Raw genomic sequence first — 144179 nt, 5'->3', positions numbered from 1 at the left:
GTTTGAGCTATCGTTACGACAGTGTTGTAGTACTCGAGTCTGGTCTCGAGACCATCGTTGTATCGGTGTTGGATACATTTTTACTCGGTCTTGACGGTGATGACTCATCATTTCTCCCTGAGTCCAGCAGAGTAAAAAAACTCATAATTATCAGCTTCCATTCAGTCAGCGCATCAAATCGATTCGCCAGGCCAACTATATACACTCCTTTCTTGAACCATTAATATCATATCGCCTATTGAAACCTGGTATTCATACTTTACTCATAACATTACTGTCTCTTTACTTTCATAAAAAAATATCCTCAAACTTTGTCCAAATTTCCTTGACTCGCTGGTAGGGGAGAGTGGGGGAAATGATATCTATTATATACATGTTTACGCATTGGCAAACCAATTAGACCTTCACTGTGTGACAGGCCCGTGATGGTGAAATGACAACAACCCTAATGCCACTCATGTAGGAGAGTGCACTTTTTTGTAAAACACAAAGGGCCCTATGGTGTAGAGGAGGCTATACACAGGTATATGCCCTATACCACAGAAGGTTGGTGGCACCGTCATTGTGGAGAACGGGCTCGTGGTAATGACTGGAGTGGAGTCAGTGGAATGGTATCAAATACCACAAACATATGGTTTCCAGGTGTTTGCTGCAGTTCTATTTGCTCCATTCCGGCCATTCTCCCCTCCGCAGCCTCCGCTGCCCTATACCCACTTTACCCACTTTCAGTGGGCACTGCCTATACTCAGTTCTTAATCCCTACTGTTGCGTATCAAAGTAGTGTATAGTAGTGTACAATAGAGAAATCATGCAAAAAGTAGCCTACACAATCGCAAAGCACGTGAAATATATTCACATGAGCAGCACACATAGCCTAGTTTCAGCAGAATTTCATCTGCAGGCAGCAAGAGTGCGCAGCTCTCAACTGGTTGTTGCATGGAGCAGCTCACTGAAGAATCATCGGTACATCGGTAGCCGGTAGGTAGGAAATATGTTTCAACTTATTATATCTATCAGTAAATGCTAACTAAGGCAACAATGGGTAGGCAACAATGGGTATGCAAACCAGGTATTGAAAAAGTTTGGTCCATAGTCTTGGTTAGTTGGATATTTGGGATGTGCAATTCAGTCATCATGCACTGTTTGCATGAACATTTCTTAAGGCTTTCCCAAAAAACCTTCCCAATTAAATGTTGCCTGCAGTGTAGGCCTACAGAATGATATAATGCTGTTTTGTATCAAAGGGTAGGGCATTTCATTTGCTCAATTGAATTAAAGGGTAACTAACACCCTCCAAAAATACATTTATTTTTATTTTTCCAAGACCTCAAATGGTCTGCTGATGTGGTTTAAGCATTGTTGTGGACTTAAAATAGAAAAATGTGATGTTCTACTTCTAAAAAAGTGTGAAAATCATAGTGAAAATCTGATAAAACTATAGGAAAACATAGGATATATCACACAGGGCACCTTTCCTTCACACAGGACCCACTTCTCCAGGCACCACTACACCACTGCATAGAACTGATGGAAAGACAGCAGTCCATTCACTCGGACATAATAAGCCAGTAGGCCCCAATCATAAGAATACAAAAACATAACCATCAGGCTAAGCATTTCCTAATCGAAATGTACAACTATTACTTCCCATTGCAAAAAAACATTTAATGTTTAGCACACAAAGTAACCGTTGATCTAAAGTTTAAATGCAACAAAGTTATTTTCAAAGCGATGGCTAACAGCGAGCTGCAATAAAAAACACAGTTCCCCTCATCAGATGATGATCAAAGTTATTCTTGAAAAGGGACAAGCTAACAAATTAGCAACAACAACCTCTTCGATAAATCCTTCTGCAGCCGCTGCAAACTAGCCTACAACAAAAGCTAGCTAGAACATGGGAAAACTACTACTCGCTATTGCACAGTGACCTGTTGGCCTTTGAGAAGGCAAAGGTTTACATACATTTTTGTAAAAACGGTCCCGCCCATTACAAGTCATTGTGATTGGTTGATTCCGCTGTCACTCCAGAATTTTGTCCTAATACAGTTGAATGGCAGATGCCTTCTATCAAGCTTCTGATGGCCTAGCCAATGGCTGACTTAGCTATCTAGATTTATCTCCCCAAAGACCACAACAAAAAAAAATCATCCAGATTTTTTCACTTCAGTGTTAACCCTTCCCTTTCTAACAAAATTAAAGAGATTAAATCAGAGCATCATTGAAAATAATAATATAATTAATAATAATTGTATAAATCCTTAGCCTTTCTCTTAAAGCATAGAAGGCCCTCGTTGTTCCCCACTGTGTTTGGGTTAGTAAAGCATTGTAGAGTGGCTCTATTTGCCCCCAGCATGCATTTTTACACCATTCAGAATGTCTAAATAATCCATATGTTCTTCTGAAATATGAACACAGAAACACAGGACATTTTCAAATCTTATCATGCTGACGATTTGACAAAATTATGATCGTGGTCTTGAATTAGACTTGCATTTTTCTGGTCTCGGTCTTTACTCGGTCTCGGACCTCTCGTCCCCCTCCCGGTCTCGGTCTTGTCTCACACCTTCTCGTCCCCCTCCCCCCTACAGTCTTGATCTTGACTCGGACTCATTTCGCTCCTGTCTTGGTCATGAATCGGTCTCGCTTTAGGTGGTCTCGAACACAACACTGCATTATGATAACATCCCACAAACATTCAAAGAATGCTTTTGATCACCAAATCTTTTATTCAAAGTTGTTCGAAGTAGTAATATCTCCACGTTGAGGGAACATTGTTAGAACCATCATGTTATAATGTCACACTATAACTTCATGAGAAGTTGTTGTTATGCTCTTTTTGAATGACATATCCGTCCTTAGCAGAACATTCCTGTAATGTTTCCTCAGAAACATTTCTGTTAGTTCCACATGATGTTGTGGCAGTATGTTCTAAGAACATTACTGGAACATTGTGTTGTTACATTCCCTGACAACCTAATGAGAACCTTAATGGGATGTTCTTTGGTAGTTTTTACAGGTATCGTAAGAAGCATTTTAGTGAATGTAAGGTGAACATTCCAAGGATATTCCTATTACAACAAACAAGAAAGGTTCCTGCGAGACTCTTATGAAGTTATTCTGTAAGGTTATGACATACTTCAACGATAATGGAAGTAGTTTTGAAAACATTGCTGCAGTGTTCTGCTAATGCTGATGTGCAATGTAACATTATTACACGAAGTTGCCAAACTTTGAAACAAATGTCATTTCCATATTTTTACATCACTATTTTCTATTCGGTTTTTGTCCAAACATAGCTATAGCTTTTTTAAAGGATCGTAATCATGTAGAGTTGAACCTATGACCTGTCATATTCAAGCCCTGTGGGTTATTTAGTCTGCTGCGCCACCAGGTTCCTAATGTTTCTAGTGGATTTCCCTTTGTCTTGAAATCCTTAAATTATGATCCAAACTATGGCTTGATGTCTTCGTACATATTCACATCAATGTGCACATCACCACAATCTGCCAGACAATAATTTAACATGATTTCTGAAATTAAGTTTGTAGAGAAAATGAAAGTCAAAACATCCCAACTTTACAGTATATAAAGAAGATTGGTAGATTAAGAAATAATAGAGTATACTTACTTATTTTTCTAGATTAAGACAAAGACCACAACCTGGAAGTCAGATTAAAGGTATAAACACCATTATATTTGTGTTAGCCTCATTCAAGTGGCGCAGTGGATTAATTCCAGGACTAACACGCCAAACCTCGATCCCCGCTTGTGACAATCAACAAAATACAGTAGAACTGTTGGTACAATAAATGTCTAATAAGTTGTAACGTGATTCCAAATAATTGCCATATGTGTTGTTGTACAACTAATTTCTTCAACATTAAGATAACATGAACACATGAAAGAAACCTCAATGGACTGTTCAAAGCTTAATTTTATAATTCTGGGAACATATACAGTGAATTATTGTTCTTGTGAATGTTTTTTGCACCCTAAAAGAAACATTGTATAATCAATTGCACAACTGGACAGTTTTGTGTTTTGGGAACACATATTTTGGGATGTGCTTACAATGTTCTCACCAGACTTCCCACAACCTAATGAAACATTCTGGAACCTTTTGAAGAACAGACTGTGTTCTGGGAACATTCTTGCAAAGTCAACCGAATGTTTTATACAAACATTGAATAATCATCAGCACAACTGGACAGTTTTTGTGTCACGAAAACCTTTGACACAACCTAACGAATGTTCGGGGAACTTTCACACAACCCAATTTGGGTTTGCTGGGAGGCTTCCTACTGACTGTATTGAATGAGCACCATACATTGCAGTATATGATTTATGTCCCATAGCTCTTATGTCTGTGGTTTGGAATGCACTGGTCTTGATGGAAATAAAGTGCTGTGTATGTTTTATCAAGACATGTAATCCCAAAGATGAATGGCTCTATTATATTTACTCTCAAAGTTAGTGATCCACACCCAGAGCCTGTGGGGTACAGAGGGAGATGTTACATGTGTCACTGAAGACCATGCTGACCGCCCATGGTAATAGCATGATTGAAGATCATGGACCACATCTTCAACTGCATGATGCAAAACTCCCATTAGAATTGAATGGTGAGGAAATGGAATACCCGAGGTTCGTGTAGTCATAGCTCGTCCATGAAACCATGCCAACCTGCCGGAATGTTGATTCACTTAAAAGCTTTTAGATCATGTCATGCATATGGAAACATAGACACGGCAAGACAGAGCTGTAAGAGACTTCTACCAAATCACATTGTTGTGGTGCATAGCTTTACTGTACATTGTGCATTCGATTTCATTCCTAGCTTCAAATTGTATCAGGAATCAAGGTAAGACCCAGATGCAAAGTGTTGAAGTAACACCGTTTATTGTAGCAACAGGGGCAGGCAAAGACAGGTCAAGGCAGGCAGGGTTCAGTAATCCAGAGGTGGAGCAAAGGTATAGGACGGGTCAGACAGAGGGTCAGACAAAGAGGTCAGGTGGGTGGGTACAGGGTCAGAACAGGCAAAGGTCAAAACCGGGAGGACTAGCAAAGAGAGGCTGGGAAACGATAGGCGCTGACAGGAAAACCGCTGGTAAGCTTGAACGAACAAGACGAACTGGCAACAAACAGACAGAGAACACAGGTATAAATACACTGGGGATAATTGGGAAGATGGGGGACACCTAGAGGGGGGTGGAGACAAGCACAAAGACAGGTGAAACAAATCAGGGCGTGACAGATTGTCTAAAAAGTTTTCAAACATTCTTCTGGATTTGCTTGGACCATCTTTATCCCATATTCCACATACTGTATATCCATGCAGCATGAGCTACTCGAATGAGCACAATCTTTTCCATTGGGATGGTGGGCAATTTGTGTTCTTCAGCAAATCAACCCCTCCAATAGCTGGAGGTTTAATTCCCCTGTAGCAAGACACTAAATTAACAACCCGGCAGCAGCAATTTGATATTGAAGTGTAGAGCCTGTCATCGGTCACAAAGGCATCAGGACATCTGTGTGTGTGTTTGCTTGCTCACGTTCTTGTGTGTAAATGGTTGATGGGCTTGGTGGGCCCTGCTGTGGTGGTTCTCTGTGTTGATTGCTTTACATCCAAGTGTGTTTTCTCAAGTGTATTTAGTGTCCAGGGCTTGTCTGGCAGCAGGAGCAGAAATCTGTCAGTTTCATGTGCTCACCGAGCAGCAACATTATGTTTGACTTCACCTGGTCATCTGCCCCTTGGTATTCTCCTTCTTGTGCTCTAATTTACTTTCTTCTGAAAGGCATTCATGTAATTATATTATTCAAATGAAGACTACCACAGAATGCATAAATATGATCAAACATGGCACAAACTCATGTAAGAGAGTACTGTTTCTACACGTAGGCTAGTTTTCAGGTGAAATCATTTCCCACAAATCCTCCAAAAGGCCTGTTTCAATTCAAATCCTATTCTACGGTGCCAGCCTAAGTAGCCCCTGGCTACAATGCAAATGTTTTATTAACTTCTGAAAAGTTATATATATATATATATATATATATATATTTTCCTTTTATTACTTTCCCCTAACCCTACCACCCCTCCCCTAATCTAATAAAATTGTATCGGTCACATACACATTTAGCAGATGTTATTGCAGGTGTAGAAAAATGCTTGTGTTCCTAGCTCCAACAGTTCAGTAATATCTAACAATTCACAACAATAGACACAAATCTAAAAGTAACAAAATGGAATTAATATATAATATATAAATATTAGGACGAGCAATATCGGAGTGGCATTGACTAAAATATATTAGAATAGAATACTGTATATAATGTACATATGAAGTGAGTAAAGCAGTATGTAAACATTATTAAAGTGACTAGTGTTCCATTTTTAAAGTGACCAGTGATTCCATATCTATGTATATAGGGCAGTACCCTCTAAGGTGCGGGGTTGAGTAGCTGGCTAGTGATGGCTATTTAACAGTCTGTTGGCCTTAAGATAAAAGCTGTTTTTCAGTCTCTAGGTTCCCAGCTTTGATGCACCTGTACTGACCTCGCCTTCTGGATGATAGCGGGGTGAACAGGCCATGGCTCGGTTGGTTGATGTTCTTGATGATCTTTTTGGCCTTCCTGTGAAATCGGGGGCTGTAGGTGTCCTGGAGGGCAGGCAGTGTGCCCCTGGTGATGTGTTGGGCAGACCGCACAACCCTCTGGAGAGCCCTGTGGTTGTTGGCGGTGCAGTTGCCATGCCAGGCAGTGATACAGCCCAACAGGGTGCTCTCAATTATGCGTCTGTAAAAGTTTGTGAGGGTCTTAGGAGCCAAGCCGAATTTATTCGGACTCCTGAAATTGAAGAGGCGCTGTTGCACCTTCTTCACCAACCTGTCTGTGTGGGTGGACCATTTCAGATTGTCAGTGATGTGTATGCCAGAGGAACTTGAAGCTTTTGACCTTCTCCACTGCGGTCCCGTCGATGTGGATAGGGGTGTGCTCCCTTTGCTGTTTCTTGAAGTCCACGATCAGCTCCTTCATTTTGTTTGACGTTGAGGGAGAGGTTATTTTCCTGGCACCTCTGAAGGCTGTCTCGTCATTGTTAGTAATCAGGCCTACTACTGTTGTGTCATCTGCAAACTTGATGATTGAGTTGGAGGCGTGCATGACCACGCAATAATGGGTGAACAGGGAGTATATGAGGGGCTGAGCACACACCCTTGTGGGGCCCTTGTGTTGAGGATCACGAAGTAGAGGTGTTGATTTCCACCTTCACCACCTGGGGGCGGCCCGTCAGGAAGTCCAGGATCCAGTTGCACAGGGTGGGGTTCAGACCCAGGGCACCGAGCTCAATGATGAGCTTAGAGGGTACTACTGTATGGTGTTGAAGGCTGAGCTGTAGTCAATGAACAGCATTCTTACATAGCTATTCCTCTTGTCCAGATGGGATAGGGCAGTGTGCAGTGCGATTGCATTGTCTGTGGATCTATTGGGGTGGTATGCAAATTGAAGTGGTTCTAAGGTGTCAGGTAAGGTAAAGGTGATATGATCCTTAACAAGCCTCTCAAAGCACTTCATGATGACAGAAGTGAGTGCTACAGGGTGATAGTCCTTTAGTTCAGTTACTTTTGTTTTCTTGGGTACAGGCACAATGGTGGACATCTTGAAGCAAGTGGGGACAGCAGATAGGGATAGGGAGAGATTGAATATGTCCGTAAACACTGCGCATGCTCTGAGGATGCGGCTAGGGATGCCATCTGGGCCAGCAGCCTTGCGAGGGTTAACATGCTTAAATTCTTCATCAGCCACGGAAAATGAGAGCCCGCAGTCCTTGGGAGCACACCACCTCGGTGGCACTGTGTTATCCTCAAAGTGGGCGAAGAAGGTGTTTAGTTTGTCTGAGAGAAAGACGTTGGTGTCGCGACGTGCCTGGTTTTCCCTTTGTAATCCGTTGAATTGAGACTCCACTTTTTCTCTGTACTGACGTTATGCCTGTTTGATTGCCTTATGGAGGGAATAACTACACTGTCTGTATTTTAGCATATTACCAGTCACCTTGCCATGGTTACATGCGGTGGTTCGTGCTTTCAGTTTTGCGCGAAAGCTGCCATCTATCCACGGTTTCTGGTTTGGGTAGGTTTTAATAGTCACAGTGGGATCAACATCCCCTGTACACTTGCTGATGAACACAGTCACCTTGTCCATGTATACGTCAATGTTATTCTCACAGGCTACCCGGAACATATCCCAGTCCGAGTGATCAAAACAGCATGGATTCCGATTGGTGAGCCCAGCGTTGAATAGACCTTGCACGGGTACTTCCTCTTTGAGTTTCCGCCTATAGGAAGGGAGGAGCAAAAGGGAGTCAAGATCTGATTTACCAAAGGGAGAGCGGGGGGAGGGCCTTGAATGCATCCCGGAAGGGGGAGTAACAGTGGTTGAGAGTTTTAATTGGAGTAAACTAATGGACAACAACACTTAGGCCTCTACTTCCAGCTTATACATACTATATACATTTTATGGACACTGTATATTTTACAATAGTTATCTTTTGTTTGTTTTTAGTCCCATCCTTCAGATACCCTCAACCCTTCCCATCTATCTCTGAAGACCATCCAGTTTTGAGTTCTAATGATGGAATATTTGGTTATAACTTTGACCCGTAACACTTCTATTTCATATGTTTGTTTCATCAATGAAATAGGATACTGGAAAACTATATTAATGGATTGGTTCACCACATTGCTATCACTCAAATAGCCCAAATACCTTTAGGCTTTGTATTGCATTCCATGTGTATGGTGCCCATTTTAGGACAGCCAAGCTCACTGTTTTGCAACTCACTGTTATGTAGCCTATGCATTTTACTATGATGCAATTAGCTCATTACTTGATTGCATATTCTATAGAGCACATACTGAGTCTGTAGCTGAATTATATGGATGAATTCACACCCATTGCTTATAAAAAAAAACAACTTTGGATCATTTTAATTGCAATAGTTCAATCAATCAACTCATAGGAATTGAGTGACTCCCTAGTTGATTGTGTTGAAAACAATGCATACTTGACTTTGTAACATTAGCTTGGTTTCTTACTCCAAATACTTCATTCTTCTTTGTAGTGCATTTGTATATTAGTGTGTACTTTGTATTGCTCATGTCAAGGATACACATTTAGTCCGTGTTGCTTTTAGAATTGCTCCACAGCCCATGATATTGAATGAATTCTAAGTCAATATGTTAGAGGCCCAGTTTAATAAAGTAGCAGGTCATGACTCCAAGGCTTTACCTCTACATTGGCTATCCACAAGCCATGGCCTTGACTTTGATTTATAATCACTGACCTCTCCCAGGGTGCACAGTAGAACATTTGCTAATTCTACAATGTCATTTGTCCATGTACACACAGAGACATCGGTTAATACGTGTTGCCTTATTATTGTCCTTCTTCCCCCTCGGTAGTAGTGAGGCTGACACACATACTTGTTTTCCCCTGAGGTTTGTTGTACCGGTAGTAAATTATTGGGATGCATAGTGCAGACGTGCATCTTTCATGTGCTGTACATCACAATTCTTACAAATAAAATTGTCAGAGACTCTTGTCACGCAAGTCATAGACTGTTTTCTCTGCTACCGCACGGCAAACGGTCCCGGAGAGCCAAGTCTAGGACCAAAAGGGCTCCTTAACTGCTTCTACCCCCAAGCCATAAGACTGCTGAACAATTAATCAAATGGCCACTGGACTATTACATTGACCCCCCACCCCCTCCATTTGTTTTGTACACTGCTGCTACTCGCTGTTTATTATCGATGCATAGTCACTTCACCCCTACCTACATGTACAAATTACCTTAACTAACCTGTACACTGCACACTGACTCGGTACCGATACCGCCTGTATATAGCCCTGTTATTGTTATGTTATTGTGTTACTTATAAATTAAATTATTTAGCATTTTTTACTTTAGTTTATTTGGTAAATATTTTCTTAAATCTTCTTAAACCGCACTGTTGTTTAAGGGCATGTAAGTAAGCATTTCACGGTAAGGTCTTCTATTCCGCACATTTGATGAATAAAGTTTGATTTGATTTGAAACCAGCGGACCCGCAGGCTACAGCTAATTTGTCACAAATCACCACATCAGAATTTGCGAAGAAAGATCATACTGTATATGGTGTTACTGTCAATAAGTAATTAGCACATATTTCAAGATCATATAACCTGCAGTAAAATAACCTAATATGACCCGATCCAACGTTAGAGATGCATATTAGGTCTAAAATCTATCAAGTCAAGATCCATGCTCTGGGTCCATTTTTGTGAAAGCATTTTGACAAAGTAGACAACTGCTGGGCATTGCAGCGAGGCAACAATATTGTCAAAAATACTATTTTGGCATCAATATCCCCCTTTTTACCCAATAGAGTCACCCTAAAACCTTTAAAGTGGTATTTGATTCAAAGTTCACAGACATTTGAAACTGATCTGAAGGCATCCTGACCTTTTTTAGATGGTTTGACTTCCTCTATTTCAGATAAAACTCCCTTAAGGCTTGGTATTTGAGATTCATAGAGGATATTGCTGCCTGTAACCATGCCAAATATTGTGATGATTCTCAGATGTTGGTATATGTGAAAGGAACCATTTGTGTTAAAAGTGAGACCTGAATAGTGTGTCTCAAGCTGTTTACATTTCACAGTTTGTGTGATGCAATCACAATACTACGGTAGTGTATTTGTTGTCTGAAGGTAACAAGTGATGTTGAAAATCCCTCCTGTAATTTGGACGCTGTGTGGCACACAATATCAAGTTAACACTGTGCCAGGTTTCAGTAGAATCAAGTGTTTACAACTGTATATGATTCACGTTATTTTCAGAAGGGAATATAAGACCAAAACAATTCTAAAATCCTATAAACACATGTTTTATATACCTCGGTTCAAGAGAATAACAGGTGCAAAGTTTGCACTAGAGAAATGCAGGGAATCAGCCCCTACGGCTCTTAACATTTAATTAGAGCCTCTCAATAATAAAGCCACGCTCATGAATAATCCATTGCTCTTCCCGTCTCATCTGCTATAGAATAAGATAGCACGCACTGCCATCAGGGAGAGCATCAGTTATGTTTCTTATATTTTGTAGGCGATGCATATCACCCTCTGCTATCCACCCTCTAATACAATCTGTCTGTTTGTAATGGATTAGTTTCCCTACAGAAGTCTCAAGAGACCAATACGTTAGCATACAGCTTCTTGTCACTACAAATCAGGAGGACAGGTTGGAACTTGTGCACTCAAGTGGATTCTGCATGGCCTTTTTTTTTTATCATCTCAAATTTCTTCAGATTTTTTCCCCCCTGTCCCTGATAAAGAATCCAAAAGTTGAGGGGCCTACATGCCACATTTGAGAGCTTTCATCAGATAGTCCTGTACTTATTCTGACCCCATCACACCATGTGTGTAATGGAGTGACTGTTGCCCGCTCTTTTTAACCCATGTCTCATCTCAATACTCCGCTAATATTTTGTGATGTCTATTTTTTTTCCAATTTGGTATCCACTGAAGTTTTTAATCTTACCAAATGATTTGTCTTTGAAATGCTGAATCTGTCTCTGAGAGTGGTTATTATTATATCTCATAGACCGCTGCATTACCTGAGTCCATTGCGTGTGTTGTCTTGAATAATTTGGCATTGACGACTGCTGCTGAACATACATGTTAAATGATACTGAGTCATATGCGATAAGAATAAGTTAAAAGATGTGTGTTGCTATGGTAGTGGTAGAAATAACTCCGGTGGTAAACGCCTCAAAATAAATATATTATAGAAAGTTAAGTTGAACTGACGTAGGTGGATTGAACAGGTTCTGGCTTGTTCTCTGATGATTCATTAAGATAATCATGATGAGGACCATGGGGTAGCAGAGGTTCTAGACCTTGACTATACTCAATGTAGCTACTATGAAAACAACCCAGGCTGAACGCTTAACAGATCATATATATTTTCATGGTTTAATGTCTGCCACTCTAAAGTAAAGAGATAGACAAGTCACATGCAAGCTGAACTGGGTCACGTTTATAGTGTTCCCATATAAAAAAAGTACTTCATCACGATTTATGCTTTGGTACATGTTTTAAATAGTACCTTCATATCTATTTGCAAACAACACTCCTGCCTTCAGAGCCAATCTGTAAACTTAGTTTGTGTAACGGAGCGAGATGGTGCGCCAGTAAATGTAGAGATCAATAACTGCACACCCGTCACATATTCTAAAGATGGACATTTACCCTGCATATGATTAGTAGCTTTAGTATATATATATATATATATATATATATATATATAAAATACTATAAACTGCCATATGAAAACAACATTTGACCATGAAAGAGATTTGCTTCTCTCATGTACCTTTGAATAAAGAATGGCAGAGTACATTTCTGTTTCCTCTCCAGGGATCCCAGCGTTAATTATTCAGTGAATACATAACTATGGACACCTATTTCTTCCGCTCACTGAGTGTGTGTGCAATGGCGTACCGACACCCCGCAAGCCCCAGAAGGTGGGGGGCCCATGTCTGACATCGATGTTTATTTATAAATCATTTTGACAGTAACAATCGAAAAGTCATTCATAAACCTTTTATGTTTCCATATTTACTAGGAAGCTAAGTATTTGTTTGTTGCGCTTCAAGAATGAGACTGATAAAAGTGCCTCAGGCCTTGGAAAATAAATAATTTAACTGATATTGGTAAACAAATGTTGTGTTCAAGGCTACGACGACGCCACTCGCCAGTGCAATGAGTGGAACTTACTCAGGTGTTCAAAAAAGCATATCAGACCGAGAGCCTAACGCTTCTTAAGTAGTTCTTTGTGAGTTTTAGTTTAGAGTGTGTTCGTAAATTCACACTGGGGGGCCAGAGTGCGCTCTGGCCAATCTTAAATTCAGAGCATTGTCAGATTGTCTGTTTGTAAATTCAGAGCTTTTCACTCTTGGAGCGTTCAGAGAGCACACTAGACACTCTGTCTGAGGAGTAGAGTTGATCCGAGTGTTCTGACCTCACAAGGCAGTCAAGCACCCATACTAGGTGGCCAAAGTAGGCTAGCTTGCTAGCTACTTTCAGACACAAATGAGAGAACACCTTACTCTAACCATTTTACTAGCCCTAGCAGAGCTGGTTAGGCTGTTTTCATGTTATTTAGAGTGCTTGTGACTAATTGTGCTGATGACAACAATTTAATTCCGTTTTTTTGCAGACGTTTACTGACACCGGTCATATTCAACAGGTGATGCTCGTTAGTAAATTAATCAGTTATTCTGCGCATTGGCACAATCAGACGAGAGTGCTCTGAAATCGGAGTAGATAGCCTGACTGAATTTTCGAACACACCCTTAAACAATTTCTCCGCAGAAGCGACAGTTACAGGGATGGTTCAAAACTGCTTGATTGCCATAGCAACATCAGGGAAACTGGGTAGAAGGAAGTGGTGCTCCAAATACTAATTCTCCTTAATTGCTGGCCTCAACACTTTACGGAAGGAGATTAACTGTATAGGAAGCTATGGGACAGACCGTCTGGATACTGAACAGTCAATAAATTAGCAGATGCAAACAGATTATCATCTTTAGCCGACAACAGCTCTTGAGGGCTCAAACAAAAAAAGCTGTTTGAGGTTTTGTTCATAATGGTGAATCTGCATTTGAGTTGTGTGATTGCAATATCAACAGTGCCTTGTCTCTGGTAAATCTTGGCATACTTCATTCAAGATTAAGTTCAAATGATGTGCAGCGCAATGAACATACAGTGCACAATGTCTCAGGAAAGACTGTCTGGGTTGTCAATACTCAGTATAGAAAACAGTCGGGCCTGCAACCTGGACCTACAGGCCGCGGTGGAAACATTTGCACACTAAAATGCAAGGCAACGCAGTCAAATAATGTAGCTACTACAGGCCCCTACATAGAATAAAGAGAGATTGATATTAATAGACTGGTTTTACACACAACAACTTTCTATTTGAGCTGGGAGAGAGTGCGAGGACTGCTCATGTCATGCAGGTTCAGGTAGGCTAAACAGGACAGTTGTGTGTGTGTGTGTGTGTGTGTGTGTGTGTGTGTGTGTGTGTGTGTGTGTGTGTGTGTGTGTGTGTATTTACAGTGCATTCGGAAAGTATTCAGACCCATTCCCTTTTTCCACATTTTGTCACGTTACAGCCTTATTCTATAATTCATAAAATAGTTTTTTCATGTTTTTTTCCTCACAATACCCCAAAATGATAAAGCAAAAACAGATTTCTGGAAATATATTTTATTTAAATCCCTGAAATTTCACATTTACATAACTATTCATACCCTTTACTCAGTACCGTGTTGAAGTACCTTGGGCAGCGATTACACACCTGTAGTTAGGGAGTTTCTCCCATTCTTCTCTGCAGATCCTCTCAAGCTCTGTCAGGTTGGATGGGGAGCGTGGCAGAGAGTCACGTCTGGAGGAAATCTGGCACCATGGAGCAAATTATAGAGCGATCCTTGATGAAAACCTTCTCTAGAGTGCTCAGGACCTCAGACTGGGGCGAAGGTTCCCCTTCCAACAGGACAACAAACCTAAGCACACAGCCAAGACAACGCTGGAGTGGCTTCGGGACAAGTCTCTGAATGTCCTTGAGTGGCCCAGCCAGAGCCTGGATTTGAACCTGATTGAACATCTCTGGAGAGACCTTAAAATAGCTGTACAGCAACGCTCCCCATCCAACCTGACAGAGCTTTTACAATCTGCAATACTTGAATTTACAACTTTAATTTCTGAACAAGTAATTACTGCGACACCATATATAGCTTTGTGAAAAGTTAGGCTTAACATGAGAAAATTGTGACCAAACTGGCCTACCATTAAACATTTATCCATTAGCTAAAGTGAAGCTACAGGCTGCATGCCACATGCCCTGGCACCACAGAAAGCCTTTCATCGATTCAATACGCAGCTGCATAGACATGGACATTTCAGCACCATGGACAGCGATCGGTAGTCTATATTTTGGGAGTGGCTGGCAGATGTATTAGATTTTATTGTGGGGGTCCAGAGAAACTGCGTTATGCCAGTGTGTGTGTGTGTGTGTGTGTGTGTGTGTGTGTGTGTGTGTGTGTGTGTGTGTGTGTGTGTGTGTGTGTGTGTGTGTGTGTGTGTATAAGATAAGTGCAATGGAGTTGCCAATATTTTGTAAATATTGTGTAAACTGTACCATATGGCAACTCTATGTGCGAGTCACAGTACAGCGGGTGCGTTTGTTTCTCTGGAACAAGAGGGTACTTGAATGAAGCATATTGAGGGTTTTCGTGGCACCCTGTTGTATACGAGTAAGTAATATATGACAATTGAGCAGCTAATGACAATTACAGTGTAGCTTGTGGTTTTAAGATCCCAGCTCTTCAAGGAAATAGACACATCATATTAGATTACATGCTGTGTTTTGGCCTATGAGCATGGTCTCTTGTGTTATTTTAAGAATATAGAGGCTTCCTGTACAAACTCCCCGGCACTCAGAATGATTAGCTATTGCATAACCTGTAGTCATGCCAAAGGGTTAAAGCCCAGTTTTAATCTAGTTCATGCATTAATGGGTTTCAGTAGATTTCTTGGGCTGCAATCCAGGAGGACAATTTAAGAGAATTATTGGAGGCACGTTGACTTGTCAACGTAACCATTCCTTCCCCTGAAAGCCTGAAGTAACATGTTATTAAGAGGAGAGGTGTACCAGAGCCTCCACTGACAGCAGAGATAGTTGGATGTCTGGAATAAATAGGATAGAATGTGGATTATGCATTTGTTTACAGTTTTTTTTTTCTGCCACACTTTTTTCTTTCTTGTTTTGAAGATATTTTGGTCCTTTTTTATCTCACTGTCTTTGTCAACATTTTTTTTATTTATTGCGCTTTCATTAAGGCTCTGGCTGTGTGTGTGGGTTTCCGCACAGTGTCAGTTTGTGTTAATGATAGAGACAACATGCTCTACAGCGTAATCAATGATGCATCCTCCAAACCTAGGAGGATTCAGATCATTTCCCAGTTGTCTCCGTTGTTTATTGATCAGTCTCAAATCGCGGCTCAGCTTGACATCCATTACAGTTAATTAGTGATCACAAAGTGTTGTGCTATGACATTGGCATGTTATGATGATGTCATGAAGTCTAAAAATGGCAAGGGGTTCTACATAGTCTTGTATTCAAACTTTTTGCACATTGAGCAGTCTGTACTTTGTAACTAAACAGCTAGTGATGGGACATACTTTCTACGCGAGACGTTTATGGAGACGAGCAACGCTGCAGCAACCTCATTGGGACATGATGATTCACTGCCCGTTATCATGTCAGGGTTCCTCTGTTCATCTTCATGCTTTGAATACCATGCATTTTACATGTGCATGATAGGCTTTTATGGAACATCATATTTCTCTTTATTAACCAAATCACACTTCCTTAAACCATATGTGAATGCTAAAACGATTTTGGCTCACACCATTCAGTACAGCTCTCAAAAGACAGTATGTTTTATTGTCTGAATGTCTGTGTTGTGGACCAAAGTATGATGCCTTAAATGGGGAATTATAATGTAGATAATAGAGGCTATAGTGGGAGTTGCCCATAATAGATGTTTCCAGATGATCGTTATCTCCCACACACTGCAGTGTTTGCTTACTGTATGCTTTTAAACATACACTGGAACACATCTCGGGTGTCTTTAAACATTGAAGCCTTTGAAGTCACTGTGGAGGATGACTTTGATGACTTAGTTCCCCTCGCAATGCACTTTCATGGAGACTGCAGTAAACTGTCATTGCAGGGCAAAATGATCCAAACTGAAAGTGTCACAAAGTGCAGCTCGTGAGTTCAGTTAGGAAATGGATGCCATGAACTTCTCCTAAATAAGGGGGCTGTTTAGCAGAAGGGCTACTTTAAAAAACATGAGTCTTCCTTTTGGGGAACTGGACAAAGTCTGGTAGAGTCTTCCGTAATGTAACTTGCAATCTTTTAGTCAGCCTCCCACCCCCATCCCACCAACCTCTCCGTCCTCTTTGATACAGTGTCCCTGGATGGATGAGGGCTGTGGAGGAAGTCAGACCAAGTGAGGGATTTGACATAGAACCCAGATTCCATCTCTCAGGAGAAGTTATATTGGCAGGCCCACACCACCCACAGCATCCATGTTAACTTGAAGCTATACAGTATTATGATTGGATAGGGACTGATACCATAAAATAACATGTGTCCATGTAATTATTAAGCCATGAGGGATCATAGAAATATTTAAATTATTCTGATCATTCTGTAATACTGTTGTTAGTCTCCCTGCATTTTTATGTTCTTTTTTTCATGCTATGATGTCTAAGAAGTAAATGACTGATATGTGGAAATTGTTTTAACAGCATGATGAAATTTACAGCATGTAAGTTACACTAATTTATATACACTGTATCAGGTTTCAGGTAAGACCCAGATGCAGACAGTGTTGAAGTAACAAGAGTTTATTACTAGAACAGGGGGAAGGCAAAACGACAGGTCAAGGGCAGGCAGAGGTCAGTAATCCAGATAGAGTACAAAAGGTCCAGAATGGCAGGCAGTCTCAGGGTCAGAGCAGGCAGGGGTCAATAATCCAGTGTGGTGTGGCATGGTACAGAATGGCAGGCAGGCTCAGGGTCAGGGCAGGGAGAATGGTCAATACCAGGAAAAACTAGAAAACAGGAACTAGAACAGACAGGCGCAAGGGGAAAAACGCTGGTAGGTTTCCCGAAACAAAACGTATCGGCAACAGACAAACAGAGAACACAGGTATAAATACACTGGGGAGGGGTGGGGTGTGGAGATAAGCACAAAGATAGGGGAAACAGATCATGGTGTGACACACTGAGTCATAGCAGAAATGCCTTTGAAACATTCAAGAAGGAAGTAGGGCATGGATCCATCCATGTTTGACAGCACAACACTGCGTTTGCCCTCTTACAGAAACCTAACAAAACATCCCATTTACAGGACGATTAGCCACAATCTATATTCTTCCTACTTCATTCTGTACTTCATTCTGTTCCCTAACTGCATTAACTGTAATTATCCGTCCTAAGAAAACACATTATAACGTCAAACAAACATTGAATTCATTATCAAGTTATGAATATTACAAGGACGATGCTCCAAATCCATTACGGACCACTTTAGTGTGGGCTAAGAGGCAAGCTAATTAATAAATTAATGAAACATTCAAAGTTTCTCACTATTAATGTAAAGGCTAATGTGTTTGTGTTAAGGGCTTGCTGTTCTGTCCAAGCTTTTTAGTAAAATAGCAGTGGGTATTGCAATTCAAACAATCCTGTGTGGCTGTGGTTCACTTTAATTGGGATTGATGCAATGCCAAACCAAGGGGGACATTACAGATACACCAGTAAACCAGATATGACAAGATTTACTGATGGGCAGTCTTGCATTTCCTCAAAATATTCCTTTGTCCACAGATGATCAGTCAATGGGTATTTGACACAAACAGAAAGCATTTTGAGAAAATATGACATTAGTCATGTTGTTAGCGTTCCCATTGACATTGGCTGAAGGTTTTTGTATGTTCACATTCTGTATCATAGTTTTCATTGTTATGGAGAGTTTTTTTAAGTACACTATATGCTTCCATATATTTTAGTAGTACACCAAATTTCATATACATTTTATTCAGGATTTTTTTTTCCAGGGACCTGAGCATTCATCAGATTCATCATGATGTAGTAGCCTGAACTCCCGACATTTGTTACCAAATCAAATGTTAAGGTCCATAACAGTAGTCAGTAAACCAGCTTAACTCTTCTCTTGACTGCTGTTTAACATAATCATCAGTGGCGAAAGTACATAGTATATTTTCATAATAGTCTCTTGCTTGAGAAATACCCGAGGCACCCTCTAATCTCCAAGCAGCACGTGGTTCAAAGTAGGGATTTAATGCTTTCAGGTCGAAATTAAACGAACTCTGCCAAGGGTTCCAACCAGGAATCAAAGACCCACAAAATACTGTATGTGTCCCCTTGTATGTTTTCAGTTTCCATTCTGTTTCATATCAAGTCGTCTGATGTGTTGTCCATCCCAGCAACAGTCAGGGGAAGAAGTGGGAGGTCGGAGTTCTTCCCCTCTGTGGCAAGGCCAATCGGTATCTCCTCTGTTCATACCTGTAATATTCTGATAGGAATTAAATATCTCTGAACGTTTATCAGTCAACTTCAAACACACCATCTGTTCTTAGTTTTAGAAAGGGACTCCTACTAGCGTACTTGACTGATTCAGTGCACACTTATAAGGTTTGTTGTGTAACCCCTGTTGCTATGGTTGCTCCTGTGTAAAGCCTCTTGTGCCATGTGTGTTTATGTTTGCTCCCTGGTCACATCCGGTGAGGTTTCATGTTAGTGGCCACGGTGTGTGGAGGCACTTGAACATATCTGAATCCGACCAAGATTGTATTCAGCATGACCATAGCCAGAAGTCGATGAGCAACCACAGGTCCATATTCAATCCATTTTACTTGCAGCAGCTATGACTCAGATGACATTGGCAATAAAGTACATTGCCGTGGTTCTGAGTGAAGGCCTTGTCAGGAAATAGAGGAGCTGTCAAAAAAGCACTGTGTTCTTATTTCTTTTTGTGTGTGTTTTCAGGCACCCAGCTGCGTTACCTAGGAGATGAAAAGGGGTGAAAGTAGGCAAAAGACATTAGAAACCGGAATAACCAAGTGAATGTTTGCAAAGGCAAACAAATAAAGAACACTCGCACTTGACTTTTCTTACTAGCACTGACTTGGCTGATAGCTACCTATTGAGGGACAATGTGCTTACTATGACTGTGATTTGCGGTTGTCTCTTATCTTCCTGAGATGAATGGATGAAGAGCATCTGCTAAATGACCTAAATGTAAATGTAAAATGTACTCTTTCTGAGTTAAATGGTCTGTATGCATATCAGATCATAAAACATACACTGCACAGAGATGCTTGTTGTCTTGTAAGTCAGTGAAACAGAGCCTTGAATATATGCTTCTCATTCTGTAACCCGAGGTAAATGTTAATCAGACAAAGCTCATCATGGTCATACATTAAAATGAAATGACAAAATGTGTTTTTCCGCATAAAATTATCATTCTTAATATCTTCATATTCACAGACCCACTCACCCTGCTGACCCTCAGAAAAGAGTAGGAATGCCCTCTGAATTTTAAAGCACCAATAGTAAGATCTTGTTGTGAGAAGGTCAAAAGGCTTCTATTTTCATTTACCAGTGGAGTGAGTCCGTAACTGATGCATATTGGCCAGCAAGTCATGATTGACAAACTAACTTGAAAATAGTTGGTTCTAAATCACTAGTGCTATCAAATGTATTTGATGTCATTCATGGACCAAAACTAACTTTGGCTTGTTTTGCCAACCTATTAAGTATTTATCAAGTTCTATTATTCATTTTGAATTGAATGTGTCATCTGTGTGATAAAACTTGCATGACGTATTTATTGATTCAACAGTATACAGAAAACAACCTTTGAAGTAAATAAGCCATTTTTAATGCACATACGTTTTTAGGATGCATGTCATTTTGAGTGGGCTGCATTGATATGCCATCTTCTTTGTGTAACTATCTCAATATTTTCAGCTGGACTGCTCCAGGAGCTGTGGTTAAGTTGTTTCTATAGAGAAATCCTATGTTGAGCTGCGGTGATGACAACTATTTTTTGCAAAAGTGACCTCGAAGAAAATGAGTGTATGGTGATGAGGAAAGGGATAGAAACTGGGTTTTTAAGATCTATTCTCTTGCTGAACGGCAAATAAAAGATGCCCAACGAAAATTCTGTGCAGGAGCCAGCAGCAAATTTCAATTACTAATAATGTAAATTCACTGCCTAATTGGCAGCACACCATCTGTTTCTAAGAAAATAATGAGTTTGATTTTTTGCCATTCAGAGAAAAATATTATCTACTTATTTTTGACAGTGCAAGCTCATTTTTCATTTGCTAGCTTTTAAGATCTGTCTTAAGCACTCTCTAAGGGATCCCTATACAGAGGATCCAGAGTTTCCAGCTTTGAGAGTTTTCAAAAGAGTGGGAAAAAGTTTATATAGGAAAAAAACAGACAAGACTCTCCAAACCGGTGACAGACAGTGATTCATTTCCCATCTGGTCATTCGGATCGCATACTCTTCATTGGGGTTCTGTTATGTCCTCATCCTCCACTTCTTAATGGCTGGCTGCACAGTTTGATTGTATGCAGATGAGGGGACCTGATGAAGATATTACGTGTGCACAGTCATAGCTGCAGGGTTTCAGCTCTGCCACTTGAGTCCCACTTATTAATGATCTGTGGGAGATTAATACTTACCTATCTATGCACTGAGCAATACTGAGCTTAATAGACTGCCTTTCTCTCGGAGGTAAAGTAATCGATGCAGGGAAGGAACGCAGGAACTGGTGGTTAGACTAAAATCTATGTTGAGTGTCAGGGATGTTATCAGCGTTTTTTAAACGTTTTGAGTTTTTGGATAACCATTAGCAATGTAATTTGTTTTTGTTCGTTATTGAGGTTACATCTGTAGATATGTAGCTTCTAATTAGGTTCCTTTTTTTGCACCTAATTAGCAGACTTTACACAATGTCAAGGAAGGCACTTGAACAATGCCTACTAGGTACTCTCCGGGGCTAAATAAAAATATGAATACCTCAAGTAACCCACTGAGCAAAACAATAAGTAAGAGATACCAAGTACACAGCCTGCTCATTGCACTACTGATTTGATTGAAAAAGTGCAGTTGAAATTTAGGCTGACTTTTAAAAAAAGACATGCCAAAACGTACTAAGACCTACAGTTTTGTTTTTAACTTACATGGTAACTCTAAATATTAAGGTGTACATTATGAAGAGTTTCTAAAATAAATGTTTTAAAGTGTTACCAAAAGTGAAAGACCGACATTACAGGGTGATCGAAAGAAGTACATGATGTCACTTAAATGGAAACTTCAAAATGTTCTACTTCATAGTCATCATCCCCAGCACCCTCCCCCCCAACATCAACATATGTGGAAATGGTTTGTTTCTATGTTTTGTAGTCAAAATAATAGAGGGAGATAAGGGTTTCCAATGACATCATCGGTGTGCATCGTGTGATTTTGACCAATTGTGAGTAGGCATTAACTACCAATTGGTTGATGATTGGATTCATTGGAAACACTCATCTTTCTCTATCTTTTGTACTACAAAACATAGAAACACACAATTTTTCACATATGGTGATGTTGGGGTGGTGCTGGAGATGATGAATATGAAGTAGAACATTTTTGTGATGTCAACAGGAAGACTAGAGACAAACAACCACCGGCAACAAACGGACTACTGTGGTTCCTACAGAGAACTTCTTAATTTGCATATTAATGAATGCTTATGTTTTATTGTGTGGTAACACTATTTGAACTGTCTTTGAAATGGATAGTTCCGGGTGCTTTGTACCTCTGCCATTTGGCTGTTAATCATAGAGAATGACTTTGCGGTGACCAGAGTGACAGAAAAATAATGAAAAACACTCTCTCTCCAATGCAGAACTTCCCATTAATTCATTTGAACATGTCTCTCCCTCTGCTCCTTTGGAGTGTCACAGCTGATGGCAGCTGTGGAACACTACGTGGGTGCAACGCTCGTTAACTGGGAGGAATAAAATCCATTCACAGTTGAAAATATCCAATACAATTTACACAGAAGTAAAACTAGGACAGGCATATATTCTCCCTCTGCGCTTCTATTGTCAAAGGAACCATTGTAACAATATTGGAGTGTTGAATCAGACAAAATGTATTTAAGTGTGTGAGAATTGAGTTTCAGATTTATCACTGCTAAAAATAAATCCCAGTTTGTGAAGTCTCACATTTAGATAACTTTAGATTTCAATTTTAAATTGTGCATTTAGATTTCTAGTCACCCAACAAAGCTGATCAACTGTCCAGTCTGCAGCCTCAGTGCCTTCTCCTGTTGCTCAATGTATTCAGGAATGACTGCGGTTTGCCATTGACCTCAATGAAATATTCAATGAAAGGCCACACACATTCAGCCATCCCTCTTTATTGAGGAGTACAGACACGTCTGGCTCTACTTTTGGACGGTAACCATCGAACACGTTCATCTCCCGCTGACAGTGCTAAAGTCACACTCTGTCCGACTCTGAACTCTTCCAAGCTGCACACAGACAGACCTGAATCACATGAATGGTCTCATTCACACATTCTGTCTCAGAAACATTAGAGAAAGGACTGAGATTTGCTCTGTCCCTGTACAGTGATATGTGTCTGGCTAGTGAGGTCATATTGCAGTGGTGTGTCTGCTGTCCAGGATCCAGTATCCAAGCTTGTGCCACTATGAGCAAAGCATCTGTAACCTACACTTAATGCCTTTCCATTATGAAAGAACACAAACACTGCAGTGTGTATGGTCTTACAGTTCATTTAGATGCTAAAGCCCTCTGTTATGCAGCTTTCTCAAAGTGCATATATTAGCCATTGATATGTAACAATTGTACTAATGCACTTACCAATTACAGTAGCAGCCCTGAAGAAAACACAGCCAACGTGTTATGTTATAGGAGCAGTATCACAGGTATACAAGGATCAATACATACTTTGCATATGTCTTGTTTCAACCTGATTCAGTCTGCAGAACTCACAGCACTGCTTGGGTACTTGGAGATGTGATCTGAAAATGAAACCCTTGAGTCTGCAGAATAGTGATGTACTGCACTGGCTCGATACGATTCAATTAAATGCATAACAACAAACGCAAGTATTTTTTGTTTATATTTCTTACAATTAATTTTGATGTGATGTCAAAACAATGAAGAATCCCTGTAAGTAGCCTAGTTCAGTTCCCTATGTCTGGGACGGAAACAGAGATCTGTGTCATCTTTGCTCAAGCACCTGGTAGGCTTTTCAGTCGACTGCCTCCATACGCTGTATTTTTCACACATGAGAGCCGCGGGCCTGAGACAGGACAGGAGCTGCTCTCAGCGGGATTGGCTCCATGCTGCCTCCTCTGTCTCTGGGGCTCCACCATGCACATATGTGAGGGCTAATCCATTCAGAGCACTGGAAACTTCTGCCTCACATACTGTACCACACACAGCCAAGAAGCATGTGTTTTCAAATCATCATACAACTGTCAGTAAAAGGCAAAGAATAGGTTGTTGTGTGTGTGAAATAATGCCTGTGTGTAGCTGGTGTAGAGGAGTCAGGCGCAGGACAGCAGATATGAGTAATAAACGTATTTACTCAAGTAGTCACAAAATTCAACACAATAAATTAGAGCCCACAATAACGAACCGTATTACAAAACAAACAATCACTCACAAACAAACATGGGGGAACAGAGGGTTAAATAATGAACAAGTAATTGGGGGATTGAAACCAGGTGTGTGACAAAGACAAAACAAAATGGAAAAATGAAAGTGGATCGGCGATGGCTAGAAGGTCGGTGACATCGACCGCCGAATGCCGCCAGAACAAGGAGAGGGACCGACTTCGGCAGTAATCGTGACAGTACCCCCCCCTCCTTGATGTGCGGCTCCAGCAGTGCGCCAACACCAACCTCGGGGATGACCTGGGGGACGAGGCGCAGGGCGATCCGGATGGAGATGGTGGAACTCCCGCAGCAACGAAGGGTCCAAGACATCCTCTTCTGGCACCCAGCATCACCGTACCCCTCCCACTCCACGAGGTACCGAAGGCCCCTCGCCCGACACCTCGAGTCCAGGATGGCTCGAACAGCATACGCTGGGGCCCACTCGATGTCCAGAGGGGGCGGAGGAACCTCCTGCACCTCAGACTCCTGGAGTGAACCAGCCACCACCGGCCTGAGGAGAGACACATGGAATGAGGGATTAATACGGTAATCTGGGGGAAGCTGTGACCTGTAGCATACCTCGTTCAGTCTCCTCTGGACTTTGAATGGCCCCACAAAACGTGGGCCCAGCTTTCGGCAGGGCAGGCATAGGGGCAGATTTCGTGTCGAGAGCCAGACCCGGTTCCCCGGTGCAAACACAGGGTCCTCACTGTGGTGGCGGTCAGCGCTTGCCTTCTGCCGCCTAAAGGCCCGTTGCAGGTGCACATGGTCGGCATCCCAGGTCAACTCCGAGTGCTTCAACCACCACAGGAGCCTCGATCTGGCTCTGATGTCAAGGTGCCAGGACCGGCTGACACCCCAGTACGCATTGGAAGGGGGAGAGGTTAGTAGATGAGTGGCGGAGTGAGTTTTGGGCCATCTCTGCCCAGGGGATGAACGCCACCCACTCCCCCGGCCAGTCCTGGAAATATGACCGCAGAAACCTACCCACATCCTGGTTTACTTTCTCCACCTGCCGGTTACTCTCGGGGTGAAAACCTGAGGTGAGGCTGACCTAGACCCCCAGACGTTCCATGAATGCCCTCCAGACCCTGGACGTGAACTGGGGACCCCGATCAGAGATCCGTAGTGCCGGAAGACGTGAGTGAACAGGGCCCCGCAGTCTGTAGGGTTGTAGGGAGACCGGGCAAAGGGAGAAGATGGCAGGACTTAGAAAACCGATCCACAACCAGGATCGTGGTGTTGCCCTGTGAGGGAGGAAGATCGGTCAGGAAGTCCACCGACAGGTGCGACCACAGCCGTTGTGGAACGGGTAGGGGTTGTAACTTCCCTCTGGGCAGGTGCCTGGGAGCCTTGCACTGGGCGCACACCGAGCAGGATGAAACATAAACCCTCACGTCCTTGGCCAAGGTCGACCAGTAGTACTTCCCACTAAGGCAACGCACCGTCTGACCGATGCCAGGATGACCAGAGGAGGGTGACGTGTGGGCCCAATAGATCAAACGGTTGCGGACAGCAGACGGAATGTACAGACACACTGCTGGACACTGGGGGGAAGTGGGCTCTGTGCGTAACTCCTGCTCGATGTCCACGTCCAGCTCTCACACCACTGGTGCCACCAGGCAAGAGGCCGGAAGTGTGGGAGTGTGATCCATGGACCGCTCCTCTGTGTCATACATCCGGGTTCTGGGAACCTGGTCTGTAGGACAGAGTGAAAACAAAACGGGTAAAGAACATGGCCCACCTTTTTATTTTCAAAGAACATGGCCCACCTTGCCTGGCGAGGTTTCAGTCTCCTCGCCGTCCGGATGTACTCCAGATTGCGGTGGTCAGTCCAGACGAGGAAAGGGTGTTTAGCCCTCTCAAGCCAATGTCTCCACGCCTTCAGAGCCTTGACAACAGCCAACAGCTCCCGGTTCACCACATCATAGTTTCGCTCCGCCGGACTGAGCATCTTCGAAAAGAAAGCACAGGGGCAGAGCTTTGGTGGGGTGCCCGAGCGTTGAGAGAGCACGGCTCCTATCCCAGCCTCGGACGCGTCCACCTCCAATATGAACGCCAAAGAGGGATCTGGATGAGCCAGCACGGGAGGTGAGGTAAACAGAGCCTTCAGGTGACCAAAAGCCCTATCTGCCTCAGCAGACCACTGCAGTCACACCGGTCCCCCCTTCTGCAGTGAGGTAATGGGAGCTGCTACCTGACCAAAGCCCCGGATAAACCTCCGGTAGTAGTTGGCAAACTCTAGAAACCGCTGCACTTCCTTTACCGTGGTGGGAGTCGGCCAATTACGCACGGCTGAAATGCGGTCACTCTCCGTCTCCACCCCTGAAGTGGAAATGTGGTACCCTAGGAGGGAGACGGACTGTTGGAAGAACAGATATTTCTCAGCCTTGACGTACAGATTATGCTCCAATAGTCGACCAAGCACCCTGCGCACCAGGGACACATGCTCCGCGACTGTAGTGGAGTATATCAGAATGTCGTCGCTATACACCACTACACCCTGCCCATGCAGGTCCCAGAAAATCTTGTCAGCAAAGTCCTGGAAGACTGATGGAGCATTCATCAACCCGTACGGCATGACGAGGTACTCATAGTGCCCTGAGGTGGTACTAAATGCCGTCTTTCACTCGTCCCCCTCCCGGATACACACCAGGTTGTAAGCGCTCCTGAGATCCAGTTTTGTGAAGAAGCGCGCCACGTGCATTGACTCGATTGCACTGGCAATGAGAGGCAGTGGGTAGCTGTACCTCACAGTGATCTGATTGATACCCCGATAGTCAATACATGGACGCAGACCTCCACCCTTCTTCTTCAGAAAAATGAAACTCGAGGAGGCAGGTGAAATGGAGGTCCGAATGTATCCCTGCCCCAGGGATTCGGAGACATATGTTTCCATAGCCACCGTCTCCTCCTGTGACAGGGGATACATGTGACTCCTGGGAAGTGCTGCGTCTACCAGGAGATTTATCGTACAATCCCCCCATCGACGGGATGGTAATTGACTTCTTACAGAAGGCGAGAGCCAAATCGGCATATTCTGAGGGGATGCGCATGGTGGAGACCTGGTCTGGACTTTCCACCGTAGTTGCACCGATGGAAACCCCTACACACCTCCCTGAGCACTTTCATGACCCCCCCTTGAGAGCCCTCTGTTGCCACGAAATAGTGTGGTCATGACAGGCCAACCAGGGTAGGCCCAGCACCATGGGAAACGCAGGAGAATCAATAAGGAAGCGACTGATTCTCTCCTTGTGACCCTCCTGCGTAACCATGTCTAGTGGAGCGGTGGCCTCCCTAATCAGCCCTGACCCTAATGGTCGACTATCTAGGGCATGCACAGGGAAGGGCAGATCCACAGGCACAAGGGGATCCCTAAACTATGGGCAAATGAATGATCAATAAAATTCCCCGCTGCGCCTGAATCTACAAGCGCCTTATGCTGGGAATGCGGGGAAAACGCAGGAAATTTTACCTGATGGGTAAGGTGTTCCGCTAGCGGAACCCCACGACAACATTCTGCTGAAAAGGCAGCGTGCGAAATTCAAAAATATTTTTTAGAAATATGTAACTTTCACACATTAACAAGTCCAATACAGCAAATGAAACATCTTGTTGATCTACTAATGGTGTCCGATTTCAAAAATGATTTACAGCGAAAACACAACATATGATTATGTTAGCTCATAGCCAAGTCAAAAAAGCACACAGCCATTTTTCCAGCCAAAGATAGCAGTCACAAAAAGCAGAAATATAGATCAAATTAATCACGAACCTTTGATGATCTTCATCAGATGACACTCATAGGACATCATGTTACACAATACATGTATGTTTTGTTCGATAATGTGCATATTTATATCCATAAATCTCAGTTTACATTGGCGCGTTACGTGCAGTAATGTTTTCATTCCAAAACATCCAATGATTTTCCCAGAAATACTCATAATAAACATTGATAAAAGATGCAAGTGTTATTCACAGAATTAAAGATAGACTTATCCTCTATGTTACCGCTGTGTCAGATTTTTTAAAAACTTTATGGAAAAAGCATAATCTGAGAACGGTGCTCAGTACCCAATTCAGCCAAAGAAATAGCCGCCATTTTAGCGTCAACATTAGTTAGAAAAAACACTATAAATATTCACTTACCTTTGATGATATTCATCAGAAGGCACTCCCAGGAATCCCAGTTCGACAATAAATGACTGATTTGTTCCATAAAGTTCTATAAAGCCCATCATTTAGCCACTTGTTGTTAGCGTGTTCAGCCCAGTAATCCATCTTCATGAAAAGCGAGCACTTCCTCCAGACAAAAACTCAAAAAGTTATGTTACAGGTCGTAGAAACAAGTCAAATGATGGATGGAAGCAATCTTTAGGATGTTTTTATTAATTAATCATCAATAAGGTTCCAACCGGAGAATTTCATTGTCTGAAGAAAAGCATTGGAACGAGAGAGTATGCTCTCGTGACCGCGCGTCATGAGACCGAGGCTCTCTGCCAGACCACTCACTAAAAGAGGTCTCATGAGCCCCTCCTTTATAGTGTAATCCTAAAACTAGGATCTAAAGATGGTGACATCTAGTGGAAGCCCTAGGAAGTGCAAGCACATCCATAACTATCAGGAATTTGAATAGGCACTGTTTTGAAAATCAATTTCTCACTTCCTGTTTGGTTTTCTTCTCAGGTTTTTGTCTGCCATATGAGTTCTGTTATACTCACAGACATCATTCAAACAGTTTTAGAAACTCCAAAGTGTTTTCTATCCAATACTAATAATAATATGCATATATTAGCATCTGGGACAGAGTAGGAGGCAGTTTACTCTGGGCACATTTTCATCCAATATACTCAATACTGCACCCCAGTCCCAAATACGTTTTAATAAACACATACAGTGAGGGAAAAAAGAATTTGATCCCCTGCTGATTTTGTACGATTGCCCACTGACCAAGAAATTATCAGTCTATAATTTTAATGGTAGGTTTATTTGAACAGTGAGAGACAGAATGACAACAAAAAATCTAGAAAAACGCATGTCAAAAATGTTATAAATTGATTTGCATTTTAATGAGGAAAATAAGTATTTGACCTCCTCTTTGTGTTAGGTTGGTCAGGGCGTGAGTTGGGGTGGGTAGTCTATGTTCTTTTTTCTATGTTGTTATATTTCTATGTGTTTGGCCTAGTATGGTTCTCAATCAGAGGCAGGTGTCGTTCGTTTTCTCTGATTGAGAATCATACTTAAGTAGCCTGTTTTCCCCATTTTGGTTGTGGGTGTTTAATTTCTGTTTAGTGTCTGTTCACCTGGCAGAACTGTTTTGTTTTCTCTTCGTTATTATTTTGTGTAGTGTTCAGTTTTTCAATTAAAATATGACAAACACTTACCACGCTGCATATTGGTCCGATCCTTCTTACTCTTCCTCAGACTGGCAACCAGGGTCCAGAAGTCCAAAGCGAAATCCTGAGCGCTCCTCGTCCCCTGCCTCAGGCGGAACAGACTTTCACCCGCTGCTCAACCCTCAGGCGGGTGAACTCTGCGTAATGGTCCTACGCTGCGTCTCCTTCACTCCATACTACGTTGGCTCACTCCAGTGCTTTGCCTGAGAGGCAGGAGACGAGGGCGGACACGCTCTCACGCCCCAAAGGAGCCGGGTGGACGGTCACCAGGTAGAGTTCCAGCTGGAGTAGGAACCCTTGGCATCCGGCAGCCGTCCCATCATACTCCCTCTGGTGCACGAGCCGAATCCCGCTGGGATCGGGTGAAGGAGGGGTGGATAGTGGGGCCTGTAGTGGGGCTGGTGGACGCGCTGGAAGACCTCCTCCTCTCTCCCAACGATCCATCGTCTGTAGCACGTGATCCATGGCGGTGCCCAGATGTTGCAATATGGTCGCGTGCTGCTGGACCTGCTCTTCTACCGCCACAGGGAGGGTGTCTGCTCCTGCTGACTCCATTCGGTGGTGAGTGATTCTGTAATAATGTCTGTGTGTAGCTGTTGTAGAGGAGTTAGGCGCAGGACAGCAGATATGAGTAATAAATGTATTTTACTCAAGTAGTCACAAAATACAACACAATAAATTAGAAAAGTGCATCGGCGATGGCTAGAAGGCCGGTGACGTCGACCGCCGAACGCCGCCTGAACAAGGAGAGGGACCAACTTCGGCGGAAGTCGTGACAGTGTGTGCGTGTGTGTGTGCATGCACATTGTGTGTGCGTGTGTGTACTGGACAGGGGCCAAGCTCTCTCTATGTTTCTCTTTCTAAACTCAGCAAAAAAAGAAACGTCCCTTTTTCTGGACCCTGTCTTTCAAAGATATTTTGTAAAAATCCAAGTAACTTCACAGATCTTCATTGTAAAGGGTTTTAACACTGTTTCCCATGCTTGTTCTATGAACCATAAACAATTAATGAACATGCACCTGTGGAACGGTCGCTAAGACACAGCTTACAGACGGTAGGCAATTAAGGTCACAGTTATGAAAACTTAGGACACTAAAGAGGCCTTTCTATTGACTCTGAAAAACACCAAAAGAAAGATGCCCAGGGTCCCTGCTCATCTGCATGAACTTGTCTTAGGCATACTGCAAGGAGGCATGAGGACTGCAGATGCGGCAAGGGCAATAAATTGCAATGTCCATACTGTGAGACGCCTAAGACATCGCTACAGGGAGACAGGACGGACAGCTGATCGTCCTCACAGTGGCAGACCACATGTAACAACACCTGCACAGGATCGGTACATCCGAACATCACACCTGTGACATAGGTACAGGATGGCAACAACAACTGCCCGAGTTACACCAGGAACGCACAATCACTCCATCAGTGCTCAGACTGTCCGCAATTGGCTGAGAGAGGCTAGACTGAGGGCTTGTAGGTCTGTTGTATGGCAGATCCTTACCAGACATCACCGGCAACAACATTGCCTATGGGCAAAAACCCACTGTCGCTGGACCAGACAGGACTGGCAAAAAGTGCTCTTCACTGACGAGTCGCAGTTTTGTCTCACCAGGGGTTATGGTCGGATTCACATTTATCATCGAAGGAATGAGCGTTACACCGAGGCCTGTACTCTGGAGCGGGATCGATTTGGAGGTGGAGGGTCCGTCATTTTCTGGGGCGGTGTGTCACAACATTATCGGACTGAGCTTGTTGTCATTGCAGGCAATCTCAACGCTGTCCGTTACAGGGAAGACATCCTCCTCCCTCATGCGGTACCCTTCCTGCAGGCTCATCCTGACATGACCCTCCAGCATGACAATGCCACCAGCCATACTGCTCGTTCTGTGCGTGATTTCCTTCAAGGCAGGAATGTCAGTGTTCTGCCATGGTCAGCGAAGAGCCCGGATCTCAATCCCATTGAACACGTCTGAGATCTATTGGACCCCTCCAGAAATGTCCGGGAACTTGCAGGTGTCTTGCTGGAAGAGTGGGGTAACATCTCACAGCAAGAACTGGCAAATCTGGTGCAGTCCATGAGGAGGAGATGCACTGCAGTACTTAATGCAGCTGGTGGCCACACCAGATACTGACTGTTGCTTTTGATTTTGACCCCCCTTTGTTCAGGTACACATTATTCCATTTCTGGTGGAACATTATTTCACATGTCTGTGGAACTTGTTCAGTTAATGTTTCAGTTATTGAATCTTGTTATGTTCATACAAATATATACACATGTTAAGTTTGCTGAAAATTAACACAGTTGACAGTGAGAGGACGTTTCTTTTTTTGCTTATTTTATAGCAGAGCACCCTATTGTAAAGCAGTCAGGAAAAGACTCTCTTAAAGGTGCAGACCCTATATACTGTTGCCTTGTAAGCAGCTTTGTGCTTTTACTTCAGCATTCAAGTATTCATCATTCAGAATGGTAGATTTAGTCTCTCAGGAAAATTGGCATTTGCCACAGGCCATGAAATGCACAAAGCCAGCTGTGGAGAATGAGAGAGACTGCAACAAAGAGTGAGAGGGTATTTGAAAGACACATTAAAGTGACGTTTCACAATAGCTGCAGACAATGACTTACAAGGAGCAGGCAAGAAATGGTGAGGATTATCATCGATGGGAGATGCGTTGTGTCAGCTGTTTGGACTCCTGATCCCCCAATCCAACCTCCTTACTAGAACGTGGGCTGGGTTGTAACATGGCAGCTGTAGATGTGTTAAAATATAGGCTAATCTAACTATGTTGACTTGTTGTGTTGTGTTCTAAGTCTCCATGTTGAATAACCACCATCATCACCAATCCTCCTCAACATCATCATGAATACAATGCACTAAGATGTTAATTTAGCTGTCATTTTTATAATGTGACATTATTGAAAATTGTTAAGTATTCACAACATTTCCAAATGTCTTAACCTTTTGGGCTAAATCAGGGCCACACAGGGTGTTTTTTGGTAGTCTTAAACAACTCTACTTTGAAACAAAAGTACCCACCTTACACATATAGTTATGGATTTAAAAAAAGAAGACACCTGTACCATAAAGAGTTAAAATGTATTACATTTTGAGATTGCATCCCAATATTACACTTTATATACAGTGCCTTGCGAAAGTATTCGGCCCCCTTGAACTTTGCGACCTTTTGCCACATTTCAGGCTTCAAACATAAAGATATAAAACTGTATTTTTTTGTGAAGAATCAACAACAAGTGGGACACGATCATGAAGTTGAACGACATTTATTGGATATTTCAAACTTTTTTAACAAATCAAAAACTGAAAAATTGGTTGTGCAAAATTATTCAGCCCCCTTAAGTTAATACTTTGTAGCGCCACCTTTTGCTGCGATTACAGCTGTAAGTCGCTTGGGGTATGTCTCTATCAGTTTTGCACATCGAGAGACTGAATTTTTTTCCCATTCCTCCTTGCAAAACAGCTCGAGCTCAGTGAGGTTGGATGGAGAGCATTTGTGAACAGCAGTTTTCAGTTCTTTCCACAGATTCTCGATTGGATTCAGGTCTGGACTTTGACTTGGCCATTCTAACACCTGGATATGTTTATTTTTGACCCATTCCATTGTAGATTTTGCTTTATGTTTTGGATCATTGTCTTGTTGGAAGACAAATCTCTGTCCCAGTCTCAGGTCTTTTGCAGACTCCATCAGGTTTTCTTCCAGAATGGTCCTGTATTTGGCTCCATCCATCTTCCCATCAATTTTAACTATCTTCCCTGTCCCTGCTGAAGAAAAGCAGGCCCAAACCATGATGCTGCCACCACCATGTTTGACAGTGGGGATGGTGTGTTCAGCTGTGTTGCTTTTACGCCAAACATAACGTTTTGCATTGTTGCCAAAAAGTTCAATTTTGGTTTCATCTGACCAGAGCACCTTCTTCCACATGTTTGGTGTGTCTCCCAGGTGGCTTGTGGCAAACTTTAAACAACACTTTTTATGGATATCTTTAAGAAATGGCTTTCTTCTTGCCACTCTTCCATAAAGGCCAGATTTGTGCAATATACGACTGATTGTTGTCCTATGGACAGAGTCTCCCACCTCATCTGTAGATCTCTGCAGTTCATCCAGTGATCATGGGCCTCTTGGCTGCATCTCTGATCAGTCTTCTCCTTGTATGAGCTGAAAGTTTAGAGGGACGGCCAGGTCTTGGTAGATTTGCAGTGGTCTGATACTCCTTCCATTTCAATATTATCGCTTGCACAGTGCTCCTTGGGATGTTTAAAGCTTGGGAAATCTTTTTTGTATCCAAATCCGGCTTTAAACTTCTTCACAACAGTATCTCGGACCTGCCTGGTGTGTTCCTTGTTCTTCATGATGCTCTCTGCGCTTTTAACGGACCTCTGAGACTATCACAGTGCAGGTGCATTTATACGGAGACTTGATTACACACAGGTGGATTGTATTTATCATCATTAGTCATTTAGGTCAACATTGGATCATTCAGAGATCCTCATTGAACTTCTGGAGAGAGTTTGCTGCACTGAAAGTAAAGGGGCTGAATAATTTTGCACGGCCAATTTTTCAGTTTTTGATTTGTTAAAAAAGTTTGAAATATCCAATAAATGTCATTCCACTTCATGATTGTGTCCCACTTGTTGTTGATTCTTCACAAAAAAATACAGTTTTATATCTTTATGTTTGAAGCCTGAAATGTGGCAAAAGGTCGCAAAGTTCAAGGGGGCCGAATACTTTCGCAAGGCACTGTACATCCCAAAAGACTGAAATGTAACAAAACCTTTTGACATAGAAACACCGGATTTTCGGCTGCTTTAAAAAAATAATATTTATTAATTATGAAATGATATATTTTTTCAATTTGTATTTCACTCATGAGGCCACAAAGTTATTTGACTGCAGGAAAAGGCTACACATCATTTATATGAAGGTTATGAATGTCTTCTATGAGACCATAATTCTCCAATTAAATCACTCTCTGATCATTTGCATAAGAACCAAAGGCATAGGATCGTTTTAAAATGCAAATGACTAGACATAGATATGTTCCCAAATATTATTTCAATCTAAACTGTTTTAAAATATATAGTATCGTGCTCTTTTAGCCTTCACTTGCTTGCTAATGCTAATCAGTGCCATTGTCCCTTAATGCAAATGTTTGTAGGAGGCCAGAGTGCAATTCATCCCTTAGATACCACACAAAGCCGATTTGTGTCAAAGCACCGGGGCGCATTACTTTGCAAATGAAATTCAGGAAAAGCACAGATTATAATCCAGTTACCAGGAGAGAGAGGTGAACTACATAATAATAACACAGCAGACACATACAACTGCACTAGTTCTCTCTAGCATTGAATGTTCTCAAGCATTGAATAGTTATCTAGCAATGAATGTTCTCTAGCATTTAATGTTCTAGCATTGAATAGTTCTCTAGCATTGAATAGTTCTTATGAAAAGAGTGGATTTCAATATGTTTCCTCAAGGCTAGTTAACAAGTTCAGCTGAGCCCACAGATATATGCATGTAATTAGTACAAATCTCTTCAGTGTCATTAATCTATTGCCTGCTTGCCTGCCTGCCTGCCTGCCCATGGGCTCTCACACTAGTGGAGCTGGTAGATTGCTAGAAGCCAATCAATGGCTATATTTGGACATGTTCAAAAGCAGGACCTTTTTAGAAACAAGGTAAACGTTTAAAGTTAAGCAAGGATGTGGAATGTGAAGGAACACACTGTGCATGTCCTCAAAGTCATATTCCATTTTTTGAGTTTGTGGAGAATGCTCGAGTGAGATATTTCAAGATAAGGTTGTTATTTGTTGCAGATGTTGGGTACATCTTGGACCTTATGACATTGTGAATTTAGGGCAATTGTTTCCCAACTCAACAATATATGAAATGCGATATAATATTTACATTTAGCAGATGCACTTATCCAGAGTGACTTAATTTATGCTTGATCCAAAAATGTGGTTGGAGGCTCCATATGTGACGCAATTTCGTGTGACGCAATTTCTAAATGTAGAGGCCAAATCGAGCTCCATACCACATCACCGTGCGCCTCCCAAATTCTTTAACAATGCTGAGGGCTCCGAATAGCTTCGCATTGACATGATTGGTTGATGGTAGATGGGAGCGGGAGGTTCTGTAGAAACACAAACTCGCTTCCTTGACAACTTCCTTCACAACAGCTCTGTACGTCAGCAGAGGCCATATCACCGTAAGTGCTGCACGCCCAATGCAGATGTCGGATTGACCATGCGGTGCCCTTTACAGTAATGGTTGCATATGTCACGTGTCTTTTACAGTAATGGGTGAATATGTCACAGGTTTTTTACAGTAATGGGTGCACATGTCACGTGTTTTTTACAGTAATGGGTGCATATGTCATGCGTCTTTCACAGTAATGGGTGCATATGTCACATGTTTTTTTACAGCAATGAGTGCGTATGGCAGTGTCTTTTACAGCAATGGGTGCAATTGGCACGTGTCTTTTACAGCAATGGGTGCATATGGTACGTGCATTTTACAGTAATGGGTACATATGTCACGTGTCTTTTACAGTAATGGGTGCATATGTCACATGTGCCTGCGGCTCTATTTAGTCATTTTTATTTATTACATAATGTGCTTTATTTTGAATATATTAACCTTGAAGTGCTTTAAATATTTATCCTATCATGTGCTGCGTTTTGGTTTATTTTGTATTTACTAATTAAGTTACTTCCTTTACTTTGAATTGGTTAACCTCCTGGAGTGTTTGTCTCCTTGTGCGAATTTGTGTCTTAATTAATAAGGGACCTGAGCCACACCCCCCACACCTGAGGAGCTTTGGGGCTAATGAGCTGTCTCTGCACAAAGGTCGCTCTCAGACATTGCTCAGCAGAGTCAAGCCAGCAGCAGGAGAAGACAGGTGCCACAGGCTGTATACAGTGGCAGTGGCGTCTGGGGAGAGGGGACTGGATGAGTGTGACCCTGCTCAGGATGAAGAGTGGAACGACGTGTGAGTGTGTACCAGTGGTTCCCAATATGTTGACGGTGCTGATGAAGCTTTCTCAACTCTCTTCAGACGTAGCCTGCAAGAGTACCGCATCAGAACCCCATGATGCCAACTACGATGCGACAAACCACCATGCTAAACAACAATGGACTAGTGTGTACGCCCTTCTTTCACCTCTATATAAGCCCTGTTATGAAAATGTAACTTCCGGTTCCAAGGACGTGAGGACTTGCGGTCCCCACGTTGAAAGGACAAAGACCGAACTAAGCCAACCTCAGCAAGACCCTAACAAAATTAGCATCGAATTTCAACGTGAAGGTGACGACCTACACGCTGGAAGCATGAATTTCGACAATACCAGCCAGAATATAGCATGAGCATATAGCATGGCAACTTGGTATGAACTTTGAACCCTTATTCACTAAAGAAGTGATACCCCCTAGCCGTTGCATTAGCGCAGCAACTGTAGACGTGTGCTAGGAGAGGACGGACAGAGTTTCTGTCCTACCAAACGACTACAGTACTACCAAGTATCCAGTTTACCACCAAAGACATTCTTCAAAGGACAAGAGAGCCCTGCTGGGCAACCCAGCCTACTGTCTACGACCTATCTACCGAAGCGCAGCTCAGTGTAAATATTTATAGCATTTTCCTTTTTCAAATGGGCGGTAATTTAGAATGCATAAGATACTGTATTTACGATAGCATAGCTTCTCCCTTTGTTACTCAGTCTTCCCGCTCTTTCATTCAAAACCCAACCCTCTTTCTTTGTGTAACCAGCCGTCATATCTGTTCCGTCCGCTAGGGACGTTTTCCTTTATGACATAATTTGTAATCAATGTATGATCCACTCTGTGTAGATGTAATTTTGTGTGATTATTTAGGTATTTAGTAAATAAATAATTAAACCACATTTTTTATTGCTGATTCAACTTGTTAGCCAGGGTTCGTGAAGATAACCAAGAATTTACAACTTTCAGATGATACTAAATAAGGTGACGATTAAATATTGACTGCTACTGATGTAAAAGATTACTAGGTCTTTAAGAGTTTATTCGGAAGATAACAGCTCTATAAAGATTCTTTCATGGTGCCCCAGACTTTCTAGTTAATTACATTTACCTGATTAGCTTAATCAGCATGTCATATCACTTAATCCGGCATAGCCAAAGACAAGACACCCCATTTTTTTATACTAAGGAAAGAAAGATATTAAAGAACTGTAGACACTGACTGTGTTGAAAGAACTTACTGGTCCCCCATAGGATTTGTACCCACAACCCTGGGTTTGCAAGCACCATGCTCTACCAACTGAGCCACACAGGCTAGATATGAGGCAACTTATTGGAAGCTTTAGGCAAAAGAACTCCATGAGGAAGTCATTTTAGGACACATTAGCTTCACTATTGCAGCGAGCTGAAAGTGAAAAGAGATCTCCTGGAGCCTATTAACAGTCACTGGGAGTTCAGCCATCGTTGAATTTAGAACAGCATAGATTCAATCTTTTGGGGAATATAAATTGTCAAATTTCCCTTAAGCGATAAAAGATGGTTGTCAAAACATGGCAGCAACATTTTGAATGAAAAGTCTGAGTCTTCATATTGAGGGGAACCCAGCGTGTACAGTTTATATTGACTGAAGTAGGAATGTGCAGGGAACTCTACGACCACACATATGTAAAGAAACGTATCTAGTTCTAAAACAAAGATGAGCCCATTAGTTGACAGATTAAATGTAATGGGAGTCTTAGGAAATAATGGACATGGTGAATTAAATTGTCATTCTCTTCTAGGGATGGGAATGATTTCTCCTAAACAGGAGATCATGAAAAGCAGACTGTATATAAAGGCAGGCAGTGATGCAGGCTTTAGTGAGGAAATGATGGACCAAGCCTTAAACTTAACTTGAGTGCTCCATCAGCAGAACCCCTGGAAGCGGTTTCCCAGCCTACTTTGAAATGGATGAGGCTTGATACCGCTACCTTGAAATGGATGAGGCTTGATACCGCCACAAACTGCAGGAGTGACGGTTGGATTTTTAATCATTCTTAATGTAATAAAAATACTGAAACTATGAATATAAATTGACTGTCAACGTCGATATTCTGGACTATTTCACTCCGTTTTGTGCACTGTATATGCTAAAGTGCACAGTATTAAGTAAATCTTAAGCATGAAAATCTTTACGTAATTGAGAATGTAAACGTTTTACTAACATGCTATTTTAACCCCTGCCCATTTATTTTTGGATACTACATATTTATCAATCTTTTTTTTGTGTGCCTGTGACTCAGAATGGTATACTATGAATATATATGGTTATGCCATGACATGTTCACTACAGTCCAGTCACTCTGCCCTTTGAAAGCTTTGTTGTAAATATTGCATTTAACTGGGTAATATTTTAAGTATGGTTCAGCACACTCAGTATTTCTGGGTCATACCTTACTAAAATGTTTGGTTTGGTAAAAAAAAAAAAAAAGGCCCTGTCTTAATGTCAATCTTAAATCTGCTCGCCAAATGAATATTTTTGCATCAACCTTCAAAATGTTTTTATGTTGCATAATATCCATTGCTAACATTGTATCCCTGTTTAACGTATACCAAATTAATTTCTAACATACCCTAGCGCAGATGGTGTGAAGAAACACTGAGGTCTCAGAAGTATTGTAAAGAAAAGAGAAAACAGTAAGTCTCAGAAGTATTGTAAAGAAAAGAGAAAACAGTAAGTCTCAGAAGTATTGTAAAGAAAAGAGAAAACAGGAAGTCTCAGAAGTATTGTAAAGAAAATAGAAAACAGTGTGTCTCAGAAGTATTGTAAAGAAAAGAGAAAATAGTAAGTCTCAGAAGTATTGTAAAGAAAAGAGAAAACAGTAAGTCTCAGAAGTATTGTAAAGAAAAGAGAAAACAGTATGTCTCAGAAGTATTGTAAAGAAAAGAGAAAACAGTAAGTCTCAGAAGTATTGTAAAGAAAAGAGAAAACAGTAAGTCTCAGTAGTATTGTAAAGAAAAGAGAAAACAGTAAGTCTCAGAAGTATTGTAAAGAAAAGAGAAAACAGTAAGTCTCAGAAGTATTGTAAAGAAAAGAGAAAACAGTACGTCTCAGAAGTATTGTAAAGAAAAGAGAAAACAGTACGTCTCAGAAGTATTGTAAAGAAAAGAGAAAACAGTAAGTCTCAGAAGTGTTGTAAAGAAAAGAGAAAACAGTAAGTTGTGGTAAGAAAAGTTGATTACAACTGTAGACACATGACCTAATGTTGTCTGCAACATTCTACACTGACACATAGCTCCCTCAGGCTTGAGCAGCTGTGAAGCTATTAATATCATATGATTTCACAGTAGGTAGCTTAAAAACATTGTTTCTATGTCAAATCATCAGTGAGTTTCCTTATCCATCAGGAACATCATCACTAGCCTTTAAAATAGAGCTGTTGCACAACCGTTTTACTCTGATCCAAAGCAAATGACCCTTGAAAGCACATAAACAGACTGCAGAAGATGGGATCAATGCAATTTAGATATTTAATATCAGGCTTCATGTTGACATGGCACATGAATACAAAGCGCCAGGAGGAGCCCAGGAATTTTTACCTGCATAAAGCATCACCTATTATTAAAGCTGTGTATACGGGAACACAGCGGTTTAAAGATGTGTTAAGTTGTGAAGGACTGAGGTGGGAAATAGCTCATGCATCCTTGAGAGACCTCTGCTGAGAATGCGAAAAGGAAGCATTCATGTCACTTCACATCTCTCTTAGATATCAAGCCTCAGACAGAATCTCATTGATACAACTCCGGAATTTCAATTTCAGATGGGAATGGAAGTGTGTGTGGTGTTTTTGAGTTGGAGTGTTAGTCAGCATGGCTCTGGATGAAATGTAAGGAGTCTCTCTCTGGCGGTGAAGGAGGGAGATGATGAGGGTTCAGTTCAGGAGATGAGAGGCCATTGTACTGACTGCTGTCTGTCCTGAGGACCATGTACCAGGACAGGATGATTTCACAGCTCAGATCTGATGTGAGGGACTATCTTCCTATCCTGAGAAGCTTAAAGGGACTCTTCGCGATTTTGTGAATTGGAGGTAGCATATTGTTAGCAGCGGAAATTCTGGAATTCTCTAGGAACTACTAGCCAGGTAATCTCAAAAGCAGGGAAATAGATATTCTAACTACAACAAAGCTGGGTGGTTGGTCATTTATAATCTTACAAAGTTATACATAGTAATCAATATTTAATATATGTGTTCATTTTACTAATAATCGTAAGAAACAAGATTCTATCCACTTCTTCATATTTGGTCAAGTTGTTGCATAAAGATAGAGAGAGATAAGATATTATTATGAGCCGTCCTCGCCTCCACAGGTCTCTGCGACAACGGGACAGAATATGAATATAAATATAAAGAATATAAATAAGTAACACATTTATGAAATATCAATTACTAGGTATAGCTTTGTAAGACTATAAATGAACAACCACCCAGCTTTGGAGTAGGTACAAGGTCTATTTCCTTGCTTTTGAGAGGAGCTGGCTTGTAGTTCCTGGAGAGTTCCAGCAATTGGGCTAAGCTAATGATATGCTACCTTCAACTTCCTTAAAACTGCCCTCAGAGACATATAACTGGTATCCATGAGTTCGTCTGACTCTGGGTAAGTAGGAAAAATAATTCCTCAAATCCCAAAGTATCCTTTTAAGGCACCTTCATAACCTCTATGTCCTAACAGTCAAGCGCAGACATTTCCCTTCAATTTTCTACAGATCTAAATGGCTCAAGGTTATTTTTGTCTTGATTTAAAGGAAAGTGTTAAATTAGAGAGCAATCTTCTTCGAGTGTGTCAGTCTACCCTCGAGCATCTGTTACATAGAAGTAAACCAGACATAAATTGAAACTCCATTTCAAATCCGACGGTAAGGCTTGTCAATTACAAGGAATTATAGAAAATTAAACCAACAGTTTATAAATGGGTATATTAAATATAACAATTGTGTTTTAGTACCCTCATTATGTAACAGAAAGCACAGTCCATTAATTTTAATACACTTTAGTCATGTGTTTTGCTCCCAACAACTCAACCGAGCAGCAAATTGTGACAAAAAGTAATTATTACAGCTTAGACTGAACAGCTTTGAAATATTAACATTTCAAACTGCAATTTTTAAATGAAGAAAGAATGTAATTATTCTGAAAAGTTACAGCCCAACAGGACTTCATAAATGAATTCATGTCTTAATGAACAGTGATTATCAAGGCAAGCTAATGCTCATGCGGAATTTAGAGATTGTGGTTAATGGACACATCAAATCCTGATTAAACTTTTAGCACAGTTGGATCACCTTCAGAGGATTACCAAACCTCAACAAGAAGTGTTTGTGTGTGAGTGTGTGTGTGACTGTGTGCGTGCATGTGTGTGTGTGTAACCTGTGCATTAATCCACTTTGAACCTGTTTTAGCTGCTGAGAAGTAAGTGCTCCCAGGGCACAGGGTCAGAGACCTTTTCCTCCACAGGCAAGAAAGGCCTTTCAACTAAGTTGATTGAGAATCTTCTTTTACCAACAACGTGTAGGCATTTACTAGAAAACAGCATATCACTTTTGTAGACCTAAAGTCGTGGGAGTATATGAGTAACCCTTGGATATTCAACAACATTGCTTCCAACTTCCCGAGAGACATTGTGCAAAAACATAAAAAAAGTTGTCGAGAAAATGAGTCAGGTATTTTTCAAAATCACCGCCCCCTCCCTATTATCATGCGGCACTCAATCTATTTGATTTTTTTCTCTCCACTGCTTCGTGAGCTGGGAATCACTTGGCCAACAAAGCGTAGGCGGATGTCCCTTTTGTTTGTGCGCTGAGCGTCTGCGTGGGAGGCCTGCTGGGCTGGGCTCTCTCATGGAAGGGCCACAGAGAACCACACAATCCCAGGCTGCTGCTTCTGCTGCTTCTCACAGACAGATGCATACTGGTGGGCGCCCCGAAGGGAACTAACCGCCTGCAGTCAGAGACAGACAGAACCACAGTCCATGCCAATGTAGAGTGATGTCAAGAAGCTCTGGAAATGGATATAAATATGCATGTGGATCTTTCTAACTCAAGCCTTGCTTGCCTTCTGTCCCCTGACCCCTAGTAGTAGCTAACGGTATACGCTTCAGGTCTGGTATTTGTCTACAACGTCTGTGGGAGTAGAAGAATTACATGAGATGAGAGAGAGTGCACATTAATGTTTCATCTTAAAAAAACCTTTGAATGAGTAGCCTGCACTGTGTCACTAGATAGATTCCTTAACAGTGCGTGTTCGCAGTGTCTAACAGTACTTGGACAAGACTTTATTGAAGAGAACATCAATGTGGACCGTGATTTATGGTAAGTAAAATCACAATATCATAACCAGGTGCGTCATGGCGATGTAAGAGAACATGTTTGGAGATCTTTGGTAAGTGTTCACAGTATCACAGTTGAAGCATTCACTATACTGGATATCAATAGTGACATTTCATAGGCCTGAATAATTAATCCAGTTTCTTTAACTCTCTTGGGCATGAATGATGTGCCAGTCAGTATGTGCGCAGACAGGTGAGAGGATTGTGGACTGCATAAACGACTAAACTGGCAGGGAGTCAGAAGGTCCCATGGTTTCACAGGCATCAGCCAAGCTAGCTAATTAATGACTTGCTTCCTTCTAGGCGTATACCACGTTTAATTGCTGCCTGCTGCTTTCAGATTTCTATGATCTAAACCCCCAACATGTGAAGGCTCCATCTTCCTTCTCGTCTCTTGATCAGTGTATACAACATCATTATCCCTGCAACGACATAGTCAAGGGAATGATCTGAAACACCTTCTCATACACTGCCTCAACTTTCTTGGGTACTGTATTTCACACTTGTCTTTGGAGATTTTTACACCTTTACAAGGATGTCAGTTAATGTAAACGAACCTGCACTAGCAAGCATTTCCCCCCTCAATTGTTACTGTTCACAAAACCCTCCTGCTAGCTATACATTCAGTTTAACCCCTTCCTGCCAGAGACTCGAGTGTCTCTGTCAAATACAGTACATCTCAAGCCTGGACAAGTCAAATATAGACCCTGTAAATCTCTGAACCATGCATGACAGGAAATTCTCCGCTGAGTTATCAGGGGATGCGTGATGTTTAGCCGTAGCATACGCCATATTTTCCCCCCTTTGCTCCATGGCTAATGGAGAGAGGGAGCAACTGGAAGGTAAAAATGACCAAGGCAGTGCGCCCAGGCACTTAGCCAATTTTAATTATGCATGGTCTGCATCCGCTGTCAAAATAACCATTCTGCTTGTTCCTTATAAGTGTATCAATCTGAGGCTGGCACTATTTCCAGACATGGAGTACTTCCCCCACCGGGAGCCTAGCCCCAGCTTCTGCTCCAAGCTGCAGCCCAGAGGAGCTTCAGACCCAGAGAACTGAAAGCACAGACGTCAGGCCATTTCTGACTGTTTTCCCCTCTCCATTTAAGCCACAAATAACCCTTGTTCATTCCAGAGTCATGGGGGTAGAGGCAGCATGTCACAGCTGTTTGAAAAGCCATGTGTCTTTTGCAAGGCTTCTAGTGTAGGTGGTGTGTTTATCCCAACGGCCAGGCCGAGGGAGCCACCATAGGGCCCCACTGTTCCTTACTGAGTGAAGTCTGACTGAGTTAGCCCACGCTCAGCTCTCCACTCCTCTCCTCTGAGCCGTCTACTCATGCTGTGCTGAAGCCTTCAAAAGCCTGTACTGTAAATTTACAGGGGGAAAAAATATTTGCACTAAATAATAGAGTGAGTTTGACCCCTGAATATTCACTCAGGGTTGATGAATGATGATGAAAAAAACGGACACCTCCACTGTTTGATGCTTAGCATAGACATAAGCCATTTAAATAAATGTAAAGTATAATCCAGGAAGATATTAAGGACAATGCACTGTAGAAGGCAAGTCTCTAGAACGCTTTTGACTCTGCTGTATCTTCTATATCAATGATGGATTCTATTGGCTACATGTTAAACAGTAGGGATAAACCCATTGTGTGATTGTATCTGATTTTGTGTTGTCTTCTTGGGTTTGCATTTTGTATGACAGATTTCCCTTGAAACAGAACCATGTAGCATCTCGTGTTTTAGCAGGTGAATGGATGCTGGATATTCTCCTCGGTGAATAAATTCCTTGACTAATTTAATTTATAAACTTTTATAAACTTATAGAGTGAAATGTGAGGTTGAATCTGAACAGAGACACTGTTGTTCATAGAGTCTATCACTTCAGACAGCATATTTAAATAAATTCAAATGGAACTCCCACGAAATAAACTGCTTTGGCTTTGTGTCTGAACCCAGCCCCACTCATTGTAATACCTACCGTTTAGGTAAATCATTCCTTGCACCTCATCTAACTACCCCAGAGTTAGTTTCAATTTCTCATTTCAATTCTTTGGTCGGCATGGTAAAGGTTCCATTAGTTGCTGCATAAATCTTTTAGTCAGAGATTCCTACGTCTGTCTGTTTCTCGTTACTGTTTTATTGTGCACTTTGTAGTCTAGAACGTTCAATGAAGACACTTGAAATAACTCTGGTTGTCTCACTTTTTACTTGTAGCTTTTAGAGTAGCTATGTTAGCCTGTCTGTGTCGCACACATCTATGTTTCTCGTTAATAATTCTTTAGAGGCCTCCCAAGTGGTGCAGCGGTCTAAGGCACTGCATCATAGTGCTAGATGCATCACTTCAGGCCTGGGTTTGATCCCGGGCTGTTTCACAACCGGCCCTCATTGGCAGTCCCATAGGGTGCCGCATAATTAGCCCAGCGTCATCCAGGTTAGGGGAGGGTTTGGCTGGGGGGAGCTTTACTTAGCACATTGCGCTCTAACGACTCCTTGTCCTACCGCAGCAACTGGCCCAAGCCCCCTGTGCTTCTCCTTCACCAAAATTCAGACAGCTGAAATTCTGATAGAGCTGGAAAATCTGCATCCCTACAAATCAGCTGGGCTAGACAATCTGGACCCTCTCCAACTGCTTTTAAATGCTAGTAAAACTAAATGCATGCTCTTCAACTGATCGCTGCCCGCACCCTCCCGCCCGACTAGCATCACTACTCTGGACGGTTCTGACCTAGAACATGTTGACAACTACAAATACCCCCGTGTCTGGTTAGACTGTAAACTCTCCTTCCAGACTCATATTAAGCATCTCCAATCCAATATTCAACCTAGAATTGGCATCTTATTTCGCAACAAAGCCTCCTTCACTCATGCTGCCAAACATACCCTCGTAAAACTGACTATCCTACTGATCCTTGACTTCAATGTCATTTACAAAATAGCCCCCAACACTCTACTCAGCAAATTGGATGCAGTCTATCACAGCGCCATCCGTTTTGTCACCAAAACCCCATATACTACCCACCACTGCGACCTGTATGCTCTCGTTGGCTGGTCCTCGCTTCATCACCAAACCCACTGGCTCCAGGTCATCTATAAGTCTTTGCTAGGTAAAGCCCCGCCTTATCTCAGCTCAATGGTCACCATAGCAACACCCACCCGTAGTCCTCGCTCCAGCAGGTATATTTCACTGGTCATCCCCAAAGCCAACAATTCCTTTGGCCGCCTTTCCTTCCAGTTCTCTGCTGCCAATGACTGGAACGAATTGCAAAAATCACTGAAGTTGGAGACTTATATCTCCCTCACTAACTTTAAGCATCAGCTGTCAGAGCAGCTTACCGATCGCTGCAGCTGTACACAGCCCATCTGTAAATAGCCCATCCAACCAACTACCTACCTCATCCCATATTTGTTTTTGCTCTTTTGCACACCAGTATTTCTACTTGCACATCCTCATCTGTACATCTATCACTCCAGTGTTCTTATTGGTGTTCTTTAGTAGTGGTTTCTTTGCAGCAATTCGACCATGAAGGCCTGATTCACACAGTCTCCTCTGAACAGTCGATGTTAAGATGTGTCTGTTACTTGGACTCTGTGACACATTCATTTGGGCTGCAATTTCTGAGGCTGGTAACTCTGACGAACTTATCCTCTGCAGCAGAGGTAACTCGATCTTCCGTCCTCATGAGAGCCAGTTTCATCATTGCGCTTGATGGTTTTTGCGACTGCACTTGAAGAAACTTTCAAAGTTCTTGAAATTTTCCGTATTGACTGACCTTCATTTTTTATTATTTTTATTATTGTTATTTTTTCACCTTTATTTAAACAGGTAGGCCAGTTGAGAACATGTTCTCATTTACAACTGCGACCTGGCCAAGATAAAGCAAAGCAGTGTGACACAAACAACAGCACAGAGTTACACGTCAATAAACGTACAGTCAATAACACAAAATAAAATAAAAATGTAAAACTCTATGTACAGTCTGCAAATGTAGAAGAGTAGTGAGGTAGTCAGTAAATAGGCACTAGAGGCGAAAATAATGTTTTAAAGTAAAGATGGACTGTCATTTCTCTTTGCTTATTTGAGCTGTTCTTGCCATAATATGGACTTGGTCCAAACAGGGCTATCTTCTGTATACCACCCCTACCTTGTCACAAGACAACGGATTGGCTCAAACGCATTAAGAAGGAAATAAATTCCACAAATAAACGTTTAACAAGGCATTACCTGTTAATTGAATTGAGAGAATGCCAAGAGTGTGCAAAGCTGTCATCAAGGCAAAGGGTGGCTACTTTTTTGGCTACTACATGTTTCCTGATGTGTTATTTCATAGTTTTTATGTCTTCACTATTATTCTACAATGTAGAAAATAGTAGAAACAAAGCAAAACCCTTGAATGAGTTGGTGTGTCCAAACTTTTGACTGGTACTGTAAGTGAATTTGTCCCAATACTTTTGGTCCCCTAATGGGGGACTATGTACAGAAAGTGCTGTACTTTCTAAGCGGTTCACCCGATATGGTTGAAAATGGACTTACATTAATGCTGACAGTCTGCACTTTAACCTCACAGTATCATATTGAGTGATGGGAATGCTCTGTAGTGGTTGTTACAGATGTTGTGCACAAGGTTTCAGTGAATGTTAAGAGAACATTCCAAGGATATATAACCAATGTTTTTTTTTTGTGATTTTTTTTTTCTTCATTTAAATATCCTTGCAATGTTCTCCTAACATTCACTAAAACGCTGTGCACAACATATTGTAACAACCACCGCTGAATATTTCCCAAACGTTCTCATTAGGTTTCCAGGTCATTTATAGACAAAATGTGTTCTGAAAACACAAGATCAGGCGAATGTTTTATGCAAGTATTGTATAATCATCAGCACAACTGGTCAGTTTTTTTGTGTAAGGAGAACATTTGCCGCACCCTGACGAATGTTTTGGGAACTATCACATAATGATTTCCATTGTACTTGTTAGATGGTCTGGAATCTGCAATCTTTTTTTTCATGTTAGAGTACACATTCATTTTCAATTAAAAGCCCTGTCAGTGTCAAACAAAGATATGCTTTGGTTATCTCATTTCTTTACGTATCTGGATTAATAGCTTTATCTAGCTTTATCTACACTTCCATTCGTATTTACATATTAACAAAGGCAAACATTATTTTATGCTTATGAATACTGTCATACTAGGCCAGTGCATAATTCATGTGATTTTCATAAGAAGAAGAAAGGAACGTCAGGACAGCAGAGTAATACGTTATTCTCACTGACTTTACTGAGCAATTATGATTTAGGTTTGGATCAGATGGATTACTTGTGTTGGTCCTTTAAGGGAAATACAAGTTTGAAAATGTCAATAGTTATGCCCCTTTGTATAGAAAGACCCTCCTTTAATCTGTTGTGTTTTTATTTTTTTTATCCAGTGAGATTTCCATTCCTAAAAAGAGGCCTTTTGGTCACAGGGCTCAAACCTTCTAATCCTCTAAACATGGATTAACTCAATCCAGTTTAGACAATACGCAAAACTGTGGGGGCAATGAATGAAATATCACTCATTTAACATTTGAAAAGGGCAAATATAATTTTTGGGTTGCTCCCACCCTTTTACGATGAGACAATCCCATACACTTCAAAACCTGAATCAATACATTCTCCACTGGGCTATATCAAAAACGACGTAGTAGTTCATCTGTTACACCGGATGAATGCTTTAACGCGGAGACAACGACAACCATGTTACAGGGGGTGTTTAAACAAACATTTCAAACAGCCTCCGAGTTGATGGGATCTCATTTACCTTGACGCAACACCATCAATAAGCGCTGCTGCAGTAGGCGTCTGTTCGTCTGTCCCACCGCCCAGATATTAAGATGGTTCTGGAGCATTCAGTGTCAGCAGATGCTCCATTATATATTTTGATTTTATTTCACCTTTATTTAACCAGGTAGGCCAGTGGAGAACAAGTTCTCATTTACAACTGCGACCTGGCCAAGACAGAGCAGAGCAGTGCGACAAAATCAACAACACAGAGTTACACATCAACAAACGTACAGTCAACAACACAAAAGAAAAGAAAAATAGAAACATCTATGTACAGTGTGTGCAAATGTAGAAGAGTAGTGAGGTAGTCAGTAAATAGGCATGAGAGGCAAAAATAATTCAAATGTAGCATTAATACTGGAGTGATAGATGTGCAAGTAGAGATACTGGGGTGCAAAAGAACAAAAGGGTAAGTAATAATATGGGGATGAGGTAGTCAGGTGTGCTATTTACAGATTGGCTGTGTAAAGGCACAGTGATCGGTAAGATGCTAAGACAGCTGATGCTTAAAATTAGAGAGGGCGATATAAGACTCTAGCTTCAGAGATTTTTGCATATTCGTTCCAGTCATTGGCCGCAGAGAACTAGAAGGAAAGGCAGCCAAAGGAAGTGTTGGCTTTGGGGACAGCCAGTGCAATATACCTGCTGGAGTGCGTGCTGCGGGTGGGTGTTGCTATGGTGACCAGTGAGCTGAGATAAGGTGGGGCTTTACTTAGCAAAGACTTATAGATGGCTTGGAGCCAATGGGTTTGGCAACGGATATGTAGTGAGGGCCAGCCAATGAGAGCATACAGGTCGCAGTGGTGGGTAGTATATGGGGCTTTGGTGATAAAACGGATGGTGCTGTGGTAGACTACATCCAGTTTGCTGAGTAGAGTGTTGGGGGCTATTTTGTAAATGACATCACCGAAGTCAAGGATCGGTAGGATAGTCAGTTTTACGAGGGTATGTTTGGCAGCATGAGTGAAGGAGGCTTTGTTGTGAAATAGGAAGCTGATTCTAGATTTAATTTTGGATTGGAGAGTCTGGAAGGAGAGTCTGGAAGGAGAGTTTACAGTCTAACCAGATACCTAGGTATTTGTAGTTGTCCACATATTCTAGGTCAGAACCGTCCAGAGTAATGATGCTAGTCAGGCGGGAGGGTGTAGGCAGCGATCGGTTGAAGAGCATGCACTTAGTTTTACTAGCATTTAAAAGCAGTTGGAGGTCACGGAAGGACTGTTGTATGGCATTGAAACTCGTTTGGAGGTTACTTAACACAGTGTCCAAAGAAGGGCCAGATGTATACAGAATGGTGTCGTCTGCGTAGAGGTGGATCAGAGAATCACCAGCAGCAAGAGTGACATCATTGATATATACAGAGAAAAGAGTCAGCCAGAGAATTGAACCCTGTGGCACCCCCATAGAGACTGCCAGATGTCCAGACAACAGGCCCTCAAATTTGACACACTGAACTCTGTCTGAGAAGTAGTTGGTAAACCAGGTGAGGCAGTCATTTGAGAAGCCAAGGCTATTGAGTCTGCCGATAAGAATGTGATTGACAGAGTCGAAAGCCTTGGCCAGGTCGATGAAGACTGCTGCACAGTTCTGTCTTTTATCGATGGCGGTTATGATATAATTTAGGACCTTAAGCGTGGCTGAGGTGCACCCCACCTTAGAGAGACGTTTTATTTCTCTATTTGGTTAGGTCAGGGTGTGATGTGGGGTGGGCATTCTATGTTTTGTTTTCTATGTTTCTTTGTTTCTATGTTCTGGCCGGGTATGGTTCTCAATCAGGGACAGCTGTCTATCGTTGTCTCTGATTGGGAATCATACTTAAGTAGCGCTTTTTCCCTCCTTTGATTGTGAGTAGTTGACTTTTGTTAGTGGCACTATAGCCCTGTAAGATTCACGGTTGTTTCTTCGTTTGTTGTTTTGTTGGCGACATTTTAAATAAAAGGAAAATGTACGCTAACCATGCTGCACTTTGGTCCACTTCTTTTGACGGCCATGACAGAACTACCCACCACCAAAGGACCAAGCAGCGTGGCTAGGAGGAGCAGGGATCCTGGGCCCGGGAGAAGAGAGAATGGAGGACATCTTGGACATGGGAGGAGGTTATGGCAGGGGACAAGACCCTGCCATGGAAACAGGCTGAAGTAGCGAGGGAGGAACCACTTCGCTACCAGGAGTCACGGCAACGGAGCAGGCACGAGAGGCAGCCCCAAAAAATGTTTGGGAGGGGGCAGACGAGGAGATTGGCTGAGTCAGGTTGGAGACTTGAGCCAACTCCTCGTGCTTACCGTGGGGAGAAGCGTGGTACTGGTCAGGCACCGTGTTATGCGGTGAAGCGCACGGGGACTCCAGTGTGCGTTCACAGGACAGTGCGCTACATCCCAGCTCCCCGCATCTGCCGGGCTAGGGTGAGCATCCAGCCAGGGCTGATGGTGCCGGCTCAGCGCGCCTGGTCTCCAGTGTGTCTCTTCGGCCCAGTGTATCCGGTGCCTCCGCCAAGAACTAAGCCTCCAGTATGTCTCCCCAGCCTGGTGAGTCCTGTGCCTGCTCCCAGAACCAGGCCTCCTGGAGTGAGGAGACGTATGGGCAGCCTGGTGCGTGGAGCTGCCACAGGGCTCACCAGGCTGCCCATACGTCTCCTCACTCCAGTGATGATCCATGGCAAGAAGCCTCCAGTGATGATCCATGGCACGAAGCCTCCAGTGATGATCCATGGCACGAAGCCTCCAGTGATGATCCATGGCACAAAGCCTCCAGTGATGATCCATGGCACGAAGCCTCCAGTGAGGAGTCATGGCACAAAGCCTCCAATGACGGCCTCCAGTCCGGGGCCTCCGAGAGATGGTCTCCAGTCCGGAGCCTCCAGTGACGGCCTCCAGTCCGGGGCCCACAATGAGGGTGCCCAGTCCGGGGCCCGCAATGAGGGTGCCCAGTCCGGGGCCCGCAGCGAGGATCCCCAGTCCGGGGCCCGCAACGAAGGACCCCAGTCCGGAGCCCGCAACGAGGGTCCCCAGTCCGGGGCCCGCAGAGAGGGTCCCAAGTTCGGGGTCGGCGGCGAGGGTCCCCACACCAGAGGCGCCACCAAAGCGGGGTCCCCTATAGGTTCAGGTTTTGCGGCCAGAGTCCGCACCTTTGGGGGGAAGGGGTACTGTCACGCCCTGACCTTAGAGAGACATTTTATGTACACTCACCACGCTGCACTTTGGTCCACTTCTTTCGACGGCCGTGACAATTGCATAGTGGCGAAGGTACGGTGGGATTCAAAATGGTCGGTGATCTGTTTATTAACTTGGCTTTCGAAGATTTTAGAAAGGCAGGGCAGGATGGATATAGGTCTATAGCAGTTTTGGTCAAGAGTGTATCCCCCTTTGAAGAGGGGGATGATTGAGGCAGCTTTACAATCTTTGGGGATCTCAAACGATATGAAAGAGAGGTTGAATAGGCTAGTAATAGGGCTTGCAACAATTTCGGCTGATAATTTTAGAAAGAGAGGGTCCAGATTGTCTAGCCTAGCTGATTTGTAGGGATCCAGATTTTGCAGTTCTTTCAGAACATCAGCTCTCTGGTTTTGGGTGAAGGAGAAGCGCAAGGGGGAGCAAGTTGCTGCAGGGGGAGCTGAGATGTTGGCCAGGGTAGGGGTAGCCAGGTGGAAAGCATGGCCAGCCGTGGAAAACTGCTTATTGAAATGATCGATTATCGTAGATTTAGCAGTGTTTCCTATCCTCACTGCAGTGCGCAGCTGGGAGGAGGTGCTCTTATTCTCCATGGACTTTACAATGTTCCAAAACTTTTTGGAGTTAGTGCTACAGGAAGCAATTTTCTGTTTGAAAAAGCTAGCCTCAGCTTTCCTAACTAACTGAGTATATTGGTTCCTGACTTCCCTGAAAAGTTGCATATCCCGGATGTTTTTGTGCTGGTCAAGGGCAGTCAAGTCTGGGGTGAACCAAGGGCTATATCTGTTGTTAGTTCTCCATTTTTTGAAAGGGGCATGCTTATTTAAGATGGAGAGGAAAGCACTTTTGAAGAGCAACCAGGCAACCTCTACTGACAGGATGAGGTCAATATCCTTCCAGGATACCCGGGCCAGGTTGATTAGAAAGGCCTGCCCGCTTAAGTGTTTTAGGGAGCGTTTGACAGTGATGAGGGGTGGTCATTTGACCACGGATCCAGTACGCACACAGGCAATGAGGCAGTGATTGCTGAGATCCTGGTTGAAGACAGCAGTGGTGTATTTAGAGGGCAGGTTGGTCAGGATGATAACGGCCGGGGTGTTAAGCATGTCCCAGTTCAGGTCACCTAACAGTACGAATTCTCAAGATAGATGGGGGGCGATCAATTCACATATGGTGTCCAGGGCACGACTGGGGACCGAGGGGGGTATATAACATGCAGCAACGGTGAGAGACTTGTTTCTGGGAAGGTGGATTTTAACAAGTAGAAGCTCGAATTGTTTGGGCACAGACCTGGATACTATGACAGAACTTTGGTAGTTATATCTTGTCGGAAAATGTTATAGTTAGGGATGAACATTTCAGGACTTTTGGTGGCCTTCTTAAGCCAGCATTCAGACACGGCTAGGACATCCGGGTTGGCACAGTGTGCTAAAGCAGTGAATAAAACAAACTTAGGGAGGAGGCTTCTAATGTTAACATGCATGAAACCAATGCATTTACGGTTATAGAAGTCAACAAATGAGAGCGCCTGGGGAATGGGAGAAATGCTGGGGGCTGCAGGGCCCGGGTTAACTTCTACATCACCAGAGGAACAAAGGAGGAGTTGGATAGGAGTATGGCTAAAGGCTAAAATAACTGGTCGTCTAGTGCGTTCGGAACATAGAGTCAAAGGAGCAGGTTTCTGGGCGAGGAAGAATAGATTCAAGGCATAACGTATAGACAAGGGTGTGGTAGGATGTGAGTACAGTGGAGGTAAGCCTAGGCATTGAGTGATGATGAGAGAGGTTTTGTCTCTAGAGGAACCATTTAAGCCAGGTGCGGTCACCGCATGTGTAGGGGGTGGAACATAAGGGCTAGCTAAGGCATATTGAGCAGGGCTGGAGGCTCTACAGTGAAATAAGACAAAAATGACTAACCAAAACAGCAAAAGACAAGGCATTGACATTAGGGAGAGGCATGTGTAGCTGATCATGGGTGATCATAGGGTCCAGTGAGTAGCTAGGCGAGCTGAAGGCATGGTGATTCAGACAGCTAGCAGGCCGGGGCTAGCAGCAGGCTAGCAGACTGGCCTCAGGGGGACGTCGCAACAGGAGAGTCTGTTGACACCCCCCTTTGACGGTTACGTCGGCAGACCAGTCGTGATGGATTGGCGGGGCTCCGTGTCGGCAGCAAAGGGTCCTGGCCAATTGGCAGAAGAGGTATTGAAGCCCAGGAATTATCTGATGGATACCAACTGCAACTCACCATGTCCTGGACTGAATTATAACTAGCCCTGTCGTCTCTTCTCCTCAGCCCCAAACAGGCTTTGCCAGTAAATGGAGGATTTGAATAAATAACACCCGACATTTCGACCTATTGGCCTGCTTAGCCTTCTTTCCCCAAAACTCCATTTACTGACATTAAAATATTCTCTTTCGCATTGAAAGCTACTTAAGATAGTTAATGTTGGCTTTACATGCTTAATAAGCAGTTATTCCTAGAACCTGTACTCTATTCCCCAATGCACATTGGTGTCAATGTCCTGAACTGTAGGTTCTGATGGACTGAATAAACAGAATTGGGTATGTGGTTTGTGTATTAATTTTCTATTGGGGGGCAGAGGTCATCCCAGGTTCAACCTAGGCAGGTTACAACCTAAATTAATTAGTTCTGCCTGCTGAAACAGAATAAATAGTTTTTACTGGAAGCCAAGGGAGGATAGAGGAATAACCCATATGTCTCAGAGAGAGAGAGCTGTAGCCCCTGATGCCTGACTGAGGAGTGGGGCGTGTGCAGCTGCTGCCCCAGGCCCAAAGACATCCAGGCAGCTAGGCAGCACTGCAACAGCCAGGGCCAGGGAAACCCAGCCCAGCCCAGCAGCAGGCTTCCCCCAGTATCATAAAGATATTAGTGAGAGTGACACAGTGCTCCTGCCAACCCCAGTGCTGCAGAAGCAGAACCATGCTGCCCGGCCGTCCGCCTGCCTATGTCCAGAGCCTGAGTGCTGCAATGAGACAAGGGCAATGCAGCCTCCTGCGCCAGCTCCTCACAAGCCCACTCCCTCACTCTGACAGACAAGCATCTGCCACCTGGCCAGCCGGCCGCACTGGTCATCCCCCATCCAGCCTACGTCACCATAGAGGACATCAGGCTGCACTCTCTATAAATCAAATGTAAGAGCTCTCATGGGAATCAACGGCTAACAATATCCAGCTTCAGGAGTTGAACGACCTGTGGTTGTTATGGCATGGCCCAAGTTGTACTGGATGGTCTTAATGTACAGTTAATTTCAAAGTCTTTATATCAATTTCAATAAATGTGTGTTTATATTTTGGAAAGCTATACCAGCGTATCTTTCTGACAAGTTGACAAACACAAAATTAAGGGAAAATATGATGTAATTGATTTACAAAAAATATATACTTATTACAAAACAGTGTCCCTTTAAGAATTTAGTAAAATAATATACCTCAGTGTGAATAAGCTCCATGTTTGCATACAAATGAACCATGCCTATCAACATTCAAGATGTGCCTATCAACACATCTTGAAGTCCCACCAAAGAACAAATAGGGTGATAACATTTTACTACATGAACATGTTGTGAGGCCAGTTTAAGTATGTAGGCCCTATAATATATATATAGCTGATCTATACTATATTTTGAGGTGCAATGGCACTCTTCAACAAAAGGATTTACAATTACCCTCCAGACTGTGTTGAACTCCACCATTTATAGCCTTGCGGTGACAAACAATCTTATTATGAGATTTATCTTCACCCCAACTGGGCTTGAGGATCAACATGCTTCTTCTCCTTCTCCTGCGCTTCCCAACTGAAATAATAACCCGTCGATTATGGTTAAAACGTGGTGTCAGCCCCGATATGATTGAAAAAAGAGCCCTGTCGCGGCATAATGGAAACTCCCGACTCCGGTTCGGGAATACATAAAGGCAAGGAGTGAAAGAGATTTCGATCAGGGCTCTCTGGCTTGAATTAATCACTCACTGTTTAATGGATCTTTGAGGCTTGTGCTTGACGCAGTGAGGAGCTGCATTTCTTTTATCCCCGAGACCAACAAAACCCTGGATTTTTCATCAGAAACCTGCTGCCTCCTTGAAAATGTCTTGGTGACATAGGGTTCCAGTTTTTGATCGGGAAAGGCTAGAGGGATTCTGCTCCGCTGTTGTAAGCAGGTAAGAGCTTAAATGTTTCTGGTTAGTGGAGGAATGCTATACTCTAATACGCTTCAATGCCGCAGTTAACACAATACGACCATATTCTACAACATATTCAATGTACACGTTTTAGTCGTGTCTTAAAATATCGGCACAGTACATTGAAAGTCAACGATGTAAAAGTGATTGCATTTTATTAGCAAGAATAGTTTTCACACATGAGCCATATTCCAATGGCTATGTGTGTTGGCAACACATTGTAGCATATCACTTATTCTTGAGTTAACTGTAGAAAATGTAGAACTGGTTTGAAGTTGCATATGCATGCATAAAACTTAAACAAATGTTGCACATGCCTTTATGGTGACATGCATAGTTTAAGTTGTTTGGAATGTGTTTATTTTATCAGTGAACGATCAAATCTAGGCATTTAAACTGTAGCACGTTAAAAATAATATTCACGTAGAGTGGTTTCTAAGTTATTGGATATAGCTAGGTTTATAATAATCTGTCCCATATAGAGAAATACACAACCATGTAGACTAAATAGAAAATCAGCGTTGCCATCCCCCAAACATCTTGATCTTATCCAATTTCATGTTCATTGTATGTAATATGCAATTGTAATGCAAAAGTAAAAGGGACGCCAAAATTGAAGTAGCCACTATTGCCTGAAATGCATTTCAACACCATGGACAGCGAACGGACCCTCTTTACCGCTAGAGTTCGCCTTGAACCATAGAATATATTTCTCTCATGGCTTCGCTTCATGGGGTTTCTGAGAATTATATGACAACTGTGTTACTTTCCTATTGAATTAAATTATGAAACATTTGCTTAATGTACACTAGTGCGCAGATCCTTGCTGACGTCAAGGCGACACCTTATCGGATAATTTCTCAGAGGTTTTAAACGTTCAGAATTTGAGTTTGCATGCAGAATGGTAGGTTACAGACTAAGCAACATACTGTATTACATCCAGAGTACAGCCCGATGTGCTAGGCGCGCCAAGTCCGTGAGGACACGAGGAACTGACCCAGTCAACAGGGCTAATCTGTACCGGTGAGTCTACATGACATACCCTACAGTACGCAGAAATACTTAGCCTACTGTAACATATTGCTGCACCATGTGCAGTTAAATATCGCAGGTATAATTAATCGGTGACTATGTAGACTCTAGGTTGCATGCCTCTGAGCATGGTAATACATTTTGTAATTCATGTGAAATAAGGGTTTGTGACCTTTATATAAACACCCAGACAGGCTAAATTAGGGTATGGATTTATCCCCATAAAAGTAACATCAGATGATTGAATTATCTCAGAGATTTTGGAATGCAGTTGATTTTATTCAATGACAAATACTTGTTTATATCCTGTGATTCATATCCAATGTCACACATTCATATGGTTGAAGTCAGACCTACACAAACAACATGACCCTCTATGGATATAGGCAGAGCTAGTGCATGGGACAGGGGGTGCAGCCTACATCTACTTGGTTGAATATAAGGCGTCTTTGCTATTCATCTTGTATGTATATTGTATAGCCTAGGTGTTTGTAAATATTGTTTACAAATCTTGTTGCAATATCTGTCTATCGGTCTTTTTTTGTGTTTCTTATTTTTTTGACCAATATGCAGATATTGTATTATTTTTGTGGATCAACTGCACCACTTTGATGAATGTGTGACATTGATAATGAAATTCTAAATTGATTCACGATATTGAGTAGGCCTTATTTGCATGAGGGCTGAGAAAGTGGTGGTTCGCTAACAAAGGTTGCCATGACAAGAGCCTAATGCTCAGCTGATACTCAGCCAAACATATTACGACAACAGCTTGAGCTGTTGTGTATAGTGGAGCATAAACCCTCGGCTTACACAGTTGACAAGTAAAATAAAAGGTATACTCATCTATTACGCGCGCACATGGCACTTGGCACAAGTGCTATATCAATATATTGAACGAAACATGTATGCATAAAGACAGTAGGCTACGAAGACAATAATTAAAACAAATCTATGTTTTTATTTCTTCCTCTTGTTTACCCCTCATTTTCATGACACCATTTACGTTCCACGTCTTTGTAAATAGTGGTGGGATGAGCAACCTAACTTGATATTTGCAGCTAAACCGGGAGAGTTTTGACGATTTTAAAACATCCTCACACAGTTTCATAGCTGCTGTCGCTGGAGCTTTACCTCACATTAGCATCCCGCATCTCCCTTTTCCTGTCCCTGTCTTTCTTATCTTGATTATGCAGCTTGAAGATTGAGTCAGCTATTTTGTATGCACGTTGCCTTAGCTTGGTTATTTGTGGAAGAGAGTTAGATCGTGCTGCGGATACTGAAAAGAAGTACAGCTTCTCATGACGGTAAGGAGTGGAGGAGACGGAGCTGTCCTGTTCGATATTGCCATTGGAAAAAGACACACAGTACCTTCAAAAAGTATTCACACCCCTTGACGTTTTCCACATTTAGTTGTGTTATAGACTGTATTAAAAATGTATTACATTTTGATTTTGTGTCACAGGTCTAGAGATAATAACCCATAATGTCAAAGTGGAATTAGGCTTTTGAAATGTTTACGAAGTAATAAAAATGAAAAGCTTGAGTCAATAAGTATTCAACCCCTTAGTTATGGCAAGGCTAGATAGGTTCAGAAGTAAACATTTGCTTAACAAGTCACATAATGAGTTGCATGGACTCACTCTGTGTGCAATAATAGTGTTTAACATGATTTTGTACCCCACACATACAATTATCTGTCAGGTCCCTGAATCTGTGTTTGTGAATTTCAAACACAGATACAGCCACAACTACCAGGGAGGTTTTCCAATGCCTCACAAAGAAGGCACCTATTGGTAGAAAAAAAACAGACATTGAATATCCCTTTGATCATGGTGAAATTATTAATTACATGTTGGATGGTGTATCAATACACCCAGTCACTACAAAGATACAGGCGTCCTTCTTAACTCAGTTGCCGGAGAGGAAGGAAACCGCTCAGGGAATTCGCCATGAGGACAATGGTGATTTTAAAACAGTTGCAGAGTTTAATGGCTGTGATAGGACAAAACTGAGGATGGATCAACAACAATGTAGTTAGTTAACAACACTAACATAAATGACAGATTTAAAAGAAGGAAGCCTGTACAGAATAAAATACTCCATAACATGCATTGTGTTTGCAACAAGGCACTCAAGTAAAACTGCAACAAAATGTGGCAAATAAATACATGTTTTGTCCTGAATACAAAGCATTATAACACAATAAATTCACTGAGTACCACTCTTCATATTTTTAAGCATGGTGGTGGCTGCATCATGTTATGGGTATGCTTGTGATTGCCAAGGACTAAGGAGTTTTTTAGGATAAAAATAAACAGAATACAGCTACAAGCACAGGCAAAATCCTAGAGGAAAATCTGGTTCAGTTTGCTTTCCAACAGACACTGTGAGACAAATGTACTTTTCAGCAGGACAATAACCTAAAATACCAGGCCAAATCTACACTGGAGTTGCTTACTAACACAACATCTAATATTCCTGAGTGGCGTAGATACAGTTTCGACTTAAATCAACATTAAAATCTATGGCAAGACTTGAAAATGTCTGTCTAGCAATGATCAACATTCAACTTGACAGAGCTTGAAGAATTGTACAAATAATTCTGGGCAAATATCTTACAATCCAGGTGTGCAACGCACTTAGAGACTTACCCCAAAATACTTACAGCTGTAATCGCCGCCAAAGGTGCTTCTACAAAGTATTGACTTAGGGGTGTGAATACTTACTGTATGTATTCAGACTGAAACACAACAAAATGTGAAATAATTTAGGGGGTATGAATACTTTCTGAAGCCAATGTAAGTAGTGATGCTTATGATGATGATGATGATGATGATGTGTCTACTGGTGGTGATAGGTTGTCAATTTAGTAAACTCGTGCATAACTTTGTGAGGACATAGTACCTTTAATCCGGCATGGTAACTGGTGATTTCCTGGACAAGACAACAAAGCATTATTCTCTTGTTGAAAAAATGATATAAAGTACTACATAATAAGGAATCATACTGAAGATAAAAGAAAGCATCACTGTCTTGTAGAAGGCATCTATGCTTTGTAACAGAATTGATTGCAGTAGATGCGCTGCATGTTGTAGAGAAGTTACCTAAGCATGACATACTGGCGTGCTCAAACCCAGATGCTCTGGGTATATGGTTAACAATGTGTAAAGTGTAATCAAAGAGACCAGTCATGCTTTGTAGACAGAGCAAAGAAACATATGGTAGAACAGCATGCCAAAATCTGCAGTTACAATACCACAATACTGTAGCGGCCCCAGCATCAGTACGACATCAGTATCCTCCTCAATAGGGTCTCTTATTGGAATGTCTCAAGCCTCTACACGCTCTACGCAGACCCAAGATTCAGTATTGCAATGCCGTTTTTCATCACAAAAGGGGAAGCTCCTTGTAATACCTGAAAATTGAGAGTGAGACATGCCTTATTTGACATGGAGAGGTGGGAAGCTAAAAGGGCTAGCTAGCTTGTTATGTTTTTAGCCAGGCTAAAGTCAGCTAGCTAACTACTACTAGCAAGGGAAGGTGACTTGCTTTCACAAAATGAAAAGACAAAAATGAAAAACTTTGCTTATCGCTCCCCTGTGAATGTGAGTGGGAATGGTAAGGATTTCATGTTACCAAAAGGTTTTTGCTACTCCAAATATCCCACTCCGCCCACGTGTATGCACGTAGACCAACGGAGTGAAGCTTGTAGTAATCTTTAGGTGTTGGATTGGCAGCTGAGAGGTCATGGAGTCCCATTTGGTCTAACCCAGAAGTGAGTTGGTGCTGCTCTGAGAGCATCAGTACTGGGCCTTGGCCTGAGGGACCATCACGCAGAGAAGCATAGGACCTGCAGCAATCACAGACTCAATACAACACCAACATTCTTGTCAAGAGGTTAAGACCTGTTGATATTATAGTTTATAGTACTGATGACTTTGAGTCCAGTTATGGCTACAATACGGTGTCATGAATAGCTGTTTGCATTGGGTGTTGACTAGTATGTGGACAAACCAAGAGATTTTGAGTGAGACCAGCATAACCCAAGTCAGTTTCATCACCAAGAGGTGTCTTGGTAAATTATGCAGTAACACCAGCTGGAATCTATAACAATCAGATTGGTTTTTTCCATATTAATGCAGTGGACATAATACGTTATGTGCTTTACTTTGCATATTTCATCTCACCTCATACGGATGAGAAATAGGATTAGACCTGCTATGGAAAAAAATATATCTGAGATGCTATCATGTCAAACATGTTACAAGGCAGGATTATGAGAAAAGTTGGTGTAATTGTGAAATAATCATCTTTTAAATTCAGACAAGATAATTAAATGGCACATGTGAGGGAAGTGTCTGTGGTGCTAATAGGATATCAGCTTGAAGTAGCACATGTGCTGCAATTCCTCCCTCTCCTTTGGGATAACAAGCATCCCACTGGGCACACTATGACATTTCAACGTGGGTAATTGGGTCATATTTGGCTGAGATGTCGATCAATGAAATTACAACCTATATTCACCCATTCAAAAAGACAGCCAAAAGTTAGTTGAATGTCCAATGTGGTATTGCTATGCTTTCAACCATCTAAAAGCCCAACCAAATTCAAATGGAACACAATGTCGGGTGTGTGGTTTAGTTGTCACCCAAATGTCTATCCCTGTGCTTTCAACCATTATTTAAACCAATCATTACATTTGGCCTATTGTATTGTCTATTTCTGGTTGAATTCTGGGTTGAAATGAAACAATTGCTGTTGATGACTTTGCAAATGCTATATAGGCCTAAATAGCAACATTGATGACATACTGTAAGTGATAAAGTATGGTCACATTTCATTTTCTCTGTTAAAACCTACCCTTATGGAATGACTTTGACAGCAACATTGAATCTATTTAGTTTTAGATGTTAGAGCTCTCAACAATTATTCTCAAAATAGCACATTGGCAATGGTCAGTGACACATATCTTAGCTAAACAGGGCTGGGCTTGGTTAACAACCTGGATGGGAGACCAAAGAGTCGCTGTTGATATATCAATTCTCTTGTAGGACTTATTTTTTTCTGATTGTGGATATAATGCTGACGATCTGACGTTGTTTTAAAGGTGAACATGACATATATAAACATTGATCAAATATATTTAAAGGTTTGTCTATGCTGAAATGCTGGTTACCATGATGACATAATTACCCTCAAAACAAGTTTCACCCTCAAAACAACAGCTTTGATGACTTTTTCAAATCCAATGTGTTTTCCATGTCACAATTCGTTGACAAATTCTGTCGAAACAACGTTGATTCAACCAGTTTGTGCCCAGTGGGATGTGCCTTTGATAAATGTCCTTCATTATCATACGCAGACTGTAATCTGTTTGTTTGAAATGGATGGAAATGATTGGTGAATGAAATTGTAAATGTTGACAGTGTTTGAAACCCCTCCATTATAGTCAACATCACACCCTGCCTCTTGTCATTTAAAGACAATGAACACTGTGACACAGGCATTGTAGCACACTGTGGTGGCATATGCTAGACTGAGCCACAGTTTTGTAGTCAAACTACATCCGTTTAAATTAAAGGTGAGATTCCAGTTTGCAAATCCCAACTGAAGAAACTGCGTAGTTCTATACTATGAAACACACGTTCAACATTTCATTGAAACATGGAGGGTCTATAAATGCCTCTGATTTGAAGGACATGTTTGTCATATAGGCATTGTCTGAATTGTATCTCGGGACAATTGAAATCCAAATAAAGTCTATTGACAGTCCCTGAGCATTCAGTGGCAAGAAACAATATGACTGAAGGTTGAGGACTTTCTGTATCTAATGGAGCCTGGAAGTTGCAGATAAGCTGGAAATACAAAGCTGATGTCCTAAAGCTGGATGGTTGCCCTTGGGTCCTGTTGTATTTCAGTCCTGCAAAACAAAGATGGCACAATTGCAGAGATAGTATCTTTTAGAAAGCATACAAAATGGCATTCGCAAACTTCCCCTTGAAAAGGGCAGCTTGTTTGACTCATTAACTGTGTATGGCGTTTACTGAGCAGTGACCTGGACCCGTCTCAAGAAGAAATGTGTTGGCGTTTACTTAGGAGACTTTATTGAAGGTGGCAGAGATGGCCATTTAGATCCCTGATACATCTAGAAACTAATGGGATGCAAAACAAATTTTGCTTCCAGTGTCAGTTTCAGAGTGTTGTTGGGTTTACGAATAAAGTGCTGTCTCCAGTTCACAAAGGTATAATTTCCTCAAGATCACTGTTGTTTAAAAGCAGTTGAGCCCCTGATCATGCTGTACAACCCTGCTGAAGAAGAGTGTCCATGTGAAAAGGAGACAGATAAATTATAATAGGAGTCTAATTGTTGAGAAGATTTCCTTCGCAGGGGTTGGCTCGGGGGGGGGGTAATTTTAATCAGTCACAACTCATATACGAGTGCACAAAGATGAAAATCGTTCTGGTGTGCCAGGCAGCCTCATGCTGACTGCTTTATGACGGAATAAATCCTTTAGAAAACAAGCATCACACAAGTGGCACGGCAGCGAGGCATATTGAACGTCCCCCCCGTCCCCCGTCCCCCTCTCCCTTGCCATCTTCTCTGCAAGTAATTACAGGGCAGGGCTACAAAATACCACGGGGGCTGTATACCTGCAGGCTGAAGCACCGCATGGGTTGATGAATATCCTGTGCATGAGAACCCATTAAAACTGGCGATACATAACGGGTTTGTCAATGTGCTCACTTCAGAGGCTTTCTTATTGATCTGGCTTTTTTGAGTGAGTGTACGAGAAAAAGTATTTCCTTCCTTCACTGAATGACATACTCTTGGATGACGGAATGTGCATATGAGGCCCACTGCAGAAATTCAGGGTGAAAAGGTCAACCTCATCATACAGAGGAAAGATAAAGCAATGTATGTACATGCCAAGAAACTGTCAGAAATAGTAACAATAATAGCAGATGTATTATTTTAAAAACATATTCAATCAGGCATAACAACACCACATCATCTTTTTTGTTTACTTGTTTTAAAAACCTGTCAAAAACATTTTTCTTCAATACATTATACAGTAGTCCTATGCATACATTTACAAATGACATGAACATTGCCGTTTTGAAACAGCACACTGTCTGTGAAGTCTCTGCCCGAAAACATTGTTTGTGTCAATGCGTCAGGCATATCAGATGATACGAAAAGCTAAAGAAGTTGAAGCCAAATATATTGATGTTGTCCATATTGTTTAGTTGTATAGTAAAATATGTGTTCCACTAGGTATGATGCTCGAGTCTATCATTCACCCTTAAGTGAAGGTGGGACCAACACACACACACACACACACACACACACACACACACACACACACACACACACACACACACACACACACACACACACACACACACACACACACACACACACACACACACACACACACACCACCAACATCCTGTTCCATGAAAAGACCTCAGGAGTAAGACCCACAAAGTCCAAATGATTCTGGTTCCTCTGTAGCTAGGAAATACATTTTTCACATAGAAATGTGTGTTATAGATCTGTAATTCTCATTGAAAGCAAGTCTAAGTAGCGATATCTGTTCTTTGTGCGTTATTTCGTTTTTGGGTCTTTTACTTTAGATTTTGTACACAAGCTTCGAAAAGCTGAAAATGTTATATTTGGTTATGGAAAATATATTTCACAACGGTTTAGATGGTACAATGATTCTCTATACTATACTTGCTTGTTTTGTCACATAAACTGAAATTAAGCGAATTTTAGCAACCACAAAAAAAGGTGAACCATCAGTAAGTCTTAAAAAAAATAAATAATTAGAAATGCAGTGAATTTGCTATGTCTTACTTCAGGAAAATATATCTGTAATGACTGAAGTCTAACATCTCCCCTTTAGATGAGATTGGATTCATGATAGTTTGATAATTACAGGAAATGCATGTATGGTATGAGGTGTGCGAATCAGAACTGTAAATATATGATTTAATATAGTCTATTGTCTTTACAAATCAGCAGTCTCTCAGCAAGATCATGTAATAGATCATTAAGATAAACACTTGCCTACCTAGATGGAGTTTCCATACAGAGTTCCATCACAGTGTAGGTGGGTGAATCACTTTGCAGTAATGGCTGAGGTTCCGGCAGAGAGGTGAGTGTACACTGCCAAACCCTGTGCTGCATGTTTTAACAGTAGCTGCTTCAAGCCGTGGAAGTGCCAAACCCTCCTCACCATAATCAATACTTATCTCTCTCTCTTTGAATGTCAAGTGATCACATTGCCTCAAATCTGCCCCTGTGCATGCTAATGCTGTGGATAGATGCTTGTCTTTGCCTGAGAGAGATTCTATGATGGATCAGATTGACAGTGCTTTCAATTTTTAAGTGAATTATTAAGAGATGAAATGCAATGTGAAATCCATGCAATAGTATATGTCTGTGGTGCTTAGTATGGATCTATATGTGTGGGCTTTTGATGATACACACCCTGTAAAGCAATTGGTATCTGTTTTTTATGATGCAGAGCACTACTCCCATTGGTATGTACAGCCAAACAGCGGACACAACAGGTATGTTTTAAAAAGTGAAGTCAATGGAACAAGTGTGATTTGATGGAGACAGCCTCACTGCCATCTGCAATGAAATACTTCCTGCCTCTGGAATGGATTGTCTAATACTGTAACGGCTCTCGTTTGTAGAATGAAGAGTGGACCAAGGCGCAGAGTGGTAGGCGTACATCGTCTTTTTTATTGATGACACCAAAACAAAATAACAAAGACAAATAAACGAAAGCGAACAGTTCTGTCAGGCACAGACACGAAACAGAAAACAAGATCCCACAAAACCCAAAAGGAAAATGACAACTTATCAACCAATCAGAGACAACGATAGACAGCTGCCTCTGATTGGGAAACACACACGGCCAAAAACAAAGAAATAGAAAACATAGACTTTCCCACCCGAGTCACACCCTGACCTAACCAAACATAGAGAATAATAAGGAACTCTAAGGTCAGGGCGTGACAAATACCCTGCTTATCTAATTAATAACGTGCTTGTCTGCTAAACAGACAAGGAAAATATGAACATTACACACTGTAATTCTGTCTATTCTACTGTGGGAATTCAAGAGAGCGAAGGAGAAACTGAATTGAAAGGAACTCATTGCCTTAGAGAAAAGTCCAAATTGGCGCTGCCGCCGCCGCAGCACAGCAGCAGACAGACGCGCTAATGTTTTCCCCCTTTTGATATCATGTAGCTGCACTCCCACCCATATGTAAGGCTCATTTACACACGTCGAGCCTGGCTTGTTTATCAGTACAAATTATACTTCCGCCCCATCTGACAAATCACAACGGGTTATTCTTTCAACCTCCGTTTTGCATCTTTGCATGGCCATCGCTGATGGGTAATCTGGCGCCTGTGGCTATGAAGAAAACACTCTCCCTTTGATTTTAGAAGATTTCTTATCTCGCCCGTCGTCAGGGAATGAAAGGTAATACTTTACCCATAAGGGATCTTAGTCGGAAGATTGACTTAGTTCGTTGCCCTGCACATGTATTAATTACCAACAGAGAAATTCAAGGATAACTCCTGGATTAGGGACATTAAAAGTCAGGAGATTTCAAAGATGTTGGTTCCTTCGGGACAGTGGTCACGAAACAATGTTCTTTTTCCTTCTTTCATGAAGCTGTGCCATATCAAAGTCTCTAACGCCTTAATATGAATTGTGTGGTTGCTATATTTAAAGAGTTGCAGTTGTTGACCATAGATGGAACACATCCCTTTGTATCATAGTGTTTTATTATCAGTAAAGCATTTAACTGGATTAGTGTGATGCGTTTTCCTAATGAAGAGTAATGCTACACAGGTGGCTGTTGGTGATGAACCATTTCATCCAATGGCAAATGCTTGATACCTCCAAAAGGCCACCGTGCGGCTGTCGAGGCAGAGTGCTCTAATCTGGCAAAAAAAAGATCATAAATCATCAACATCTGCTGAGCGAGGGTTAAGCCCATCTGTTCAACTACTGGGAGCCCTCTGGTGTCGAAGGTCTAAGTGGTTTTCCCTCTCTCTTAAAAATGGATCTCCAAACAAAACAAAACTATGATTCATGAATATTCATTTGGAGCACCATCAATAGTGTCTGTCCTGGTCCAGTGAGGTGTTTGGATGGGCGTGTGGCTAGATGAGCACCCCTCTGATGGATGAGGTGAGGCAGTGAACAGTGGTGACAGCGCCGCTAGAGCCATGCTATCATCAGTCATAGGTAATGTGAGCAGGTTTCGTGAAGCATGACCTCTATGTTGAGCCTCTATGAGCGACTTTTGACCTCAGACATAGCATCAGTAACCACAGTCTCACACCAGACCAGAGAAGGGGGATGACACTTGACATCAATGCCTACGTCATTTGAAGAAAGGTGATTGATAGCTTACAAAGCCATGGACAGGGAGCTACGTTTTCATGTGCGATATCCATGTTCTCAATTCAGCCCCATTTTTAGGGGCACCATTTAGGACCTAAAGTCCCTTTTTAAGGCAGTGAGATAATCAAGCAAGATGTATTTTACATTCTATTGACTGCAGACGGATAAACAGCTGTAGCTTTAATGTGTCTCTCAATTTTTAAGGGTCTCTAAGCACTTCTGTCAAGATGCACCATAAATCAAAATTCTGGCCTGCTGAGGCTTCGCAATTACCTAAGCTCAAGTATCGATTCATAAATAAAGACTTTTAGAGTTTTAAAATCATTCATGCAATGTCCGCATTTGGAGTTAAGATAATCACTGTTCTCCTCCTCCTGCCCCTGCCCACCCAGATCCCCCCCCCCTCCTTTATGTACATTTCTATTTACATTTATTTGTATTATTATCCATGTTTTAATTATATATATATTTTTTTTTATTTCAATGCATTGTTAAAGTTTGGCACTCAAGAATTACATCTGCAACTATATACATGTGACTATTAAACTAATCTAATCTAACCTAAACTCAGGATTTCCATCAGTATTACTGGAGGAATCTAATGGATTGTCAACAAGAGAGTGAAGAGATAGCATTGTTACCATAGAAACGGCCTCTAAACATACTAGCTTCTACTTATTAAAATGTGCCAATATTCACACCGTTTGCCGGCCACAGTGTATGATAACAATTATGTTGGAGAGCATGCTTTACTTACTGGCCCTCCCTCTTCCTTCTACTGTAGGTATGGAAAACATGCCATTACATTATAATGTAGTGGTCTTTCAACTGCTCTTGCCATTGGTAGCGCACATGAAATAAAACATGATTTGCATATTGATTTGTTTGTAGAACAGTAGTGTTGTCATGATTTGCAGTACTGTCAAGTATCGTGTGTGTTGAAACCCTTGAAAAAAATGTAAATAAAACTTAACTTTGGAATAAAGTAATCCTTTTTTGTCCCAGTATAGAAACAGTTTCTGTTGTCACTATTGATTTGGCTGAGGTCTTTAAGAGCATGTAGACCACAGCCTAGTCATTTCCAAAGAAGTGGTCGCCCAAATGATGATCGATTGCAGAGTAATGAAGGTGGACACAGCATTGCGCTTTCAGGGCAACAACTTCACACAGCAACACCAAATGAATTAAATACATTTAGCTCACTATACGTTGTGTGCCCTGAGCAATGAAGTCGATCCCTTTCCGTGCCAAGTTTGGAGAGTGGCGTTGCACAGAGCCATGCATCATGATTCAGATCAGACTCCAGATTCCTCTCAGCAGTTGCAGTGCCTAGTGAAAGCCTACCCACCCCTTGCACAGTCTTCACATTTTGCTGACGTGAAATGTTACATTAGGAATTACATTTGATTTATTTCCTACCGATGTACACAACCTACTCCACAAGTGAAATAACTATTATAGAAAATTGTCCAAATGAATACAAATAATAAACATGTATTGATTACTTATATTAGTACTTGGTGAAAATACATTTTGCAGTCATTACAGCTGTGATTCATTTTGATGAAGATCCTTCCAAACGTACACAACTCTCAGGGCAACAAATAACCATTGTTTTTGTCAAAATTGCTCAAGCTCAGTACATTTGGTTGGGAATCGTTGATGGACAGCAATATTCAAACCTTGTCTCTGATTTTCAAGTCAGGACTGGGACTGGACCATTCAGGAACACTGAGCACCTCTTTATCATTACAATCTGTTTAGTCCTCCGGTTGTAACTGTACAACTCTATCCCAGGGTTAGGTTTTCAGGAGACTAGGGCGGGTTTTCCTCTTTTAACCTGAGCTTTGTTACTTTCATATTTATTTTGAGTCTGACAAACTTCCCAGCCCCTGCCAGTGACGGGCATACTGTACGTATAACATAATGCTCTGCCACCACAATACTTGGAAATATAGAGTATCAACCACATTGCATTCACTCCACATTCACTCCACATTACTGGCCTCCATGACAATGTCAAAATAATGAATCCACTCCAAATCATCTGTTCTGTTTGCAACAAGGCCATTAAGTAATACTGCAAGACAATTTGGCAAATAAACACATTTTGGGCCTCAATTAAAAACTACAGGTTTGGGACAAACCCAAAACAACACAACACAGAGTGAAATAATTGTGGTGGCAGCATCATGTCAGTGGCAGGACTGAAGTTTTTCAGGATTTGAAGAAATGGGAAAGCAGCAAAGCCAAGGTAAAAAGTTAGAGGAAAACCTGTCTTAGTCTTCCGAAAACATAACCCTGAGATAAATATTCAAAATATCAGCGGGACAATTACCCAAATGTTAATGCCAAGGACACACCAGAATGGCTTTCCAAGAGGTGTTGAGTGTTCCTGAGTGGTCCAGTATCAGTCCTGACTTAAATTAGATTGAATATTGCTGTCCATCAATGATTCCTAACCAAATTTACTGAGCTTGAGCTATCGTGGCAACAACAATAAACATATGTTGCCCTAAGAGTGCAAAGATGTTAGAATCTCATTCAAAATGATTCACAGCTGTAATGGCTGCCAAAGGTGCTTCCTCCAAGGGGCTGTGAAGACATATGCAATCAAGACATCTTCGTCTTTGTGTTATTCATATTTTAATAAAATAAAAACAAATCTTTCACTTTGAAATTGTGGAGTAGGTTATGTAGATCTTTAGAAAAAAACATCTAAATGTAATTCCTTTTTAGATTAAATTTGAAGGCAGCAAAAGACTGTGAAGAGTGTGCAATCGGTGGGTAGACTTTCACTAGGCACTGTAACTGGTGCATGTTCTGTAGACAGGAGCCACACACATTTCAATATTTACATGATGCAACCGCCATGAGCGAAGCCATGCAGTGTCACTTAACCAGAGGAAGGAACAACATCTCTATGTCTATAACTTATTTTCCTTCCCGCCCATGTGATGCAGGAATAGGCAAACATCTTGGCAGCATGCTAGGTTCTTTGCAAAGATCCCTTTTTTAATGATTATTATTCAGGCCGACAGCTGGCAAGAATAGTGGTGCTTCCACAGCTGCAGCTGCATCAATCTGACGGTCCACCTGTTGTCTCCTCACTCGCACGCCCTGCGCTGCTCGTTAAACAGTGCTGCCTTTCAGGCCGCATCAGCTCAGCCTGGTGATCACCCACTGTGAGACCAGAGCACTGAGAGAGAGGGAGAGGAGAGGGAGAAAGGAGAGAGAGAGAGGGATCTGAGGTGCCAGATTGCTGAGCCTGTGAGGTGTTATCCCCGAGATAAATGTGGAGATCTGTGTAAATCCTGCATGTCAATTATGCCATCCTACCTTTTTAGCAGGACCACGTGAATCTTTGTGCCGAGCCAGTGTGAGACGGGGAAGAGAAATATAGAAGGATAGAAGGATATGTCCAGATCAAGGGGACATGGACATAGATTTCTAAACTATTTTGCCTTGCAAAAATATTAGAATTCACTCACCAACTCTCAGCTAAGAACCTTTTGGACTTCAAATGATATTCTTAATTCATGTGCACCAGTCTGGTTTTAGGCCTGGACAAAGCACCATTGAAGCAGCTATGCTTGTCTTAGATTCGGTGTTAAATGACTTATTTCATAGGAATGACTATGCTGCCACATTTATAGACCTATCTAAGGCCTTTGATACTGTCGACCATCCCCTACTCATTCAAAGGTTCTCTGAAATGGGCCTCGATCATGTGTCTTGCAAGTGGTTTGGGAACTCTCTGTCAGACAGTACACAATGTGTGCTTTCTGATGGTGTCAAGTTACCTCGATAGTAATAAAGGTGTCCTGCGGGGGTGGATTTTGGGACCTGTCCTCTACCATATAGAAATATTATTGGTCTTTCTGCAAAAACCTGCAATATTCATCTGTATGCAGATGGCACTGTTATGTATGTTATTGCCCCTACTGCTGACCAGGCTATGTTAGACCTGCATTCTGATTTTGTTGCCTGGCAGAAAGACTTTGCTGATTCAAAATTGGCACTTCATGCGGGACAAACTGAATGTATGATTTTTTCTAATTCTCAGAGAAATATTTCAGATGGTCTACACATTTATGCCTATAAATATCGATGCTTTTAGACATTTAAAAACATACGGATGAGCTAGTTAAGAAGCTGCGATTTATAGAAATAGATCACGCCTCTGTCTAAACAGAAGGACGCAGGTTGTACAGGCAACCTTCCTGCCAGCTCTTGATTATGGGGACACCATTTATCAGAAAGCAGCAGCCACTACTCTAAAACCCTTGGATACAGCGTGACAGGTGACAGGTTTAATACTCATCACTGCATCCTTTATCAAAAGGTCAGCTGGACCTCTCTAAATTCCTGTAGATCACTTCATTTCTCCCATTTTGTTTACAAAGCTCTGCGGCACACGCTTCCAAAATACCTCACTTCTCTGTTAAAGTAGAAAAATACGAGGCACCAAACCCGCTCACAGGGTTGGTTAACTCCTGAGGTCCCTCGTGTTTCTACCAACCTAGGTAAATCAGCCTTTAGTTTTAACGCACCACATGTTTGGAAAAATATGAATCTTCATTACATCTTGAATGCCTGGTGCCAATAGTGTAGTTTAGAACGAGGAATGAATTCACTGTGGTTTGCGAGAATTTTGGTCAATTGGAATAAATGATGGTGTTGTTGAAATGTAGTGTATCTGTTGTATTTTGTGGCGTCTTCTCCCCCCCCCCCCCCCCCCCCCCTCCCCTGTTTTATTGAATTATCATGTTGACTTGTGAATTGTTTGTTCTCAGGGCACGATAGAGAATGAGAATGCAAGTTAAAAGTTACATTTATGAAACCAAATCCATTTGGAATCCACATCTGTGTTAGAATCAGCCTTCTTGAATTCAACTGCACCCCCTGCAAGTCTTCGGTTTCCTTATTAGTATTATTGCAGGGACTGGACTGAACCTTTACTCTTTGTACCCACTGCCAGTAACCCGATGGCCATGTTGTAGGTTAACAACTGCACACCATAATCACATTCCTGGATCATAATTAACCATGTCTGATTGCATTTTCTAATTTAATTCACTTAAATATGACCAGATTAAAGGATGTTTGATCTTTGAGTTAATCATCAACTAGTATCATTTATTTATCCACCAACAGTATCAATTACGTAATGTGAGGTATGCATCCCATTACTTCTTTCCAGTAATAAGAGTGTGAACACATCCCTAGAAACACAGAAGTAAATAAGGGCATCTAAAGTGGTCTGTGATGCATAAATTAAGTTGGCACATTAATCACACCATAGAAGAAGGCTGAAAATCCAATTCATTATCTTTGATACTCCTATAAGATCTGGAGCTGATTATCAACTGTAATCCCTTCTGACCACCATGGAAAGCCACATTACTCACACCCCAAACACAGGAACTTGTTTCATCCTGCAGGGGCAGAAGAAAGAAACCACGGCCGATGCTCGGCTTTGGCCCCTGTTATTTCTGAGATTTAAGGTCAACTACTGTATCCTTATAATACTGTCTAATCTGATGTTCACGGCTAAATGCTTGTCCTGGGTGTTACGTGCCCATGCCTGTTTACTTTTAATTAGGCCGATTTTGGGCTTTCGCTTCTCATTACCCTGGCTGTTTAGAGAGCTCCAGCATTATCAGCTGTGCTGAGACATGGTTGGGTCTACCAGGGAGAGATAGCAATGCCTCAGTATTTATAGTATACTGCTGGTCTCCGCTTGCTAAGAGCATATCTGAAGCCTGAAGGCATGCCGAATAGTGAACCGCATGACCAATGGAGGAGCAACCATGGTGGTTAAATATGCAACAGGCTCTGCTCTCCAACTCGTTTCCACATTGTCAGGAACCTATAGGCCTTCACCTGCAGTCCCTCTACTGTGAGGAGACATACTGTAGACACACATCGCTTTGAGCACACCTCCCTTTCCACTTCGATGACTCCTCACGTCAACTCCGTGAACCTGTCCAACAGAAATTAGCAAAGGCGTGTCACGTGACACATTCATCTTTTATTTAATCACTGTTAAAGAGGGATGGCGCTGTGCTTTTCCCCACACACAGTGTGAGGTGTGCAGAACGTGGCACTGCTTCTCTTTCATTCAAAATGAAACATGACTGCGTCAGTCTTTTCACTTCGGCAGAAGAATAGTGGGACTTAAAAGCTTTTCATGCGTATTTGTGCGTCATGGTCTCTCCGGGTAGAAGTGGCAAAGTCAGTGGGTTTAAGTGTGTGTGGACTACACTCTTAGAAAAAAATCTAGCAATCAATCAATCAATCAAATGTATTTATAAAGCCCTTTTTACATCAGCCGGTGTCACAAAGTGCTGTACAGAAACCCAGCCTAAAACCCCAAACAGCAAGCAATGCAGGTGTAGATAGCACGGTGGCTAGGAAAAACTCCCTAGAAAGGCAGGAACCTGGGAAGAAACCTAGAGAGGAACCAGGCTCTGAGGGGTGGCCAGTCCTCTTCTGGCTGTGCCGGGTTGAGAAACAAAGGGTTCCAAAAGGGTTCTTCGGCTCTCCCCATAGGATAACCCTTTTTGGTTCCAGGTAGAACTCTTTTGTGTTCCATGGAGAACACTCTGTGTGAAATGTTCTACATGGAACTCAAAATAGTTCTAGCCTAAACCAAAAAGGGTTCTTCAAAGGGTTCTCCTATGGGGACAGCCAAAGAACCCTCTTAGGTTTTAGAGAGCATCTTTTTTTCTAAGAGTGTAGGTGAGAGGTCCAGGCTGTGAGCCCTGGGGCTGTAATGGAACTACTACAGTCATGGGGGCTGCTGTCTGTTTCTTTATTATTTCTCCACCTAGCAGACTGTCTGCGTTCATAACACGCACAACATCCTTGTTTTTGTTTGTCTGGTTGCAGGATACTAGATTTCTATGGTTTGACAATGGTTTGTGTCATTTCATGTCCACCTGTGTTAATTTCATTATGTATTGCCAAGTAAGAGCTTGAAAATATTACTTTGAAAGATATGAACGAATCCAATCCCTTAGATACACAGCCAGGGGGGGTGAATTGTGTCACTCTCACTGCACGTTCACAAACAGAGATACTCATGTCCTTAAAACTGCATGGGGTAGTCCATAGAGATCCTATCTAATTTCTAATTCTGTGGGGTCGTCTTTCTATCTCATATGATAGATGAAAACATGCATATTTTTTTTGTTGGGGGGACAAAGTTGTGCGGCATGATGCACCAACATACATGTGTGATTTTCATGATCAGCAGACATTTTTCTTGCGTGCCAAAATACTAACTTGTCCAAATCTCCTGGGTGTTTATATACTTCCTGAGATGTTTCATTTACTGTCAGACAGCATCAGAATCTCAGCCTTTTGAGACAACATTCTTTTCTTTTTGTGGATATTTTTTGGGAATACCTGTGTGTTTAGAACAAAGACAATCTATGAAGCGTTTTTTCGTTAGGTGTTAAACAATGTACGTCCTTGAGTATTTTGTGGTTTGACTTCCAGATATGGAGCCCTAGTCTGGCTATTGCTCTACCTGTGATGTGAATGTTAAAATCCTAACACTCTTGGCTTCCTCCGGCTTCTCAAACACATGAACAAAACGATGGTCTCTGGCCTGGTGTTTTTTTGATGCAGGCAGTTTTGGTGAATTGGCAGCACAGGTACATAGGACTGTACTGAAAAGCAATAGCCACGTATCAGAGAAAGAGGCTCTTGTGGAATTACATAACAGTGCCTCTCTCACAATCCTGGAGCAGTGCCAGTGACAGCCGTGAGACACCAGCTAGGCTGGGCCTCTTTTCTCTCTCGAATGCCCTCAGGATATACTTCGGCAACAACCTCCCCTAGTAACCCGTCCTCCATTTTCCTCCATTTGTCTTTGGCCCCTATTTAGAGATGTGCTCATTTCAAACGGTTAAGCTGTTAGCTGTACAATTATGTCCTTGACTCATTCTGTACACTGTGTTATTTGCAATGATTTAATACAGTTGGCGTTGTGTATGATTCTACACCGTGAATGTAACAATTCAACCGTCCTTAGCAGCAACTAAGGAGTTCTAGGGCCTATTGTCAGTAGACAGCATGATAGACGCTACAGTGACAGTCACAACATTATGTTGGAACATTTGGAAGGCAGCTGAGAACCTTGTAGAGCTTTGGCAGAGTCAATTGTTATGTTCCCCTCAAACCTAGCTCTGGACCTCGAAGCCTGTTCCACTGTGTTTTTTCATTGTTTCCCTCTAATCAGGCACTGATTTAGACCTGGGACACCAGGTATGGGTAATTCATTATCAGGTAGAACAGAAAACCAGCAAGCTCCAGACCTCATAGGGTAAGAGTTGAATACTCCTGTTATAGACAAACGGCTTCCTGTGAATGTTCAGAGTTTAGTGGTGGAGATGTTATTCTCCCATATTGTTACATCCTGTGACGTCCACTCATGTGGTTATTATATATTACATAATGCTACCTATTGTGGTCTATAATAGAGGAGCAAAGTGCTCCTGAATGAATTGCCCGTGGAGGAACCTGAATGAGTGTGAGGGGGGCTCTACGTCCACGAATGCTCTGCTGAGGCTAGCTGCAAGCTGTAAGCTCTCCCATGCACTCGTCTGAATTACCTGTCGGCATCGATTAGAGGGAGTCAGCATGGACGGTATCTTGGATTTTCTTGCCTTCAGAATTAAGATAATCTCCCGCTGCGCTGTTTGTGATGCCCCTTGTTGACCCTCCTCGAGAATGTGATGTGAGGTCTGTTTGCTCTGCTGTTGGTCCCCCAGCGCTAATATCCTGCAGCCACAAACAGCCAATCTCTCCACCGCACACACTCTCGTCTGTTCATGTCTCCACTCTGTCCCCAATCCTCATCTCCTCTCACCTTATCTTTCACTTCTTATTTTCAGTTATTCTTATCTCTCCTCCCCTCTTTTACCTCACTTGTCACTTTTCATTCGTCCTCACCTTTACTCTCCACACCTCTCTCTCTCTCTCTCCCCCCCATCTCTCTCTCTCCCCCATCTCTCTCTCTCCCCCCATCTCTCTCTCTCTCTTCCCCCCATCTCTCTCTCTCCCCCATCTCTCTCTCTCTCCCCCATCTCTCTCTCTCTCCCCCCATCTCTCTCTCTCCCCCATCTCTCTCTCTCCCCCATCTCTCTCTCCCCCATCTCTCTCTCTCTCCCCCATCTCTCTCTCCCCCATCTCTCTCTCCCCATCTCTCTCTCTCCCCTCATCTCTCTCTCTCCCCCATCTCTCTCTCCCCCCCATCTCTCTCTCTCCCCCATCTCTCTCTCTCCCCCATCTCTCTCTCCCCCATCTCTCTCTCTCCCCCATCTCTCTCTCTCTCCCCCATCTCTCTCTCCCCCATCTCTCTCTCCCCATCTCTCTCTCTCCCCTCATCTCTCTCTCTCCCCCATCTCTCTCTCTCCCCCCATCTCTGTCTCTCTCCCCCATCTCTCTCTCTCCCCCCATCTCTCTCTCTCCCCCCATCTCTCTCTCTCCCCCCATCTCTCTCTCTCCCCCCATCTCTCTCTCTCTCTCCCCCATCTCTCTCTCTCCCCAATCTCTCTCTCTCCCCCCCTCTCTCTCCCCCATCTCTCTCTCTCCCCCCCATCTCTCTCTCTCCCCCCATTTCTCTCCCCCCCATCTCTCTCTCTCTCCCACCCCATCTCTCTCTCTCTCTCTCCCCCCATCTCTCTCTCTCCCCCATCTCTCTCTCCCCCATCTCTCTCTCTCTCTCCCCCATCTCTCTCTCTCTCTCCCCCATCTCTCTCTCTCTCCCCCATCTCTCTCTCTCCCCATCTCTCTCTATCCCCCATCTCTCTCTCTCCCCCCTCTCTCTCTCTCCCCCCCATCTCTCTCTCTCCCCCCCTCTCTCCCCCATCTCTCTCTCTCCCCCATCTCTCTCTCTCCCCCCATCTCTCTCTCTCTCCCGCCCCATCTCTCTCTCTCTCTCTCCCCCATCTCTCTCTCCCCCCATCTCTCTCTCTCCCCCATCTCTCTCTCTCTCCCCCATCTCTCTCTCCCCCCTCTCTCCCCCCATCTCTCTCTCTCCCCCATCTCTCTCTCTCCCCCATCTCTCTCTCTCCCCCCATCTCTCTCTCTCTCCCGCCCCATCTCTCTCTCTCTCTCTCCCCCATCTCTCTCTCTCCCCCATCTCTCTCTCTCCCCCATCTCTCTCTCTCTCCCCCCATCTCTCTCTCTCCCCCCCATATCTCTCTCTCTCTCTCTCTCTCTCTCTCTCTCATAGAATGGTAGATACAATATGTTGGCAGGGAATTCTAAAGCGTGCCTTTTTACCATGCAGAGGCAGACATCTAGCTCGTTTAGTACATGATATTGGTTTGAAAAGTGCAAAGTCCAAATGTAAGTGTTTAGTCAGTAGCAAAATATCACAGTTCATGGTCATTTTTCAGGAAACAGTCATTTTAGCTCTATATGAAACACTAGTCTTGTATCTAACCTGAAATGAGTGTCAAGTTAAAATGGTGTGCAAAGGTTGATTCAATGTTACATCATTATTCCTATCCTGCCGTCTGTCTGTCTGTCTGTCTGTCTGTCTGTCTGTCTGTCTGTCTGTCTGTCTGTCTGTCACAGTCGAATGATAGTGTCCTCGTCAAGCCATTTTGTTATTGTGTTTATCATTCCTAATCCCCCAGGTAATCCCATCGACTGGCTCCATTATGCCCACACGGCCTATACCTTCCAGGGGGAAGGAACATTGCTGGACAGCTAACTCCCTCTAACTCTCTCTCTCCATTTAACTGTCTGGCTCAGATATGAGTTCATTAGCACTGGATGGTGATGGTCAACAACTGTTCATTGTTATTCCCTGGGTGACAAACTGTCCCCAAATGAATAACTCTGTAGATTCATGAGGTCTGAGAATAACACTCCCTTAATTGGATTCATTTACAGATGATCATCGTCCTCATTAACACCATTTCTGCACAATGATGTAGACTCATCCTCTCATTGCCTCTCCTCCCTCCGGAAATATACAATTATCTTTTTTAAATTGATTTCTGCCACATGCAGAGTTGTAACAACTCACACGTGCCCACATAAAACTGCTCCAGACAGAACACACACACGCCACACGCACGCTAGGTTTATCTCCTCTTTGCATACACATACATCTAGGTCAGAAGGAGGTTCAAAACATATGTCTCTTTTCATGTTTGTCTGACTCTAATCCACTCGAATCCATTATTTGTCATGCTTCAAGTGCGCTGTAAGCATTAAAGTTCAGGAGGAAAAGGAGATTGTGGTGGGACTGGAGAACAGGACTTGGGGCCCTCTCTACTGCTAGCTGACATTATCACAGTCTACAGTGCCTTGAGCAGATCCCTCCCCCCAGTACTGTCCATCTTAGATTTCTCAAGATCCCTCTGATGGCTGGTGCCTCAACCAACTGTCCAGGAATTTAGGGAGTAGCACACAGACGTAATGTTATGCAGGACACCTTTCCCTCAAACGGCCACCGCCCTGCGTCTAACCTTCACTCTGGCTCCTTGAAGTGGTCAAGAGGCTGCATTGGCTAATGCCTCTCCATTTCCGACAGAGCATCGCAACTTATGTTCTCAGCATGTCGTGTTGGAACAGAGTTGGATTAAGTGCAAGACTGTTCAAACCAAGTGAGCAGTATTCAAATCACACTGGGATTGCTTTCAATGGTATTTCTCTCCTCTCCATTCTTTTCCTGGAAATTATAAACACATTTGCATGGTTCCTTTAACTATTTTAGTTGTTATCTTGGGGTCTCCATACAACATTAGGGCGCAAACACAACATGCCTTTCCCACAGCCCTCAAAGATTTGTCACAGTATATTAGAATGAAAATGGTAATCTGCTCTGATATAAATGCATGTTAAACATTTTCATATCCTGTAGCTTCGCTACGACATTTTGTCTCACCTTTACCGGATCACTTCCTTTTAACATCAATTTTCATCCCTACTGCTCGAGAATTCAAGATCTGAATTCCTGTTCCTTTACGTGAATTCAGTCAGCCAGATGAAGACATCTAAGCATAGTCGTGTCACTAGCAGCACCTCAACAGTGAGGTGCAAAACGACTAGCTATTCATGTTCAGGAGTCGGACTCATTTGTGAGAGAATCGTGGTTATCAGTCAAACAATATGACATTCTCATCTGGGGATAATGTCTTAAGCAGATCCCTCTTCCCCGAGGCCTAGAGAAAACGTATTCTCAGACTGAAAGGTACATTTGTCACACTGAGAATTTGATCGGATTTGTGAGTTCCAGAAGTGAAACTATGACCTGCATGCAGAGATAACAAGATACTTGTGCTGGTTTGGGGCAACTTTGGATGCACAGTGTGTTTTGCACAGAGGAAGAGCTAAGGCAGAGTAAGAAAGAGAAGGCGTAGGAGAGCGAGAACAAAAACAGACTCTACTGCTCTACTGACAGACTGTTATAGTACCTTTCCAAAAAGAAGGCTCAGTCAATCATAACTCAAGGCAGAGGGGAGAGGGGGAGAGAGGACGACGTCCATCTCTGGGCTCTCTTTCTCCGCGGTGCTCCTTTAACACATTAGAGTGATGGACGTGTGTCAGCCAGCGTGGATCAGGGAGGTGACGTACGGGGATAATTTGCTGTCTTACGTCTCAGATGCTTAATGGAACCCAGTGGCAGGAGAGCTGAAGGAGAGGCACGCAGGGTGCGGAGATACAGTTCAACTGGACAAGCTGTGCTACTCACCTCTTCCGAAAGCTCACCTGTCAAACACTTCTCACCTGTCAAACACAAGGGTTCAGTTAAAACACCATGTATACAGTCAATTTACAGTAAAAGTATTTCCACACGACTTTAGAGATGTGTAAAAACATTAAACTAAAAGACAAAGTACTGGTCAATGTACATGACTATCGCATTCAATACCGTTTTGCCTGTGATTCAATTGTAGCATAGAATCATTCTGAATAATAATCACACATTTAAAAAAAGTAATACCAGCTTGAGTAGTGAGGATGTATTTCTCTCTAGACAGAAAAGACAGATCTGCTTAGTAGTTGTTTGTGAAACGAAAAAAGGCTTTCCTCTTCCCTAAACAATTTGTTCAGGCTTGCCTTTCCCACATTGCGTCTCACGTTGTGTCCCCTTTCCCTCGTGTAAATTGTCTTTATGGGCTGCGTCATAATACAGATCAGTGGCACGCGTCAGAACATCAAAGGAGAGTATTAAAAGTGTTGCGATTGGACCATGTTTACAGAGAGATTATACAAGCGCAAGTGGAAGCTCGTTCTCTGTCTATTGTTCATTAGCTGTGCTGCGAGATAGCTGAAATAAGAACAATCTGGAACAGGTCTTCAGGCCTTTATTGTTCCAGCTTGGTAAAAGTCAAACATTCCATTCCCTGAAGTTCACTCTCGGGGGCTTGGAGCTAAAGCAAACAACCAATAAAGATATCTTCAAGGGGATATTTAGTTCACATGATTTATTATCTGGGTTGGGTAAATTTCAGGCTTATTTACTGATTGCAGGCATGGGAGAAATAATTAAATGAAAGACACCAAATGGGCAGTCATTAGGGAAGCAAGCCATTTGTGGGCCTGTGGATCGTGCATTCTGCTGGCTCCTACAGGACAGAGCATCCTCATGGAATCATTGTCCTAATGAGGTTGGCACTATGTTTCCCCGTGCCAGTGCAGTGACAAATCACTGTCAAGCTTCCACTAAATGAGGCAGTTTAAAGACAAACAGTCAAATGCCTCACCATATGCATTACATTACAGATGGATGTGTGTGTCAGGGAAAGGTGCACTCTTGTTTTCTGTCTGGCGGAAAGGGAAGTAGACATCTCTTCTCTAACTGAACTTTTCTAATCCATTAAAGGTTACCCCCCTTGAATCAAAATAGCTCCCTTGTTATTTGAGCTTTACTAAAATATTCACGTTGCATCAACATATTGAGAGCTTGGGACTGTACTGTTCTTAAAAAAGAGAATTCGTAGATAATTGGCTTTAACATTTTCGAACCCTCATTGGTTTGAAAGGTGTCAGCAATTTTGATCTAGTACTCTTTTGAACTTCACATGAATTGGAGGTACAGTATTTACAGTGCTATATAGGTAGAGAACAATGAGCAGAACAAGGCTATGTCAATAAGACATTTTTGACAAAAATGCAGATAGAACCTTATAGTCCCAAACTCTCGATATTATAGAAAGTTGATTGAATTTGCAAAAATTCATCTACAGTTGAAGTCGGAAGTTTACATACATTTAGGTTGGAGTCATCACAACTTGTTTTTCAACCACTCCACAAAATTTCTTGTTAACAAACTATAGTTTTGGCAAGTTGGTTAGGACATTTACTTTGTAGATGACACAAATAATTTTTCCAACAATTCCTTACAGACAGATTATTTCACTTATAATTCACTGTATCACAATTCCAGTGGGTCAGACGTTTACATACACTAAGTTGACTATGCCTTTAAACTATTTGGAAAATTCCAGAAAATTATGTCATGGCTTTAGAAGCTTCTGATAGGGTAATTGACATCATTTGAGTCAATTGGAGGGGTACCTGTGGATGTATTTCAAGGCCTACCTTCAAACTCAGTGCCTCTTTGCTTAACATCATGTGAAAATCAAAAGAAATCAGCCAAGACCTCATAAAAAAAAATTGCAGACCTCCACAAATCTGGTTCATCCTTGGGAGCAATTTCCAAACGCCTGAAGGTACCACATTCATCTGTACAAACAATAGTACGCAAGTATAAACACCATGGGACCACGCAGCCGCCATACCGCTCAGGAAGGAGACGTGTTCTGTCTCCTAGAGATGAACGTACTTTGGTGTAAAAAGTGCAAATCAATCCCAGAACAGCAGCAAAGGACCTTGTGAAGATGCTGGAGGAAACAGGTACAAAAGTATCTATATCCACAGTAAAGCGAGTCCTATATCGACATAACCTGAAAGGCTGCTCAGCAAGGATGAAGCCACTGCTCCAAAACTGCCATAAAAAAAGCCAGTCTACAGTTTGCAACTGCACATGGGGACAACGATCAACTTTTTGGAGAAATGTCCTCTGGTCTGATGAAACAAAAATTTAACTGTTTGGCCATAATCACCATCGTTATGTTTGGAGGAAAAAGGGGAGGCTTGCTGAAGAACACCATCCCAATGGTGAAGCACAGGGGTGGCAGCATCATGTTGTAAGGGGTGCTTTGCTGCAGGAGGGACTGGTGCACCTCACAAAATAAATGGCATCATGAGGCAGGAAAATTATGTGGATATATTTAAGCAGCATCTCAAGACATCAGTCAGGAAGTTAAAGCTTGGTCGCAAATGGGTCTTCCAAATGGACAATGACCCCAAGCATACTTCCAAAGTTGTTGCAAAATGACTTAAGGACAACAAAGTCAAGGTATTGGAGTGGCCATCACAAAGCCCTGACCTCAATCATATAGAACATTTGTGGGCAGAACTGAAAAAGAGCAAGGAGGCGTACAAACCTGACTCAGTTACACCAGCTCTGTCAGGAGGAATGGGCCAGAATTCACCCAACGTATTGTGGGAAGCTTGTGGAAGGCTACCCGAAACGTTTGACCCAAGTTAAACAATTTAAAGACAATGCTACCAAACACTAATTTAGTGTATGTTAACTTCTGACCCACTGGGAATGTGATGAAATGATGATTAATCATTTTCTCTACTATTATTCTGACATTTCACATTGTTAAAATAAAGTGGTGATGCTAACTGACCTCAGACAGAATTTGTACAAGGATTAAATGTCAGGAATGGTGAAAAATTTAGTTTTGGCCAAGGTGTATGTAAACTTCCAACTTCAACTGTACAGTACACAGTTTTCTCTGACTGTGCAAGATCTGTCTCATGTGTATGAAAGCCTCCTAACAGCAGCATCATGTAGGAGCAGTGCAGGTGGAGCTACATGTACAGGGCTGCTAGTGTAACATTATGTTTTTTTTGCCCCAATGGCAGTAGTACGGTTCATAAGCCTGATTTATAGTCACATTAGCAGAGCCACATCTCCACTGACACGTAAAGGGCAGACCCGGGATTCGAATTGCAAACCCTCCGGCTGCTGGCTCGCCTCTCTTACCGCTAGGCTCATTGCCACCATAATGGTCCATAATGAACATAGTGCTACCATGGTCCTCTAGAGTGTGTCCCTGGAAGCTACGGTACGCCTGTATTGCACACAGTCGTTTGCAGAAAGGTAAGCCATCCTGTATAGCAACGTACCAATGTCCCATCAGTCCCCTGATAGTTGTCTAGGTAAGGGTGTTGGAGGCAAATCTCTCACCTCCCATCCTCAGAACAGTGCTACAATATATGCTACACGTTATTCTCTCAGGTGCACACAATCTCTGCCATGACTTTCAAAGGTTTCCATGAATAATGCAATTGTTTCAAAGGAAAACATTTGAATTACCCAAGAGCAAAGACAAATACCTTTTAAGTTCCATTTCATATCACTTCCTTCGGAGAATTATTCATTTTCTGACGCAGGCTCGCGTGGTAACCATGTGAACTGTGAATCTGAGTCTACTTTATACCCAGGCACTTATTACATTTCGATGTATCCACCTCTCGGTTCAGAAGGTATGGTACCTTTATGGCATAGAAAGGCGTGGTCAAGACTTCCCCAGATAATGTGGGCGTGTCCTTAATACTCAAACCTTAAAACCTCAAAACATCTACTGAGGGAAATTGCATTTTGTCGAGTGTGTGCGATTGCCTTAGGCAGCACATCTTGTTTCTTTAATATAGCCCATGGCTTTTGAATGGCGGTGAGGAGATATGGTTTATTAATGGGGTGTTAATGGACTGCTCTTTTGGTTATCAGCATAGAAACAGTATTACTACTACTAAGTGCTTATATAACCATATTAAGCACCATGTCACTCAGGCACGTACTGTTAGAATGTTTAGCTGGTAGAGTAGTGTGCACTAGTGCTAATAGTGTTTCCAGTCCATTAGCACTGCAATAATAGAAAAGAGAAAGATATATACAGTACCAGTAAAAAGTTTGGACACAGCTACTCATCCAATGGTTTTTCTTTATTTTTTTACTATTTTCTACATTGTAGAGTAATAGTGAAGACATCAAAACTACGAAATAACACATGGAATCATGTAGTAACCCAAAAAGTGTTAAACAAATCAAAATATATTTTATATTTGAGATTCTTCAAAGGAGCCATCCTTTTCCTTAATGAAAGATTTGCACACTCTTGGCATTCTCTCAACCTGCTTCATGAGAAATGATTTTCCAACCGTCTTGAAGAAGTTCCCACATATGCTGAGCATTTGTTGGCTGCTTTTCCTTCACTCTGCGGTCCAACTCATCCCAAACCGCCTCAATTGGGTTAAGGTTGGGTGATTGTGGAGGCCAAGTCATCTGATGCAGCACTCCATCACTTACATTCTTGGTCAAAAATCCCTTACACAGCCTGGAGGTATGTTTTGGGTCATTGTCCTGTTGAAAAACAAATGATAGTGCCACAAAGCGCAAAACAAGATGGGATGGCGTATCGCTGCAGAATGCTGTGGTAGCTAAGCTGGTTAAGTGATGCCTTGAATTCTAATCAAATCATAGACAGTGTCACCAGCAAAGCACCCCATACCATCCCACTTCCTCCTCCATGCTTCACTGTGGGAACCACACATGCAGAGATCATCAGTTCACCTACTCCGCATCTCACAAAGACACGGCGGTTGTAACCAAAAATCTTACATTTGCACTCATCAGACCAAAAGACAGATTTCCACTTGTTTAATGTTAATTGCTCGTGTTTCTTGACCCAAGCAAGTCTCTTCTTCTTATTGGTGTCCTTTATTAATGGTTTCTTTGCAGCAATTCGACCACAAAGGCCTGATTCACACAGTCTCCTCTGAACAGTGGATGTTGAGATGTGTCTGTTACTTGAACTCTGAAGCATTTATTTGGACTGCAATCTGAGGTTCAGTTCACTCTGTGAACGTATCCTCTGTAGCAGAGGTAACTCTGGGTCTTCCTTTCCTGTGGCGGTCTTTATGAGAGCCAGTTTCATCATAGCGCTTGATGGTTTTTGCAACTGCACTTGAAGAAACTTTCAAAATTGACTGACGTTCATGTCTTAAAGTAATAATGGACTGTCGTTTCTCTTTGCTTATTTGAGCTGTTCTTGTCATAATATGGATTGGTCTTTTGCCAAATAAGGCTATTTTCTGTATACCACCCGTACTGTACCTTGTCACAACACAACTGTTTGGCTCAGATGCATTAAGAAGGAAAGAATTTCCACAAATTAACTTTTAACAAGGCACACCTGTTCATTGAAATGCATTCCAGGGGCCGGATTCACAAAACTTTCTTAAGAATACATTTCTTCTTAACTGCCATTTTGTCCTTAACTATAGACGTAAGAAGAAAGTTAAGCAAAGTTGCCATTCCTCAATAAAGTTATTGAAAATGTTCTTACGTTTTTTCCTAAGTTTCTTCCTAAGAAAAAAAGTGAAGATGAAATGAGATTCTTGAAAATAATGTTTTAGGATTTCTTCTTGGAAATGTACTTAACTTTAAGACAGCTAAACCCTTGTCTTGAGACGAATGGATACTTTTGTAACCGTTACGTAACGTTTTCTTGCACCACAGACACAGTTGGCTACCGGATATTTAAATACAGCAAGAATACAAATTAAACACGCATTATCTAGCTAGCTAGTAATTAAGAAATATATTACAATATTCTAGAAGTTTTAAATAGCTAGCGCTATCTCGTCAATTTGCAAAGAAGAACTTGGCTAACTTAGCCAACGTTAACGTTATTACTATGTTGTCTGTAATATCTTTACATGATAGCTAACTAACGTAGCTAACTAACTTACCAGTCGCGCAGTGCCTCTACCACCATCTCTATGATGGACGACACCTTCTCCTCCAACTGGTCCACATGAATGGTCTCCCTTCTTCTTAGCAGCCGACTTGATGTCAGAACACTTCTATTTTACGGCGTCACTGTCCCTTGCCATACCCCCGACGGCAGAAACAGACTTGGCCACTCTCGCCCTTCCTTTCTTTTTGGTCTCTGCAGTGACCCCGCAGTACAAGTCTCCCCAACAGCAACCCTTTCCTAACAGCTGCTATTTCCTCCACCATCACATCAATTTATTTTCCTTGTTATCCATTTTTGATGTTGATATAGCTAGTCTGATGGCTATAATGTGTGAAAAATAACAAATGACAGAAATCCGATCATCCCTGTCACATTGGCTTATTTATTAGTTTCAAGCACGTCACTAATGTCAATGCCACATAAGAAGATATTTAAGAAGTTCTAAAAAGGTTATTTACGAAGTTCCTAAGAAAACTACAAATTCCTAAGAACATTTTGAGGAATTGCATTTACAAACTATCTTATGAACTTCCTATTTTTTCCTTAAGAAACTTATTTCGAATCCGGCCCCAGGTTACTACCTCATGAAGCAGGTTGAGAGAATGCCAAGAGTGTGCAAAGCTGTCGTCAAGGTGAAGGGTAGCTACTTTGAAGAATCTCAAATATAAAATATATTTAGATTTTTGGTTACTACTTGATTCCATATGTGTTATTTCGTAGTTTTGATGTCTTCACTATTATTCTACAATGTAGAAAATAGTAAATATAAAGCAAAACCATTGAATGAGTAGGTGTGACTGGTACTGTATATCAGTCAGATAGCAGCTTTCAAGCAATAGGTGTGATTTCAAATAAATACAGGCCTTAACTCCGCTGTACTGTATACCAGAGGCAATCACGCTACTGTACACCAGAGGCAGTAACGCTACTGTACACCAGAGGCAGTATCACTACTGTACACCAGAGGCAGTATCGCTACTGTACACCAGAGGCAGTAACGCTACTGTACACCAGAGGCAGTATCGCTACTGTACACCAGAGGCAATCACGCTACTGTACACCAGAGGCAATCACGCTACTGTACACCAGAGGCAGTAACGCTACTGTACACCAGAGGCAGTATCGATACTGTACACCAGAGGCAGTAACGCTACTGTACACCAGAGGCAGTATCGCTACTGTACACCAGAGGCAATCACGCTACTGTACACCAGAGGCATTAACGCTACTGTACACCAGAGGCAGTAACGCTACTGTACACCAGAGGCATTAACGCTACTGTACACCAGAGGCAGTATCGCTACTGTACACCAGAGGCATTAACGCTACTGTACACCAGAGGCAATCACGCTACTGTACACCAGAGGCAGTAACGCTACTGTACACCAGAGGCAGTAACGCTACTGTACACCAGAGGCATTAACGCTACTGTACACCAGAGGCAATCACGCTACTGTACACCAGAGGCAATCACGCTACTGTACACCAGAGGCATTAACGGTACTGTACACCAGAGGCAGTAACGCTACTGTACACCAGAGGCATTAACGCTACTGTACACCAGATTCAGAAACACTACTGAACTGTACACCAGAGGCATTAACGCTACTGTACACCAGAGGCATTAACGCTACTGTACACCAGAGGCATTAACGCTACTGTACACCAGATTCAGAAACACTACTGTACTGTACACCAGAGGCATTAACGCTACTGTACACCAGAGGCATTAACGCAACTGTACACCAGAGGCATTAACGCTACTGCACACCAGATTCAGTAACACTACTGTACTGTACACCAGAGATAGTAATGCTACTGTACTTCATATTCAGTAACACTACTGTATTGTACACCAGAGGCAGTAACGCTACTGAACACCAGATTCAGTAACACTACAGTACTGTACACCAGAGGCAGTAACACTACTGTACACCAGAGGCATTAACGCTACTGTACACCAGAGGCATTAACGCTACTGTACACCAGATTCAGTAACACTACTGTACTGTACACCAGAGGCAGTAACACTACTGTACTGTACACCAGAGGCAGTAACACTACTGTACTCTACACCAGAGGCAGTAACACTACTGTACTGTACACCAGAGGCAGTAACACTACTGTACTCTACACCAGAGGCAGTAACACTACTGTACTGTACACCAGAGGCAGTAACACTACTGTACTCTACACCAGATTCAGTAACACTACTGTACTGTACACCAGAGGCAGTAACACTACTGTACTGTACACCAGAGGCAGTAACACTACTGTACTCTACACCAGAGGCAGTAACACTACTGTACTGTACACCAGAGGCAGTAACACTACTGTACTCTACACCAGAGGCAGTAACACTACTGTACTGTACACCAGAGGCAGTAACACTACTGTACTCTACACCAGAGGCAGTAACACTACTGTACTCTACACCAGAGGCAGTAACACTACTGTACTGTACACCAGAGGCAGTAACACTACTGTACTCTACACCAGAGGCAGTAAAACTACTGTACTGTACACCAGAGGCAGTAACACTACTGTACTGTACACCAGAGGCAGTAACACTACTGTACTGCACACCAGAGGCAGTAACACTACTGTACTCTACACCAGAGGCAGTAAAACTACTGTACTCTACACCAGAGGCAGTAACACTACTGTACTGCACACCAGAGGCAGTAACACTACTGTACTGTCCACCAGAGGCAGTAACACTACTGTACACCAGAGGCAGTAACACTACTGTACTGTCCACCAGAGGCAGTAACACTACTGTACACCAGAGGCAGTAACACTACTGTACTGTCCACCAGAGGCAGTAACACTACTGTCCACCAGAGGCAGTAACACTACTGTACTGTCCACCAGAGGCAGTAACACTACTGTACACCAGAGGCAGTAACACTACTGTACTGTCCACCAGAGGCAGTAACACTACTGTACTGTACACCAGAGGCAGTAACACTACTGTACTCTACACCAGAGGCAGTAACACTACTGTACACCAGAGGCAGTAACACTACTGTACTCTACACAAGAGGCAGTAACACTACTGTACTCTACACCAGAGGCAGTAACACTACTGTACTGTACACCAGAGGCAGTAACACTACTGTATTCTACACCAGAGGCAGTAACACTACTGTACTCTACACCAGAGGCAGTAACACTACTGTACTTTACACCAGAGGCAGTAACACCACTGTACTCTACACCAGAGGCAGTAACACTACTGTACTCTACACCAGAGGCAGTAACACTACTGTACTCTACACCAGAGGCAGTAACACTACTGTGCTCTACACCAGAGGCAGTAACACTACTGTACTCTACACCAGAGGCAGTAACACTACTGTGCTCTACACCAGAGGCAGTAACACTACTGTACTCTACACCAGAGGCAGTAACACTACTGTACTCTACACCAGAGGCAGTAACACTACTGTACTCTACACCAGAGGCAGCAACACTACTGTACTCTACACCAGAGGCAGTAACACTACTGTACTCTACACCAGAGGCAGTAACACTACTGTACTCTACACCAGAGGCAGTAACACTACTGTACTCTACACCAGAGGCAGTAACACTACTGTACTTTACACCAGAGGCAGTAACACCACTGTACTCTACACCAGAGGCAGTAACACTACTGTACTCTACACCAGAGGCAGTAACACTACTGTACTCTACACCAGAGGCAGTAACACTACTGTACTCTACACCAGAGGCAGCAACACTACTGTACTCTACACCAGAGGCAGTAACACTACTGTACTCTACACCAGAGGCAGTAACACTACTGTACTGTCCACCAGAGGCAGTAACACTACTGTACTGTCCACCAGAGGCAGTAACACTACTGTACTCTACACCAGAGGCAGCAACACTACTGTACTCTACACCAGAGGCAGTAACACTACTGTACTCTACACCAGAGGCAGCTACAGTAATGATAGTGATGCATAGGAAACAAAGCATTTGGGCTTGAGGGTTTAGCTTCACCTCTTGTAAATTGTAGTCGTTGACTTGTTCTTGGTAATTAGTCGAAACCTTCCTGTTGCTGCGGGCTAACAAACAGCAGTCCACTGAAAATGAAGGATCCTGGCAATGCTGGTACAGATTATAGCTTGTGGACATGTTTTTGCCAGTTACTCCAATCTGTAGCTACTCCTTGTCTGCGCTCCAGGTGCAATACATGTTGCACCGTTGAAAGGTGAGCTCATCAATCTATTTTGGGGCGCATTGCTTTGAGATTGTAAACGGCTCTGTCCCCTTGTGCTGCTGTTTGATTGACATGGCAGGAGTCCCAGTCTGGGCTAAGCCTCAGCAGGCTCTCAGAATGTCTCTCTAATGAAGTCCTCACGCTTCAGGCACACGAACACAATACAACACAGAGCCCTGGAGCAGGCAGGGGGCAGGGAGGTGTGGCAACAACAAGCAAACAACGAATTGCGTGAATTTGCCGAGTCACAAGTCACTTGTGGAGTGTCTTGCAGCAGTGTTAAAAAATATATTAAAAATCAAGACTGCATCGTTGGGCTCAAGCTTTGCCTCCTAGAAAGAGAACACTTTGAGCGAGCCAATATTATTATTTGAAACTAATAATTGAATGCATGATGTTTTCTTTTGTAAGCACTTCTGTGCAAGTTCAATCATGCTTCAGAATCATTCTAGATACATGACATTGACCCAAAAGATATATGAAGATTGTTTCATGTCCCATTTTGTTCTGTGTCCTCCAAAATAGCTGAGAATGTACAATTTACTTTAATTTGGCATAATTGTCATTCAATTAAATTTAAGAAAATGAATTTCTGCATCTTAATAGTTGAATGGCATCTACCCCTTGTATGAAAGCATAATTGAATAGACTAGGGTTTCTAATTATTGTATCAAACCTGTATAGTGTGAGCTATAGAATGCTAGATCACAGCTGTGTTTGGAACATGTTGTTGCACTGAGTTGCTCTGGATTCTAAGCTACAGCAGACGTCAACACTGTGGCTTTATCAGACCCAAAGGCACATTACCAGCTCTCTCAGGCCCTTTAATGAATCAAGTGTGGCAACAGTCATCAATATGAAGACGTCGTGTAATGCTTAGAGTGCAAACACTTAGCTACTGAATCTTTCCACTATTGAGCACTCTAGAAGTAAACTGAAAAAATCAGCAGTGGGACAATTTTATTACAATTTGTCCATTTCTTGATTTAAGAATCCATTTGTGTTTGATCACTTAGGGAATCCAAGAGGCTCATCGTTTTAGAGAACCTAGTGTGTGATTTTCTGCAAAAACGAATGCTCTCAAGGCTAAAATAGTGTCAAGAATTGGTCCTGCAATATGTGCAAGGCTATTGACGTTGGTGTCTATATTCAGAAGGGCCACCCAGCTCTTGTGAAAGATCCAGGTTATTGTGTGGTGATTTATTGAGCTCATATTGCAGCCAGAACAAAGTGCCCTAACCTGGCAAGTAGGATGTCGTGGTGGTGAGTGATTTCCAGAGGCTTCAGTGGGCTACATTGCAGCAGAAGCCCAGTGTGCTCTGAATGATAACATGCTCATAACGGAATCAGAAGCAGCAAATTGATTTTCCACTTTTAGTTTTATCAATGTTGAATATTTGAATGGGCATACATTAACAGTGTGGGAGGGCTTGGCCGGATGGCTGGATGACTGTTCACTTTCACTGATTGCTTTGGAGCATTGGACAAGGATGTGTTTAAAGTACAGGGCACTTCTCTCCGTTCCGTAAAGCAGCTAGGAGATGGTGTCTCGTAACATAAGCTTGTTAAGCAGGAGCAGAACGCCTGGCCCGCTACCGTCCCTCTTGTAGAGAGTACTGTACGTGTGCATTGGGCTAGTTCAACACAACCCTAATGATTGGTGCAGCCCAACAGTCAGCCACCCTCAACATTGCACGTCCTTACCTTTAACTCAATACTTTAAAGGAGTTAGATGAAGTAGGGGAAAGACAGCCTGGGTCATTTCTTCATTGTGGATTGTCCACAAGGAATGATACAAGCCTCTCGCATCGTTCACCACAATACAATTCAGTCAAGCCACAGGCACACCACTAGTTAACGCTCTTCAAGTCATTTGCAATCTGCAATTGTTTTGTTTATGCATTTGGAGAGGACATTGCTATTTGTTCCAGCGTCATGCCTCAAGCTTGCTGAAAATGTGAAAGACATCAACATGCAGCACAGAGTGCAGAGGACTTACAGCACAGCACAGAGGACTTACACCTCACAGTGCTCTGCTTCCATCAATTATTGTGCAACTGGCCATAATGGGGGGCTCACTATACAATATCCTCATGGAAAATCATTCCTGTTTACCCTTTACAGGCCACATCCTTCATTCAGATCTACATGCATAACTTAATTCCACACATAAGGGAGGCATTTATTATACGTGTAAATGAGACGATATTTGTTTCCATGGTGCTGTAGCTCATTATTCTGTGGCGTTGTGCGGTCTGACACATTACATCTGCAGGCCAATGTCACCAGGAGTTCATTTTGGATTAGCTAGTTGTTCTCCAAGTCAAGAATAGTACATTTTGAATATGTCCAACTTACTCTGATTAATATTCTTCTCAGACAGAGAGAGGAACTTTATGACTCAGCACTGTGATGCTCTGCAGTGCTCCAGTGATCCTGCTCAATGTCCCCAGCATTCCACTGAGTCCAAACCCACTAATGGCACTGATGACAATAGTTATCGCCATCTTTTTCTGGCAGGGAGAGTTGTTGAGAGACCAGGCGGCACTGCAGGCCTTCTCATTCTAATTTCAAGCTTGGGCCATATCAGAAGATGATCTACCCCTTACGGTTTTGATGTTTTGCTGATATTCTCTGGATGAGATCTTCTTCTCGGACATAGTTCTGTTGTGCCTCCAGAGTTGTGTTACCAAATTTGTTCCCACCTGACTTCCTTATAACGTTTACTTGAATGTACATTTCAGTGAGAAGTGTCGGTTATCGGCGTTCTTGGTTGTGATCCAGGTTGCAGAGTTAGCTGGATCCCTCAGCGAAAGTGTACCCCGCGAGGACTGTTAATTAGCCTCACTTTTGTTTTGCGTTTCCTGATTTGCCCGCTACAGTACTCCAAAGGAAATGAAATCTTCCACATGGAAACAGACACATAAATATGATGTGTGACTTGATATGTTTCATTAATAACTGAATACCAAGAGCTGGTTAAAAATAGATGTTCTTCAGGCTGCTATACTGTGATGAGAAATGCATCAGGCACCAGTGAGCAGGCTACTCGTTTCACGATGTTGTGTTCTAGTTTCAATGGATTATCTATTAATTATTTCAACCCGACTTGAAAAGGACTTCACACGAGGAGGTCGGTTGTTTGTGTCAGCATGGTGACTTTTAGTGTTTCAGAGGTTTTCAGATGGTTTAAGAGATTTAATGACAACTATTCTAAAGCTCATTTCATCACTGATCTCTTCTGTTAATTATAGCGGGTCACACTGATAACAAACTATACCATGAACAAAATATCTGTTGATAAGCAACTGCATGTTAAGGTCACGTTTACGTTTAGGGTTAGGTTTAGAATCAGGGTTAGGATACGGATTAAGGTTAGTGTTGGGGTTACGTTTACGTTTAGGGTTAGGTTTAGAATCAGGGTTAGGATACGGATTAAGGTTAGTGTTGGGGTTACGTTTAGGGTTAGGTTTAGAATCAGGGTTAGGATACGGATTAAGGTTAGTGTTGGGGTTACGTTTACGTTTAGGGTTAGGTTTAGAATCAGGGTTAGGATACGGATTAAGGTTAGTGTTGGGGTTACGTTTACGTTTAGGGTTAGGTTTAGAATCAGGGTTAGGATACGGATTAAGGTTAGTGTTGGGGTTACGTTTACGTTTAGGGTTAGGTTTAGAATCAGGGTTAGGATACGGATTAAGGTTAGTGTTGGGGTTACGTTTACGTTTAGGGTTAGGTTTAGAATCAGGGTTAGGATACGGATTAAGGTTAGTGTTGGGGTTACGTTTAGGGTTAGGTTTAGAATCAGGGTTAGGATACGGATTAAGGTTAGTGTTGGGGTAAGGGTTACGTTGAGGGTTAGGATAAGGGTCACGGTTATTGTTAGAACTAGGGTCAGGGTTCGTAGATAGTTAGCTGAAATGTTACTGATCTATCAAAATAAAGTGTTACCTTATAGTGTGCCGTTCATGTTTGAACAATACCCAATCCATCAGTCACTTGGTGTCTTCGTGTAGCTTCATCTTTGTTGTGTTGAAAGCACACAATGTTGGAAGAATCCTTTCTATTCCTGAAAATAACCTCTATCCATTAGTGTCTTAAGGGTTCCCACACTTTCCTTTTTGTGCCTCAGAAGCAATCCTAGATTGCCATCATACACTGGATTTCCATGCAACTCTCCGTAGCTTTTGAGGCCCCGGAGAAGAGCTGCTCAAAGCAATAATAGCCCCAGAGTAAAAAACACATGCAGTGAGCCTGTTATACTGTCATGCTAATCTTTCCACCCTACATATCCAGCATAATAACACATTATTGCCTGTGCCACTTCAGAGATCCTGCTTTGATTAAGTATAAAGGTCATTATGGCCTTTTTAGAAATCTCAATGAAGATGCTCTTGGTGAATGATTCTTGAGAGCAAAAACAGGCAAGGGAGTACATTAATATCTTTGTCACATCTGTGTGTATGAGGGCATGTGCAGGAGCACATTACTATTTGACACAAAGCCTTCCCAAAGAGGCAAAGATCAGCTACTAAATGAATAATTCCCCCGGCGAAGTACAAAGAAACCCCCTGAGTGCATGTCATTTAATAGCTTCCCCTAGCATTCCTCAGTGTCCCATTCAGTCCTTTTTTATGTTAGAGCAGAACAGCCATGTTCACAACCACCAGTCCCTATACTCCCATTTGAAAGTCGATGTAACAAAAGATGTGGAAATCCAGCCTTGCACAGATCTGCATAGTCCTCTTTTACAGGGCAAGAGTCAAGTGTACAGCTTTAAGGTGTTGTAACACTGAGCGCGACATTTGTTACATTGACAGGTTGAAGCATTAACTCTCCATAATGGAATAGTGAGCAGACATCATATTTGGACATGTCGAGCTTCTAATAGGACAGTGGGGGGGGGGGTGGTCCATACAGTAGTGACAATGTCATCTTGATGTATTCATGACGTGGTGACATTTTTAGATGGCTCATGAATGTTATATGAACGTTAGCATTTCAACTGGCAGGTCGTAAAAGGCGAAAGCCATCAAGTGATGATGGGATGTTATTGTAAGACAGTGTACTTGAAGAGTCTCACCTTGTAATTGTAGCGCTTGTCAGAGGGTTAACATTAGCAAACATGTAGGCGTTACAGTACAGTACACATTACACAAATGCGCCACTTAACCTCCAGAGTCCAATTAAGACATAGTGTGCATGATGCCAACATTTGCTGCTGCTCTCAATTCATGCAACCCTTTCTAGAGTAGTCAGTCAACCTCACTATTACAGCTGGTCATGAGCATTAAGCTGAAAAATGAGTTAGTCAAGCTGACAAACATTTCTGGCAAAAATATCAAATAAAAAACTTTGAACAGTGCTTCTCCATTGTGTCCTGAGATCCTTCCTTTAACTAAGGCCGTGCGTTAATAAGCATGTTGTTATGATTCGTTTCTTAGCTTACTAGCATTTTGGTGGTTGGTTCAATGAGATCGCCTGAAGATTCCAGCTCCCCATGGACTAAAGAAATGTGTCTCACACGTTTTGTGTTGGTCTCACATTTCTTTCAGTATAACAACTCATCTTAACATTCCAAGTACACATGTGTGTACAATAACGCCATATACCTTCAATATTGAAACAGTAAACTTGTAGTAAAAGTATCTGGGAACCCATTTTGTTTGAAATGTGTTTGGAAGAGACAGAGAATATTTACATTGCCTGATGGTAGACAATAATACTGTATAATCTATTTTTGGCATGTTCATTTCAAGGATTCCGGTGTGTTTTGTTTTCCGAGTGGCTTACTGTTTGCGGGTCCATCAGAAAAGTCCAGTCTCTCAGTCTCCCTATGGGGAACTAACAGTGTGGCTCCTCACCTCCATGCCTCCAGGTCTAACTAACGGAGAGACTGACTCACTCAGATGTGAAATCAAGTTTACAAAAAACAGGGTCTCTTTTCCTACTGGATCTTGTGCATAGCCCAACAAAGTGAGAAATCAATAGTTTCCTGGGAAAACAATCCATATGGTCTTCCTGGAATCAGTCTTTTCCCCCCAAACTTAACTTAACCGCCTGAATCCATTGTTTTTAAATTAGCTTGGTTGCACTGCATTTAGAAAGGTTGGTTGCTTTGCACCACCACAGATATATTCCCTTTTCAATCCAACTGATGATTAATTCTGTGGTCTAAATATTTCCATTTTAGAAACCAGTATAATGATGATTTAAATGGTTTGACTATCCAGATCTGTTTACACTTGATTGATATCCAGATACAATGGATCCCTCCGGAGGTAGTCAGGAAGATCTGATCACAATCAGATCCCAATGCGTCTTTTAATCATCTACACCTGTTTAAAAAAAATGTGTGCACAATCACAATGTCCACAAGATCAGGACAAAGGACTCGTAGAACCAGGTGTAAACGGGGCTTCTGTTTCCGTCATGTGGAGGCTGTTCTTTGTCTTAGGGTGTCCCCGCGATGATTGTCTATGCATAATCCCAGTGTATGCAACTCAGCCCATCACAGAGAAGAATTATAGGGATACTCATGAATGCACGACAGCATACTTCTCCTCTTAAAATGACCTCCAAGACGGCCAGCCGCTAGAGGCAAAGCCCTCAGCCCTCTCTTATGGCCGTCTTTCTTTTAAGACACCTCAAATCAAATCAAAGTTTATTGGTCGCGTACACAGTTTAGCAGGTGCTATAGCAGGTGCAGCGAAATGCTGATGTGACTAGGTCCTAAAAATGCAGTAAAACCTTACATCATTCTTATGGTTTCACTGTATGTTACTGTGCTGTGTAGAGCTGCATCTGTCTCCAACTCCTTTTGGGAATATTCCATTGGAATTATGCTCTTGTACAAAAAGCCAAAGCACTTAGCAATTCACTTTCTTCCTCTACAAAGCTTTTGTGAGCCTATGGCATTTTTTCATACCTGGAAGGTTATAGTTTTTATCTCATTTTTGTATTTGTATTTTCTGCAGATCACACATATCACACATGATTAAATATAGGATATTTTCCGAGCAAAGATACACATACTAACCCATATTTTCTTTCTGTTCAAAATGATCTTTAAATGAATTGGCCAGGGTTTCTTTTATTATTCATTGAATTCTTGGGGAATTCCAGTGCCCTTTTTGTTTTCAGATGAATCCATCCGTTCCATTCTGAAATCTCTCATCCCGTCTCTGTTGTTTTCTTTGCACAGTCGTTAAAGTCTCAGCCGGAACCAAGCACATTGAGGTCCCTCAGAGAAGGGTTGCAATGCAATACTAAGTTAACAATGTAATTACCATCACTAGTTTGTGATGCACTGCTTTGTGTAATGTGTAATTGGGAAATGTTGGATTTCCACATTAACAGCCCCAGTTTTATTTTCTATTGTTCAGCCTTGTCATGTTCTTTGGTACAGAATTAATTGTATTTATTTGTCGACAGACCGAGGGAGTGGAATGGACAGATGGTTATCTCACAACTAACTGGCAACATCTTTCTACTACACATCTTCCACAGTGAATCCAGTACAAGACCAACCGAGCCAGACAAAACAATGTATTGGGAATCCATATTGTTGACATTCCATCCAAGATATGAAATCGATGTGATGCGTGTAATCTGTGTGTCTTGAATCCCGGGCCTTAACTTAATTCCACTACCACGGATAACCAATGCCACGACATTACCGTTACTTCCTGTGGTTCCCTTTATGATTTGTGTGATATTTGACATTGAACAGATTGTAATGCAATCTGTGTATCTTGGCAGACAGAATGTTCTACGTGCAGTAACTTCATAGCAATAATTTATTAACGGTCTAGGAAATTCAACCCCACACTCATGGGGAACATCATTAACTTGAGACAGTAATACCTAAGGACCTCACTAATCGCGTGTAGCAATGTCCTGTAATATTGCTATCATTATCACAAATTGAAAACATGGTATCCAGGGTGTCCTCAATAACGAATACATTAGTATATTATTTCAGACACAAAGGGAATCCATTTCCAGTGCAACATAGCTTCTTTTTTGGAACGCTATCTTGGAGGAAAGTGCATGCCAGTGATTTGTGAGCAATTGCTTCAAACTGAAGTGGACCACAGCAGGGCTATTTTGGTCCACATACCCCTGTGTGCCCCTCTGCACTCGTCAGCAGCTGAGCAGAGTCAGTCAGGTCAGTCAGATCAGACTGAGTTGATGCCCAGCCTTCCAGTGCTCAGGGTCAGTGTGCCGGGGATGTGCCATATACTCCTGCTCTCTCGCTCCCCAAGGCCATATGGGGCCTGCACCTCCTCCTGGGCTCCTGCTCCCCCCTGCCCACCCCCCACCCCCCACCCCCAACCCCCGCCCCACCTCAGAAACACTTACATCACAAATAGGTCAGAATCCTGTCAAAACTACATGTACTGTCTGAGTAGAGAAGCGCATCAGTCTCTGAGATAACATGGGGGGAGGGGATGATTCTGCTCTAATAGGAGATGTGATGTGATTCCTGTTTACTTGTTATTTTGTTTCCTTCATTTAGTTACTTCATTGATTTTTTACACATATGTGCAGGAAACAACATTTACTTACATTTGAAATCCCCCTGGGGTTTTTATGCTTCTCATCCGTTTATAATTTTTTCTCTGTTTACAGTTTTTTTCCTCTGGAAAATTATGTATTGAGTTATGGTTGTGCTTAATAACAGTGAAAACCAATGTAGACGTGATGTTTTTCATGTTAATATTTGAGAGACCCTTGTATTCTCCCAGGGGTCTGAGTCGAGGGAAGGGTTTTCAGTTCTGCCGTGTAGGCTAGCTGGGGTAGCTAGCTGGGGCAGCTAGCTGGGGTAGCTAGCTGGGGCAGCTAGCTGGGGCAGCTAGCTGGGGTAGCTAGCTGGGGCAGCTGCAGGATCAATCCTGCCAAGGACACAGGGCTTCCCAGGCCTGTTCAATGCCATGAAATGGGTAATTGAACAGCTAAATGGAGTCATTATGATGAGTAATTAAAAGAATAGCGCCCAAGACTCCCCAAACTCTTCTTTTTGTTGTTGTTTCCGCCGTTTTTTTTTTCTTCATAGGCCCGCCTGCGTTATATGGCAGCTGCCTCGGGGCACTCAAACTATCACCTCTTTCAACAGAATGCAAATTGCATCCTTACCAACTAATTGAATGGTGTTATCTATCGTCCTCAGATTTATTGAAATTCTAGCAGTGTTTCAGATTTCCATTAGCTACTGTTCAACATTGCATTTCTGTCTGTGTTTTTCCCAAGATACTGCATGTCACACAAACAGTGGATCACAGGAGAGGGGACTAGAGAATCATTTCATTTCAACAAGAGTACTAATATGAATACTGATAGCGCACTCATCTGAAGCTTGAGTTAATATGTATGTAGGTGTCTCTATATAGGAACTTTTCATTACTGCAGTGTTGCATAGAGACTTCATAAACAAGATCATACCAACATGAGTAAAGGCAACAGCAGGGCTATACATCATATTCTATTTAGCTAACAAATGACATATACTGGGTACAAAGCATCCGTTTCTCATCATTGTCTTGCCTTTCTGTAATATGAACAGAGAGAGCACCAATGTTCCCCCTGGGCAGTGAGTATGGAAAATAGTCATTGGGTTTATACGGGAAGCCATTTAGAGGGAGGAAAGCAAATTGAGTTTTGTTTAATTAGTACGAGCAGTTTGCTGATCACAGGAAATTGCATGGCCAGAATATGGTATACAGGATTTCATTAGCTTGTTCCTGTTAATTGAGGTTTATAGAGTGAATCAAATCAAATCAGTCCTTAAAAAAAAGGGTTGTGCTATTGGACGTGCTCATGAATTGCTATTGCAGAGAGCCCCGGCAATGATAGGTCATTATAGGTAATAAGGGTCACCCACCTAAGATGAATTCCCCTAATCAATCCTTTATGACAGGGGGTTGTAACACTGGTGCTGAAGTACACCCAACAGTATACATTTCTGTTGAAGCCCCAGACAAACACACCTCATTCTACTTGTTGGGGGTACTGGAGGACCGGAGTTGGGAACCACTCCTTTATGAACACTACGAAAACCAACGACCCTGTTCTGAACCAAAACAGCAGTGTGAGCTGGCTAGATACTAAAATATGGATTTCTACATGGATTTCTATCTTTGTTTGGACAGAAATGTTTTAAAACCACTCAAAAGTTATGAAGAGATTCATTCACACATTGCACTCTGCCATATGTTTTCCTGTGCGGAGAGCAAAAAAGGAGCTGTTTGATTTACCCTTTGATTATCTGTGTGTTTCCCCAGAGGACCAGAAGAAGGATCCATGAGGACTGGACTGATGCTGCTGGAGGATCCCAGAGATGCTTTTACTTATCGGAGACATTAACCCAGATAGCAGAGGTAAGTCCAGTGACTGGCATGGATTCAACCTTAGCATGACTCCCTCCAGGTGATACGCTGCCCTGTAATGTGTGTCCCTAAGAGGATCCCGGGGAATCTATCTCTAATCTACCGGTCACAATACACATGGATAACTACATGAGACAAGACAAGCCCTCACAGGACATGGTATTCTCCAACAAAAGAAAATTAATTTGAAGGGTCAGTTCTAAATTCACTGGGTGAGGGTCATAAAAATAAGCACCCCCCTCCCCAAGGTTATACATATTTTCACCTGACCCTGCCATTGAACTGTAAAAATAAAAATGCACACCGTCCACCCTCATAGAATTGATAAGAAATTATGTTTGTGACCACAAATAATAGCAACTGTAGCAACCCTGTGTTTATAAACATGGATAAACATCAACTTTGCCATACTGGCATGTTTTTGTGACATAGTCGATGCCACGCAGGGCTACGGGCCAGAAGGTTGAGGGTTCGCAGACCACCACGGACGAGCTTGCTCTCCCTGCTTGTTTCACTAGGCCTACACTACAACCAGAGCCGGCTGCAGACCATGATAAGCTAGGGAGAAATCCGATTTTCTACATTTTGATGCCATACTTATAGTTATATAAAATATATGCAACAAATTTTCCATTAACAGGTTTCTGTGCCAATGCACCACACAGCCAATTAACAAAGCATACCGACTTCGGGCGCTAAGAACAGCTCTTAGTCGTGGTATATTGGCCATATACCACACCCCCTCGTGCCTTATTGCTTAATTGTTCTTACCAGGTAGACTGTTATATTTAAAACAGTTAATATTACTCTCTGGCTCTGGTATTTTTCTGGTGGACAGCTCTAGAAAATAACAAATAGTTGGATAGGTACCTGGGGGCTGAATCTGTGATAATTCCGTGGACCAGATCAAGTTGAATTAATACTACAATTCTTTTCCACAGATAGCCATCCTAGCTGCTTAAAATTATTAACCTCCAGATGAGTATGAGAGGGTAGTTCAAGCACAATTCTTACAAGCTTGTTTTTGCTGGTCTGTAGCTTGTTCTTTAGATGTTTGGGGCTGCTGTTGAACCTTGATGTGCAGGCATAATCAAAGTGACACTGGATTAGAGCACTTGCCAGAGTCTTTATGGTGTTTACAGCTAGGTTTCCATCCAATTGGCAAAAGATGTTCAAACATTTGCATAAAAACAATATTTTTTCCCATCCAACACAATCTCACACTCAATTCGTGAAATATGTACAAAAAGTATTTCAGCAGATTTCGTGCATTTTTGTGTCTTAATTTGTGTGAAAAGACAAATTTTTATGCGACTTCATTCAGAGGAAAATACATTTTGGGGAGGCAAACCTCGGAACAATGTTTTGAAAGTTATTAGAGTAATGCATGATGGGCAATGATGTTCTACACTACCTTTTTTGCTTCCCACTGTTATTTATATATATACAGTGCCTTTTAGCTATACAGTGCATTTATATATATACAGTGCCTATACAGTGTCTGCACACAATACCCCATAATAACAAAGTGAAAACAGGTTTTTAGAAATGTTTACAAATTTATAAAAAATCTAAAACCAAAAGACCTTCTTCACAATAAGTGTTCAGCCCCTTAGCTATGAGTCTCGATTTTGAGCTCAGGTTTATCCTGTTTCCATTGATCATCCTTGAGATGTTTCTACAACTTGATTGGAGTCCACCTGTGGTAAATGTAATTGTTTGGACATGATTTGGAAAGGCACACACCTGTCTATATAAGATCCAACAGTTGACAGTGAAGGTCAGAGCAAAAACCAAGCCATGAGGTCGAAGGAATTGTCCGTAGAGCTCGGAGACAGGATTGTGTAAAGGCACAGATCTGGGGAAGGGTACCAAAACATTTCTGCAGCATTGAAGGTCCCCAAGAACACAGTGTCCTCCATCACCACCAAGATTCTTCCTAGAGCTGGCCGCCCAGCCAAACTGAGCAATCGGGGGAGAAGGGCCTTGGTCAGGGAGGTGACCAGGAACCTGATGATCACTCAGAGCTCTAGAGTTCCTCTGTGGAGATGAAAGAACCTTCCAGACAGAAGCCAAACCTCAGTAAATGGCAGATGACAGCCTGCTTGTACTTTGCCAAAAGGCACCTAAAGACTCTCAGACCATGAAAAACAAGATTCTCTGGTCTGATGAAACCAAGATTGAACTCTTAGGCCTAAATGTCAAGTGTCACATCTGGAAGAAACCTGGCACCATTCCTACGGTGAAGCATGGTGGTGGTAGCATTTTCAGCGGCAGGGACTGAGAGACTTTGATCGAGGCAAAGATGAATGGAACAAAGTACAGAGAGATCCTTGATGAAACCCTGCTCCCGAGCGCTCAGCACCTCAGACTGGGGTGAAGCTTCACCTTCCAATAGGACAACGACCCTAAGCACACAGCCAAGACAGCGCAGGAGTGGCCCAGCCAGAGCCCGGACTTGAACCCGATCAAACATCTCTGGAGGGACCTGAAAATAGCTGTGCAGCAACGCTCCCCATCCAAGCTGACATAGCTTGAGAGGATCTGCAGAGAAGAATGGGATAAACTCCTCAAATGCAGGTGTGCCAAGCTTGTAGCGTCATACACAAGAAGACTCGAGGCTGTAATCGCTGCCAAAGGTGCTTCAACAAAGTACCGAGTAAAGGGTCTGAATATTTATGTAAATGTGATATTTCCATTTTTTATTTAATAAATTGACAAACATTTCTAAAAAACAGTTTTTGCTTTGTGATTGTGGGGTATTGTGTGTAGATTGATTAGGAAAAAGAACAATTCATTTCATTTTAGAATAAGGTTGTAACGTAACAAAATGTGAAAAAATTCAAGGGGTCTTGAATACCTTCCAAATGTCGAATTTTATGAGGGTTGCCAGATTGGAGAAAAAAAATACAGATTTTTTTCCTTTTTTTGTGGTATCGATGAAGATATTTGACTGGGGAATATGGATACAATGTTATGTTGGGAAATGATATAATTATATAATACACACCATTGTACACTTAGAGAGCAACACACATATACACACACTCTTTTTTTAAACTTATGTTGTAGCCAACTCTTGACGTTTGTATTCAGAATTTTTCTTAAAATATTTGTATCTAGTTGTCATGTATTCATTATCTTTAACTGGTTAAGTGTTTGTAGTTTGCATGTTTCAGTAATGATTACATGGTTAAATAGCCCAAAATCTCTACCTGATTTAGCTTTTGGTATATTTGGTATTTTTGTACATATTCTGTATTTCCACTGAAGAAAGCAATAATGAGTCAACATTCTACTGTAAATAAATGGAAACTACCTGTTATAAAACGGAAATTGCTCTCCATAAATAAATGAAACCATTCGGCAATAGGTTTCACAGCCCTATAATAGTGATGCAAGTTGTATCAGCTTAAAAAGGGTTTATTCACAACCTATAAGATGTTTGGAAATGTGGTATAGGAGAGTCTGAAATGTCAGCAGCCATTTCAAGTGAGAAATGCTCAGTTTGGGTTTTGCAGCCCTATAATAATGATACAAGTTCTATCACCTTAAAAATGGTATATTTGCAACCTCTGGGGTATAACATGTTGGGCAAAACGGTATAGGAGAGTCTGACATATTACCCCTAATTTGAGTTCAGTCTTTGCCAATGAGAACCAAGAGAGGCCTAGCTTCATCCTTCATGACTGGGAAAGGCCTCGATTCTAGGCCGTAAAAAATCCTACATCCATCTCATTAGATCAGAACAGGATTCATATTGTTGGTTTGCATCCTAAAAAAAGGATAGTTGTGTTTTGCTGCAGAACGCACTTACATCATCTGTCTACCCATATGATGTGGATCCTTGTCAGGTTATTAGATGTATAAGCTTTAGTAACAAAATAACATGTTTGTAATAACACTTTAAACAGGTTATTTGTAAAGGTGTAGAATGTGTTTGTTTTTACCTTATGTAAATTGGACATACAGAGGATTAACTTCTGAATAACTGGTGAGGGCATTGCACTTTCCATTCAGCTTCAGGCAACTTTGATGTAAGGCTTGATGATACCTGTGGTGACTACTTCTCTCCGTCACGCCAATTGTTGCTTATCCATTGTTCACTAAATATATCAATGTAATTACACCCAACACAATGTTGAAGAACAGAATACCTCCCACCACTAGATCACATAAATAGGTGTGAGCTGATCGTAATCCCAACGCTGCCATCAATGTAGCGGAAGAAAGTGAAAGCTGCAACGAGGACGCTAACCAGGGCTCATACATGGCAAACTGAGCTCTAACAGCCGTTGCCATGAAAGCTAAGTAGGCCTCTAGGCCGAGGCAGTAGGTCTACAATGCTGGCATATGCCTTGTTACAAGAGCCTAAGTATATAACATGATTGACCTGACCATACTAATCATTGGAAGTGCCATAAGTGTAAGTCAACATAATTCATTATTTTACATTAACCTGTTACACTGCATTGATGTGGCATAATTGATCACAGTACAGACTCGTTATAGTTGCAAATGCCATTCAGTTGCACCAGGGGAATTTAAACCAAACAGAGTTTTTTGCGGGTCTTCTGTTTCCCCACACTTATTGGTTATTTCATTTCCCATAATGATAATGTATCCCCATTCCCTAACATATGTGCACGTGAGTGTGAAATTGTGTTGTCCCATCAGAGTTGTGTTTCCATCTAATTTAATTTGTTGCAGATAAAATGATGTGCATAAATACGTAGTGCACATAAAAATACATTTTGTGGTTAAATTCTCATGTACCGAATAAAAAAATACAAGTTAAATGGATTTCCATTGCATTTACAACTCTAGGTCTACTGGTTTTGTCTCCAAAAATATTGCGTACGTATAGTGAACGTGTCCACTCTGGTATTGGCATGTGTGCTCTAGACAACAGCTCACAGACACAGTGCGGGTATAGGCTACATGATCAGATTATTATGGACAAAAGTGCAATATTATTTTTGTTTGTCAAACTGCAGCCAAGCATCGATCATTATGACACCAGAATAAGAATTATTGAAAGGCGCATCAAGCTCATCATTGTGCACTTTCACCGCCCTGTGAAGTTCATAATTATTTCATCTGTAACATAAGAAATGGTATGCTTTCCCATGACATTTGTCATACAACATGTACTTTCCTCGCATAAAAAGTTTGGATGGAAACCTAGTTAATGTCAAGCCATTTTGAGGAGCTGAAATTATATTTTGGATGAACGTGAGCATACCTACAAGAGAATCTTGAAGTAGCTTAGTCCAATTCAAACATTATGACTAGTTGTGTTTCTGCCACATATAAAAAGTAATACGTTTTAATAGTTCAGTTACAAATATTGAGGTTGGAGAGGAGGCAGAGCATGTGTTAAGCTTTCCTGAATAACTGGGACTGCCAGGAGCGTATGTGGCCACACTATTATAGGACTTGGGAGAATGATGATCTGCAACAGACAGCGCAGCTTAGTAAAATAGAATATAAAACAGAAGTCAAAATACACCCATACTGGCTTGCTACTGTTCCTTTCTAGACCTTATAAACTGTAGAGAGAAGACCCACAACTGATCCACCGATCCCATAGGGCGGCGCAGAATTGGCCCAGCGTCGTCTGGGTTTGGCCAGGGTAGGCCATCATTGTAAATAAGAATTTGTTCTTAACTGACTTGCCTAGTTAAATAAAGTTGAATATTATTTATTTTTTAAATACAAATTAAATGAAACATTGAAATTACAGGGCTTTTCCGCTGTTATTCAATTACATTTCCCCTGCAGCCTAGAGTATAATAATGCAATTATTCATTGTATTGTGGTGTTGTAGACTACTATAGGTAGGATACTAGAAATGTCCCTGAACTAGATCAATAGGAAAGCTTTTTGAGCTGCATGTGTCATGTCTTCACTGTCCTTTCATGCGCAATTATGCACCTGGTTTCTCCGCTGCCTATCAGCTGTAGCTATTTGTTCTTGTGGATTCATATGGAAAATTGATGAAGCTTTGAATGCTTTTATGTGTGGTGTGATTGCTAGTTAGCCTAATACAGATCTGGACAAACGATCCACCTACCACTATTGTCACTATGAATGGAGTACAGGATAGACAGTCTGGTAGACTTTATACAACGGATGGGTCTAATCCTGAATGCTGATTGGTTAAAAAAGCATTCCAGCTGGTGTCTATTCCACCAGCTAAATCTATGACGTTAAAATGACTATTTACTCTGTTCCATCTCAGTGTGCTATCCAGTGTCTCATCAGCCCAACCAGGCAATTTATAAACTTGATTTCCACTAAAAAAAGCATCTAGACATTATCTTACATGTCTTTTAGATCAACATTTAGTTTTCAACAGCGGAGATTTGTATAAACCTTGCTGTCTCTCCAACATTTGCAACATTTTTTCCATATTAAACTTTGTTCTCCAGCTGTCCCATAGTAAAGAAGGTGTAGGGGTCGGGAGTCAGGATGAGACAGACAGGCAGACAGCGATTCCCAGCCAGTCGAAATCATGAATCAGCTGGCATAATTTTTATTGATATATACAAAGGAATGACAATTGAAGAAAGGTATAACAAAACGAAGTGCAGGTAGTTTGCAATTTTTCCAGCTTCAGTTTGAAGTAAAATTGTTAGCTGTGTTGTTGGCTAGCTCCTCTGAACAGCAGTGTCCTGATGAGCGAGGAACATTTTCTATGCCAGGCGAAATCGTGCCTCATTAGCTCATTGTTATGAATATATCCAAATAAATGTCACAAGAAAACAGTTTAAACAAATGCAAATGCAGCTACTGTTGTTATTCTGGCTGCACTGTTTGACATGACTGTAAATTAGCTATAGTTGGCTAGCTATCAAGCAAGGGATAAGAACAATGCCAGCCAGTATGGCAATGGAACATTTAGAAAGAACGACTGGGTCGCGTCCATAGATACAGAACAAAAAGACTGAATGACAGTGTCACGTCTCTGGCAACTGAACCGATAGAACAAACGACCAGCCGGCTTGGGTAGCAACCCTAGATTTATGTCGGGACTATATCTGGTGGAAGGATTAAATAGAATAATTAAACTAATTAAGAAATATATTTGTATGAAAATATTATTTGAATATGTTGGTAACCCGTTGTATAAAAGTGATAATGCCCTCAAAACCGGTGTTTGGAGGATATATTGGCACGGGTGTTAGGCCCGAGACAAAGTGGAGGGACAGCAAACCGTGCCAATATATCCTCCAAACACTGTCTTTGAGGGCATTATGACTTAAATATTAACCTGTTATATAAGCAGATGAGGAAATGTGTCTAGGATGGCAGAAAATATATAGTAAAACCTGCAAAAGAGTGAATGTAAACCAGGGAAGAAACACACTACCCGCCCCTGTGCCCAACATAAAAAACACAACCCTCCCTATGCTTGAGTACCAGCTCTAGAGACTGAATGGTAAAGTGATTCAAACGGGCCAATCTTGAAATTATTTGGTGGAATTTCACTAAAATACATACCACTACTATGAACATATTCTCTTAGAACTTGTAGTCAGTATTTCAATAGCCAATAGCCATGTTGTCTGCTGCTAAGGTAAAGGCTCAAATCTCTGTCGTTTTTTAACACAATACAACACTATCAGAACTCAGGATAAGACCCAGATGCAGACAGCTAGAGTTACAGATGTACTGACCCAAACAGGGGGCATGCAAAAGACAGGTCAAAGGCAGGCAGACGTCCGTAATCCAGGGCAGAGACAATATGGTAAAGAACAGCAGGCAGGCTCAGGACAGGCAGAGGTTCATAAACGTGTCAGAGTCAGGCAGGTACAGAACATCACGGCAGGCTCGGGGTCAGGGCAGGCAGAATTGTCAGATCCGGAGAAACAGACCGTGAGAAAGCAGCGAGACAGGAAAACACACTGGTAAGACCTGACAAGAGGAGACGACCTGGCAACAGACAAACAGAGAACACTGAATATACTGTGGATAACGAGGAAGATGGGCGATACCTGGAGGGGGGTGGAGACAAGCACAAAGACAGGTGAAACAGATCACGGTGTGACAAACACATGGTGGTATGCTGCTCTCTGTCAATCTTCGAAGAAGGCATCTAAGAACTTACACAATTGTGTATAGACTGAATTGTAGATAATATGAAGAGCAATCTTTCCTGAGTCCATAAGGTCAAACCATCAATAGTTATAATATGCTCACCAATGCAAGGGTCACTAAAATATGATATTGATTATGCACATCCGGAGCAGGATTAGAACTATTAAATCTATTGGTCTTTCATGTTTTAATGATTTTTACCTATTACAATTTTTTTATCAGAATTTCAAACTGGAGCTAATATTGACACTGTTTCCTTTTGATTTCAAACAATGTCAGTGTCCATGGCAACTAGATTTCAATGTGAGACAAACTGGCTTTTGATGTGTCTTTGTCAATCACGAGCGAGGGTGGCACATTTGGAAAGACTTCAAAATGTTATCACAGTTGAACACATCAATGTGAACGCCTGGATAGCTAGATCAATTGACTGGCGTTGATTTAATCTCTCCAGTATCAACAGTGGTGATGTACTGCCCTCGGGAGCCCTACTTTAGCAAAAAGCAACATGCTAACTTCTCATCTGAGGATGATCCAAGGGGTCGACTTCAAGTCCATGCACTCATTCTATTTAGCTCCTCTAACTGAGCCTTAGAACTGAGGAGAAAATATGAAGACTGTGAGTATGGTTTTTAATGACCACTTTGAACCTGTGTTTGACACTTTGCTTTGACGGATGTTGAGGACGTATGAAAGAGGTGAGGGTCCTCTGTGCCAAGCTGCTTTCTTTGACACGTGTCACAAGGGACAGATGCCTGTCCAGAAAGAATGCTGTGGTAAAACTATGGAACATTGCCTATTGTTCCCATGGTACTGTTGAGGCGATTGAGATCAAGATTCACTGTGGCATTTTGTGCAATATGACACAAAATAGAGAATAGTAAGAAACCAGTATGGCAGTGTTTAAAACCTTAACCCTCTAAATTATAGAGACAGGGGAGGTTTTATTTGTTTTTCTTTATTCTGTACATCCAGGCCCTATCATTAAAGCCCCCAGTGGGGACAGTTAAATCTTCCACTGCTAGTGAGACTAGAGGACTGAGAACCCCCCCTGGAAGACATGCTCATGACATCAGAGAACGATGACTGACATAGACTGGGAATAGATTTCCACTGCTGACCTTCATGCTCCCTTCACCTGTGGCCTTGAATCACATACAGGCTTCCTATTTATTGTTTGTCTCATATGTTTGTGCTGGTAATATACTATCTCTCACACATATACTGTTCAGTAAGGTCATTCTTCCTCAAAATTGCATTTATTTGAAAAAAAAAACCATATTATAAGAATTTCATACTCTGTGAAGGCTACTGTATAGGTGAACTTATTGCAAAATACCTCAAGCGAGAATTGAAATGATGAGATCCGTCGCTGTAGGGCTGTTATTTTTCAAGCCACATGCAATATGTCTCACACAAAAAAATACTTTTTGTTGTAAATATGTTTCCTACTGTCTCATGAATGCTGTTCTGCAGCAAAAATCTGCACATTTGCATATGCCAAATGTCACAATTTCCATCATCAAGGGGATCCCTGGTGCTTTTCCCTCCCATGGCCATGAACTCCCCTGCACAATCATTTTATCTATACGAGTCATTTAAAAAGAGTAGAGTAGGTCTGTGCAGCATCAGCTTTAAACTGCTTCTCATCTCTACTGACTGACATTTAGCACCGTAGTGCCACTGCACTCTGGACGGTGAGAATATGAAGAAACGCCAATCACACCTCTGATAAGGTTTAGTTTGTGAAAGCTTATCAGATCTATATTATCTCTAATGGTGAGAGGAACAAGAACTATCAGCCTGGTCTCATAGACTAGATGTAACATAGTTAATAATAAATCAGGGACACTCAAAATAGTATGATATGTTACGTTTGGTATGGTCAGAGCAGACGGTTGGTTACTTATTATTAAGGCTGGTCGAGGTGGATAAGTGGGTGTATATCGCAAATGTCTAGCAACTCGGAGTTTGCGAGTTTGAATCTCATCATGAACAACCTACTTTGTAGGTACTTTGCAACTTCTTAGCATGTTAGCTAACCCTTCCCCTAACCTTAACCTTTTTACCTAACTCCTAATCTTAACCCTTACCACTAACCCCTAGCCTAGCTAACGTTAGCCACGTAGCTGGAAGTTTAGCAAATTCGTAACATATAAAACTAATTGGAATTCATAACATATCATACAAAATCGGGGATGGATATCCACAAATTAATACATGCCATATATGAGGGATACAATCTTCCCAGCTCTGCTGATTTTGCTGCGAGGAGGCAGAGTCATTAGATAATTTATTTTGGTACTGTCCATACTGCATGTGGCTCGTCTTATGGTCACAGGTCCAGGAATGGCTGAAGAATTGCAACATTTACCTAAAACTAATTTGAAAAGTCATAGTCAATCGATCAAAAATGTAATAACTATTTTAGCAAAAAAAAATGTATCTTTAATTTACAATCTGTAGAAACTATGAGAATAGAAAGGTTCAGTACTTTTGTGAAGCATCACAGCATAGTGAAAAAATATATGGCAAATAGAAATCCAAGATGGATGGTGTTAAGAGATAGATGGGAGGGGTTGAATGGAGCTGAAGGGTGGGACTAATAACAACAAACATACGGGGTCTGTAAAGTGAATATAGGATCAGAACTTTTGTGAAATAGCACAGTTACAAATATATGGCAAATAGAAATCAAACTGGATGAACATCAGAAATAGAGGAACGCCAGGACTAAAAACAAACAAAATATAACTATTGTCAAATAGATTGCCTCTGTAAAATGTGTATACTATGTATAAGCCGGCAGTAGAAGCCTAAGTGTTATTGTTTATTAGTTTACTCCAATTGGGGGAGGGGTGGTAGGGTTTGCGGGGAATAACAAAGGAAGAAAAAAGTGTGTATGTGTATATATGTATACATGGATGTGTATGTATGTATATATGTGTATATGTATGGATGTATTTATATATATATATATATATATATATATATATATATATATATATGTATATATATATATATATATACACATACTGTATATATATACATACAGTGTATGTGGGTATGTGTATGTATGTATGTATATAGATATATATATATTTACCTCCAAAAATATATGGGGGATTGGAAATGATGCAGACAATTACATTGATGGAAGCAGCAATCTATACGCAATATTAAAGCTTTTAGAAAAAGGAATACATGCCATACAAAGCATAACATATCATACTAAATGTCACTCACTGACCGTAGAAAGCTGTTTATTCTCTATGTTGGTTGGGGCATGATAGTGACTAGGTGGGTCATCTAGATGAATTGTATTTCTATGGTGGCCTGATATGGTTCCCAATCAGAGGCAGCTGTTTATCGTTGTCTCTGATTTGGGATCATATTTAGGTAGCCATTTTCCCCATTGTGTTTGTGGGATCTTGTCTACAGTAAGTTGCCTTTGTGCACACCAGTAGCGGCACATTTCGGTTGTGCTTTATTGTTTTTGTTTGATGAATTTCTATATATTACAAATATGTGGAACTCTACGCACGCTGCTCCTTGGTCCAATCATTACGACAATCGTGACACTAAATGGAGAGTATTGGATTTACATACAGAATAATACAAAATTCTCTGAGACCAGGTTGGTACTATCAGATACCAGTCTTCTGAGTAGATTTTTTATATATATACAGTACCAGTCAAAAGTTGACACACCTACTCATTCAAGGGTTTTTCTTTCTTTTTAGATTTTTCTACATTGAATAATAATAGTGAAGACATCACAACTATGAAATAACACATATGGAATCATGTAGTAACCAAAAAAGTGTTAAACAAATCAAAATATATTTTATTATTTGAGATTCTTCAAATAGCCACCCTTTGCCTTGGTGACAGATTTGCACACTCTTGGCATTCTCTCCAGCAGCTTCATGAGGAATGCTTTTCCAACAGTCTTGAAGGAGTTCCCACAAATGCTGAGCACTTGTTGGCTGCTTTTTCTTCAATCTGCGGTCCACCTCATAATAAACCATCTCACTTGGGTTGAGGTCGAGTGATTGGGGAGGCCAGGTCATCTGATGCAGCCCTCCCTCATTCTATTTGGTCAAATAGCCCTTACACAGCCTGTAGATGTGTTTTGGGTCATGTGCCTGTTGAAAAACATATGATAATCCCACGAAGCACAAACCAGATGGGATGGCATATCGCTGCAGAATGCTGTGCTGGTTAAGTGTGCCTTGAATTCTAAATAAATCACTGACAGTGTCACCAACAAAGCACCCCCACACCATCACACCTCCTCCTCCATGCTTCACAGTGGGAACCACACAAATCAAATCAAAGTTTATTTGTCACGTGCGCCAAATACAACACATGCAGAGATCATCCGTTCACTTACTCTGCGTCTCACAGACACGGCGGTTGGAACCAAAAATTTCCAATTTGGACTTTCCAACGGTCTAATGTCCATTGCTCGTGTTTCTTGGCCCAAGCAAGTCTCTTCTTATTGGTGTCCTTAAATAGTGTTTTCTTTGCAGCAATTCAATCATGAAGGCTTGATTCACTCAGTCTCCTCTGAACAGTTGATGTTGAGATGTGTCTGTTACTTGAACTCTGTGACGCATTTATTTGGGCTGCAATTTCTGTGGCTGGTAACTCTAATGAACTTATCCTCTGCAGCGGAGGTAACTCTGGGTCTTCCTATACTGTGGCGGTCCTCATAAGAGACAGTTTCATCTGGCTGTCATGGTTTTTAGCGACTGCACTTGAAGAAACTTTCAAAGTTATTAAAATGTTCCGTATTGACTGACCTTCATGTCTTAAAGCAATGATAGGCTTATTTGACCTGTTCTTGCAATAATATTGACTTGGTCCTTTACCAAATAGAGCTATCTTCTGTATACCACTCCTACCTTGTCACAACACAACTGATTGGCTCAAACACATTAAGAAGGAAAGAAATTCCACAAATTAACAAGGCACACCTGTTAATTGAAATGCATTCCAGGTTGAATGCTCTTTTGAAGCTGGTTGAGAGAATGCCAAGAGTGTGTAAAGCTCTCATCAAGGCAAAGGGTGGCTACTTTGAAGAATCTCAAATATAAAATATATTTTGGATTACTACATATGTCCATATATGTTATTTCATGGTTTTGATGTCTTCACTATTATTCTACAATGTAGACAATTGTCAAAATAAAGAAAGCCCCTTGAATGAGTAAGTGTCCAAACTTTTGACTGGTAGTGTATATATGTTGGCACCCAGAGAAAGACAAATGGCACCTATTTTTTTTGTAAGTTTCATACATAACATATACAGGTATCAATACTAAATTGATGCTGTGGGGGCAATGTGTTCAGTGTTGAGACAGGTTAAGGGTTGGAGGCATAGGAGTGACCTTGTGATTTATTTGAGGTGCTTTTATCACTTTCAATGAAGCAAACATATGTAACATTTCCCCAGTGCAATCCTATCCACCCGACAGAGCCTGGGTTGAGAGAACGACATTGTAATCAACAAACAGGCTTGATGATGCATTCTGTCAATGTTCTTTTCCTGCAGCCTGCTAAATGCGATGCTTTGCGATTCATATAACTACAGCCTGAACTCGAGGAAAAACACAGTTATGAGAATTCAAATGAAAACATCTACAAACACCTGTGAAAAGGCCAGGGCCCAGTGGTGCTCAATCAACACAATTGATTTTTCCATGTTCTATATTTAGTCTACAAGAAACAGCCGTCAAATATCCTTGAACGTAACAGCTGAGGTTGAATGTAAAGCAGCAATGGACCTACAACACCGTAGACTACACATTACTAGCCACTAGGAGATGGTGGTCAAGTCGGCTCCAGTCCTCATGAGTATACAAAACATTAAGGACACCTGCTCTTTCCATAACATAAACTGACTAGGTGAATCCAGGTGAAAGCTATGATCCCTTATTGATGTCACTTGTTAAATCCACTTCAGTCAGTGGAGATGAAGGGGACGAGACAGGTTAAAGAAGGATTTTTAAGCCTTTAGACAATTGAGATATGGATTGTATATGTGTGCCATTGAAGGTGAATGGGCAAGACAAATAATTAAGTGCCTTTGAATGGGGTATGGTAGTAGGTGCCAGGCTCACCGATTTGTGATAATAACTGCAACACTGCTGAGTTTTTCACACTCAACTGTTTTCTGTGTGTATCAAGAATGTCCCCTCGTGTACTCCCTGTCCACGACTCCAACACCATCATTAAGTTTGCCGACAACACAACAGTGGTAGGTCTGATCACCGACAACGATGAGACCGCCTATAGGGAGGAGGTGTGGTGCCAGGATAACAACCTCTCCCTCAATGTGATCAAGACAAACGAGATGATTGTGGACTGCAGGAAAAGGAGGACCGAGCACGCCACCATTCTCATCGACGGGGCTGTAGAGGAGCAGGTTGAGAGCTTCAAGTTCCTTGGTGTGCACATCACCAACAAACTATCATGGTCCAAACACACCAAGACAGTCGTGAAGAGGGCACGACAAGCCTATTCCCCCCCCCCCCCCCCCCTCATTAGACTGAAAAGATTTGTCATGGGTTCTCAGATCCTGAAGATCTACAGCTGCACCATCGACAGCATCCTGACTGGTTGCATCACCGCCTGGTATGGCAACTGCTCAGCCTCCGACCACAAGGCACTACAGAGGATAGTGCGTACGGCCCAGTACATCACTTGGGCCAAGCTTCCTGCCATCCAGGACCTCTATACCAGGTGGTATCAGAGGAAGGCCACCCCACCCCCTTTTTTACGCTGCTGCCACTCTCTGTTTATTATCTATGCATAGTCAGTTTAATTCTACATACATGGACATATTACCTCATTTACCTTGACTAACTGGTGCCCCCGCACAACGACTCTGTACCAATACCCCCTGTATATAGCCTCGCTTATTTTACTGCTGCTCTTTAATTATTTTTTAGGAAAATGTTTTACTTGTGTATTTTTTTGCTTACATATTTTTCTTAAAACTGCATTGTTGGTTAAGGGCTTGTAAGTAAACATTTACATTTAAGGTCTACGCCTGTGTTCGGCGCATGTGATAAATACAATAGGATTTGATTTGAATGGTCCACCACCCAAAGGACATCCTGCTAACTTGGCACAACTGTGGGAAGCATTAAAGTCAACATGGGCCAGCGTTCCTGTGAAAAGCTTTCGACACCTCATAGAGTCCATGCCCCGACGAATTGAGGCTGTTCTTAGAGCAAAAGGGAGGTGGAACTCTATATTAGGAAGGTGTTCCTAATGTTTGGTATACTCAGTTTATACCCATTGATTCTTGAAAAATAGAACTTATACTGTGAATGCGTCATGAGCTTAGTTCAACAGTTGTACCCCATCAGAACCCAGAATACAAGCTTGTTTTACTCCAATGCTTGTAAACAATGTAAATGTAAACAAACACTGTATAGCCTTAAAAGAAAATGGAAAACTATAATGTTTATATCATGGATGGTCAGTCCTTGCATCCACATCTCTGTCTATGAATTAGAGAATGGTTACATTTCTCCAGGCCCTCCCTCAGCTTTTTACCAAAACACAGGCGGGGTGGCGCTTTGTTATTGCTTCAATTAAGGATTCTAGCTTTAAGTGCCCGGTTCTAGTCCACCTGGACCAGTAATTAATTGAATTGAAGAGTCATTTGAATGGATTACCACAGACCATCTGTGATTAGCCTATGAAAGATGGAGTTCTAGAGGGAGCCTTTAGGTGGACACGTAAAGTGATCATAAAACAACATTATAGAGTCAGCCATTGATGCTTCTCAAACTCATCAGAGGGGATTTAACCCTTTCTTTCCCATTCTTCAAAGGCGTACTCTCGTGCAAGCTGCTGTTGTGACTTGCAAACTGAAACATATATAGGCCTTGTTCCTGTGGTGATTTTTCCATCCCTGCGTTCCAGTAATGCGAAGGTAGAAATGATCAGTGCTCCCCAGGGCGGAACTAAATAGAATTCCTGTTTATGTCTCAGTCATTCTATTTCATTCAGCCCCGAGAGCAGTGATCAGACCTGCTTATGTGCTCCGCAGGCACTATTAATGATTACGTTAGCGCCATATCACCATGGTAATGTCTTAAATGCAGTGTGACATCATAAAACCAAAGTGGGATATCGTTGCTTACTATTTTACTGTGACCTTGCCACAAGATGGATGAAGCATGCCGAATTCCTCATGAGGGGATCGTCCATATTGAAAAGGGTAAATGGTTTGTTTGCACTTCATGATTAATAATGAGTGTGATTAGTGTCGCGGCGCAAACTAGCCTGTTAATAGAGGCTGGCGCAGCCTGCTCCGCAGCGAATTAGCATTGAGAGAGGCAAAATAAATGTAAGTTAAAACAGGGAGATGGATGCCGTGTTGAGAGACAGCTGTCACCCATTTATTACAGACGCCCCTGACGATTCTCTACTCACTGCTGACAGTAAGCTGTGACTAGGTTGCCCTGCGTGAAACTTCATTTGTGCTCTCTGTTCCATCACATCCCATTCACGTTGAAGCCAGCTAGACACCTCAGTTGACCTTCAAGTCATGTCAAGCTCCAAGATGGAGATTGAACCGTTGGTTGGGGGTGGGGCCTTGTAATATTGTTACAATTGGAAATCCATTTAACATATGAACATTGATGCTCTGATTCACATAATGAGTGACGGATTGAACAAGGAATGTTTTGTTTACTCGCATAGTACATGAGATTGAAGAATTGCCTTCACTTCACTTTGTAGCGTACTCAGGCGAGGAAAGGAACGGTACAGGCTTCGGTTTCTCTTTTACAGCTCACAACAAAAGCTTAGACCTGAGGCCACTCACCTTTAAAGTAGGATCTTTGACCATCTGTTTTTATGCCTCCCCTCCCCAACACTCATCAAGAGGTGCATTTCCTTTGAAGATGTATTTGTAACATTTGCTATTCCATCTTGTGTTGTGAGAACACTGAGAATCGTTCCGCTGAAGTCGTTTGCCAGTTTCGTAAATGTTGAGACTGTGTATGAAAACACATTGAAGGAACAATTGAGCATACCTGTACTTAAAACCATGAATAATATTTTGTGAGACCCTATTGGTCATAGCTGCCGCTGGTGACTATTGGTACTATTGTCTCAGACATAAACCACTGTTAAATAAGTCTGTTCTGTAAATAATGTACGGCAACACTGAACATGACTCAGAATGCACGGTTCTCTGAAGGAGAACATTATTCTCCTTAACTGCCTGAGAACAGGCTATTGACCAGACGGAGAGATGTGTGTTGCTGTTATCTAGTGTAATGTGATCTTGTTTTGAGAATTTCCTTGAAATAACTTGAAAGGGTTTAAAATAACATTTTGGAAACTGAATGTACAGTCCTTGAAGAAAGAATATATCATAGACTGTCTCCTTTTTACAGGCTTCATTTTACATGTCAGGGCTGCTGTAGTAATGGCTTTGAGGTGTTTGCAGTGATCTCAGTGATAACCGGATTGTGGGAGGTGAGATAGTAGACCATGTGAAGTGGGAAAAGTGCCATCTACTGGCAGAATAATCCTTTTTAACTTTGTTTGAATACTGGTTATCCAAATCCATTTTTCCTCACACCAGGGCTTAGTCAACCCTTGGCTCTAACAATAGCTTACTATTTTGGCAAACACTTCACCGTAATATGCCTTTTCAGAGTTCTCACTGGTATGAAAGACTACATTTCTACTGTCCAATCTTTACACACTGTAGTTAGCTCATCGATGTAATATGAACGGATGAGTACAGTCATTCCGTGTCTAAATTCAATTCAGCCTAAATCCCACCACATACTGTGCTGTTATAGCAGATGCTTACCCCCAAGGGAGACTCTTATTTGGAATAATACTAACGATCAATGGAAGAAAGCTACAGTTCAGGCTTCTCATTTCCCTGCAGGTATCAAACCTGCATCTTGAATGGGTCCTGGAGTATTTTGAGGAGGATGACTCAGTTCACAGGCCTTTATTTTAGAAGTAGCCTAAAGGCACCAGTCTCTGTATCCCATCCAATCCGTATTGGATGAGGGTCCATTAGACGTGACTAATTGAAACCTTAATTAATTTGGGCGAGTGCCCCGTCTGCTCAAAGGATTGGGTCTGGGGCAAAGTTCAGAGGAGAGCACTCTAACTGAGTTAAGAGGACCTTAGAGAGGACTCCCATATTGCTCTATAAGGGTAATTGTGTCAAAAGTAATTAGAGAATGGTATCCAATCTAGTCTTGATCTTTACATCTATACCTGAGCCTCTCCTTGTAATAGATTAGATTATAGTTGCTGACTATAAGCCAGCATTCTCCCTGCTGGAGCCTCCCTACAACACATTCTGCACTGTAAGCTGGTTTATACTTCATCAGACATGCACTACAGATACATGTCATGACTATCAACTCGAATCGGATCATCACGTCAACTGACAAAATAAACTGCTGTCAGACCGTCCAGGAGTGTGTCGACATACATGTGGATGTTTTATTTAAGTGGCCCCCGCCTTGGAGCCATCAATCCTAGCATTCTGTGATTATTACAGCGAGTGTGGAGGGAGTATTCAAGAAAATAACCTGTCTTTTCTATTCGGCTGTCTCTTTCTATATCTGCACCTTCTTGTCTCTCAACTATTTATGTAACAGGCAAAGACCTTGAATGTGTCACTGTGTGAACAAAACAGATATGGGACCTGATTGTGCAACATGTCTCTGCAGTGAACCGTATTATAACTCTCTTCAAGGAAACCGAACAAAGATACTCGATAGCTAATTAAATTCAGAACATTATGAATCGAGGTATCATTATAGCACATGTACCCTTTGTACACTTCCTACAGCATTCATATTTGACAATGGACGCAGCTCCCAGAGACACTTTATTATTAATCTGGTTGAGGCAATTATTAAAGAGTAAGTCTCAAAATGACAGAACAAGCGTTTGTTTGAATCTTTTGTGAAGTTGGTTTAGATATAGTTTAGTATTATGGACTCTTTTTTTGTTGTTGCTTTACATAACTCTAAATATTCAATTTTACTCTAATCCACAAAAGTAGCCATCCTAACTTCATATTTTGATGTGAAGTAACTCCAGTAAGTGCATGAACATTTCAGAAATATTAATACATGGCACTACTGTATGTATAATTGTTAGTGTGAGTAGCTGTGAAGCTGTCAGGCCATGAAGGCACCAGCCACTGGGAATATACTATGATATGACACCTGCCAGTGGAACACTTGCCGTTGGTTGGTTGGGTATTGGTGACTCCAGCATCCTTGTTTGTGAGGGAACCTGTGGACCACTGTGGGTGGGCGGATGGAGGGTGCAGCTTTCACAGCCAGGCTGCTGCTGTGGGAGAAGACATCCTGCCAGGGCAGGGAACTGCTGTAAATCGAACCAGAAGGGTGCCGGCATAGCTGTGACATTACATGGGAGAGCTGTAACTTAAGCACTTGATTCTTTCATTTTACAGGGAATGTAGCATCGCATTTGATGTCTGTTCTGCCTTTTAGGTGAGGTAGCATCTGCTCATACACAGCCTTGCAAAATGCTCATCCCATTATCGGTGAGTTTTTGAGAGAACATTCAAATGGACAATAGCAATAAAAATGCAAATGCTGACAAGTTTTATCAGAACATTTTGTGCCAGATAAATTCTACCAGCAGTCAGCATTTAAATGCTTTTCAAACTGTTGCATCACTCCCACCTTAACTGAGATAATATCCTTGCTACCTGCATGTTCTTGCCTACCTCCCCTCTCAGAGTATAACTTTACTATTCATTTTTTGTGATACTGTATGCCAGACATCCTACCCATCAGTTCAGTATAGCTTAACCTTAACTAAAACATTTTTTCCCTTCCGTATTGTCCTCTCTGGAATATATGCCATGTCAAATTCTTTCATTTCAAAAGACGAAAACAATTTTATTCCGAAACATAGCCATCTCACCAGACAGCTTTCAATATTTCCATTTTGCCTCCAACCTTCCAGTTTCCATCGCTTTCTCCAGCCAAGAGTCTGAGGCTTTCTGTATAGATCAAATGTGGGCAGTGGAATAGTCTGACAAGCCCAATGTCCTTGCTGCCACTGTGCCTCTCAATGATTGATTCCATTCCTTACTATCTCATCCAATCCTGAAGCTTTCCTTCATTCTGTTGCTGACTTCTATCATCTGCTACTCATATGTTCTATGTTTGGGAATGGAGGTTAGAGATATTGTACAGTATCTCCATAGTGACATAGATTATTCTGAACATGCTTCTTGTACTGAAATGACTACAGTACCCTAGCAGAATGACTAAGTAGATTGTATGTCCTTATCTGTTGCTAAGTCGGAGAATACCGTGTATTCAGTAAGCACTGCAGGTATTTCCATCTTCCATCAACTCTACTGAATCAGATGTCTGCATCGCCAAGTATTGAGGAGCCATACTACAAGCTGAAAGGAAATGCTCAGATAATTATTTAAGAGAAGTTGAAATATACAAAATACGAGCACTGCAGAATACTGTATGAAAGTAAAGTAAAACAAAGAAATACACATAAAGGTTCACTACCTGTAATCCTACGCTAATGCTTCTATGTTCCACGTCTTAACTCCCAAGCCGACTTTAATAGAGATGCATCACACATCATGGTGGCGGCTGCAGGACCATATGTGTTTATGATACAGCTACCACAGCACTATTATCAGGCAGGCTAGGGTTTCTTTATGGGTGATGTATTGGAGAGGAACGGTGACCTCTGAGGGCTGCCAAGGTCAGAGTGAATCAGATGTGCCATGTCTATTGTTGGCATAGTTCCTTGTCACCACAGACTGGGAGAGCATTGGGGGTTGATATGTGTAATGCAGGTCTCTGGTTCTCTGGAGCTTTTAAAGCTGAATAGTGACTTACAACAACTAGCCGAAGAGTCCAGACTGCAGTTCCATTATTGGCGTACGTATAAAATGTAAACAACCACAAAAATCCATTATCATAAGACATTCTGCATGAAATATTCTGTCAGGGAATTGTGATTAGTATTTAAAAAGATAAAGAAGAGCAATTTGCTGGTGTATTCATATAAAAAAAAAAGTTTGTATTTTTTCCCAAACCAACAGTGCTTTTGCCTTGAGCATTATGTACTGTTCATTTAACATCTACAAATCATCGACCATAGATTGCCGAAGTACCTTCCTTATCTCCCAACATGCCATGTATTAATCAATAGCTACAATACTACAACTTAATATGTACATTATATCCAGTAACTCCACCGAGTGCTAATAATGTAAAATGCTTGGAACAAAGACTACAGACTATGTGCGTAACATTCTGGCAGAGGAATGATTCAAGGAAACAGCTCTTTGAAACACCTATGTCAAACAACATGGATGCAGTGAGCAGTGTTGCGCTAAAATCATCTCAAGATAATTTGGTGATACACAAAGCAACTCAAACAACATTGAAATTGCATAAATGATATATATCTTTTTTTTTCCCATTTGACATGTTTCTTTTGATGCCGTTCACAGCAACACTGCCAGATGTGTTGACTTGACAACTGCGTCTGAGTTTTGAACGACAACCCCCACTCCCCCTTTTTGTTCCATGTTGGCTGAATACCTATTTAGTCAGTAACTAGCTAACACCAGATACAGATGACAGGTGAAACATATAAGTATCTTTGCCATAGATGAATAGGGAAAACTCTTAATTATATTTGCTGACACCCTAGTCAAGCTCTATGAACCACGCCCCTCTGCAAACACACCGATGTTGGTTAGAAGCCGGTACTTATTTCAATTAGGTAAGAGAATATCAAGTTACCATTGGTGTATTAAAATTAGAGTTAAGGTGATGTCACCTTGTCCCCTTAATAATTAATCAAAGTGTTTGACATGTGGGAGGGGACCAGTAACTTTATGATCAAACTTTGTCAATGTAGAAGCAACTGTCATTTTTCATACTTCGGTCATCATATTTTGATCTGGTTTCCTTCAAATATCATCCCATTTCAAGAAAAACATGATTTTGACTGTTCATGACCTTTAAGCTCAGGCCCCCAGGTGTTCTCTGTCTCCCACCAATCTGTTTTTGGCCACGCTGACATTTGTTTTTGGCCTAGCTGGATAACACACAGTGTCAGTGTTCTGTCCCAAACACGCCATGTAACCTCACAGGTTCCTGGACGGATAAAAATGTTAATGTGTAATTTGATGAACTTGAGTGGAGAAAAAGGAGGAGACAGTGAATCATTCTGCTCATATCCTCTTAATGAGAGTGCTGAGGCAGGGTTCGCTGTCACTCAGAACCCTGGTTCTCTCCCACAGCATAATGTGATTAAGGAACTCCACTCGGTTTCAGAAGGTTAATTGGTGGGGTAGAAAGCTGCGTTGGCAGAGCAAAGTAATTGACAAAAAGAGGAAATTAGTGCCGTTGTTCCTGTACGTGCATAGTTAGCATACTTGAACTTTAGGCACTGATTTTACCTCACAGACAGCCCCTATATACAAGGTATGACAGTAATCCATGCTTTGGTTATATTTCCTTGATACCATTTCTGAATTAGCATTTTTAGCACAAATCCCATTGAAGTCATGGTACCGATATTAGCATTATTCGCGCAATCCCCCGAAAGTATCGACATTGATTGTGAAGCTTAACAAAGTCACATAGATTACTTGAATACAATGTGTGAAAAATGCTAATATCAGTACCATGACTTGAATGGGATTTGTGCCACAAATGCTAAATCGTTGGAAAGAGTGCCAGGGAAACTAAACCAAAGCATGGGTTGCTGCCAAACCTTGTCCAAAGACTGCTTACAGCGTAAGGATACAAATATGTAATTTCGGGTGAACTATCCATGTAAGACTGTACAGTAGATCCCAGTTTAGTCTGCCACGTCTTGAGTCAGCAGCAGAAGAGGTGTCGGCATACATCCTCCTGCCCACCGGCAGCTGGTGGGGGCAAAGACCAGAGACGTGAGTGCTGAGTTGATGGTCTGGAAAATTGCAATAAAACCTGCAGGTATTATCCCAAGTTGTATCTTACTCTTACACGGACGGAATTAAATTAAACTGTAAGTGTTGGTTGTGCTCTCCCTGTTCTTATGACAAATACAGGCTGTCTGCAACCTAATTGTTTTCTTATTGGATTTGTTCTACTGTTGTTGGTTAAGACAATTCTGACAATACCTCAATTGGTTTGTCGGTTTGTAATAGGCCTTAGTATAATTGAATTGTCTACAAGTTTACTCAATACAGGTCTGTGGCATAATGCACAATTATTGTTGGGACAAATCCATAACCTTTTAGTTTGTTTATGTTGCAAATCAATGAATGTTGTTGAAGGAAGGTTTTGTATATTAGATCTACAGTTTCAGACGATTATATTTTCATTGTACCAACTGAGCAAACTGTCCGAAGTGCTTTCATACTGCAGTTCCCAATAACTCCACTTTGGATATGACTTTAGCTCTAAAAGCTCTATCCATTAAGGCTACTGTTTCCATCAGTGCACACTGTAATTCCAAGCCATTCTCCGTGGCTTATCATCTTTTTTAAAGGGCCATCCAGAATGGAGTTTGTGCTTTGTAATGAGATTTCTTGCTCCCTGGAAAGGTGAGAATCGTACTAGGTCATCAGCCTGTTGAAGGACTCGATCCACTGAAGAACAATTGAGTGGGGTGTTGGGAATTTACAAGAGATGCCAGAGCAGTAAGTCATTTAAAGTTTTACAAAGCATCACACCGTCAGGAATACCAAATAGCCTGTTGTAGAAAAGAACATTTGTGTCATTCTGATTCTGGAGGTCTGGACTTACGTAGTTGCCCTCAACCCTTGGCCCTCAAAGCTCTTAATTAGCCCAATCATTCACTATTTAAGCAAATGTTCCACCTTCAAAATGACCAAATACACTACACTTAAGCTAGATTTATGACGGAGGTGAATGTATGAAATGCTAATATATGTGGCTAATTGGCTATTTAGAGTAATTAGCTGGGGGAGATGGAAACAGGCATGCAAAAGGGTGAGCACAGTTTCACCCTCATTTGGGTGGGCAAGTGGAGCTGTTTTTCAGAATGCCTTTCAGCAACTTAAAAAGTGCTCTCCCAGCAGATATGCATTTGAAATAGATTCCGCACAAATGGTCAACATTTACATATATTACAGTTCATCCTGACGAAAGGATAACTGTTGCTCTTTAGGATTCCCCCTGTAGGGAAGAGTTGTGTAATGCTGCATTTACACAGGCAGCGCAATTCTGATCTTGTTCCACTAATTGGTCTTTTGACCAATCAGATCAGCTCATTGCCAACAATTGGGCAAAAGATCAGCATTGGGCTGCCTGTGTAAACACAGCCTTACTTCCTTCTACCAGCACTTCATACAGATGCAAGATCTTAATTTGATCCCCCAGTTGCAGGAGAATGTTCCTGCAATGCAGAAAATGTCAAACTTGTAGTGTATTCGAGGATTAAAAAGGCTTCTGAAGATTGTAATTGCCACTTAGAAATTTCAGACTTGATTTTCCCTTACGGAAAATGTACCAACCCCTACAAAAATATAGATGAATTACAATGCACATAATAATCCACATTTCCTGTTACTGCAGTATGATGTTCCTGCTGTAGAAAACTGACTCAAATGAAGATCCTACATCTTTATGCATTGGTTGACCTTTTTCCCTTGCTGCTGTCCATTGTGCTGAAGTTGTTAGCTGGTTTGTGGCGCACTGCCCATACATAGTGCAAGCGTGTCATTCCACCACAACCACCATCCCCCAACACCACCACAGGATATACCGTATGTGACAACACTGAAAAGCAATCTAGCAAAACATTAAGAAAACTGGTATAGTTCTTGCTACACCTCCTTTTCTGCCTCTGCTGTAGAAGGTCATGATGTCTGTAGAATGTCTGAAGAGCATGTTGAGAGCCCAAACTGTGGAAATTGTGTGCATCTCCACATACAGTACTTTATCATTCCGTATTTCCTTTGTTCGTTTTCGTCACGTTTTTGATCACTGCGGTGACATACATTCTCCTCCATTGAGATAAATACCATTGTGAAAGCTTTTCCTGACTGAATTTATGAGGCGATTCCAATTGTCATGGGGAAAGAAAAGGACTGTGTCTGAAAAACAATTCAATGCACAGAGCTGCGGCACAACACCCCTCACTTATCAGGGAAGTAAAGTTAGATAAAAACTCATTAGTGTGCAGTGCCTTGCAGCTGTCGGTGCTCCTGTACAAGTCCCTTCTTCTGAAGAGGCCTGGCATGTCCACAAAGTATGCCATTGATGCCACAAAGGAAGCAAGCACATTTTCAAACAAACAGGATTGGGGGCTAGAGAGAACATTCCATTCAATTCCAGGTAATATTCCTTTTTAGTAATTAATGCATGACTTTAATATCCTTGGATATAGCTGAAGCATGCATCCACCTCCTCCCTTTCTCTCCAAAGCAATTCAGTACCTCAGTAAGCACAATGTTTTCCTTCCCCAAGAGAAGCAGTTCCATTTCAGCTCAATTGATTCTCCACTTCTGGTCGCCCATCTTTACCTTTTTCATTCTTTCCCAGCAAGAAGCGCATGCATTTTCAATGAAATGAAATAAAGGGCAGTCATTGGGAGGGATCAGGGGACTGAGGCACCTTCACCATCCGACAGAGAAAGACAGAGCAAGATATAAAGACGAACCGCAGAGATGGGGGGGGGGGGGGGGGGGGGGGTGAGGTCTTGGACACAGACATGAGAGGGAGATAACATGACTATATATAGCAGGACAGATATGACCAGATTAATCTGAGAATCCAGTCTCGCTGTGTCCTTCTGACCAATACAGTCTGTCTAATACAATTTGCAAATGTGTTTTCCTCCGGGAGAGACAGAGACCGAGAGAGAGAGAAAGAGAGATACAGAGAGAGACACAGTGAGAGACACAGAGAGAGATAGTGAGAGAGACAGAGAGACAGTGAGAGAGAGACAGTGAGAGAGAGAAAGAGAGATACAGAGAGAGACACAGTGAGAGACATAGAGAGAGATAGTGAGAGATACAGAGAGAGACACAGTGAGAGACACAGAGAGAGATAGTGAGAGAGACAGAGAGACAGTGAGATAGAGACCGAGAGAGAGAGAAAGAGAGATACAGAGAGAGACACAGTGAGAGACATAGAGAGAGATATTGAGAGAGACAGAGAGAGAGTGAGAGAGAGACAGTGAGAGAGAGATAGTGAGAGAGAGAGAGAGAGAGAGAGAGAGAGAGAGAGAGAGAGAGAGAGAGAGAGAGAAAGAGTGAGATATCAAATTAAAGTTTATTTGTCACGTGCGCCGAATACAACAGGTTTAGAGTGAAATGCTTACTTACAGGCTCTAACCAATAGTGCAAAAAGGGTATTAGGTGTCTGAGAGCCGTTAGATAGGATACAGTCTGACAGCTTTACATACAGTATACCTCATTGGGAGACAGTTGCACTAGTTACTGTATCTGTTTCATCCACAAAGCTTATGGGAGAATCTGTCATGTCTTTGCCTTGAAGCCCTGGCTCGCCTCTGCGGAGGAGAGACCGCCAGAGGCTCCACATATGAGAGCAGAAGCCTGTCTCGCAATCACAGACTTGAATTCAGTGCATTGAAACACTCCCTTCAAGGTAACATGAGCTCTCAGCTCCCGAAGCACCCTCGTCTGCCCCCTCCTATGAAACAGTATTACTAGTTGGCCTCACAGTTACGCTGTGTTATGTCAGTTGTCATATGGTAAACATTGGGTATTGCCCTAATATGATTATTGTAGGCACTTTGAAGGCACACAACTTACAACGAAGATCAAATAGCATCTACACTTTGAGTTAAACATCCTTTGAAATAAGTATCTTTCCTCAACGCTGACTGCTTATGGAGAATACAGTAGCTCTCTCAAATAAAATCTACCAATAATATATTCAATGCAAAAAGTGTAGCGTATATGTAAGATATAATGTAAGTGTATGAAAGTGTATGAAAATGCCCTGAGCAAGCAAAACATTGGGAATTTACAACAACTGAATGTACGACCATTGAATCGGGGCTTCATTAGTTATTCACAGGGGATGACAAGAAAATCCATCATTACCCTGTATGCAGCAGGGCCCCAATGGGAACAAGTAGACTGGGGAATGGCTGCCTGGGCTGCCTGGGATCCACTGGGAGAGGAGCTTGGCTCTGATGCCCTGGGTGTTCTGGTCTACTTCCCTCAGGGCTACACTACCATTGGACCATAGAGATTGCTGCCAATGGAGGTTGCTGCCAATGGGGAAAGAGTCCAGGGCTGCAAATAGACCTATAGGCTCTTCTGAGGACGAACATGCCATGCTGCCCTAACTGCCTTAAGCTCATTTGCAGTATGTGACACGTTTTACAAGCATTTCGCTACACCAGCAATAACATCTGCTAAACACGTGTATGTGACAAATAATAGCATTTTATTTTATTTAGGTGAAACTAATGCATACACATGGATTCCAACGTTTGTTGTTCTTTTCCCACCATCTCCAAGCTGTTTCATCCACGAGGCTTATGGGAGATTCTGTCATGTCTTTGCCAGTCAGCCCTGTAGGATAAGCATATAGGCACCAGGGTGGCATTAAAGCACTCGGAGACACTAAACCTGAATGTATGATGAGAGGTTTGTTTATGCAAAAGGTAGTTACCTAAATCACTAACATGCATATGCAACAGCGGGTTACTCTAACGAGGCGAACTAGCAGGGTATGTAATTTATGCTGTGGACCGCAGTAGCGGTGGTGGAATTGATGCGGAGCCCACTGGAGTGAGTCACAGCGGACAAACAAACCCCTCTATGCATTATTAATGAGAGGAAGTCTTTTCAGGTTTAACTTCAACTTCCATTTAACACCTAAAGGGATCCTGCAACAACACCATGCTAAGAGAGAGCTGAGGGCGGGTCAGAACGGCTCTCAGACACTGCCAGCCGGTATTTACGATAAAGGTCAGAGAATCAGGAGACAATGATAGGAGACCATTTTCTCTTTAAAAGTTTTGCCTCGCCAGATATTTCCCAAAGCCATACTTCTTATATTCATTTCATGGAACATTTGGTTTGGGTTTCCAAACAGGAACCTTCTTTCTTTCTGAGGGTCTAAAAAGTGATTACATTTGAATGCCCTTTGGTAAATGCACTTTTGTGGTAGGTGGTTTTGTAGTGGTAGCCTTTGGCATTTCTTTGCAGAGCGTTCCACACAGTGCATGGAGATGCACAATGTACTTCCTTGTTCTATGTCTAGGTTAGCAGGTGACAAAGTGACTCCACCCACTTTACCATGCCCATGATATAGTGGGAAATAGGTATACTAAACTAAATGTCAGATGCCATCCATGCACTCAAAAAAGGCCGTCTTAATGTGTTTTTGATTCAAATCTGGGCCACATGCATTTTTCAGCCAACGGGCACAGTCCTCTTCAGTGTGAACAGAATCCTCCAGTTTCAACGGACAGACATTAAAAGAGTGCTCCACATAAAGTGTGGCCGTCAGTGGTGCCTGGTGGGAGGAGCTATAGGAGGACGGGCTCATTATAATGCCTGGAATTGAATCAATGGAACGGTTCCCATGTTTAATGTGTTTGATACAGTTCCACTACTGTATATAGATAGCCTCGCTACTGTTATCTTTCACTGTCTTTTTACTGTTGTTTTTATTTCTTTACCTATCTATTGTTCACCTAATACCTATTGTTTTACTTAAAAATCGCACTGTTGGTTAGGGCCTGTAAGTAAGCATTTCACTGTAAGGTCTACACCTGCTATATTCGGTGCATGCGACAAATAAACTTTGATTTGATTTGATTTATTCCATTCCAGTCTTTACAATGAGCCCATCCTCCTATAGCTCCTCCTACCAGCCTCCTCTGGTGACCATGTCATACAGCAGTGGAACTCAATGATGTGAGGCCTTATAGAAACATTAATTGAACCCTGTAAGAAATGATATGAAGCCTTATAGAAACCTGTCAAACCCAACCATCCACCTAACATTTTATGTTGAGCAGCTCACAGCATATTACTGCCTCAAGACATCCCCAATCTCAATGGAAACTAAGTCAATTATTGTAACACTGCTTCAAAGTCCCCCACAAAACACATACCCAAAATGGAGGATCTTTATATGTGTGGGGACAGACTGTGTATGGGAATGGTGAGGGTGCATAAATATGAGAAGGGTAGACAACCCAGTTTGCTACTGTGCTGTATTAGTGTGCTTCCTAATTTAGTATTCAAATGTATCGGGTTTACGATTCACACATAACAGAGGCACGAGTAGACAAAGCTGGGCTTTAGATTTATGTGTAATCTCTCCCTCAGGGCTCATACAAATCCAAGCAAAACAAACAGTCCCTCAGTAGGTTACTTCAGCACTGCTCCCTCCGATCCAATGGTACACATTTACTGTCAGAACTCATCCATAGCCACAGTATGCTTTCCCCCCACACAAGGCAGCGCTACGAAGGGCTCCACTCTTTCGTTTTAGTTCGGCTTAAACATCTCAATTGAAATGGAAAATGCATATTACTTGTAGAAGTAGCCTGACTCGGTTACAGCAGTGATTTGAATGAAAGGTGCTAAGCATATAATGAATCATTGCACGGATATAACAAATGTTCTTTTCAAGGTAGAGCATATTGAGAAGATGAAAACACTGGAAGGTTTCCACTGACTGATGACTGTGTCAGTAACACATAGTGATTAATCTTAGCCTCAACAACCCTGTTTCTGTCCCAATCAGCACTTATGTGCAAACACGCTGACCAGTGTAGTCCTGAATAGGTTTATGTTGAACAATGGACATACTTCCTCTATTATCAGTGATTCCCATTAGAATCAAGCCAGCATCATGTACACTGTGCGGTAAGAGGATACTAAACAATGGACATACTTCCTCTATTATCAGTGATTCCCATTAGGATCAAGCCAGCATCATGTACACTGTGCGGTAAGAGGATACTAAACAATGGACATACTTCCTCTATTATCAGTGATTCCCATTAGGATCAAGCCAGCATCATGTACACTGTGCGGTAAGAGGATACTAAACAATGGACATACTTCCTCTATTATCAGTGATTCCCATTAGGATCAAGCCAGCATCATGTACACTGTGCGGTAAGAGGATACTAAACAATGGACATACTTCCTCTATTATCAGTGATTCCCATTAGGATCAAGCCAGCATCATGTACACTGTGCGGTAAGAGGATACTAAACAATGGACATACTTCCTCTATTATCAGTGATTCCCATTAGGATCAAGCCAGCATCATGTACACTGTGCGGTAAGAGGATACTAAACAATGGACATACTTCCTCTATTATCAGTGATTCCCATTAGGATCAAGCCAGCATCATGTACACTGTGCGGTAAGAGGATACTAAACAATGGACATACTTCCTCTATTATCAGTGATTCCCATTAGGATCAAGCCAGCATCATGTACACTGTGCGGTAAGAGGATACTAAACAATGGACATACTTCCTCTATTATCAGTGATTCCCATTAGAATCAAGCCAGCATCATGTACACTGTGCGGTAAGAGGATACTAAACAATGGACATACTTCCTCTATTATCAGTGATTCCCATTAGGATCAAGCCAGCATCATGTACACTGTGCGGTAAGAGGATACTAAACAATGGACATACTTCCTCTATTATCAGTGATTCCCATTAGGATCAAGCCAGCATCATGTACACTGTGCGGTAAGAGGATACTAAACAATGGGAATTGTATTCATATTGTCCTTTAGTTCGTGGAATGTGGACAGTTTTGTTTTTGAATATGAACAGTTCAGTATTGTGCCCTAGAGATCATGGTATGGCTGTTAGTTATTTTGACTTCCTGAAAACATATGCTCACTTCCTCATTTATGATAGCAATGCTAGATGGCAACACAACATTTGTTTAGGCCTAATTGGAGTGTGGTGGGCAGACCACACAAAAGGTCAACAGACTGCTGGAATGACCTTAGGTCCACGGTTCCAATTTGAGGTGTATTCCCTCTGCAATAAACTGTCACAATTATCCTGTTGTAGCAACATGATTGTCCCCTTTATGTAAAGGCCTATGTCCTCTACCACCTAGGGACACCTTTCTTCTCACCCTCTGTGGCCTCCCACAAGGCAACGCATCCACTGGCCTGTGTCAGCAGATGCATCAGAGGGCTAAGAGAGGCCAGTGATGAGGGCGCACACCACATACCTCTGGGTTTAAAGTATTCAGCTGCTATCCTCTATGATTAACCTATCCATCACTTGGGTTTCCAGCCCATTTTCATGGTCAGTCACTCCCACACCATTCGCAACGAATTAATGGCTGTAATAACACAGTCACCAGATCTAGAAGAGTTTAATATTTGATGTTACTTAAGGGAAGTCCACAAGTGCCATTTCTCGAACAGTGACTTGCATTTCTAATATATTGTATTAGATTGGATTCAAATTTGATTTGCTTTCTTTTAAAAAAAGGGCGTTATCTACAGCAGGAATCCTTCCAGGTCTTAATATGAATAATATGTATAATATGAAAAATAAATTACTTCTCCTCATTAACATAATTTTCATAATTGAAACATCTCTCATTGGCTTTGTTAAATTGTGAATATACACAAATCCCTCTCTGTCTTTGCAGGTTGGAGGTTGGTTATCTTCTTGATTCTCATTGTTCTTAGAAATATTCAAGTGTGACAGCAGTAAGCATGGCAGACGAGGTACCGGGTGTTGTTCTGTACAGTAGCCTACACATCTCTGTGAGGTCTAAACAAATATCTCCCTCTGAGATGTCTGGGCTGCTTTAAGTGGACCGGAGAAGAGAACGCGTCATTCATCGCTCTGAGCCGAGACCCCTGCCTTGGTGGTGAGCGTTTCTTCTGTGGCTATGTTTGCCATCATATTGAATTTTAACAATGAAAAATGAATAACTGACTGAGTCCAATCTGATATGAAAGCTAGTTAAGTGGCTCAGGTTTGGATGAAAAGCATTACTAGGTGCCACTGACAATGAAGTATACTGTAGGCCTTGGGTCAGCAAGATGTATTGACTACACATTAGTGAATGCAGATGAAATGTTTCCCTTCTCACTCAGAAATGTCTGGCATGCAGTAAATCCTTTTCATTCCTGCATAGGCATTTTGCAGCCTCAGTTCTTATTATGAAAAAGGAGAACAAATACTTTTATGTTTGGCATGCAGTCATAACATATAAATCAATATCGTATTTGGCACGTGCAGTAGCCTATCCCATGTTTAAAAATAATAATAATTCAGCACAAAGAAATCCGTTAAGAAATGGAAAAAGCATCATGATTTAGTATGGTGGGAATATCAAAGTTCTAAGGTAGTTCTTTGAATGGAACTAGTGTATGCAATTCATAGTCCAAACACAAGACTATTGTTCCAGGAAGACGAAGTGTCTCCGTGTTCCTCGCTGGCCACTGCTGCTGATTACGACCACGGCTGTGCTGGTCGACTGTGGTGCAAGTTAATACCTAAGACTATTACGAGAATGACTCATATACTTAAACATTTGGCTTTCCTTCCTCTCGGCACCTCCCATGCTGAGGTCACCTGCTGTTTATGACTAATAATTCATTAATACCTCTCCATAAAACCAGGATCTATAGGCTACACACCCAGCTCCAAGGTTTTCTCCTGCAGCCATCAACTTTGTTCGGAAACCTTGGACTGTTGACCAAATTGATTGGGTCCAATTATGTAACCAGACCCAATGGAACACTGCAATTTCCCCGGGGAGCTATCTGACAGGGTCAAATTGACAATGAACAGTTTGCTATTTTTGGTTCACGGTTTGTATCCTCAGTAGTTACCGTAAGATGTTTAAGAGACACATCCATTGCACTGAAAGCCATTAAGTTCTATTTCTGTTGTCAAATTAAAACATCTTTAAGGTTCTGTTGAAGGACTTTTATCAATAATGACTAAATAATGTATACATTCAACGTGGAATTATAACTAACGTTAATTAACAGAACTCTATGCTGTCTGAAGAATAAAATGTTTATACATAGACCAAGAGGAAGTGTTAACAGACAACTTGGGACCACAGTGAAACTAACAACAGGAGAAATGTCTGGTCCCCATCCAGGGAGGGGAAAAACCGTTGGACTTGCAATAGATTGCGTAACATCTGGTAACATAAGATAAACAATATGTGTGTGTTGGAATTGCATTGAAAAGTAGCTAAGTCATTGTCCAAGAGGAAGAGAGACAATGTCCAAGAGGAGGGACATATTAAAAGCTATGACACTGTATGTGATATATCAGCCAATGTACATGTAATTATGGCAGAGCTCTCGGAAATAAATGCTACTAATTACTTTTAGGGCTGGTCTCTGTCCATTTTATGCAAATAAGGATCTTACAAATTCTTAGAAACGGGCAGAGAGTTTAAATTGAATTGATTAATGAATATATAGGAACCAAAATTCCTCTAACAGGTTCTTGAGAAGACATTTCAGTATGGTGCAGAGTCATTCATGAATTGAATGCTGCATCTAAACATTCGTTGGACTCTGTTGTGTTTGACAGTCCACAGGTTAATGGTGTGAAAATAGGGACCCTGCTTTCCCCAACCTGTCAAGTGGTAATTGGCCAAAGGTTTCCGTTAATAGCAATATGCCACAGGGAACGCAAAGCACCTCTGAAATTGTGTACAAAATAATTGGATGGCAATGAAAGAGGAAGCATACACATTAATCCTATTTTGCCTTTAAAATTATATTTGCTATTTTTACTTAACGTGTAAAACAAAAATGTGTCTTGATTATTTGGATCCATTTGTGCAGTATACGTGACAGATGATTATAAAATACAGATTGGGTAACATGTTATTTGACTGCTACAAATGGTCTATAGAGGAGAAATACCATTCTACTTGTGCAGCATGGCATGTGTTCTGAATATTTCTGGCCCAAAAATATATACTTTTTAAATGTAGTGGTGTAAATGTGGTTATATTCAAATTGCAAACCTCACACTCAAGAGGTTATTGATTCACCTAACGTGTGCCTGCTTCTCGTTTCTTCACAGGGAGTTCCTCTGAGCCCATGACCCAGCAAGAAAGACAGAGGAAGAAACAATAGGATGAGACCGATCAACGATGTTATACCTGGGGAAATAAGCACAAGACAATCTGAGGTGGTGAAATACTGAATCTCAGCGAACCATCTCTAAAACGTCACTCCAGGTTAAAGCCATTGGATGGATGCTGGTCTAAATGCACATGCCCAACGTCTTTTTGTAAATGGCTGGAACATTGGGACCGAATTATCCTTCCCTGGACAGAAGGCCAATATATTGATTGTCCTCGCTGAGGAGAACACTTGAAAGTCCAGCTAGATTACAAAGAGTTCAGTTCAGCATCTTTAGAAACCACAGTGGTGTTCCCGTCTTAGAGCTTTTGGGCCCTGCCCATGACATCAAGAGGAGCACCAATGGCCTGCGGTGGAGCTATGGTAATGAGTGCCTTTTTCTGGTCTGTGGCCATAGTATATTTGACCCATATAGGCAGAGTCAATGGGGACTGCTGGCTCATCGAAGGCGAGAAGGGTTTTGTGTGGCTGGCCATCTGCAGCCAAAACCAGCCGCCATACGAGGCCATCCCCACGCATATCAACAGCACCATTGTGGACCTGCGGCTCAATGAAAACAAGATCAAAAGTGTCCATTTCTCTGCCCTCAGCCGCTTCGCCAACCTGACCTATCTAAACCTGACCAAGAATGAGATCAACTACATAGATGACGGGGCCTTTTCTGCCCAGTTCAACTTACAGGTCCTTCAGTTAGGCTTCAACAAACTCCGCAACCTTACTGAGGGCATCCTCAGGGGTTTGGGCAAGCTGCAGTACCTCTACCTCCAGGCAAATCTGATTGAGACTGTGACACCCAATGCCTTTTTGGAGTGCTATAGCCTGGAAAACATCGACCTCTCCATGAACCGTATCCAGCAGCTAGATGGGTCCACGTTTACCAGCCTGACTAAACTGACTACCTGTGAGCTGTACACCAACCCTTTCAACTGTTCCTGTGAACTCCTTGGCTTTGTGAAGTGGCTCTCTGCATTCCCCAACAGGACAAATGAACGGATGGTCTGTGACTCCCCATCAGGAGTCTCTGGCTACAGTCTGCTCAGCCAGAACCCTAACATCCCAACTTTTCGGAATGCCCTCCATATGCTCTCCACTGTGTGTACAGACGACTATGTGACACCGTACATACCTGTGCCTCCTGAGACCACCACACTCCCACCAGACTACACTCCCTGTGGGCTGGAGGACTGTCCCTCCGGAACTGAGCCAGATGAGAGTATGAGTATCAACCCAACGGTCATTAATGTGGATATAAAACCCAGTATGAAGCTCAAGCAAGTCTCTAAAACAAGCGCCACCATCACTGTCCAGATCCCCCATCCCTTCAAGAAGATGTACAGCCTGGTTCTCTACAATAACAGTTTTTTCACTGATATTCAAAACCTCAAAATTCAGAATGAGGACATTGAACTTAAAAACCTGAAACCCCATACCGAATACACGTACTGTGTCGCTTCTATAAAGAATAATCTTAGATTCAATCATACTTGTCTGGCAGTCTCCACAGGACCCTGGAATGGGAAAGAGAGATCACAAAACCATGCAACAGCTACCCACTACATTATGACCATCCTAGGTTGTCTCTTTAGTATGGTGATTGTCCTAGGGGTGGTCTACTATTGCTTGCGTAAAAAACGTCAGCAAGATGAAAAGCACAAAAAGGCAGGCAGCCTGAAGAAAAGTATAATTGAACTCAAATATGGACAAGAGCTCGAAGGGGGAACCATTTCCAGGATGTCACAGAAGCAAATGATGGCTGGGGAGAGTATGTCCCGCATGCCATACCTACCATCTGGTAGTGAAATGGAGCAGTACAAACTGCAGGAGATAAGAGATGACATGCCTAAAATGGCCAAGGGAAGTTACATAGAGGTGAGAGGAACCGGGGACCACCATGAACGCAGAGAGTGTGAGATGTCCATGCCTGGGATGTCCATGCCTGGGAACAGCCAAGGGTCAGTGGCTGAGATTTCAACCATTGCAAAAGAGGTGGATAAGGTCAATCAGATCATTAACAACTGTATCGATGCTCTGAAATCAGAATCCACATCTTTTCAAGGGGTGAAATCAGGAGCTGTGTCCACCCAGGACCCCCAGCTGGTCCTAATATCAGAGCAGCCGCAGAGCAAGTCTGGCTTCCTGTCCCCAGTGTATAAGGACAGCTACCACCACTCGTTACAGAGGCACCACACCTCGGATGTCCCGCCAAAGCGGCCCAGCACTGCCACTGGAGGTCCAATGCGGAGCCCAAGGCCTTACCGCTCAGAGTCCAAGTACATAGAGAAGACCTCGCCAACGGGTGAGACCATCCTCACTGTAACGCCAGCCGCTGCCATCCTTAGGGCAGAGGCGGAGAAGATCAGGCAGTACAATGAGCACCGGCATTCCTATCCCGACAGCCACCAGCTGCAGATCGAGGAGCTGGAAGGGCCCGGAAGCCACAAGCCCTCCATCCTTGAGCCCCTAACTCGGCCCCGCCCCAGAGACATGGCGTACTCTCCGCTCTCACCTCAGTACCATAACCTCAGCTACTCCTCCAGTCCTGAGTACTACTGCAAACCACATCACACTATCTGGGAGCGCTTTAAACTCCGTGGCAAACGGCACAAAGATGAGGACGAGTACATGGCTGCAGGGCATGCGCTACGTAAAAAAGTGCAGTTTGCCAAGGATGAGGACCTGCATGACATTTTAGACTACTGGAAAGGTGTATCTGCTCAACAGAAATCTTAATCTCTCCAAGTATTTTCTACTGGACCACAACTTTCAGAAATGACACAGAAACCTTATATGTGAAACTCACTATTGATTGGATGGATACGTCCATATTGCGATCAACTACTTAAACGTATATATAGCAACATATTTTGACTGTGAGTAAAATAGGAAAAGACCCTTGGAAATGACCATCTTGGAAATTACCATCTTAAATTTGTCACATTATGTATGGAATTTATGGGAATAAACTGTAATCTAACGTTTCAAGAAGAAAACATATTGCAAATTAAGAATATACATATTATATGTTGCAATGGATTATAGGTATTTGGGTATCGCATGGCCAAGTCCTGTGACAGTGGATTTGCTGTTGTGTACTTTGAGAAAATTACCGTAACAAATATTGAAAAACATGTCTACTGAAACCTCAATATTTTTCTTGAAGAACTACTGAACAATCATACGAAAATAATTTTTTTCTCCCCACATATATTTAATTCAATGGAATACAATGGAACTACAATGGAACTATGTACTGATACAGTTTCTATATCTGCAATGTTCGCTGTTAATACGATTTTAAAAATTATGTTTGATTCAGGTTTAGCCCATGGATTTCAAAGACAGCTACTTTATTTGTTTTCTAATGATTTCCTTGTCCTAACTGATAAACGTTACACTGGTCAGATAATTGGTATTATATTACCCAGACCACTTAACTTTCCCTTCCCCTATTTACAGCACTATCACATAATACATTTTAGAGGCCACAAAACAAACTGCACAATATTTCAAGGCTGGAATTTTCTAAATGTAATATTCCACATAAGACAGTTCATTGTATTATTCTGATGCTGATGGTCTGTCTTAGACATCGGCATCGTGAGCCATTAGTCATATCTTTAGAACCAAAGTAGAAAAAGCTGAAGTGTTTACATTTTCTTTCTGCATGTTCTAAGAGTGTTTCCCAACTCCGGTCCTCAAGTACCCCCAACAGCTCACCTTTTAGTTGTAGCACAAAAACCCCTGATTCAACTTGTCAAGGGCTTGACGATTAGTTGATAAGTAGAATCAGGTGTGGTTGTCTGGGGCTACAACAAAAAGATGTACAGTTGGGGGTTGGGAAACACTGGTCTTAGATATGTGTGAACATAGTAAATCAGGTTCCATATGCATTTCATTTGAATTTGTTCTACTGTGTTTCAAAGAGCCAAAACATTTTAAGAGTTACTTTTGTTGAAAGTGTAATTGACCATTCACCTTTATATAACCAATATTTTCCACAGAAGGCAACTTTAGTTTCCCATCTGTTGTTTATGCAGAATGCTGAAAATGGAGTTCACATTCTCTACTGGAATATCTGTCCCATAGCCCGATGGATGAATGTACAATATAGATGATGAAATCTGTATATGGCAGCTTTTTAATTTGATTTCAGAGATTTTTTTAATTTGCTATTTACAACCATAATCTCCAGTTTCCGTTGTCTCTACTTGTTTTATCAATTCATATATTTCCCATGACTTACCATATTTTATATTTGTCTGCAATTCTTTGCCAACAAAGTAAAAAAACAGCAAAGTTGTTGGTTTCACTGAAGGCTCTTGTTGAAGGATATTTTCCTATATTGTGTGGCTGTTATGACACTTTTGTAAATTAGACGTCACCAATCAGAGGTATATCAACATGCCTGGGTTAACTATTAAATAATATCCCATGAATGCCTGAACTAAACTTCTGCCGCTGGATTTGTACATTATCTATACACTATTTTTGAGTGGATACAAGAGGTAACTTGGCTGTCTGAGTTCTTATTTCAACCGCCTTAAACTTCTGGGATATGTGTGCGACTGTAATTTTCTTTATTTTTCTTTCAGTGTTGATATTGTTGACAAGTCCTTATTTGATGTAATTTTTCTAAATGCATTTCAATAGATTCCAAGAGCTGTCAGATTTATAGATAAATTAGCAAGTAAGCTACATGTTTTTATATTGCATATTGTAGCACTTCTGTGGCTCATAAAAGTTAGAATTGTTGGGAAACTGGTGGAAACAAACAAGAGCACAATAAAGTGTTTTTATTTCATTTCTTAATACTATGTTACCTGCTTTCAGACAAAGTACTGTGAAATAAAGGGAAGGGTGCACCCATCAGTATCTTCAGTATGTTCTTTTCTTGTTTTTGAAATCTGAATCAAGATATGAATCCTGAATGTATAGAATCCTGAATGTATGAGAATCCTGAATGTATAGAATCCTGAATGTATAGAATCCTGAATGTATAGAATCCTGAATGTATGAGAATCCTGAATGTATAGAATCCTGAATGTATAGAATCCTGAATGTATAGAATCCTGAATGTATAGAATCCTGAATGTATGAGAATCCTGAATGTATAGAATCCTGAATGTATAGAATCCTGAATGTATAGAATCCTGAATGTATAGAATCCTGAATGTATGAGAATCCTGAATGTATAGAATCCTGAATGTATGAGAAAACTTGCTTATTTGTATCACACACACCGTTATCATGTTTTTATGATAGGTTAGTGGTTCTACCAAACTATGAAATGTTCATAATATTTTGTAGTCCAATAATTTCATCAACTTGCACCATTCTTCATGTATAGCTAAATATTCAAATGTCGGCTACCCTGTAATACAACACCTTTTCCATCGGAGTATTGGCAGTGTTTCCAATGCTCTGCTGAACATATCCAAGCAAGTGCTTATGAAGAAGTGACTGCGTGCATTTATCTTGGGAGCTGAATATATTTATTACGTTCACAAAATGCTGAGGGCTCGATTCAATACGTAGCGCTGAAGACCTACGCTGAAGTGCGATATACATTTAATTTAATGTTCCTTCGTCCACGGAGACTGCATTCACGGTAAACGCTACGTGTCGTCTCAATCGGAAATTACCTTTACATTTCAATCGCACTACAGCGCTTATCTTCAGCTGCATGGATTGAATCGAGCCCTAGGACTGCCTCTCCTTTGAAAAACAAACATACATTTGTCTTGTCCCCAATGGTTGTCAGATATCTTAACCTTAAAAGTGCCAACTGTGGAACACTGAACTTAAAAACCTGAAACCCCATACTGACTGCACATACTGTGTCGCTTCTATAAGCAATGCTCTTAGAGTCAATCACGCTTGTCTGATAATCTACACAGGACCGTGGAATGGGTGAGGAAACCAATACGCTTCCAAAACATTCCAAGCAAAAGCAGGTTGGCATTTATTGTCATGAATCTTGCCCTGAAGAAAGAACTGAGCAATTTTCCACTATATGGGCAAGCTGCTAAGTCAAAATTGCCTATATCATAAAAATTCATGAAAACAAAATATAAGGTTAGGCATTAGGGTTAGCAGTGTGGTTAAGGTTAGGGTAAGGTTTAAAATCCGATTTTATGACTTTGTCGCTGTGCCAGCTAGTGACCACTTTGCAGAGCTGCCTCCAGGGCAAGATTCATGACAATAAATGCCAATCTGCAAAGCAAAATCTAAAGCATGGATTGCTGTTATACTTTGTCCATAGACTGCTTACAGGGAAAAGAAACCAATATGTAATTTCTAATTTGTGTGAACTCTCCCTTTAAGTGTATTTGGCTTCGAAAGTGATATTTGAATTTACCTTTTGAGGTTATGCCAATATTTCAGCAAAAGTGAAGGTGTAGTATTCAGCACATCAAAAACAAGCAGGGAACACAGTTATTGCTTTTTCTTGAAAAATCACTATAATTTCACAAAATGTAAGGGTCACCTAATACATATATGTATTATATTTGTTTGTTGGCTCAAACAGCACTTCTATTTGAAATGGGCGAGGAATGATGGGAACTAACACATGTATTTGTTATGAAAATGTATCTTCATATCTCAGATAAGATTTCAGCTTCTGAAAGTGACTGGAAAGCGTCCAATAGATAAGGAGTCAGGAGATTGTTAGCCATTGTGGTACCATTTGAAAAAAGCTACTTCCTTTTCTCTCAGACATGACGTAACAGTCTCCAGAGAATCTCATGTGTTATCAGATTACAGAGCATTCTGAAAATATTCAGACCCCTGGACTCTCTCCGCATTTTGTTACGTTACAGCCTTATTCTAAAAATGAATTAAATAAATAAAAAATATCATCAATCTACACACAATACCCCATAACGACAAAGTTCGTAGACATTTTTTACTTAAGTATTCAGTACATCCTGATTCCATTGATCATCCTTGAGATGTTTCTACAACTTGATTGGTGTCCACCTGTTGGAAATTCAATTGATTGGACATGATTTGGAAAGGCACACATTTGTCTATAGTGCCTCCGGAAAGTATTCAGACCCCTTGACTTTTTCCACATTTTGTTACGTTACAGCCTTATTCTAAAATTGATTAAATAAATGTTTTTCCTCAGAAATCTATAGACAATACACCACCAAACAGCTTCTTATAATAAAAAAAAATAAGTATTCAGACATTTTGCTATGAGACTCGAAATTGAGCTTAGGTGCATGCTGTTTCCATTGATCATCCTTGAGATGTTTCTACAACTGGATTGGATTCCACTTGTGGTAAATTACAATTATTGGACAGGGTATATTTAAGGTCCCACAGTTGACAGTGCATGTCAGAGCAAAAACCAAACCATGAGGTTGAAGGAATTGACCGTAGAGCTCCGAGACAAGATTGTGTAAAGGCACAGGTCAGGGGAAGGGTACCAAAAAATGTCTGCCGCATTAAAGGTCCCCAAGAACACAGTGGCCTCCATCATTCTTAAATGGAAGAAGTTTGGAACCACCAAGACTCTTCCTAGAGCTGGCCGCTGGGCCAAACTGGGCAATCGGGGGAGAAGGGCCTTGGTCAGGGTGTTTTTTTTTTTTAATTTAACCTTTATTTAACTAGGCAAGTCAGTTAAGAACAAATTATTATTTACAATGACGGCCTACCCCGGCCAAACCCGGACGATGCTGGGCCAATTGTGCACCGCCCTATGGGACTCCCAGTCACGGCCGAATGTGATGCAGCCGAGATTCAAACCAGGGACTGCAGTGACCCCTCTTGCACTGAGATGCAGTGCCTTGGACCGCTGCGCCACTCGGGAGCCCAGATGGTCACTCTGACAGGGCTCTAGAGTTCCTCTGTGGAAATCGGAGAACCTTCCAGAAGGACAACCATCTCTGCAGCACTCCACCAATCAGGCCTTTATGGTAGAGTGGCCAGACTGAAGCCACTCCTCAGTAAAAGGCACATGACAGCCCGCTTGGATTTATCCAAAAGGCACCTAAAAACCCTCAGACCATGAGAAGCAATATTCTCTGGTCTGATGAAAACAATGTTGAACTCTTTGGCCTGAATGCCAAGTATCACGTCTGGCGGAAACCTGGCACTATCCCTATGATGAAGCATGGTGGTGGCAGCCTCATGCTGTGGGGATGTTTTTGATGAGGGGGAAAAAACGATTTAATACATTTTAGAATAAGGCTGTAATGTAAGAAAATGTGAAAAAAGTCAAGGGGTCTGAATACTTTCCGAATGCACTGTATATAACACACTGACTTCTGCGTGTGATATCATGTTCTCTATTTAAGAAATTAAAACTGAAATGCTAGCCCTTGCACGCTTCAGCAGCTATACAGATAATACTACATGCAAAAGGAAAGCTAATATCCTTGAATAATGTATCTGTAATACACACCTGCCATCTCCTGTTACTAATTGTGATGGAGTGAAAGAGGCCTCATATAAGTGTTGAAATGAAACTCGGTGTAAATCAGACAACAGTTTCTCAGGTAAAACTAAAAACACATGTACATTTGCACATTTGTGTTAATTAAAACAATAAAGTAATGTCTACTCTGTTCAAATTCAACTCC

At 41.8% G+C, this 144179-nt stretch overlaps 1 protein-coding gene across 2 annotated transcripts; it reads left to right on the top strand.

Moving 5' to 3' along the window:
* Nucleotides 1-55915: 55915 nt before the first annotated feature.
* LOC110538235 (protein ELFN1) lies at nucleotides 55916-140458 on the top strand. 2 transcript variants are annotated; one of them, XM_021624929.3, is made up of 3 exons: nucleotides 55916-56332; nucleotides 101214-101309; nucleotides 135527-140458. In XM_021624929.3, exon 3 carries the CDS (start codon nucleotides 135910-135912, stop codon nucleotides 138316-138318), a length of 2409 nt encoding a protein of 802 aa, XP_021480604.2. In that variant the 5' UTR covers nucleotides 55916-56332; nucleotides 101214-101309; nucleotides 135527-135909; the 3' UTR covers nucleotides 138319-140458. The 2 variants fall into 2 exon arrangements, with proteins under 2 accessions (XP_021480604.2, XP_021480605.2); XM_021624930.3 differs by lacking the exon at nucleotides 55916-56332 and adding an exon at nucleotides 57229-57376.
* The last annotated feature ends 3721 nt before the right edge of the window (nucleotides 140459-144179 follow it).

The sequence above is a fragment of the Oncorhynchus mykiss genome, chromosome 12 (assembly GCF_057628025.1).
Source record: "Oncorhynchus mykiss isolate SJ-2025 chromosome 12, ASM5762802v1, whole genome shotgun sequence".
In the NCBI taxonomy this organism is placed as follows: domain Eukaryota; kingdom Metazoa; phylum Chordata; class Actinopteri; order Salmoniformes; family Salmonidae; genus Oncorhynchus; species Oncorhynchus mykiss.
Note: the sequence above shows the minus strand (reverse complement) of the source record. Positions and strands in the feature narration are given on the sequence as shown.

Bases quoted from the DNA above. Each gene is read 5' to 3' on its own strand.
- LOC110538235 (XM_021624929.3), top strand. From the start codon at position 135,910: ATGACATCAAGAGGAGCACCAATGGCCTGCGGTGGAGCTATGGTAATG.